The following is a 143,843-nucleotide window of genomic DNA, read 5'->3' on the forward strand; positions in this document are numbered from 1 at the left end:
CATATGATTACTAAAACATTCAGATCAAAGTACCAGTAAAAAAGAAAAGCAGCATATGAGGCAACATATGGTAAATATGTATTTAGAAACACAGAAACTAGACGAACTCATTTGGGTCAAGATTTAATCAGATAGTGTTTGGTTTAGACTCAACACTAATGCTTCTTAGGATGCATATTACATTGGAATCAGTATTTAAAACTCTGTTAAAGTCAAATGAAAATAAAAACCAAGGGGAAAAAAAGAAAGAGTGGCAAATCTATGGCAGGGGAAAATTGTATTTCTTTGGCAACCAGAAGATCAAGTCTAATTAATCTGTACACACCCACTTTCTCTGCGTGGCTTGCAGAAAGGGATAGCCTGGGTACGTGTGTGTAGGTAATGTAGTTAACAACTAATTTCCTTTTAGTTTCTTCTTTCTCATTCATTAGTTTCCAGATTCCAACAAGACCTACAAGTGTCATCTTAAACTCTGAAAAAGCTCCTGAAATGGAGAAGAAGGAAGGCTATGGCAATACTGGAACCTCTTCATAAGTTAATGAAAGTCCTTGTGGTTCAAGATATCCTGCAGGTTTTTAAGCATAATATTTTCCCCAAAAGGCAATGAATCACGAAGCACAGTCAGTACTGTCATGGCTTGGGGGAGGGCTTTAAGAGCCCCATAGCCCTGGACACATGATATCCTCTGATGTTTCTCCACTGACTATATAATTTCCCAGTTCCATCACAGTGTGTCCTTTGACAGTCTCCATAAGCATATGCATATTGTAGCTCCCACATGCAAAACACATTGGCCACATTCAGATCTCTCTTACTCAGGTGAAGACAATGGACCAAAATCACTATCTGCAGGGCGTAAAGCAAATCAGGACCCATCTGCAGTCTTTTCCTCAGCCAAATAGCTATAGCTTCAAGACAGGAATAATACAAGACATGTGGGATACAAACATGAGCACGCATGAGACTCTTGGTACATATAAACTGCCTCTGCGTCCTGATGGATGGGTGTTTAGCTCTGTTCTCCACCACTTCCTTCCCCCCAGGGCTGTCGCATCGCAGATGGCCCATCGTGGTACCCAGAGCTGCAGTACTCGCTGCAACACAAGTCCAGCCACCTGCAGAGCCTCTCATGCCTGCTGTCCATCACCTCCTGCTTGAAACAGGATATACTTTGTGATTTTTCATTATTCCTCTGATGGACCTCAGCGAGGATGTGACAAAATATCCACAAAATCTCCCCCCATTTGGTACAGGGGGCCCTACCCAACTTGCATTAACAGGTATGATTTCATTCATTTAGTGTAAACTCACATGAGAACTTAAGTACCTGGTAAAGATCATGGGAGAGGGCATGGACTGCACAATAGTTAAGGTCCAGGACAAGTGATTTCTGAGCAGACATGTCTCTCTTTGAGGGTCAGGTTTAAGTTAGGATGTGGCATCTGATGGGGTTTCTGAATTTCCTACATATTCATGACCCTATACATGAGAAAAGTTGTCAATTTTTATCCTTAGAAATGAAATGAAATGAGAACAGTTTGAGGTTTACTCCTCTTTTAATAAAGGCACCAGGTGGCTGGCAAAGAAGCCGTATTCCTTAATTAGCAGCAAGCAGAGCAGAAGGCTGTCTGTGAATGAGCGCTAGCACGGCGGAGCTCTCGCTGAAGGAAGCCAAGCAGATGAAGCTGCGGGATGGAGCCCCTCCAAGTGCTGATAGGAGAAAGGAAGAAGGGCCAAGCTGGTGAGAAAACCCTGGCACATCTTCCAGGCAACCACAGAGACCTTAAACACTCCTTTCTTACAACTGTGAAACCACCTCCTGTCAAGACCCATGCTTTGCCTCAGCCTCCACATTATTTTTCCTAACAAGGGCTGCTGTCCGTGGGACAGCGATTGCAGTAACCCCCCTGGGAACCATAACCCGTGAAAACATACGTCTCTGCTCCTATACATCTGCTTGGATACGGTAGCATCACTCCTCACACAAGATCCTCAGCAAAGATGAAGTTGTGCAGTAGCGGTCCATGGGTACCTATGGCTTTGGAGGAAAGAACTCCACTGTCCTGGTTTTGGGACCATCTCTCCTAATTCCATCAGATTATGGTGTTAGTGAGGGTCGGGGAGGCAATAAGCTAATGCATTAGCCTTTTGGGCTCGGAGGGATTTACTGCCCTCCTTTTCCTTATATGGCAGAGATGCAACATGGTTTGACACGGATATTGAGAACCAACCCTGAGATTGTGTGCAAGAAGCTTCTCCTGAGTCCTGGGAGTAATTAACGTGTCCCTCCATTTCAAAAAGACAAATGAAAATAGCAGACTTCTGAGCGGCTTGGAACTTCTCTTATCAAGACAACCAACAGGTATTAAACAGCATACGGCTTTGCTGCCTGCCCAGGAGATCAGCCAAATGAGACAGGAATATCTCTGATTTTAACAGAAGAGAGGACTCAGATAAAGGATCACAAAGCTCTCAGGCACCGCGTGTAGCCTCAAAGTGCTGTGAACAGCCACAAGCCAGTAAAAGCAATTACTGGAACATTTTCCCCTTCCTTCTTGGTGGGGATTCAGATGAGTCCCGGCAGCATCAGTGATGACTTCCATTTGCATTAATAGCACGGGAAGTTTGAACACAGTTCTCAGGGCTTCACTTTCGCTGAACACATCAGAACGGACAAGCTTCTCCCAAGCAATTGCAACCTCCAAGAGCTCCATGGGAGATCCAGAAGCTGAGGTTATCCCATAATGTCTCCTAGTTTTGCTCGAGTAAGGATTGCAGCCAGCAATGTCTGGCTGCAAAGCTTTCCCTTGCTGGGCAGGTTGGGTGTCTCCCACCCTGAGGACCCCTCGGTGCTCTCTGCTCTCTGCCACCAGCTTAACGGTGATCTTCTGTTTATCCCCCCACCTGTTCATCTGCTGCGCTCACCCTTCAGAGCCGGCATCTCAGACCGGGTAATCCTCTTTTGGTGCCTTTAACTAAAAGGTCACCTTCCAAACGCAAGTGAGAGGAGCCTGGTGGTCTTTTCTGCTATTCTTACAAAACAAATTAGCCATGAAGTTACAACTAGGAAATTCAGCATCTCTCAGCAACGATGATAATTAATCGCCATTTCACTTTAAAGGACTCTCTCATTCACCCATGACAACAGCAGCGAGGAAAAGGAAAAAAAACCTGAGGAACTGTGAATGATAATACAACAATGTTATTGTCAAATCAATGAAGCCTTGAGAACAAGTTAACAGACTTGAAACACAAACAGAAAAAAATGGTAAGAGGGGAAAGCTACATCTTCCTCATGGCAGTCGGGTTCTGCTGCCCGTGTGAACTGGCATGATCAAAAGGAGGAAGGACTGGGAATATTCTTCTTGCACTATGATCCATGTAACAGTGCTTTTGGGCAGGTCGCTCTGAAAGCCTCTCTCTTTTTAAACATTCAAGGACCAGGTGAGCTGCCTTCGTGAGTGAACACAATCTAGTCCAAACATCCTTCATCAATAAGTCTCGGTTATTCTTCTCCTCCCCATGTGCCACCAACCATGAGGTCTCACCCATGAAGTCCCAGCCCAAGGCAGAGCAGGTCAGCAAGGAGCCTTTCCTGCTGCAGTGGGGGGATGATGGAGGGGAGCGATGCTTACAGCCATGCTTACAGCCTCTCCTGAGCAGAAATAAACCAGGCAGAGCAGGACTGCTAACGAATATGGCAAAATGAGTAGTTAAAGCCATGGGGACAATTTCATCATGCCTCTGGTAATGTGTAGCTGCTCGCTGGAGTTCTCCCTCACTGCTATTTCACAAAGCCGGCTGATTAAATTTTGCTGTCTGGTATTGAGTCTAAATAATAATTAATAACTTATGAGGAGGTCTTCTAATGAAGCACGCTCTGTTCCTGTGATTCACTCGGTGCAAAGCATTGGGATCACTGCCCACCAGACCCAGGGGAGTCAGCCAGAGCTGCTGCCCATTTTCCATAAATTTGGATACTGGTCGGTGTCTGTAGCTGCCACCCCTGTGCCATTCAGCTGGCTTCGAGCTACCTGGGGCTGTGGGTGAGGGGACGCCAACCATCGCCCCACTCCCGCAGTGCCAGGCATTGCAGCCAGCTCAGGAGATGAGGTTACAGATGAAGTAAGTGCCCAGGGAGAATACAAAAATGAAAGCCCACCAGCCGCCCTGGAAGCATTCAGCCTGTCCCACCAGCTATTTCCTCTTACCCAGCCTTTATTAGGTTTTCTTTTCCTGCTTAAGGCAAGTTTCCACCAGAAGGAAGCACTGGGCAAGATAATTTGAAATATGTTGAGTCCTACGGTGGGTTTTAGCTCTCCCAGCTCCCATGCCTGGTGGAGGAAGACAGCAAACCTGCCCAGAAATGGTGCAAAAATGTACGCTGGCTTTGCCTGGCTGACCCAGCGGGAACTCCACCAGACATCTCTCCCCTTACACCCTGGACAGGGACGTATTCAAGCCCAGCAAGGGTGGGATGTTTAAACCAGTTTGCTTTGGTACAAGCTGTGTAGCTGGTTCACAAAGGCAGCTCCGAATTCCCCAGCCTGAAACGCACTTAAGCAGCTTCTGTGCAGCTTCAGCTCTGATGATCCATGATCAGACGGGTAGTGCACAGTGCCTGTTTCTCCTCCAGACTGGAAGGCAGCTATTTTCTCAGCTGAAGTGTGTATCGGATATGCATGAACAGTTGTTTAAGTATCAGTTGCCAGAGCCTGCCAAACAAGAAATAGATTTGCCTTCTACATTCAAGTGAATTTTTATTTTTGTCAATCTTGGCTCTCTTATAACACGTCCCCCTGTGAAATGTGTTGAACGGAGATAACCAGGCATAATGTATCTGCAGGGATTTGCACTGGCAAGAAAACAATCTTGATAGTCACAATGAAAAATGTCAAGTAGTTTTATGCCACTTATAGTATCAAATTATGATGTTTTTTATATTCTGTCTGTGGAGAGCATGCTTTGGAAAAAGCTAGACTGTGTGGATTTATGTATGTGTGTGTTTATTTACTGCAACCGCTGATCAGATCAAGAAAGCGATGAGAAATCACAAACAAGCCTCATCATTTTCCCTGCACACCCCAGGACTTCTATTCTTTCTGTGTTTTTTTTTTTCCCCCTTCTAATTACAGTGATGATATTACCCAAATTAGCAGCTGAGAACACACCTTACAACACCGTAGGCAAACACATGGGAAAACCTTTGCAGGATCAGGTGCGACGGCAGCAAGACAAGTGCCACCAAGAACAGGCAAGGTGCTGTCACAGCCAGGAGGACAAAACACATGGGATTCAGGGAATCTCCTCTGTTCCCTACAACTATAGGATCCCCAAAATATGTTATTATTTTTTTAATTTATTCTTTGTGGACCATAATCTAACCACAGCTTGGAATTCAGAGCACCTCTGAAGAGCCCATGCATAGGGAAGACAGTGGGAGGAAGGTTTACTCACCAAAGGGGATTAATTAGGAGAAAAGCAGCTGATGAACATTGGATCAATAGGAAATTAAGGGTATGAGTAAGACTGAGGCAAGAGCATTTCTCAGCTACTGGTGTCACCATGTGTTTTCTGGTTTCTCGCATCTTCTTCAGCAGGAACAGTGCTTAAAAACCCCAGGTTGGTAAAATGAAGCCCATTTCCCAAATGCGTGTTGTTGGCCTGGAGGAATGACTTGTGTTAACTCTGTCTCTCTCATGGTAACTTTAAAAAAGACAAGTAAAACTTTTCAGTTCCCAGGAGATTTGTGAAGACACTGCAGTTTAGGAGCAAGGAGAGGTAAGATCTAGCCCTCCTCGTGTTTTAGTTCAGCCCTAACGCTCTTAAAATTAAGCAAACGCATCCATGTTTGCATTATCTGCTCTGAATTCAAAACTGAACCTGTCAAGCTTTGGAAGCATTTGGGTCTGATACACAGTTTTAACTTAATCTACCTGGTCTTCAATATTGAGTCAAAATTTAGCTTTGATCTCATGTTGATCTTTTCTGAGGTAAAGTCTGGGTCCGTTTAATGTTATTACCCAGGTTTTTAATACCTAATTAGCCAGAGGGACAGCAAGAGGATGCAGTTTTAGGCTCTTCGTATTGTCAGTGGCTCTGCTAAGATGGGGCTGCACCGAATGCATTTACCCACAGAGATACCTGCGAGGGCACCGTCTGAGCTTCACGTCTTTATGTGTATAAAGGAAAAAAGCTTCAGGCAGTGAGGTGGGGAATGCTGCAAGGCAGAGAAAGGTAGGGAAAGCCCGTAACGTTAGTGCTGTCAGAGCAGTGCACAGAGAAAAGGTTAACATGAGTGATCTCTCCCTGGTGTCTTACTAGTTGCCTGCTTTCAATGATGCCCTTCGATCGGCTGCAGGTAGCAAAGGACATATTTTCACCACTTCTAACAGCTGTTTAGGAGTTTTAATTACATCTGGCACATTAAGAGAATCCTAAATCAAAACACTTGGCATGGGGGAGGTTAAACGTTGCTCTTTTAAAACTGGATATTGTGTTTAGATTTATCCCTATAAACAGGCAAACGTGGCACTGCTCGGTGAGCGCTCTCTGCTTCATCCATCTCAGCGTTCCCCTGCTCTCCCTTGGTTTCTACAGCAGTTACATTTCCATTGTCTTTCATTCATAACTTGATCTTTTATTTAAAGTGTTTCTTTCTTCCTCTATATGTGTGTATGCATATTCCTGCTCATGGTTCTTGCGATACACCATATAAAGCAAAAACCTAACACCAGAGGGGAAGCAAGGTGGATTTTTGCAGTGTGAAATTTCCGAAAGAGGCTGACATTTGAGGAAGGATCCAGGTGCCTGAACATATAACCTGTGCTGCTTTGGACCCCCTTGTGGTATCTGAGATGTCCCCAGAAAGGCTGGAAGATGTGACAGAAGACCTTTGGGACATCCAAGTCCTCATGGGGACTGTGGTCCCCACGGTTGGCTTAATAGAGCACACAGAAAATCACGTTGTCATAGCAATTATTCCTGATGTTGAGCAAATCCAGGGGATGATGAAAACCTCCCATCTGCCTTATTTCTTTCAGGGATTTCAGGAAGGTGAAGGTGAGAGCTAGTGGTCTCCTTTGCGGTGTGAGAGGGGTAGATGCTTGGGGAGGGTCATCCCCCACCTCAGGCTATGTGGAGGATGCTCCTCACCCAGGCCCCGCAGCCTGGGGGGTATAAGCTGCTCAGACACGGTTTTAATCTACTGCCAGGATTTGTATAAGAATCCCACAAAAGCTGGTAACTAAAGCTCTCAAGAGGCAGAGGATTTGCTGTGATCCTGGGCAGAACAAGCTAAGATGGTGTTTCTTTAAAAAACAAAGCTGGCTAGATGCAGGCAGGACCCCCCAAATCCACAGAAGCTCTCTTTTGGGCTGAAAACACCCCAAAAGATATGTTTTAAAAGAATTGAGCCTTCAGGTCTGGGATGTTGCGCTTTCTCCTGAGTTGCAGAGACATAAAGGGAATTTGTCTGGTTTAATACAGCATTGGGCATTGCTCCGTCGCAGGCTGAGCCTCGCGGCTGTGGAGAGGTGGCAGGAGGGGACGGGGATGGGAGAGACCCCAGGACAGCTGCTCAGAAGAGTTGGGGCTAATAAAGTACCTCCCAAAGCTGCTGCTTGAAACCTGTCTGTCCTCCTAATGCACTAACTACACTCCTTATCCAGGTAGGAAAAACGTTTTCCCAGCTCTGGGTTTCACTGTGGCGAGCTCCGTCAGTTTTTGAATGAGAAAAAAGCAAGAATAAACTTCACTAACACACAGCTGCCTCCTGGCATGGGGCAACATTTGCACTGGGATCTTCCTTTAACCTGTCGAGCCTTTGGTTTGTCTCTCCTGGCAATGCCAGGGAGGCGGGTGCTGAAGAGGAAATGTGTGAAATAAAAAGGAAAAAAAATTAAACAAATGCCAAACTAAAATAGCAGCAGCCTGGGAAGTGGATCCATTGAGCAGTTTATCTGTGAGTCAGATCACAACATAGTCCTGGTGCCTTTCCCACTGCTTCCCCTGAGAGCTTCTGTAAACACAATTATTTGCAAATGCTTCTTGGAAACAAGTTTTTTTTCCCTTTCAAAGAAACAGAAACAAAATTCAACAACGCCTATGTAGGAAGTGAGCATAAAACTCAGTATCGGTTGTACTAATCTGCTTTGCAATTTTTTTTAACATACATTCCTGAAGAATAAAACCCTTTCTCACAGCCTGAAGAGGGGCTGGCTGCAGGTGAAAGCTGAAGCACACACAGCCTGTGCCGCTCGTTTTTCACTGTCCTGGCACGACCCAGATTCACACAGGATTTGTCACCGTTCCCGGGGCCGAGACCAAACACAACCAGGGAAGGCAATGCTGCTGCCACAATTATGGAGATTTTTGTATCACCGGCCTCACCCTGGGCTAGTGTTTGCCCTGACTGGGCTCAGATGGGCCATGTGTACCTTGTAAGCTGTTTTCTGCTGCTGGGGAATACTGGGCCAGGTAGATACGGCTACAGTCCTCTGGGTAACAGGGCAAAGTGATCAGAAAAAACAGCCTCTCCAGCTGCCCACCTGCAAGTTCAGACCCATCTCACATTAAACTTATTTATAGGTATGTTCCCCAAGAAAGTCTGGAGCTCTTGATATTTTTGGGACCTCTTCCATACCTCTGGTAGGATGAGGAAAAGGGAAAATGAGACCAGAATTTGCATTTTGTTGCTTGGAAAAGGGATAATTTGATGATTTAAATTTATTTATATTCCTACAATAAGAGCAGCTGCTGAAGCCTGGGAAAGCGCTCCAGACGGTGCGTGTCGGGGCCTGCAAGGGGCAGCTGGGCTGCGGCAAAGGCTTCACGGGGTAGCGCAGCCCCGGGACAGGCAGGGCAGAGCCCGCTGGTGGTAGCGAGGAGCGTTCGGGAAACCTGCTGCGAATTCCCCCATTGCCTGTGCATTTGGCATCCATGAAAATGGTGGTGGAAAAGACATCAGGGAAGAAAAGCTGGGGTTATTACCAAACAGCAATGGTATCAGTCTGATTAATCTGCTGTCTAATAACAGTCTGCCTGGCTAGAGGGGCTCAGCTGTGAGCCGGGACAAGAGGATGTGCAAAACAGGGACGGCTGCGGCTGCTGCTTCTGCTGTCTGCTGTCACAGATGGCGAATAAACCATGGGACAGGACGGGACAGGATGGGATGGGATGGATGGGATGGGATGGGTGGGATGTGGTGGAGTGGGATGGGATGCAGTGGGATAGGATGGGATGTGGTGGGATGTGGTGCAATGGGATGGGATGTGGTGGAGTGGGATGGGATGGGATGCGGTGGGATGGGAAGCGGTGGGATGGGATGCGGTGGGATGGGACAGCATCAGTGCTCTCTATTCCAAGGTAGAAAAAGCACCCGATGACACTGTTATTGGCTGGGGCTATTTCACATCAAAATTAGATCTCTGTGACAAAGAAACCTGTGTGTGAACCAGACATCTCCATAGTCGTCAAAAAAAAAAGGGCATTCCTAGGACGCCGGTCATCTCATCCTACAGCAGAAATTCTTTTTGACCCCAGGCTTTGCCCAAGATGAGTCGTGCCCCTGGAATACCCACCGCTCTGCCAGCACGGAGGAGGGCAGGCTGGTGCTGCAGGCACCCATGTCTTTGACTTCAGCAAAAGATATAAATCTTCTCACATTTATCATTTTACAAACTGCAAATTCCTGGCTTAGGCACAAAATCAATTTTCATTTAGATATTTATGAAACTGAAAAAAAAAAACCATAAAAGGAAAATTTAGTAATCTGATTAAGTTTGATGAAAATGAGTTGTGCATTTCCAGGTTTTCATCTCACTGAAGCCCCAAAGATTAATATTTTTTTTCCCATGCATAATAGAAAATCTTTATTATTGTTATGAGAGAGGGAAAAAAAAATCTTGCTCCTTTTACTGCTAATGAGGCACAAAAAATAACAAACCCTCACTTTCCAAGGCCCTCTGCTTATTCTGTACTTAGGGCTCTTCTATCATCTCCTCCCTTTCCCCTCATCACTAACAGTCATATAAAAATGCTAAGCATTTACAAGGACAGAAATGAGATCTTCCTTCTAGATATGCGACATATTTGCAACTTCAGGCAAAGCAGCATTCGCAGATCCGAAGCTCCACTAACAAGAGCAACCTCGTACTTAGTGGGAATGTTAATCAATTAGATACACAGAGCATTAATGATGTTTCTTTTGCCTAATTAGATTAGCAAAACACGAGTACAGCCACTTTTTTTTTTCCTTCCAGCTCTCCGGCTTTGCCTCCCGAGGAGCATCACCCATCTGGCTCCGGGATGCTCTGGAGGTGGGTATTTCCCCAGGCATCCCAGGGCTGAGAGCAGCTGGGTCCTGCCTGTGCTCACCCTGGGGACGGGCAGGAGTGATGTGGGATGATTTCTAGTTCTCCCTACAGCTTTTCAACTTTAGAGGCTGAAGGCAGAGGATTAGCAGCTCAGCCCGCTCTGGGCTGCAGCAGGGACTCCCCCGAGCCCCAGCACCCACGGAGCTGGAGCACCTTGTTGAGGGGAATCTCGGGGAGGACCAGATGCTCTCCTGCTTCTCGAGCGTTTGCAGGACTCACAAGGAATGTAAAACCCAGCTGGGCATTCCCGTGAGCCACCCCACGCGGAGCTACCGAGATCTCCACGATAACGATAACAGGGCTATGACAAAATGAGAGGAGGCTTATCTGTAAGAGAAGTGCATCATTTGATTCAGAGCAAGACAAGCAGCAGATAAGACGCCAGAAACGCTCACCAGCCCAGAATAATACTGACCTACAAAGTGTGAGATCCCTGGAAAACACTGATAAACTGTCCTGATTCTTCATCAGTTTTCTTCCTGGTTATCTGATTTACGCAGGTGCAGGTGACACGCTGCCGAGCGCCCAGCTCCCCAGACCAGAGAGAAAAGGAATGAAATACACTGCAATGTTTTAACGAGGGAACATCCCTAGAGCAGATCCAAATGAAGTGTTAAAAGGATTGCACAAAACCAAATAATCTTCCCAGTTTGCTGGTTGGGAATTGTGGATTACCATGTAAAAAAAAAAAAAGAGGAAAATAAAGTTTTAACATATTGTTAAAGAAAGATTAACCACACATCAGAAAGCCCAGACTGGGTTTCTTGAGCAGCTTGGGCTGTTTCTCAGGAGAAGCCGCTCTTCTGCATGGGGAGCAGCAAGCCTTTAAACAGCGACTTGGATGGACAACCCCCGATTGATCCTGAAGGATGTAAAAAACCACAAACTTAAGCTAATAATCCACCTTTTTTTGGTGCATTGAGCTTGACCCTATTGCTTTTTTTCCCCAAGAGTAAAACAAAAATTAGTGTCTGCATCTCCCAAGGCAAATCCACCACCAATCCATCCTTAGGAATGAAGGCATGCAAAGATGACGGGTAGTTTGCTTTTCCTATTAAAAACATTTTTCATAGATATTGCTTATGTGACAACTACCAGGCAGATTTTATCTGTAATAAAGGCTCAGATAGCTCATGATTTTTAATTCTTACCTCTGCTGAGGTGGAAGGCTTTATCTGTGATTTCATCAACTCTCAAAGCGTTGCTCCACTTGGAACAGGTTTTTTATTTTTAAAGATTGCTGGAAGAGTCAGAGATCACATTTTTTGTATTAATTTGAACCAGGGCACATCAATAGTTGAACATTTGTGTCTAGAGCTACAGTTTCTATAGTTACTAGTGCATTAGTGTTTCACTGAACTACTGCAACACTAATTTTACAGCACCTCTGCTTCCCCCTCACTAGAAGGAGAGGTCTGAAATGAGAGTTTTTGGTGGACTCATTCCATTCTATATACTTCTAGGAGGTTTCTCATGTCCCTGTATTAACTGACAGAGTGTTACCTGGTAATGAAGCAGGCAAGAAGTAACACAAATGAAATTCTTAATTTAACATGAGATTTAGTCTTCTATGTGTCTCTCAGAAATAGGATAGAGGGTCCCCAGCTGGAGAAGAATCACAGTGCCTCATTCGAAGGAGCAGAATGCTCTCATTTTCATTTTCTAAAATTGCTTTGTGCAGGTCAATATGAAAACCTGAAGGGAGATAAGAAAATTTTGGCATTTATTCTGTTCCAGAGGAAATTATTTTGGCCACAGAAAATGCCAGCACATTCTGCTCCCTTGAATCCCCTCGATGGGTTCGATAGAAATCCAGCGCTGTTCCCGCAGCAGAGCCACAGCCACCCACACCCCTCCTGGCCACCAGCACGTTTGCTGGGTTCAGTCTGCCCAGGCTGGTAAAACACACACTTTTCCTTTAATCTGCCACTCTTCTTCATTGCTATTTAGGGTTAAAGCAAGCCAAAGAAGGTATTAATTATGAGCCTGATCCAGAGCCCACTGGGCTCAATAACAGGTTTTCTACTGAGTTGAGCACCCTGGGGTTATCGCTGTGCTCCGAAACAAGCCTCCGAAACAAGCGTCCTTTGCAACTGCAGGAAAACACAGGTAGGCTTTTCTGCACAACAAACCCAAACAAGGATCTCCTGTGGGGTTGCAAAGATTGTGTCCTCCTATAGTTTAATTATGTTTTCACTTCTGTTCCTCACTCTGTGTCTCTTAGTCGACTTCAGTCAATTCAATTTCTGTCCTAAGCAAGAGGAGAGTCAGACCCGAGAAGTTTAATGCTGCATGGGCAGAATAACATCACCTGGTCTTGGTTAGCCAAGGAAAAACTTTGCTATGGGGAGAAGCAGCTAGGAAATCACCCCTCAATCCCAATTTGCATCACCCAGGTGTGTGAAGGTCAAGGGGGATCAGCACCTCCAAAGAGAGGTAGTTATAATCTTTTGGGGTTCAATGCAAAGGTGAGCCTGGATGGCTGAGCCATGCACTGCAGAGAAGGGCCGGTGCTGTTTCGGGAAGTGGCGTTGGGGGATTTACCCTCAGAGTGAGGTGAAAGGCTCAGGCTAATAACGATCGCAATGATCACGTTTGGGGGAAGAAGAAAATCGAGAAGGGAAAATATAAAGAGAGAAACTGCCTTTTGATTGACAGCTCAGAGCTCTCCAGCCCTGCTTGGGAAGGGAAGGCTTCAAGTAAGAATTTAGCAACTGTCATAAAAATAATACAGCTGGTCTGCTCAGACCCTCACCTGCTGCATTGCTTTTTAATTATAAATGATATCTATCTCCTCTGGCAAGATCTGTTTCTAGATGCTAAAAGTTCACCTTGAACCTTATTTGGAGCTTATAAAATACATTTGCAGTTTTGCTGGTGCAAATCTGGGATCCAGTGCGCTGGTCTGCTCTTGTCCTTTCCACAAAGCAACGCAAACTCGCTCTCAGGCAGCGCCCAGAGGTGCCGGGACAAGCCGCCGTCTCCATTGCCATCTAGTGGCACCGGGGCCACCGTCCCCACGCTGACCCACAGCGACGGGCTGTGGCCAGCAAAAGGGTCTGGGCCTCCTGAAAAAATGGGGTTTCTTTCTTTGGATGCAACTAAAACATGCCAGTCGGTTGGGTTTGTTTTTTTCCTTCCTGAATTATATTTATCTACGTATAAAAAGTGAATTATCAGTATTTACTCCCCATCTATGGCAACGAGGGAGCACGGGATGCCGAGGTGTTGAGGCTCTTCTGCACACGCAGGTGAAAGAGAGAGGCCTTTGCAGCAGGGAAAGGGAAGGGATCTCTGCAAAGCCATCTGTATATCGCATTTAAAGCTTTTATTTGCTGTCATTTCAAAACCTCCAGGAAGCTTCCAAACAAACTCTTCCCTAGAGGAAAACGGCTCATTGACTGCCTGGGTTTTTGTCTACAGTAAATAACGTTGAGTTCTTCCTGCTCAGGCTCCCTTCTGGGCGCTCATTTGTTTTACTTCCCTGTGGCTTCTCCTCAATACCAACCACTGTTTTTTTTGTATTCTTTAACAGCATGAATCACCCCTTAAGCAAACCATAGGTGACACAGGACTTTGACCTTGTTTATTTAGCGTAGGTCTGGGGGAAACTCCATGGCTTTAACGGGGTTGGTCTGTGGATGAAGGAGGGCAGCGAAGGTATTGCCTTGCCCTCTTCATTCTTCTTCCCCAGCAACCAAAAACCTCATTTTACCTTCAAAAGCATTTTCCCTCTCCTCCTGAGACTGAGGATAAGTCGGTAGGAGACACCAAACCACAGGGTCTCAGTGTCACCTGCTGTCCCACCAGCCAATGCTGCCTCCAGCTCCTGTATCCACGAGGGGCTTTACTGACACTGCGATTTAAGCACAAACCTAAATCCAAACTCTCCTCCTTGGAGACACTATGATGACCTGAAGTGAAGCCTGGACCCCCACGGGGTGTCCTTGACCCCGTTAGCAGGAGGCTCTGCAGCACAGGCTTCCCAGGTAGCACGGATCCAGCCCACCCCTGCTGAGAACAGAAGCTGGGCAAGGGTGACAACTGATGAAAAACACGCACACAAGTACCTGTGAAATACTGATTATATTTCTATGCTTTTATAGCAATATAATACTTCATATGAGACTGGGAAACATACTTTCAAATATTTTAAGTTACCTGTACAACTACATAACCTGTTTATGGAACAGGAACGCCTTGTTGCTGCTTGCTTAAATCCATGACTTACCAGTCCCACAGCAACACAATAAATGCCCAGAAACCAATGAGCTTTTCTTTTGCTCTGGAAACAATACACTCAGGTAAAGCTCATTTTATAAACACTGAACTGCATTGCAATATCCATATATATATATATATTAAGAAAACCTTCTACCTTTCATAAATACATCATACATAAAATATGTTCCCAAAATACATTCATGCATTTTCCCCATCTAAGATCCCTGCCTGTACCCAAAGTGTCTGTAAGCTGGGAAAGGCAATCGCTGGGCAAGGCCTGGAGACAGGCTCATGTTTGCAGGTGGCTCCAAACCCAGGTGGAGGTTGTGAAGAAGCCTTTGGTGTTTGGGTGGTGTTGGGGTTAACTCCTGCATCAGCAGGTCTAATCCTGCCTCCCTGGCGAAACAGGGCTCTCCCACACACTGTGCCCCATCAAAGCTGCACCAGCTGCCCACGTTGAAGCAGCCAAAAGCCACCCTCCATCTCACCCTTAGCACTTCTCGTTTTTCCAGCAGTTACTGGAGATGCTCAAGTCTCTCCCAGCGTTTGACAGAGGCTAGAAAACAAGGGCTTTGGAAGAGGGAAGGTCACTGCCTGGCTTTGGTGGAAGGGGATCTGGGAATGGAAGAAGCTGCTTTCTTGACCGCCAGCAACCTGAAGATCGACCATGTTCCCAGTGCCACCATCCCTGTCTGCAACAGGAATGGCTTTGCCTCCACTCTGAGAGTCGGTCCTTTGCTAACGGAGGAAACAAATGCCCATCCCATGTCCGTTTATGAAAGCATAAATACACAAAATATACAAAAACATCTACAAAGGAATTCTAAGTAGCAGCTGGCACAAAAGCAGCGCCAGTTTGGCAGCTCAGTAACGTAGGTCCCGTCCCCGTGAACGCGGTTTATACAGTGTAGGACTCCAGGGGCCGGCCCCAGCCCTCCCCTGGAGCTGTGCCTGGATCGTGTGGCTGTGCAAATACAGGCAGACTAAGCACTAACCTCACCTGATCCGAGTTGAGAGGGAAGACAGACATACGCCCACCCAAATTCCACTTTTCCCCCTCAGAAAGGTCCTGGTCAATATTGCAAGTGCACATTCAAAGGTCATTTTGGGAACGCCGCCCTCCCTACTTGCAAGCAGGCCAGTTACAGGTCAGCACCCCCTTCCCACGGGGCAGTCTGTCCTTAGGGCAAGTGATCCCTTAAGCTAACGGTCTGAAGACAAATTACATTCATTCTGACTTTTCTCATCTACCCAAACTCAATGTCTTTACAGAGCAACCGAAGAGAAGCATTGCATAGGTCTGTGTCCCGTGTCTGCCCGCACCCAACAAACAGCAAGAAGGAAGTTCAAGTTTTGCACAGGACATTACAAAAGGCATCACCTTTAAATGATGTAAGGAAAAAAAAAAGTGAAGTGTCACCACGGTGCAAACCCTGCAATGAAATGAGGCAGCGAACGTACAGTGCCCGGCAGCTCTGGGGATGGCTGCCTGTAGTGTACGGAGGAGTTTGCTAGACAAATCTCACCTCAAACCTATCTCCCATTGCACGGTAATAGGAATTTGCATAATTAGGTAACGCGCTCCTGAACAAAAGGAGTGATGCTGTGTGTCACAGGAAGGAGGAGGACACTGTCGGGGCTGTCTTCTTTGCATACAGTAGTTCCAGGGCCAGTCGTCCTCTCTGCAACGCAGGCTGCAGGGCAGCACGGCTCTCTTCGGGCTTAGCAAGTCTCAACAGAAGGGTTGCTACAGTTGGCTTTACAATTGAGATATACCCGATCCTCTGGTGGTTTAAACCCCACGCGCTCCATTGGAGTTACCGGGGCTTATTTCCATGAGGGGAGAATGCGGTCCTTGCTTGTCCCAGACATAGGATAAAGCTACGGTAGCCCTTTCTTTAAATAAAATTAAATAACAACATATGGCATCAGCACACAATTTTAAATGTGCTTCTGCTGTTAAGAAAATAGCAAGCACACCAGTGATTAATTAAATTATTTCTCTTGAACTAAAAAAAGTGATATTACTATTAATTTTAAAACCCCTAGAGACTGCGTAACGTCTTCTCGTCGTATTTCAGAGACTGAGAAAGTCACTTCCACGCGTACAGCGCTATATATGCTCTTCATCTGGCAGCGAAGGTTTGTGTTCCTGGAGGTCACCGTTGCCATTTTCAGACGCATCCGAGCTGCCCGGAGCAGACTCTGCTGGTGGGGGTTTGTAGAGTAAACAGGCGACTATAAAGAAGGTTGTCCCAAGCACCTGCAGCCACCAAGACATCCCGTTACTCTCCGCTCCCCCCAAAACCAAGCACCCCGTCCTCACCTGGGATGAGATCTGCTGACCAAGCTTTGGGGAGGAGATGAGGGTGAAGGCTAGCCTGGACAGCAGACCAGCACACAGCTGGAATGGGTAAAAATCTGAATTTAGCCAGCCCGTAGCAACGGGACAGTGAGAATTTGGGAAGGTGTTCAGCCCCCCACGGGCACCTGGAGCACAGGGCTGTGCAGACTGACACCTCCCAGGTCATATGCTGGAAGGCTTTTGAAAGCCTCTTTATCACAGCAACTGCTAAACACTCCTATCTAGGGCAAGTGCTTGTTTGGGAGCAGTTAAAATGATGTTTTTCAGTTAATAAATAAGAAACAGACAGCTAAGCTCTCTTATTTCCTAGCAGTGATCGGGGAATGGTTATTTACAGCCTGCCCACAATGCCATCCCTCACTCTCACTAACACACTGCAGTTATATATTTTAATCTATTTCTAGCAAAAAAATCACTTTGGTAACTGCTGGGAAAAGAGGAGATATTTCATACGGTGCAACAGAAGCTGTAAGCCTAGGAAGTAATGGGAATTTAAGAGAATGATGGTGCCTGGAGCACCGTTACCTGGCGAGAAGCAAATGGAGCTTTTCCCTTCCCTCAGAACATTTCTTGTGCGAAGGTCTAATTTGGGTTGGGGAGGGGAGATCAGGACAACCCAACTGTGTCAAATTCTCTCCCAGAGCAAAACCCTGTCTCGCTTTATTAGAGAGTGAAGGTAACAGGCAGCATCACCTTGTAGACCAGTCCAGCGACGAGGGTGTATCGGCTCATGGCTGAGTTCTGGTAAACGTAGCAAGAACCTTGCTCGCCGCACTGGTCCTGCCAGAGCAGGCAGGATTTATCAATCATGGACCCAAAGGCGATGGGGCCAGGGATGCCTCCTGCAGGAAGAGAGAGCGGACCTTCAGTCTGGGCAGCACCTACGCACCAGCCTTGCAAGACACGAGGTGTTTGCAGAAAAGCATCAAGCTCTGCTGCTGCTGTGGTTAAGCAAACTCATCCTGCAACACCTACAGCCACAAGGTACCCAAAATACACTGAATTTCAAGATCTGAGAGTCCAGCGGGTCTTTTGACCATCCTGACCTACACGTTGCACGACAGCCAAGAGACAAACACAGGAGCTTCAATGCCTCTGCTCCTTTTTTTCTTAAAATAAGGACACATTGCCTGGACGTTGCTCTTTGACTCCACCTGTGATACGGTACAGAATCCTTCATTGAGTTTGCAAACCATACGCAAAAGGAATTAGGTTTTTCTGAATGACAGCAAACAAGAAAACAATCTCCTTTCAACAGCGTGTGTCCTACCCCCTTCTTTTCCAACCCAACGTGTTTTATTCTTAGGTAACAGCTTGGCACACGCTCCGCAGAGCCAACAGACCATACGGATGCCCAAATTCTCTCGGTTCCATACCTAGCGTTCGTACTACGATCCACTGGATCCCGAGCGCGAATGACCTTTGCCTGTCAGGGACACACCTGGGGAACAAAGGGGGATTGTTTAAAAACGCTGCCAGGCTGCACAGCACCTCCCTGCCCCGCAACGCCACACACTTGGGTCCAGCACGCCTGGGACCTCCATCCCCTCTGGAGATGGAGGTTCATCCCAGTGCAACGTCCCCCCACCACTGCTGCGAGCTGGGACACACACGTGGGTGCCCGATGTCAGAGGATAGAGCTGCCAATGCTAGAATTTGCTTTCCCAGCTAGACAGGGAAGGGAATTAGTCCCGATGTCTCCAGGCTGCCAGTAACAAGGTGGTTCCCATCACACCTTCCCCATGGCTCGAGGATAAAGCAGAGAGGTGGATTCCTGCAGCGCTGGCGGAGGACGAGGCGGTCCCGTGCTTACCGCAGAGTGGCGGTCAGGGCAGGAATACTGCTCAGGAAGGTGAAGAGGATCACCACGAACATGAAGAACAGGAGCAGGGGCCTTTTCACACAAGAAGAGGTGCATTTCCCCGCCTCCGCGTCACCGGGGCCGGGCAGGAGGGTTTTCTCAATGCAGCTACACTCGTGATAGACCTGGGGAAAAAAAAAGGCTGGTGGGTGCTTTGCCAAGGAGAGCACGGTGAGAGTCAAGGCTTTAAAAAGAAAGAAGTTCAGGGAGGGCAGAAATCAGCCAGTTCCGCTCCCCAGAAATCAAGCTGCATTCTTGACACACCTCTGTTTCAAAACAGGTTATTGAATAAGAGAAATCAACTTTGCCAGGCAGCCCTTGAACGCTGTCATCATTACCCTCCTTAAGCCTTTGTCTGTCTCTATGAGCAACATGCTGGAAGGATGAGGAGGTGCATCATGTTCAAAATAAGCACTGGGACAGGAATGAGGTGCCTACCAAGCTCCCTGCCTGCCTGGGTGATTTACCACGGATTGCAGCGCAGTTTGACCTGGAGTGAGGCAAAACCAGCCGGGTACATCGAGAGAAGCAAAGCAGGGCGACCTCAGGGTACCTTCTGCCTTCATCCCAGGTGGTGCCTGAGAGCATCCATCCTGCACCAGGCTTTGAATCAACAGAATCAACAGAATCAACCAACCAGGCTGAAAGAGTCCTCTGGGATGATCGAGTCCAACCATTGCCCTGACACCACCATGTCAACTAGACCATGGCACTAAATGCCATGTCCAGTCTTTTTTTCAAACCCCTCCAGAGATGGTGACTCCACCACCTCCCTGGGCAGCCCCTTCCAATGTCTAATGACCCTTTCTGAGAAGAAATTCTTCCTAATGTCCAACCTGAACAAGCAAAGCTCAAACCTGTGGCCACTTTTGCAGAGCCAGCCACAACACCCCAAAGGTGTGCCACTACCTCGTTAATACACAGTGCTTTCACACATACCTTCTTGCCGTTCCTGAGGTTTTCGGACACTTTTTTGCACCCGGCGTGGCAGGGAGAGTAATACATAATGTCATCGCTGCCGCAGACAGGGCTGTAGGTCTCCTGCAGACAGCCGCACTCGGCGTTGCAGGCTGCTGTCAGGTTTAGGTGGCCACCAGGCAAAGCACTAAGGGAAACACAGGAGCAGTCAGTGGGGAGACACTGAACAGCACTTTCCAGGAGGAAACAGGCAAAGCAAGAGAAGGAGAAGGGGGAATGGTAGGAGATGCAGTGGATCCGTAAGTAGCATAAAATCAGGCTTGGGAAGGGTTTCATCTCACCTAATTTTAGCCATAAACAGGAATCGTGCCCTGGAGCTGTCTCTTTCCCACAGCTACAAAGGGAGTTTAAGTGACCAGCTCACAGGGAGACACCTCCATTTGGAGAGGAGATTCCCACTTTTAGTCCAGTTTAGCCCACTGGATAGAGATGGGGAACTCTGTGAAGGCAACTGAAGAGTGGAGTGTCTCACACTCTGGCGCTGCCGATCTCCCCTTCCTCGCTGAAGAAGGAGCCTCTTCCATAAACACCAACTAGATGCAAAAATTAGGACATCTGTATTCTGGGTCCCACCCTCAGCATCTGCCTGTAAGACTGACTGGACATCATCTTCCATCACCAACACATTCACACCTGACTACCACCAGCACCGTGTATTTGGGGTTATCCTTCCATTCTAACCAGGGCCCCGCAGCACAAGACAGATGGGATGGTTGTTATTACCTTCCCTCGTACATCTGGGTTACTCCTGCCATTGGCATGTTAGGGCAGTGAATAAAAAAAATGAAGATAGCCAGCAGACTGGACACTGTGCAAAGTAAACACAACTTGATGATTCCTGAACAGCGGAGTTTAAATTTATTCACAAGGAATCCTCCCAGGAATGTGCCTCCCCCTCCGGCTGGCACAACCAGGTACCCTGAAAAAAAGGGGAAAAAAAAAACCCACAAGCAAGTTTAGAAAAGTCAGCAAGGAGTTTTCATGTCTGAATACATTAACTGCAGCATGTCTGCATGAGAATAACCCCTTGGTTGCTCCGTGTCTTCTTGGTGGGAGTTCAGTGGACTTTGCTGCAGGAGGTGGTCCTCTGGAAGAGCTCAGGTAACGTGGCAGGAGCCTGGTAAGGCAGCTTTTCCTACCCAGAGATCTTAAACAGACTCTGAGGAGCACATCATGTTGGACACCACTTCCTCGGTCCACGATACGGTAGAAGTGAAGATCTTCCCAGTTTTGAGATGCTGACAAAATGTGTGCCCCACTTCAGACATCCCTCATTAGAGGAAACATTTAGTTAATGTTCCCTGGTAATGCACTGGAAGGAACAGACTACAATTATTTTGCCTTCCTCTAGAGGGTAACAGATGGCTACAGAAGTGACACATTTCTTCCTGATGTCAGTAGATACAGCTCTGAAAACGCACTTGGTACAGATGTGCTGATGGAAAACAATCCTACCTAATACCTGAAACGATAACTGCTCTGGAAATGAACTGCGAAGCGTGTTTGTCTGTTCTGAATGAGCTACAGTGCTCTTGTATTTGTAGGCAAAATGGGAAAACACTGTAAAAGCCTGGTTTCCTTACCAAAAAACGTAGCAGCTTCAGAGGCACTTAAACTAAACTGAGACTCCAGGAACTTGGGTCCAAATGTGGACATCCCAGCAATGAGGGTGGCTTCGGTCGCTCCCGCTAAGCAGAGGAAGATGAAGGTGGGGTTCTTCAGAAGCAGCAGCACTGACCTGGGAAGGACAAATATACTGGAATTGAATCACTGTGGCACATTTTGATTTCAGGTCTGTCTCCTACCTTCTAGTCAGAAGGAGCACATGTAAGAAGAGGCAGCATCCCATCATGCTGCATCTCTTTGTAAGAAAAAAACCCAAAAGGGAGCTAACTGGAGTTTGAAAGAGCAGTGAGCTTCTCCACTTACACTTACTGAGTCTTACCAGCCAAGGAAGGATGCTGAGGATACCCTCACCTCTCCCTACATACCTGCACAGAGTAGATGTTGGTGCTTTGTGGAGATAGTCTCCATTGCAGCTGGGGATCAACAAGTTTGCCCTGAAACTCTGCCTTTACATATAATGTCTCTCATGTGCCAACCTGCTCTGGCTCTTGTTCCTACTGGGTGTTGTGCTGACTATCTTCAGGCACCTAACAGATGTGCTTACCCTGTCCATCTTTTATAGCCCCATTGGCTACAGCCAACCGCCAAGGGAATCTGAGGAACATCAGCCAAACACCTAAAACAGGAGGGAATAATCTGGGACTCTTCTCTGTGGATCTCATGAGGGCACCAGATGGGTGTGTTTATCTCATGTGCATGTTCAAAATGGGGACTGGATGCCAGCAGTGTGTGTGTGATACAATTCACACTCAGGGTGCCCATGACTCGTATATGGATGATTTCAGCAGTGATTTTCCAACATTTAGAGCCAGGCTGCGTATCTTTCATTCCTAAATGGGGCAATACTGAAGGGACACTACTCCTCACCAAATGTCAACCATTTCAAGGTTTTATCAGTCCCTTATGGCAGTTATCTTGGGACTCCCGACTCACCCAAGAGCAGGGAACAAAGTTGTGTCACATCCCCACATACGCACATGCTACTCATGTGCACCCATGTCCTCATGAGAATAACAATCTCTGACAACCATGGATGTTTTGCAGCTCAGGAAAAATACCAAGCAAACCTTTCTATATGGAGGAAACACCTCCAAGACACCTTATATTCCACTGGAAAACAGAAAGGAATCTTTCTCCCACAACCTAAGCACAGTTTTACTTTAAGCTTAATGTATAAATTGAGCAAGTACATTATATTTTCTACCCACCAGGATTTAGCAGAGAGCCATAGATATGCCTGAAAAATTGCCATGTGTCATTTATATGCAGAAAGATGATCCAGCAACGAGTCCATCTCTGAGACACAGAAACACCCTCGGGCACATGGGATGGTCTCAATTCTCTCTCACTATCTTGGATATTGGACTAAGAGAGCTGACACTGCTTTGCAGGAGGCGTTTTGTAACGAGCTTGAAATTCTGCCACATGACTTTCCCCAAGCCTGGCCCCGACCCGTACCACAGATCACCCCACTTCTGAGACAGGCACAAACTTGTCATCCCACAGCGATAGGGATGCCGTGGGATGCTTGCACAGTCCCTTACCACCTACTGCTTTGGAGAAAATGTGAAATCAGAGAAAACCTACTGTAGTACAACTGAGTGAGAGACGTGCTGAGGCTCAGCATAAGATTTATGCAACTTCACCCACATAAAGTGGAGAATTTCATTATATCAGAAGAAGAAAGAAGCTGAAAGACAGAAATACTACACATTCCTACACCTTGATTGCAGGGGCTTTATACTAACCATTGTCTAGCTGTTGGGATTAGTTTAATTTACTAAACTATTTTCTAGGAATGATCTTTTCGATTGTGCTTTATTTGGAAGCACAAAGCCTAATCTCTTAGCAAGAAAACACTTGTGGACCTTGTGGCTGATGTAGAAAATGTACAATGCCTTTATCTTTTTACAGTTCAAGAGAAAAGAGAGTTGTAGTTCCCTGGCACTAGCGTGACTCCGTGCCTGTTGGCCAAAGATTACAGGTTAGACTTGCAGGCAGGAAAATGCACAGGAACTCCTTTCTGTGTTAAGAGTAAGGATTTACTCAAGTAATTTAATATATTTGTAGACAGAAGATATAGTTGTGAGGAGCTACGGCATATAAAACCTTATCAAAGTCAACACAAACCTTTTCATTGCTATCAGAAGGATTTTAATCATACCCAGAAACCACCTAACTCTTGAATAGCCTTGACTGTCCTCAGTTCTAGCAGCCAAAGCGATTTCAGGAGGCTCAGCACTGCCAAGAGAAGAATCCCACCACCTACAAAAGCCTGATCCTGCAAGTCTTTACTGCTATGGGCACATATGGGTAATATGGACCATATCCTCAGGTAATGGTCCTGCTGAGTAGGTTGGGACCACCTGTACAATCAGAGCCTGCTCCTCTGAGAAACACTTGCATGCCCAGGACACCCCAAACTGTAACAGAGTCATTAACAAGCTAATGAGTCATTAATGATAGATGGATATTTATGCAATCTTAAAGCATGCGAGGAGGGACTTTTCCGGCACCAAGTGACACCTGCTGTCACCATCACCAAGGGAACGGCGGGCAGCACGTACGTCCCGCAGGAATGCAAACCAACCTCCCTTTACAATGCACAGAAGCTGCAGTAAAGCCATGAGACAAACCGAGGCCCCACCCTGCCACCTAATCCAAGAGGGATAAGTGAAATATTGACCATAACTTCTCGTGTTGAAGATCAGGGCTTGACAGACCAGTGAGTGACCCTCACAAACTCCATCCCGTAGCTCGCTAGGACAAAGCCTCCTCTCCCGGCACAGCTCTACATATCTTCTGTTTGAATCCCTCTGGATTGGCAGCAGGGATTATTTCATGCGAGCAATCATATGGAACCAGAGAAAATAAAATGCTATTTTATCAGGTCTTTTCAACCCAAGAATTAAGACAGAAATCTCTTCAGGGCAGAGGATTAAGCTGCACGGGCTGCATTCCTGTAAGCTCCTGCTCTTAGGCAGCACTGTGAATACAGCAATTCATTAAGCTCGCTTAGAAAGGACTTGATAGCATGGAATAGGATCGTATTTAATCAGCATTTCTGCTTATCTTTGTGAGACTCTTACTGTCCGTACTGTGAGAAAATGTGTAGCACCCGACCCCTCACTAAAACAAAAGCAGCAGTGTCCTTTGGCCTCGCTCTCCGGCCTGGCCCACGTGTCCCCAAGAGCTGCACGCACAGATGTGATCTCCTCTTTAATGCGAGTTTCCAGAATAGCAACCCTTGAAGGCACTTCCCTTTTATTAATCAAAAGCAGGGAACACAAAAGTCTGTTGGGTTTTTGCTTTCAAACCAAAACCACACTGAGGTCTGGACTGATCAGAATTATTTGATACAAGTTGCCCACCTCTGGGTATCTTTTCTTCAGGAATGAGGGGTGAGAGAAGATGCTCCCAGAGGAGGAGTGCCTCCGTACCTGCTGTCAGACAGCCTTCACCGAGAAACAGTGCGAGCTTTGTTCCAGATAAGCAAGAAAAGCATCAGCCACTGAATTTCATCCCTCTCCGCTACCCTGTTTGTGTTGGTTTTAGTCATAACCTTATCATTATTTAAATGCAGGTTTTGAATTTAATTTCCGTGCGGAGGATAAGCCGTGACCCCAGAAAATGGCACCCAGTCAAGAATGCCATTTAATAACAGTATTGAAATCTGTTCCATGTAATATTCTTCACAACACTGCCTTAACCCCTGGGAAACTTCATACGGAGTCTCCAGGAATCTCAGACCAACGTGAGTAGCTGCGTTGACACAACACAGAGCGACTGCTGCTGAGAGCTCCTGCACCGAGCACCTGCTTCAACCCTCCTCTGCCAGCACAAACACCACAACTAAAGTTCAGCAGTAACTGCCGGCAGCGGCACGGGGTTTGGCAACACTGAATGTTGGCCTTTGCGTGGGGCAGCCATCACACGCGGATGTAAACTCCTCCCTAGGAAAGCTCCTGGGAGAAATATGAAAAAGAAAAATCCCCTTATGGACGGGAAGCTCTGAAAGGAATTGGTACCCAAATACCTCTGCAACATCCACAGCCTGCACCCCAGCTAAACCCAAACTGGAAATAAAGCAGCACCTCTCCCCCTGGCCTCCATTTAAATACAACTCAACACACAAAAAAAAGAAACCCACAAAAGATTTCAAAGCTCCATAGCAAATGTTTCCAGGTCAAAAGAACACATTTTGTTTTGGCCACTCACTTGTTCCCACCCCGGACCCCTTTAACCCGTTTCCTACCAAACCTCCTTTGGTGCAAGCGTGCCTGTCCATGTCACAGAGCCAAGCAGTGGCCCCGTGGGTAAGAGCACTGCTGTATCACTGCTTTGCTGGATAAGAAGTAGTAACACGTAAAAGGTGGCTGGAAGATGCAACAACAAAAGGAAAAAAAAAGGAAATTAAGAATAAAAGAGAAAAGGAACTAAAAGCTACAGTGCAGGATACCTTGCTCCCTGGATTTGGAACGGAGCTATAAGAGCTGGGGCTTTGTTTCTTCTCTTTTCTCATTGAAAGGACAAAACATGGATCTAACACAAACAAAAACAGAGGAAAGGAAGAAAAGCCCCAAGGAGACAGAGAGGAGGAGATGCTGGACAACACCCAACTGGGCCAGGTGAGGCCAGACACAAGCAGACAGGAAGAAATAACGCTGCTGAGGAGAGGGAGTGGGTCATGCCCGTGCATCTCCTGTCACCTAAGGGCTGGCACCAAGCCGCTCCCGGTGAAACTCAGCGTGCTGCATATGAGTGCAGGTGGGAGTCTTCACACGTGGACGTGAGCTCCCAAAAACCACAGGCAGGACCAACACCTTGTCCCCTGCTCTCCCATGCAAGCCTCAGCACAATTCCTAGCTCAGCCCATTGCCGAGAGCCCCCGGCGCTGACGGGACCAGGCGCTTTGCAACCTCCTCTGGGAGAAAGCGGCATCGCTGTGTTTGAAGATGGGCAAAACCTTTTAGGCAGCATCGAAGAAAGCGAGGTCAGTCTGGGCCCGTTGCTCTCGCTCCTGGGGAGGGCTCCCTGAACCTCACGCGTGGGGCGGGTTTCTCACCGAGGCAGATCTTTAACTGTTTTCCCAAAGTCCGGATCCGATGCTTTTTTGTGGCTCCCATCCTTTAGCTGATGAGCCTCGGACACCCTCATGACGATATACCGCTGGGATCCTGCGAACGAGAGGCAAATGGGAACAAGGAGCACGTGAGACGTGGGATGGGGATGCTGCCGAAGCGGTGGATTTGCAGGGGGGAAACGTGACACGACATCCTCCCTCTGCCAGCGGCCGCGAGGGAGGAGCAGGGAAAGGGGCAGCTGGAAAGCCGCGGGGGTGGAATACGTGTAGGAATTACAATTTAACCACTGGGAGTTCTTCCTCTGCCCCTGTGTCCCCAGCTACACGTGTGTGTAAGGATGCAAGCCCCAAGGCGAGCGTGAGAGCTGCACAGCCCCAGCCCCAATTCCCTCGAGCCACGGCGGGGCCACGTACCTGGGAGGCGCTGGGGGTACCCCAGGATGGGGATGGAGATGAGGAGGGAGGCTGCCCCGGCCCCGAGGAAGCCGATCCACCATGCCCCCACCCACAGCGTGTTCTCCGGGGCGATGTCAATCCTGTAAGAAACGAAGCCGAAAGGACACAAGGGAGAGAGGCGGCGGTTTGAAAGGGAGCGGGACAGCTCGGGGTGCCTCTCCCTGAAGCTGGCAGGGATCAGGAGGACGTCACCAAAGGGAACCGAGCTCTGGCCTCTCCCATGGTGATCTGCTGGGGATGCCACATCCACCATCCCTCCTGCCACACCAGAGCGCTGCCTGCCTTACCGGAGAGCACAACGCTTAACGAGCCCCAGAAACGACATCATTTAATTCTGCTTTAATCTCCAGCTTGCACATTCACCTCTCCCCATTTCATTCGTGCTTTGGGGGTTGCTATGATCCTTGTTCCACCCCAGAGCCACCCTTTGCAAGAAAACTGGTGGAAAAAACCCATTCCTTCCCCTGGAAGCCTGCTCCCCCTTTTTCACCCATTCATCTGCCAAAGAGCCTGTAAGGAGATAAGAATAAATTACAAATGGTAGGAAGCAAGGAGGGACTAAGCACCCTGGCTGGATTACCAGGAGGACGAGCAGCACTGCTGGTAGCTTTGCCTCATCAGGGAACTCATTCAAAAAATTCACCTGCTGCTCGTAGCCTCATTAGCGCATGCAGTGCAGCGTGAGGAAGGATTTAAGCTGACAGGTTTGTAAGCAATTTTCTTCCAGCGACAGCACTAATGCAAGCCACCCTTCCAGCCTCAGCATCCCCGCAGAAACACTGCTGAACACCACGGGCACGTTTCCACCCAGCCACCAGGTCCCTTCTCCAGATTATTATTATTTTTTTTTTATCCCAAAGGAAACATATAGCATAAAGGAAAAGGAACAAGATTAGTTTTTAACAACTTACTCTCTGCCAATTTCAGTATAAATATTTAGAAACATTCCTCCTACCAGATAACCCGCTGCAGGCCCAAGGATTGCAGCAGTGTAGAAAACAGCTGAAAGGCAAAACAAGCCGTGTTAGACAACGAGCAGCAGTTCAGCCAGGGATGCTGCGGAGCCCTGCCGGTGCCCAGCATCCCCCGCCCCACCGCAGCCCCATCCCCTCCTGCACCCGGGATGCTCAGCCTCCTGCCACCTCGCACCCCGCTCCCAAAGCCACTGAGGAACAAAGCCAGACAGTTTTGACAAGTTTTCATCTCACACTTACGTGCCAGGGAAACTTCTGCATCCAACCTGGGAATTTTTATAGCATGGGGCAGGCAAAATTGGTTCAGTGGAAAACCATATTTGTTTTATTATTTAGCAGGGATGTAGCTGACCCCGCTGCCACATCCTGGCTGCCGGCATGATGAGCACGGGGTGGCCCCCACTGACAACATGCAACATCTACGCTAAACGTGACACCACTGGCACTTATTTTGGTGTGCTGCTGTGAGAAGATCATCAACTTACTGCTGATCTTGTCACCTCCTCCTCTCCCTGCACAGCCTTCTGACACAACAGTACGGGCAGACTGCTCAATTCTGGAATTGCTGAAAGGTCAGTGCTTTCAGCAGTTTCACCCAATAGCACCGTAAGTGTTTGGCAATTGCTACTTGATGAGTGATACGGGGCAGAGGAGCGAGCCGAGCCCCTGTCCTCGGTGAAGCTTGGCCATGCTTTGCACCAACAGCATCTGAGCAGCCCAGTGACCATCCCTGCTGTGCTACGGCACCAAAGGGGCGATGTCCCCTCGCACAGATGGGGTATGGCCTTACGGCTGCTTGCCAGAGATGCTAATGCCACGCACACGCTGGGGCATGCTGGAGGGCTCTCCCCAGCTGGGCCCGTGCCAGGAGCAGGAGGCACCTCCTGATCTGCAGGAGTGAAAATACCCAGCTGCACTGACAGCTCCTGCCTGTCAATAACCAAACCCTCCCCAGCAGCTGCCACTTCCCTCCGATTATCACATTGTCTGTCATCAGGAACAAAAGACTGGGAGCACCCCTTGTGAAACAGCTCAACGTGGCCCGTGCGGTGCCAAGGCAGATGGACCGTCTCTGCCTCCCACCGCCCAGCCCACGGGTCCGAGCTGCCCCTCCGACTCACCAATGTACACAGGGGAGTAGTTAGTCTTGACGTTTTCATCTAAATAGGTGACGCCAAGCGTGTAGAGCGGCGTAGCTCCCATCCCGTGCAGGAACTGCCCCAGCATGAAGACGAACCTGTAGCCAGAGAGGCTGGAGGCAGCCTGGGCGCAGGGCAGGCTCTGGTTCCCCCCACAGACGCCCACCTCCGCCGCCGAACGTGCCTCGTACCGTCCCGTGGTGAAGTGGGGCAAGGCGAAGAGCAGGGAGCCCAAACCCATGACCAGCACGCCCCAACCCAGCCATCGCGGTTTGTGGCCGTTCCCCCCAAAATAGCTGACGAAGGTCAGGCAGATGCACGCCGCGATGTCGTAGGAGCTGGCGATCAGCCCGCTCTGGTAGCTGCGGAGGTCAAAGCGTCGCTCGATGGAGGTGATGACCGTGTTGATGAAGCCGTTCACCGTCATGCCTTGCAGGAAGGAGGCCACGCAGAGGAAGAACAAGACGCCCTTGGACGTGTTAAAGAGCTGTAAGCACCCGGGGGTGAACCCCCCCCAGCCGCACGCCAGTTCCTCCCCTTCGGCCGACACGTATTTAATCCCTTCGCCGAACTGGGTCTCCTCCTCGCCGGGGCTGGGGGAGCAGAGGGGTTCGGCGCACGAGCCGGAGGGGCTGGGTGCTGCGGAGGACGCGGTGCCGTTGCTCAGCGGGGTGTCACACGCCTCCCGCGTGTCAAAGGTCCGGCCGGCCTCGCCGGGACGAGGAGACGGGCAGGAGAAGTTGAGCGTCTGAGCAAAGCAAAAGCCATTTTCTCCAGTCGAATTCTGGGGCATTGCCATGAACAGGAACACGGGGCCGAGCGGTAGGTCGAGGTGGGGCTGATGGCCGGGGCGGCTTCGTGGGGCAGCAAGAACCTGCCTGTCTGGGAGATGCAATTTTCTGCGCTTACATCAGTAGGGAGATGGCGAAGGTCTGAGCCAAGACCATTCTGATCTGTGAAGAGAGAATTTTTACACATGCCTTTATATAAAACCACGCTCAAAACCCTCAAATATTGTTCCTTTTTTTTTTTTTAAGCAAGTATTAGCAGTTCAGCTGGATGTGTGCCCTCCACCATGGCTGGTGTTGGTACCTCAGGTATTGGGGCACCATTAATATTACAGAAAAAACCCAAAACATTCAAAAGCATTAAAAAAAAAAAAGACCTCTAAAGACAGTCTCCCCACCAGCTGAATCCCCTTACCCCTCCTCTTGAAGAGACCCTGGTTAGGCACCAGACCCTCGCTCCGCCAGCCACCACCTCCGTCCCTCTCCTCACCCCTGCAGGGACCGGCACGCACAGCTACAAGTTTCCCACTGTTAAAAGTCCTTCGGTCTCTCTTTCACACTCTGCCAATAACAGTTTATAATTATCCCGAAAAGTTTCCACAGTCAGATTGATTTTATTCCAAGCCCTCAGATCTGTTTACAACTATTCAGTAAAATCCTTTCTATACCTAATTAGAGTACATGCCATTGCAGAGCGAGCTGGAGGGCAGAGGCAGCTGACTCTAACCTGATTACCGATGCAGACTGCCTTCTTTCAACAAGTTCCTGTGCATCTCAGCACCTGATCGTGCTGGCAACCAAGAGTATTTTTTCATAAATGCCTTGGCTGAACTATAAATACGAAAACTACAAGGTTTTCCCTTGAACGCTGGTCTTAAATACACAACAAACGCTAGGCAAGAACTGTTTTATTAGAGAGCATCTTCAAAGCATCCTGTGTTTCCCAATATTTTTTGCCAATATCTGTCCAAGAGGTTCCAATAAAAATGTTCCCCGAGATGGCAATGAGCCTCATCGATAGGGAACTGGAAACACAGGCACTTGTTTTCCCAATAAAATGAACCTTGTTCAGATCACTGTAACCTGGGAATGCTGCTGCCTTTGGTGAATAAATTAACTCATCTGCACATCGCTGGACAAACTCACTGACATTTGCTCGGTAGATAACGGTGTGCACGAGTGCTGATGTGCTTCCCGGTACCGGCAGCTCCTGCAGGCACCAGGGCAGGAGGGCTTGGCACAGCGGGATGCTCAGAGCAGCATCCAGGTCCTGCTCCCAGCCCAGGAGGGCAGAGGACAGACCACTTAGTGCAAGCAAACCTTCAACATCCAGGTCAGCAGTGCTACAACAGGTCTGGTCCTCAAGGGAAGTTAAACAAATGAGATCCACCTTCCCTTGGCAAATAATTCTGTCTTAATTACCCGGTCTGGGGAGCAGAGTGCACAGAATATTTCAGGGTCGAGATTTGAGCAGGGATTTGATGATGGCACAGGGTCAGGGTGAGCTTGGCAGCCAGACCAGCTTCTCAGGTCCATGCTAGACCCCTCCGGGTAACTTCTACTTTAGCTGGCTGAGTACAGTGCAGGATGACTTTGATGTGTAACATGTAAATACAAAAACTAACTGCAGGCATTGAAATTTTGCTGCAGAGACAGACTGTTGTAATGTGTTAGCATGAAAAGATAATGCCTTGGATGCGAGACTGTATTTTTTCACTTTTTTGTCCCTCCAGTGTTCTTATGACTCTTAGGGCTCTAAATCTGTTTTCTCACCTTTGGATGCAATATTAGAAACATAAATAAGAGTGCTTTAGCACTCTAATAAAGTCAGAAGTGATTATTAGGTACTGGATCAGGCTTTAAGGGGCAGAACTGGTCATGTTACCCCGGTGTAAATCAAACGTGCCTCCTGCACAGCAGCCAGCTGACTTCAGCCGCACGCCTCCCATATCCAGCACAGGTCTGATGTTATATTTGACTGCACTGGTAAAGAAGGTCGCTTGCCTGGGGACTGATTTTGCTATCACTGATTTCAGTAGATAGAAAAAGCCCATCTCTGTTGGTTAGCTGATGTGACCAGGAGCTGAGAGCTCCCCACCTGGCACACCTTCACCCTGGAGGAAACGCTCCTACTGCCTCTTTACCAACGCTGGGGTATCTCCTTTGAGATTTCATTAATATATATTGCTGCTTCAATATTTCATAAGTCAGGGAAGAGATTACAGCTTTTCACTCAAGTTTTCTTTTCCTTGAAGTAGCAGGAGTCTGGGCCACCGGACCCAGGTGTCCACATCATCCTCCCCTTTGACTTTGGTTACCCTTCCTCCTACCTAACAGTAAACACAGGGTGAAACGTTGCCAAGAAAGCAATCAATCCTTCCTCCAAGTGGCAGATGTTTCCCCACACACAGAAGCCTTCTCTGCCCCCAAAGCCCATATCCTGGCCAGCTCCCGATGGACCTGGGCTAACGACTTGTACCCAGGAGCTGCGGGCAGGAAGGCCATTCCTCCTCAGTGCTGTCCATCAAGCTGCTTTTTATCTCTCAAAGTGTTTCTAAACCAGCAGTGACACATTCACTGGGAATATTAGCTTTCATAGGAGCCATATGCCACTTTAGAGGACAAAATATAATGTTTAGGGAAAAAAACCCAACTTCATAAACTTCCTAATCATTCCTATTCATCTGAGCCATCCATTTATTGCTTCCCATTCATCTCTGGTTTTAATGACTCAGCTGGTGATTTCTTGCTTACATTGAATCAGTCCCAATGCTATTATTTCCCAGCTATAGATTTACTAATTTTGCTGCAAGATTTTAAGTCTCTTTTTTCAGCTGTACAGCTGCTTCCAGGCTGCCAACATTCCCAACACAACACAAGCAGCAAGGCAACGAAAGGATATGATTTGTATTTTGTGATGAAATTTGTAAAGACTCCCCCTCCCCCAATATTTAGCATTAAATCAATAGTAAAACTTACAAGCTTTTCATCAGGTGATCATTTAAAAAGTCACAGGACCAATTAAAAATACTTTGTGTCTCTGCCAAGGACTGCGATTTGATTAACGTTACAAATTAACTCATAACTGACATGCAAAATAATCCCATTTGCTGAAGCACGCCCAATAATAGTTAATCTTCCCTTTCACTCTATGGTTTTTGACTTTTATAGGGTATTATTGTGGCAAATAACATCTATTCATAACTTCTGCTTTTCATAGCTGAGCACAGTTTACGGGTTATGAGCAGACTTAATCATTTTTTCAATTCTATGGCATACACGGAGATATTTGCTAAGGAACAGGGGATTAAAAAATGATCAGAAAATGCACTGTAAACCAGGGAGGAGCAGCCCTAGGTGATGCTCGGTGGTCTCAGTCATTCTCCACATGTGAGTGAGCCTGACCTTACTAAACAGATACTTTGACTTTGGGAAATTCCACATCCCAGTGCCAAGCTCATGTTACCCCAGAAAGGGACAAATTCATCCAGGTTTGTATATTTAATTTCTCTTGGTAACACATACTGAATTTTTCTTGGACAGTTTGGCTTCAGATGATTATCAGTATTACTCCTGTCGTAGCTGATAAACACTGTATGGATCAAGCATAACCCACTTGCTGGTTTAGGAATGGAAAAGCCTCCCAGAAGTGAGATAAATCCACGTCCTCGTCCTGTGAACAGGGCTTGTCCTCAGGGTGCTGGTTCAGTTAAAAGGGAGATAAAAGAAAGCACAAGGCAATCGGGTTGCTCACGTGCAACACTGAATTGTTTTCCTGGCAGCTGAGGAACCTTCCTCAGCTCACACCAAGTGCGAACCCTGCATTTTGTAGCAGGCTTTTGAAAAGCATCAACACGGTTCAGCAATACGGAGGATGCTGCTGTTGCTGGGAGCGGCACTGGGACCAGCCTGGAGCCTTCCGTAAGCAATTCCTACGGGAACAGCATCGTCCTGCACGCATGGAAAGGCTTCAGGAAAGAGAAACACCCCTAAAGAGCAGACAGCTGACCACATACCCACCGTCAGCGCTGCAGGGACAGCTGAAGGCAGGGCAGGAGGCATCTAGAAGCAGAGGGCAACAGGAACACCCTGGCCCACCCCTCCTGTCAGAGACGTGTTTTTACATGATTATTCCCACCAGAGTCTGAAGCATGGAAGACAGCAGCAGAAACTGGCTTTAAATCATCACATGAGCAAGGACACATTTATAATTAAAAAAATTCCAAATAGTAAAGCTTAGCACTCACAAAGCCTTTGTGTGTTTTCCAAGCACTTCCCATTCGCTGGCAAATTAATGCAATAATATGCAAGAAATCAAGAAGGTGGCTTGGATAATTTTCAATTAGCTGCTTGAAAACGCTTTGAAGAGAAATCTAGCCAGATTTTCCGAGCTTACTTATTTGTTCCAGCTTATCTGTGCGAATACAATCGGCTGCAGCTGCCTTAGACCAGCCTTAAAAACTTGCAGTGCCAATGCACAAAGCAGATTTAACCAGGCCATTATATTCTGCCGTAGCAAAGATCAGCCAGACAAAAGGCTCTTCTATGCCATAATACCTAACTCCCTCTTCCCTAACGTCACTCTTGCTTTAATATCTTTTTCCTACCCAGAAGTGTGATCAATGACGAGAAGGTTTTCATGCTGGCACTGTAATGGGCTCCCCAGCCACCGTCACTGCCCATGGAGCTCGGTGTCTCCATGGCTCTTCCAACGCAGATACACCACCAGTATTTTCCCAACATCTAGCCCTGCCCACAGCACAGCATTATTTTCCAGCATTTGGATTCTTACAACCCATTTAAGGTTGTTTAATATTCAGGATAATGTTTCTGCATGAGTCGTTAAGTCAGCTTTTCCCAATCCTTACCAGTTAGATCCTATAGATCTCCCTTCTTTGTTTCCACGCAGACTATGCAGGTTCAGGCAAATCTTGTACGATACAAGAAATGAAACAAAATGAGAAAAACCCAAATGAAGAACATGAGACACGATTCTTTGCTGCTTCTAAAGACAGAAGCAATAAAAATCCAAAAAATGCAACACCCTGTGTTACACAATGCAAGGATGCTGACTCCAGGATAAATATAATACAATAATGCTGACATCCACCATGGTTTACAGGAACTTACTCTTTTTCATCCTCCTGGTTTGATCAGTACGAAGGTAAAACCAAAAAGGGCAAACCAGAGGAAACGATACCATGAAACTTTGTGGAAGCCATGCCAGAAAAAGATGGATTTGGCACAAGTAATCTGAGACCCTTCTGTTGTAGGTGGTGTGTTGGGGTTGTACAGAATTACTGCGTCCTCCTCAGAAACAGAGGGGCACGGTCATTGCTGGAGTAGCAAAGCCTTTCCACAGGCTCTTCTCTCACAGCGCTGCTGGATAAGAGGCTTTTCATCGAGATATCTCCTTCATCAGGCTTTTTTTTCCCACTGAATGATCAATTCATGACTTACACCAGGCTGCACTCCTCTTGCAGGGTATCGGGAATCTATTTTTGGTTTCATCGTGAGAGCAAAAGCAGAAACACAATTGTGCTTGGAGCCAGAACTATTTATACCCTTACTCGGACCACCACCCCCCCTTCTATTGTCAACCACTCAAAAACCTAGAGAAATTTGCACATTTCCACAATCCTTTTTTCCTTAGAACACCCGCCGTGCCCGTGCTACTGCGGGCGAGGAGCTGTTAGAAGTGGGTTTCACACGAACCCTCACTGTCGAGAACCATTCCTTCATGGGGTCTGAATGTCCTATTCTTTTCAAATAGATCAAATAGATCAAAATTTGGAGATAAAATACAAATCTTAAATCCCCATTTTCTGCTGCAGCATGGGAAGAAATGTATGTGAAATCCTGGGGCATCACGCAGTGCTGTGAAGGGATCTGGCATGGGCCATGGCCTCCATGCTGTCTCCTCTACACGCTGTGGACCAAGGGGGTTGGAGGTCAACATCCAAATTGCCTAGTACTTCACTTTTTCCTGACACAAGATTGCCTTCCAACCCCTCTTCTCCATAGTAAGTGACTTTCTGGGGAAAATCATGTACCACGAGGTCATATTGCTCTACCAGCCAACGACAGTCTGTAGCTTGAGCTTTCTATGACAAGTTCTCCAGCTCAGCCCTGTGTTGATGGGCTGGATGCCCACCCATTCCTCCCTCAAACCAGACAACACAGAGCTGAAGAGAGCACATTAGAAGAGCAAAACACATCATGGAAAAAGAAACTTGATGAACATCAGTGTCCCCTGCAACACTTGCCGTCCTCAGCGAGCGCACGAGGCCATGAGATGGGCAGAGGGTGGAAACACCACGTCAAGTGGGAGCACGAGAGAAACAGAGACTACAGGAGGGATTCAGCCGAGGGAAGAGTATTTCCCACACAAGCCCACTTTTTTTCCAGATCAGCAGGTAATAGCTTCCCCAAACAGCCCCCGGAGCACAAGCTCACTGGTGCACACCACTTAGCCTGGATCTTGTTTAACATTCAGCGATGTTCTCTAATCCTCTTAGGTATTAGTCTTGAGACTCCTGCCAAGCACGGGAACAGCACAGCCTCCCAGACAGCACTTAAATGAACTCACTGCTTGAAATGGACCATTTTGCAAAATACAGTAGAACTCCAGCTGTTCATTTTTTTTTGCTTAACCTCAGATTAGCACCTAGGAAGTCACCACGGCATGTGAAATGCAAACTTAAATAACCCGATTTCTATGTCTCAGGTGACTCCCTAGGAAGTCATTCTGCATTAAGAGTGGGATTTATCTCTCTTAATTACTTGTTTAAAGTACCTAATTTGAGTTAGACATTCCTATTGTCTCTCTGTTGCCCACTGCAAGGAGATCATCACATCCAGGTTATCTACAGCCCTCGAGCCATGTCTCCACAATCACTATTTTGTGCGTTACTAAATCACCCATTACTGCAGATACAATCTGGAGCAGGAACGGGCACATAATTATATTTTGTTGGATTAGCCAAGCATATTACACTGAGCTTATTCTGGCTTCATGTTGGCTACCACAACACAAGCAGTATTTGATCTAGCACAAAGCCAGATGGTGCTAAATTAACCCTTTCAGCACAAATCTGATGTGGCACAGGAGAGTTTGGACAAGATCAGTGCACAGGCTCACGTAGCTGTAGGACTTCTGACTTGGCGTTTGCAGCCTCCAAGTTTCTGAACACCAAGCACCCCCCACCCGCCCTGCAAAGATATGCTAAACAAAAGCATCATACTTCACTGCATTTCATCCACTTAGAATAAACACGATGTCAGCTTGCAGTTAATTTGCATTTGATCATGCAATACCCTAGATCTTGACACGCTGTGGTATATTTTGGGATTTCTTTGAAGAGGGCACATCCCTGCTGTGTCATCAAGAGGAAATGATAACCACAGCCAAAGGGATGACTTCTCTTCATTTTCTGACTCAAAATACCACACCAGTACTGTAACCACAAACTACAGTTACAACAACTACAAGATGAAGGGTATGAACCCAGACCCAAAGGGGAATGGGACAGAGCATGAGATCTGCACGCAGGGCTGCTGACCACTGCCACCAAGGGCAGGCAGAAGAAACCAACCTGAAATGACACCTTCTTTAGAAGCCAACCTGAAATGACACCTTCCTTAGAAACCTCAGATCCGTTTCAACGGCAAGTCCTCGTGCTGCAAGTTCCTACAGTGGCTACAGCAAATGTCCAATGCAGAAAGCACTGAAAATCTGCAGGATGGCCACAAAGCACAACAGGTTGCAAACGGGCAGGTATCCCTTGGCTGTGCTGTCCTCAGCTGCCTGCTTCTTCTGTGGCTGCCTGCATCTAAATAAATAAAAACCCCCACTGATCAGAAGAGATGAGACTCCACTGATTCCTCTGAGAGATGCTGGTGGAAAAATGCTGAGCAATAACAGTCTGCATTAGCAGGCCTAAGAAACCCAGCTCAGCGTGACGCAGCAATCCCATACACGCACACACACCAACATACATACTAATGTATAGAGAAAGGTGCACTCAGAGGTGACCACACACTCTGCAAGCTGCCCCTCTTGCAGGCTGGCACATCTTTTGTCTGACAACGCTCAATCAGGTCAGCAATTCATTCTTACTGCCAGGGAGAAAATTGCTGCCAAATGGTGTTTCTTCCTGAGATAAAGGAATAAACAGGCATACAATGTTCTCGTTGTCAACCCAAAACATCTGCTGGAATTCAGAGGGGTTTGCTGTCCCTGCGCCGTGTGGGGACAGCTTCTACTTTGCACCCTCCCTTTTCTCACGCATGAGGAATTGCAGCCTCAGTCGGCAGCAGTTGGAGGACACATTTACTTAGAAATCTGAAATTTGTCTTCAAGGGATTCCTGCTTCCACACAGCAGCATAGCGGGGTTTTCATTTCTGGCTCAGGAACTGTTTAATTTTCCCTGCTAAGAACCTGCTCGCATCCTACAGCCCCCACCAAGGTGCTACGAGAAACGGACACAGCTGGACAACCTTGTTATCAGCTTGAACGAGGTCCCCGAGGACTGACTGTGATCAGTGTTCCCCGAGAAATGATGGGCTTGATCCTGCCATTGCTGCTGACCCGTTCAAGCAGGGTTCCCAGGACCTCTCACAGAAAGTAAAAGCTAATTCAAGGGAATAAAAATTGGCTGGTTTGTGGTGGTAGGCAAGGAAGTTTTTTCATTGCCTCTTGAAAAAAGGCAGTATTTTAAGTTTTAAATTATTTTAAAACAAGAATATCGGAGACAGAAAACCAGTGTACCACAAGCTGGATACTTACTTTTCACTCCTTTTAATTCAGTTTCTTCAGCATCTTAAAATACTCTTTTCAAGGTTTTCCACCAAATAAGAGGAAAATACACAACACTAAAGTGATCACAGGTTGATCAGGGATATAGGGGGACTCCAGAAAAGGCTGATTCTGTTTTAACCAAGACCCACATCTGGCTCGAAGGGTCTAAATCCTCCACGACATTCAATCTGCTCCAGCAATACAAAGACGATAAAGCTGCTTTGAAAGCACTGTGAGGAAATCCTTTTTTTTTTTTCGAATTCTTATGCTAACACAAAGCTCCATGGCATCTGCCCTGTCCTCGGTTATGCTGGAGCGATGCAGGATCGGACCAGTCATGGAGGGAAGGTGTCAGTAAGCCCTCCCAGCTAAGGCAAGGTAGAGCAGCCTTGCTGCTGCTCCGGCATGTGGCTGGGACATGGGCTGAGCTTCTGGTTTCTACGGGGCCTTTAAAGGAAAAGAAATCTTGAATTACATTTTCAAATCTGATTTCTTTGGAGTATGTTAAGCGTAAAAGATTGATGCAGTTTTCCAAGGAGAGGCTATGAGGGAACAGAAAGTCCAACAGAGCCTGTCCCCTTCAGATGTTTTGGGGACTTTTTATTTCTGTGTCATGGGTTGGTACCGTTTATCAGAACTCTAGAATCTACACTTATTTTTTTTATCTCTTAATGCCATCTAGAAAAATAAACTCCTATCTGATAGCACACCCAGAGCACCTGAATTCACAAATATGAAACCATAGCTACAAAAATGCCAAAAAGTACTTTTTCTTGGATTTTTTTCAGCCAGAACATTGCAAAGTCAAAGTATTTTTTGGGAAAAGAAGTGTTTGGCCTTGCTTTCTCAACACGAAAACGACGCCCTAACACCTTCAAACCACTGGAGGACGGTTCAAGCAAGCTTGTCAGTGTTTCATTTTCTTTCTTGAAGCAACCAAGCCAAGCTCTGAGAATTCAGATGACTGAAGATTAGTGATGCCATACAGCAATGTATGTTACCCATTAAGAACAACAATCAAATTCGGTTTTAGTGTAACTATACATACATGAGTGGAATAGCACAAGAGAAGAAATGGGACTAGTGTCTTCGCTGCTCCAGGGATTTCAAAAACTGCTGGAAAGGCTCAGCACTTTGCTGAAAGAGGCGAACAAGAATAAACAGAGTATTTCCCATCACTAACATATTCCCATTGCTCACAAAAGTCGTTTACAATCTAGAAGTGGAATGACATTATCGTTGACAGCAGCAACATAGTAGTACCCCAGATTTAGGGGTACTTCTGCCTGAAGAGAGATTTAAGCTTAGAATAACATTACTCTGTTAATATTAAACACTTCACTGCCTCATTTCATGCTCTCCACTGTACTAACCAGAGGTCTTGACGCAAAATCTATTAAAGTTAGTGGCCCTCTCTGAGTTCTCGTCTACAATCACTCATCACAGGTACCGAAGTAGGATGGATGCTTTTGCCTGGGATTCATAAACTAGATGAAGTCCTTGACCTCTCTCAGAGCATTTTCCCAGAAAGTGTTTGCAGAAACTCTTTGTTCTCAAATCCCCCAGTTCAGCATCACCACTCGTACGCCGGGAGGTCGCCCAAGGCCAAGATGGAACAAAACTAATTATATCGCGGGGAGGTCTAGTAATAAATCAGCTTGGAAAAGGACGAGTGGCTCCAGGATAGGAGCAGCTCTTACATCCAGAAATCCCAGAGCCAGAGAGGGCTGGGACAGCCGGGGAACCTGCCGAAACACGGGCACAGGGAGAGCCATGCTGCCGCCGACCCTGCGGGCAAAGGCCCTGATCCTGCCTGAGGTGTGCTCTGGGCTACGACTGCTCCCAAATCCTGCTCCTTTGCACAAGGATCAGCCCCTCACTGCGCCAAGATAATGTGTTTTTTAAATGTACTAGGGCAGCACAATACACTTCAGGGTGGCCATCAAAACCAAGACCCGAATGCCAACGCGTTTCAGGGCGGCCCACATCCGAAACACCCCGTGCATGGTGAACAACTCCCGCACGTTGCTTTAACTCAGCAACCTCGGTTTATTAAGCATAAAATCCAAAGGGGAAACCCTTCCCCTGAAACCATACTCAACGTCTCACCGACCCACCAGCAACAAGCCGTCAGCTCTGCTGAGTGTTTGCGGAGTCTTGCAAAGCATTTCCGCCGTCTGCCGTTGCATTAATGGGATCCTGCAAGATGCAAATGTCCCAGGCTCTGAATAAACAACTTATGGGCAGCAGGTCAAGGAACTAGGTGAGAAAGACAAGAAACCCAAATGACAAAGCAGAATATTTGGCAATCTGGCATACAAGCACCTTCACCTGGGGGTTGTGACCAACTTGCAAGGCAAAGGCAGGTTTCTGGGCTTGGTATACTCAATTAAAATAAAGGAAAGCAAACCAACTGCTCAGTGATGCTTTTTTTGGGGTGGACTGAGCAAAATAAGCAGCGTAAAGCAAAGCCATGATTCACTTTTTGTGCTACTGCAGGGTGTAAAGCTGCAAATCGGAGAGCAGGATCCTCCCCAGCATGCTCCAGGCTGTAAAGACACACACAAAAAAAGATTAAAGCTGCCTCGAGGAGTTTGCAACAGGGAATCATGAGGCACTGAGCAGCTGGATGCTGATCTCCCTAAGCCGGTGGGTATTTCTTTTGTTAGTGGCTGATCCCATCTTCCCCCTTGCATGTAAATCTCTAATCTCTGTAAAGGTTTCTAGGAGGTACTAGCTCAGGTAGTTCCTGGTTTCGCTGGCCAAGAGTGTCCAACCCTGACAGGAACTGATGCTTCCCATCTCATTTGTCATCCCAGAGGCACGCTTAATTTTTTTGCTACCGTCACTTTGTGGGTTTGCCCCACGTGCAGGGCAAGTGAAGGCACTATCAGCGCAGTGGCTATTTCACAGGGCTTCAGATGACGCTGTCATGCCTCGACACGCTCGCCGCACGCCAGCACCGTTCCAGCAGAGCTGTGCAGGGCAGGTGGCTGTGGTCTGTCCCTCGCAGCCCATTTCCGATCATTTTTGGTAGCCTGCAGGCTAGACCTCTTTGCATATAAATAGCCACATTTTTTTTTTCTTTTCATTATTTGACTAACCCTCTCTCCCCACATTTCACCCTTTTTCTCACATTTACAGCAGCTCAAAGCTTAGGTCTCTAAAGATCTCTTTTGCGTTCCGTCCCCCTCAAATGCTGTTTAACGTGTGTTTTTACAACCAAGTGGCACTGTAGACAGTAGGAGCCCGCAAATCAAAAAAAAAGGAGGTGCCAGACTGGGATAACTTCACATTTGTAGTGTGTTGCCTGGTAAAACCAAACAGCATATACAATGGTAAAAAAATGTTAATGTAACAAACTCATGTGATTAATGCCCACTTTTGCCTTTTGAGCTCTCACAACCAAAAAGCACGTTTTTATTATAACAATGCTTTTGATTCGTATCATCTGAACAAGTAAGTTAGTAAAAGTAATATAGGTCAGGCGATGAAAGCGCTCCCATTTCGGCTCAGCACGCTGCCTGGGACTTCCTTCTCTAACTTCAGTTACTACCTCTTGAAACAAGGATCATTTCATCATTAACGCACTTTTTATTTGCTTTAAGGATCATTTTGCCATGTTACATTACTAGCTTTTCTTATTTTCTGCCTTTGCTCTGCAGCTTTTCCATTTCCCATAGAAAGGCGAGGTTTTGATAAAAGGAAAAAAAAAAAAACCCAACCGGTGAGTCAGCTGTAACGAATTTCGGTTACAAGGCAGTAATACCGGTTTTGAAGCATCACCGGAGACCGCTTGCAAATGGAAAATCTCGGTGAGTTTGGTTATTCTGGTGACTTTTTCCCCCCTCTTTGAAGCAAGACGCGCGGACCGGCAGCTCCTGCCATCAACCCACCGACCCCGCACAAAAGCCCGCACGCCGGGGCTGCCGCGCTGCCTGCCGCCGGGCACCCCACCGCTTACCTCGGCCCCGAGCCCCCCCACCCCACCCCGGGCCGCCGCCAACCCCACCCTGGGGCTTTTCATCCCCCCGCGGGCAGCGGCGGATGATCCGCGCCCATCCCCGCCTCCTCGGCGCTCCCCGCGCCGCTCCCGCACACACGTGCGGCACCGCCCGGTAGGTCCCGCCGTGCTGCCCGGGCATCCCCCAGCGCGGGGTGCCCGCCCCGCGCCCCTCCATCCCTCCCGCAGCTCCCCCGCACCCCCCGGCCCGGTACCTGCCGCCCGGCGCCGCCGCTGCCCGCCCGCCGCCGCCCCCGCGCTCCCCGACCCCGCCGCGGGGGCGGGCTTCCCGCCCTGACGGATGCGCGCGTCCGCCAATCAGCGGCGGATGCCGGCGGCGGCCCGGCCAATGGCGGGGAAGCTGAGGCCAAAGCGAAAGTGGGGGGTGACAGAGGCGGTGCGGGGGGAGAGGGAGGTGGGGAGGGGGGAGAGGGATGGACGGGAGGGGAGAGGGGGGTAGCGGGGAGAGGAACAGGGGGACAGGGATGGATGGGAGCAGGGGAGGGGGAGAGGAAGGGCAGGGAGAGGATCCCGTGTTAGGAGGGAAGAAAAGGGGGAGAGGGGCAGCAAGGTGGGGCTGGGGAGAGGGATGGGGGGGCGAGAAAAAAAGGAGTAAGGAGAGGGCAGGGGTATGGGCAGGTGCATCTTATGAAAAACACCCTATTTCCCAACCTACTGTGCACCTGGGGCCTCGCAGCCCCCAGGCAGGGGGTGTCCCAGCCTCCCTGCACCCCCGGGGTGCTCAGGGAGAAATTCTGGGGTACATCCACGCCCCAGAGCGAGGGGGAACGGTGCTGGAGGGGCCACATCCGTGGCTGTGGGGGCAGAGAGTGATGGCGGGAGTTTCATCTTTCCGTCCAGCTACTGAAACGAGCTGACCTCGCGTGAAAGGGAGGAGAAGTACGAGCGCAGATGCGTGGGTAGTATTTTATCCGGAGCATACACACAGTTATCACGGTGTTATCTTTATTGGTGCAATATCGTGCCAGGCGCTATCAGGCCGGGCACGGCTGGGTTAGCGATTGCGGAGGAAGCACAACTCGCCCCCGGAGCTGCGGGAGCCGTGCGGGAAAGCTGTGGGAACCACCAAACCCCTTCGGTTTGCATTGACACTGTTGTTTGGGCCTTTTGCTCTGCTCTTTGGGGACGTGCTGTCACAGTGGTTGGTTTGTAGGCACAGAGAGCAGTTACACAGTTGAGGCTCTGGACCGGCACCCACACCTAAGCACTCCACATCCTCCAGGACATAAATCCCCTGGGCAGGAAGAATCTCAGCAGATGTGACACGTGCGTGTATGAGGGTCTAACCAGGCAGCTTTCGTGCACCTACCAGTGCAGCTTTTGCAGCCCCCTTTGTGTTTCTTATAAGAGCTGTTTCACATCACTTGGGAATTTGGCCTGTTTCTGCAAGTTCAAAGATAAATAATTCAGACACTGTATGTTTAGCTCATTAAAGTGCAATCAATTCTCCATTATCCAGAGTGCGTGGGATAACCTGGGTAATGGAAAACCCCAGCTAACGCTGCACAAGGCAGCGAGGAGGGCAAAGATACAGCCAGAGATCTGACATCCAGCTGCCACGCAGAGCCCTGCGGTGCCCATCTCTGCTCGGTGCAGAGGCAGCAGTGCTGCACCTTTCCCACGGCTGCTGCCGGAGCTCAGGGACCCACAGGTTAACTGAGAACCGGGGCAAGAGCCGAGGCAGAAGCAGACCCTGCAGCTCGCCAAGGGTCATCCCGGGCTGTGGCTATGTGCCGCTCGCATCGCTGCCTCCTCATCATCCTCTGAAGCAGTGGCTCCGGGGTGGAGCTGGAAGGTGCTGCCTTTTTGTCCCCTCATTGCTGTGCCCCTTGGAGTTGGAGGTGGATGGGCTTCTTGCAGGTTTTGCATTCACTTACTGGGCTAAATTGGGAGCTGTTGAATAAGCTTTTAAAGCAAAATTAAATGTGGGAGAGCCTGCTGTTTGCGACATGCTGTGGTCAGGAACACCAGGAAGCATTTGCTCCACAGACACACGCTGGTGTTGGTTTACTGTGTATGAATCGTTTCCTGTGCACTGAAGTTAGGGCATTGTTTTGGCTGGGGCTGTACAACCACTGATGAGTAAGACCCTGTTTCCAACCGTTTATGTTTTGAATAAACAGGGTGGTAAGGGCAACAGATGTGCGCAGGTGAAGCTGTGCGTCAAAATCATCCGAGCTGGGGAAACCCCCCACGTTTCCTGCTCAGCCGTGCCAAGCTGCATTCATCGCTGGCTCCAGCTTCAGGGTGATGCATCCCTGCTCCTCAGCTCTGCTCATTTCTCCACATACGTTTTGGTCCATCCTGCCTTCGGTGAGGTTGTCCTCAGAGGTGCAGGGTAGTTCTTTTACTTAATTTTTGGTGATTTTTCATACGGCATCTCAAAATATGTTATCTTGTGGGTGAGAGAGAAGTAAAGATACGGAGCCTGTCCTATGGATTTGCATGAGCTAATAGTAACTATGCTAATGTGTCCAAGGGAGAAGGTGTGGCAAGGAAGGACAGACGTCACCTGGAAGAAATCTATCTATCTCCTACAAAAATCTTTAAAAGATGCAGGCAGTGGCATGGCAAATCAGTCTTGCCATCTCTGCTGATTCCTTTGTAAATGAGGAGTCTGTCCCAGGGGCAGGTTTGTTTTAAACTCCGCTTTAAAGCCCCCGGGGCTCAGCCTGCGTGGGGCGATGCATACCTTGCTCTGTGAGTGGCAGAAGGCTCCTCCAGAGCCCAGGTCTGGGCTCATCCTGAGGATCTTTGTAGCACTCTTAGGGGATGAGAGAAGCTGGAATTCATTTGCCAAAGCTATAGAAAGGCATGAAGTGTGTGATGCGATGACAGCTGGGGGAGGCAGGGGTGGAAAGGATGGGCAAGGTTTGGGCAGAGCCTAGATGAGGGATCCAAGCACGAGGGTGCTGGGGGCTTGGCATGAACTCGGGTCGTGCCTCGCTTGGCTTCTCTCCTGGCTCTGCAAACCGGCGAAGGGGAAGGACGCAACAGGAGCAAAGGTAAAGATGTATTGCAGAAGAATTAGAAAAGTACTTGCTGGAGCGTAGTCCTTGTCCTGCACAGACACCTCTGGCAAAGAGAGGTGGGGAGGGGTGACGGGGAGGTGCAGCCCTGTCCTCTGCACTGCCTGGGGTGCTCATCAGCTTTGCTTGACAGCATCTGGCCTAAATCTTCCTCACCTCTGCTAGTCTCTCGCCTTAGGACCATCCTCCTTTCACTCCCTCGCCTGTCAAGCTCAGCCAGGCTGGATACGGAGCTCTGCTAGCGGCTGGCACTGCTGGTGGGTTTTCTTTTAGAATTGAAGGGGAGAAGGTTTTTGCTTGGCTGGGGCTTGGTGATGGGCACAAAGGCTGTTTCTGAAAGGATGGGGCCATCTCTGCCCCCATCCGTCATTAGAGCTGAGAATTACCGGGGCAGTGACGATAATAAACAATGACAAGGAGACTGGTAATCGCATTAGTAGTATTATTGGAACATTAATAATAATCTTCCCTAACATTGGACACTCCAGCTGGACAGGGTGCTGGGCCATCTTGCCTAGACCGTGCTTTTGCCAAGAAAGGTTGGACCAGATGATCCTTGAGGTCCCTTCCACCCTGGCGTTCTGTGATTCTATGGTTATAATCATTATATTATTGTTATTATATGTGTTACTCTCTCCTCAGGTTTGGGATATCTGAGCATTTTAGTTTGTAACCCTGATTCTATGGGTCATGTTAACACTTGCAGATATACCTGCAATGATTTTCATTCAATATTTCACACTGGAATGGATTTCTGATGTGTTGTACGTCTGTCAGAAATTTTGGGAGTGTCAAGAGCTCTGGACTGCCATTTTTTATAAATCTCCATAAATCATTAAATCTCTGGTTTTAATGAAAGCAAATTTAGTGCCACAGGAGGGAAGTCATTTGGCTGGAGGCTCTCCCAGAGCTGGAATCACTCCATCACCAGTGGCCGTTGAAAGATGTTTCTTCAAGTTCAGTCCTGTCACCACACGGGACCTGAGATGATCATGACAATCTTTGGGCTAAATCTGTGCAGACAGAAACCTTATTAATGCCCATTAAATGAAACTATCTTCATTTTTCCAAGATCCACAGAGCTGACTAGGAAAGAAGGGGAGTTGTAGTATATTCATCACTTAAAGTCTGGTTCTGGGAACATTTACATTTTTAATATAGTTAAGTGTGCATGTATTTACAAGATCAGGTTATCGTGTTAATAAACAATTTATTTAAAGACATAATGTATGCTACAGATTTCTGGTGCCTGAATGATCATTTCCTAATATCACTGTTATAAATACTTCCATGATTCACATCTCCTGTTGCAGAACAAGCAACAAATCTCTGGGAAGGAAGTACAGAACTGGATATTTTCCTAAAATAAGATTTTTTTAGAGTTTTATTATAACTCTAATATGAGCCAGGAATTCTTTCATAGGAGACATGTAATAAATAACGAACAAAGATGGGATTTTTCAAGAGTGGTGGCTAGTGCTGGCTTGCAGTGGGAAACGCGCTTCTAAAAATCCCCCCTGGGATTTTACCAGACTTTGTGTTATCCCACCTCTATACAGCCCTGTTGGGTTTGCAAACTGGAGCATCAGAATCCTTCCTGCTCAGCTCTGCGAGCTGCATTTACTATTACTAGAGCAAAGGGTGCTGTAAATGAAAGGGTGAGGGAGGAGGTTTATAGCAAACTCTTGCACAGCTCCTGATTAAACAGTGGCAATGGTTGCCGGAGGGCATTGCAGAGCCCAAAGTGTAGCTGTTCAAGGAAGGATGAGACAAATTCATGGGTGACACATGCTTTGGTGGCTGTTAAACCCAATAATCTCTGTGCAAACCTCTAGTTTGGGATGTCCCCAAGGTGCTGATGCCCAGGGGAGCATCGTGAGAGGCAGCAATCTGTCGCTGCTGGTCCTGCTCTCGCCCTCTTCATAAGCCAGCTGCTGTTATCGGGAACCAGTATTAGGAACTTCGCTGCTGAGCATGCACAACGTGTGATGTGTTAGTTTTAAAAGACATAAGGCAGAGCTGTAGCATCTCTTTGAAAGGTTTCTGAAGGGTCTGAGCTCTTTTTTCTCAGGTCTTTTCCACTGGGTGATGCACAGACACCACAGCCTAAGGTAAAGAGAGAGAGAAGTGATGATTTCCCACACTCCAATCGAGTTTTATTTGATGAAATATGACATTACATTGGCAAAAATTATGGAAAAGCCCAAAGACGGTGTCATCCAAAGAGAAAACACGTTGAAGTTAAGTGCGGTAGCCGTAGGTGCGTTCCCACAGAGTCTGAACAGCGCGTGGCACCCGGCAGCTCTGGGTCAGCATCAAGGTCATTTTAGGCTTAGGAGTTAAATGGGAAATTTTGACTGTGATGATGGTAAGCACAATATTTTTGTAACTGCTGCTTTTTGGCTGAAAGGAGCCCAGATTAGCAAAGCCACACCATGGGACTGTACGTTCTGGGTGTGGGCGAGGTGGTGCTGTTACCATAAATAGCCCCAGACATGCTTGGGTCTGGCTCCGCTGCTCCAGGCAGGCTGTCAGCACCTCGAGGGGCTCTTTCCTCTGTGTTGCTGTGCTGCACCGGGCACAGGAGCTCCTGAGCTGGATGTGGGAGTCCTACAGAAACGCGAACAGTAATTAATAACAATAATTATTACAATCCAGGTCATTACATGGGTCATGCCCAGCTCCAAAATTTAAATTTTTTGAGCACAATTAACCTGCTAAGTTCTTATTTAGGAGAGACTATAAATTGTGTCCTGTCTCCTGAGATGGGGCTTGGAGCAAGGGACACTCTGCACCTTACCTTCATGGGTTGCTAGACCCGAAGCTCCACTCTGGGGTGAGCATCACCACCTCGGAGAGCTGCGGGTGCAGCTGCAGGAATCCCCTGGCTTGGGGAAGGAGCAAGGGCACAGATGTACCCCAGTCCCACTTTTCCTCTGATCAATTCACTGCAGGGAAAAAAGGTTATAAAGAATAATCAGAGAAAAACATAAAATCTTTTGTGGGCATGTGACAGCTCAGAATTCATCGCTCTGTTGCGATGCAAACAGGAGTGTGGGGAAAATTACCTGCGCTGTGGTCTCTGCTTCTTATCCACTCGCTGTACTTTTGGCACCGTGTCCAATGGGAATATTTACTCTTCATTTAGCAATAGCACAAACTCCACCGACCCAAGGAAGAGCACGCTGAGCTCTCGCAGGACTCCAGCGAGGCAGCAGCATCTCCAGTAAGATCCCAGCAATGCCGGCGGTGCGTGGGAAGCGGAGCACAGCATCCGCACAAGGGTTTGGGCTTTGGCTCCAGCTGAGTGGCCATGGTCAACACGGTGTGTTGTACAGCGAGAGGAGATCATATTCATCAGAGCAACACCCTTCCTCTTTAGGCGTGTTTTTGAAGTGTAATCGCCATTGAACCACCCATTTAACACTGCTTCTCTCTTGCTAGGAGAGTGGACAAAGAGGTTATTTTCAGTCACCAGAGGTTTTACTTTTTTTTTTTTAATAAAGCCTGATGAAAAAACAACATTACAACTGAGGCATGAACTTTTAATGACTTTGTTTCATAATCTTTTTGAATATTCCTGTTGAACTAACCAAGTCTTTCAACTCTTTTTGTTGTTGGCTTAAACCGCTGGCACGAATGTTGCTCCAGATCTCATGTACTGTGCTATTTGCTCTGCCCAATCCCCTCATCCTGTTGCCATTGCAGTGTAATGAAGTACAGGCGCTTGTTGACAGTGATATCATCTGCCCATATGATGTGGGAGATGGTCACAAGCATCATGTGTATGTGAAGAATATATTCCAGAATGATACGTAGCATGCTTAGTCAGCCGTATCGGAAGGATTTCCAGATAGGTATTGATTTTCCAGTCCTGTAATTAGTTCAGAGATTACAAACATAGAAAATATTGTTCCAGAAATTGATTTTTTTAATTGTTCATAACATCAAAACTACAGTGTGACTGCGAAGCACGTCACATGTTTTCTGCAGAGAAAGACTTTGAGCCTTGGGAAAATATTACCCCTGTAAACATGGAGAAGAAATCATGTGGCTAATTCTGTTGCTGTCTCAGATAAGGCCTGGATCCCACTCATTCTGGCTGATTTTGAACATCCATCCCTACAGTTCCTCTTGCAGGATCAAGGTGTACAGGAGAGATCACACTCTGCATCTGGAGGGTCCAGATTGTGTCCTGGCCGGGAGCTGCCGTGCGGGTCAGGCTCAGAGCAAGCATCAGCCATCCCCTGCGAGGCAGAGCCCTCCGTCCAGGGATGCCCCAGTGTCCTGAGGCTGATGTTCACCCATGTAATAGTTTTCACTTAACTTGTGCTCTGTGCTTATAGCTGTGCAACTGCCTCTCGCCCCTCCAAACTGGTCGCAGCCCCGTGGAGCACATCCCACGTACTTCACCAACACACGCACCCCTCTGCGCTCGGCTAGGAGCTCAAGATGCCCCTGAGGAGGAGACAGACTCCCCTGCCCACTGCCAAATTCATGAAGCTGCTCTTAATCGCCATCACGAGGGTCCACAGGGATCCTATGAGCCAGCTACCGAAGGGCTCTGGCTGCAACCTGCAGCCACACAACATTTCTGAGCAAGGCAGTGTTTTGCTGGTCTGCTGCTCCATCCTGGCCTCTGCATTGATGCTTTGTAAGTTTAAACTTCACACCCCTTGTACTGCTGCTGAGCTGCCTCCCAGTGCAGTAAATACTGTGCGTGCACACACATTGTGCCAGACCCTGCCCCAGTCCATCAGGGCTCACGTTCCACGGGTAGCTGAGCTCGCCTGAAACAAGTCCCATGGACCACAGCTTGGGCCACGCTCAGATCTTTTTTCCTCTCCTTCCCCTGGCCCTGCAGCAGCGGGAATTCAAGTCTCAGCCTCACGTACTGGAAAGGTTTACAGGATACGGCACTGACTTGGCGACTGCCACGTGTTTATTGTCTGAAGCAATGGCACTTGCATGTGCCATTCTCCTTGAGAAACTGAATCAGCTTCACTTCTCCAGGATGAAGTAGGTCTGACTCTGCATTTGGCGTGCTGAAAGCCATTGGACGGTGATGAGCACAGCATCTCCTGCAGTCGGAAGAGGCCAGAAGATGGTCCCTGCTGTCCTTGTCCCTCCGGTCCTGTGTCATCACAAGGGTGCACCAGGCCACCAGTCGCTTTGTAGCTCCCCTCCCCAGTTAGTGCTTTTTCTGTTTTTTTAATTCTCTTCTAGGATGGTGAGAGGGAGATAAGAGAAGAAAGGGATATAAAGACAGGGGTTTAGCAAAGCAGGTCACAGTTACCGCAGCGGTCCTGAGTATCTGAGATTTTTTCCCCCACTTGCTTACCCAGCATTTGGTGTCTGAGGAGCGCAGGGAGCATCAGGCAGTCGGCCAAGGGCAGTAACTTCTCCCACAAGTGTCCAAGGCCAGAAGCAGATGTAAGAATAACCATCTATTAGAGACATCCCATGGCTGCTCTCACCTTCATCCCACAGACAGAGTGGGCTGAACCCCAGCCCTGGCTCCCACTGCACAGGGGATGCTCCCACCCTGGCTGTCCTGTTTTCTGCTCCCACCCCGGGCTCTCCCCAGCACCTAGAAGCTGCATTTGCACAAGCAAACATGCCCTGGACCTGCCGGGTCTGGAATGTCTTTTTTTTTTTTTTTTCATTGCTTCCAGGCAACATTTTTTCATCTGTAATTATTAACTGAAGAAAGATGTCTCGTCTCTTCTTTGGAGAGGATTTTGGGTCCTCCCCAGTGAGGTGTAGGACCTGGTCAGTGCTTCGTACTGGTGACTCAGTGGCCTCGTTGCACACCCAGGGTGGGGTGGCTGTTGCTTACGGAAAATGGGAGTAGTTATGTCCAGCAAAAAAAACAAACTTCCTCTTCCAAAGAAGCTGTTATTTCTCTCTAACAGGATAACAACAAATATTTTCCATGAAGGCAAAGCCAGGACACCCCAACAGAGGCAACAAGTGCACTGCAGTTAGGGGCGTTATTAGAATTATTTCATCTCATTGCCCAACTGTGCCGGACATTATACAAATCAGCTGAATTACTTCCCTAAAAAGCATGCAAATTAGGAAGGTTGGGCAGCAGCAAAACTCCCCCAAAAAATAATTTCCAAATTACAGGGATTACATATTTTGCCTTAGTCACACAGGCAGTCGGAGCATTTGACCAGTACGAGATTTCTTCCAGAATGTGTGAAATCTCAGGAAGGAAGAAAAGTTCATTTTAAAAAGCCCCAAACCTTATAATAATAAAAATAGTCAAACTGGGCGATCTGATTCGGTTGAGAAAGTGCTTCTGCAACTATATAATCCCCAAACGTACCCAGTCCCAGCAAAACCTTGGGAAGCATCTCAGGGGATGGGAAGTGCTGCAGTGAAAGTGAATTTAATAAGACATTAATGAACATTAATAAGACATAATGAGGGCACCCTCCCCTCCCTCGCCCGCGGCAGCTCCTGAGACGAGCGGTGTCAGACCAGGGCGCGAATTCCCCTCCTGCACGTGCGATCATTGCACTAGCCCATTTTTAATCTTTGCAGGAAAATGGTGTTGCTGGGAGTATGGTTACACGAGAATCCTACAGGAGAAAGGTGGGGAAGGAAAGGAGGACAAAAAGCTGCTTTATTCTCTACATCCCAAAGCACTTCTCGGGGTCACCCGGCTTCCTGGGAAGCGGGATTTGGGGTGTGGATGAGAGGAGCTCTCTGCTCCTCTGCTCTCCTCTGCTCTAGGACAGGTGAATATGAAATGTTTTACCCCAAGAATATATCTAGTCTTTGTGAGAGTGAGTCCCCCTTGCACAAAGGCAGAGGGGCTACTGTGGGATACTGGTATTGGGGGAAAGCACCAGGCAAGCGATAATCCCCCCATAACTGGGCACTTTTGGGGTTAGGCAATAATTGGGCATTCAGGGGGTTCCCCACGGCCTTCCCGAGGGGGGAGGACCCGCAGGATGACCTGGGGCATTTCTCAGTCCCCATCTCCCCTCGGAATTCCTGCCGGGATAAGGACGGGAGCAGCTCGGTTCGCCCAGTCTCGCTCTCCCATCTAGTGGTAAAACGAGGAAAGAAAGAAATTTCAGCTTTCTGAGGCTTTTGGAGGGGGTATGGCTGTGGGTTCAGTCAAACCCACCTTCCCCAGCGTGCTGGGGGTCGGAGATGTCACCGACATGATCCAGAGGGTACCAGCAAAATGCAAAGGCGGCTCTGAGTCCTTCCTGGGTCCGGCGGGGTTTGGGGGGTCCCTGCTCCGGGAATAAACCACGAAGGAGAGAGATCTGCGCGCTGATGGATACACCCCAGGTAAAATAGTCTGGATCTAAAAGCATTAACTTCTTGTGTGAAATAACATCTTCTAAACCACTCGTGGTGGGTGGGAGGCGGAAGGCTGTAGAGCAGCGAGAGAACCGTGTCTTCCCACAAATAACCTCTTACCTTCAAATAACCCTCTCTGCTGCTCTGGCCTCGACACAGACACGGCTTTGCAGCTCCCCCACAGCCGCCCTGCTGCCTTCCCGGAAAGGCCTCTGCGGTCCCCCGAAAGAGCGAGGGGGGAGGCACAGCCTGCAAAGGCTGCTTGTGCGGACACGAGGAGGTTCCCGTGGAAGGTACCCACTGGAGGTGCTCACAGGAGGTACCGCAGGAGATACCCACAGGAGATGCCCGCGGGAGGTGCCTGCAGGCATTGCACTCGGGGAATTCTAGTGGGGGGCTGCACTCGCTGAGCGTGCCATGCAGGACTCAAAATTACAGCAACACAACAGCCTCTAAGACCTCTTCTAGGACACGACTAGGGGAGGCTGAAGCAGGGCGAGATGGGTTACTGGGAGCTGTAAAGCTGTGTTTTGTTTCAGCCAGACCCACAGAGCTGGATGGGGAGGGCTTCACCTCTCCCACAAAACTTTAAGATGCTCAAGGTGATTCAGGCCCAAGAAATCCTGATTTTTCCACAAAAAAATGGTGCAAAACCAGCTCAGTCAGTGACTAACCCCATGGGGCTGTTGCTCCCCGGGCTGGAGAGGTGGGGGGCTCAGGTCCTGCTGTCCTGGGTTCAGGATGCTGCGATTCCCATGCCAGCGTCCAGAACTCTCTTCCAGAGACCAGAGAGCTTGGCCAGAACAGATGCACACTTACAGAAGATTTATGTTCTCGTGTCAGATCGAAGAATCGTGGCATTTCCTGGAAGGTGAGATGATGTTTCATTTTCAGCAAATAAGGTCAAAAGCACAAGGGGGAAAAAAAAAAAAGTAATCTCTCGTAGATCAGCAGTTTGCAAACCCCGGAGGTACAAGTGCTCAGCTCACATCGCTGTTCATACAAAAAGGCTTTCCTGGAGCAGCACGCTGCTAAACTTGGCTTTCCCAGGGTATCACCCACGTAGTCTGCAGCGTGAGTAGGCTCAGCTGGAAAAAGATAAAGTACGGTACTGACTCCTACACTGCCAGATTATTAAAAAAAAAAAGGTGCTGAGCAGGTTTGGGAGGGCAGGAATCGGGTAGGTAAGATGGAAATCTTCTGCTCTGGGTGGTTTCCCAGTCAGCACCCACACGCTGCTGGAGGGGGATGCAGGTTGGACCCGGCATGGGCAGGAGCCGGTGATGGGGCCAGGCCACCTCGGGGGACACGTGAGGCCGTGTTGGTCTGTGCTCAGTGCAGCTGGGGCTGGGGTGGGTGCTGGCAGAGGGTGCTGGGCCCCCCACGGTGCTCAGCCACCGCATCCCTCAGACCCTCGGCGTGTCGGGAGAGGGCAGCCTTGGCCGCAGCTGGATGCGGCCGGGAGGGTGAGAGGCATCCAAAACCAACTGGCCCCAGCACAGCCGGGGCTGTGGCTTTTAAAAAAAGCTTAAATGAGAACGTTTAGGTGATGCCCAGCATGGAAAAGTGCAGATGAAAAAGATACCTTTCTCTCACGAAGACACTGCCAGGGGTTAAGCGTTGTCCCATCTGTACTCTCAAGGATGTCCTGGGGTGTGATTAACCCGTCTGAGCTGGTGGGGCAAAAGGGCCCCTGGAGCAAGGCTGGCCACGACTTGCTGCTCCAAAATCCACTCTCCAGCAGACTTGTAGATATATATCAGGTTTTCCTTCTTCACTGCCAGCTCATCTACATGCAGCACAGACCACCAGGCACTGCATGTGCCTAGGGGACCCTGGTGGGACATCCTGGGCTTGCAACTCCAGTGGTGGCCCTGCAAACCCTCCCTGGGAAGCGTATTCCCTGCTACAGCAATAAAAAAAGGTTAATGAAAAGACATGCTGAAAATGTGGAAGCACAGTTAATGCTACTGCTGTGATGCTTCATTTGAGCTGTGAAGAGAAGATAAAGTCCTGCCTCCCACTGGAGGTGTCACCAGGGAAAATTATTCCTTCTCTAAGTGGCATCACATTTATTCTTCTTTTCAGCTTGCAGCCAGCTTGGTCTCACAGTCTATTTTTTCATGAAAATAATCTGGTTACCTGGCAGTGGTGGTACCCTCCATCCAACCTCCCACCCCCCAGACAAGATCAGTACAAAAGATATTCCAAAATAGATTCACCTAGAAAAGACAACTAAATAAGGACTGCTCTTAGCATGTGAATAGCTAATGAAGACCCACTTAGCAGTCTCAGCATATTCATCAGCTTCAGCAGATGATCGTTGATTGTGTGTCTGCAGCTACTTTTTTCTTCTTTGCTCATCATACCCAGGTCAAATGAAACATGCACAAAACTATGGCAGAAATGAGAAGAGCCGATGGGGATGGGTCACCACTATGGCCATCTCAACTGGAAAATTAGCGGTTAGGATTTTTTATAGCCCATTACATGGAGCTATTTCACCTAGCCACAAGAGGTAGGTCACTTCTAATCACCAAGGGTGAGATCCAGCTCATCACACTGTCTCATGTCTTTCATTAACAAGAGATGAATCTCAGAATCACAGGATCAATCAGGTTGGAAGAGACCTCCAGGATCATCGAGTCCAACCATAGCCCTGACACGACCATGTCAACTAGACCATGGCACTCACTGCCATCTGAACAGTCCTGCCTGGGAGACCCCTTGCAGAAGTACCAGGCACACGTTTTGGGGGGTATTTAGGATTCACCACTACACTAATGTGCTGGTATTGCCCAAAGGACTCACGGCTGTCTGCACCAGCCTGGGTGCAAAGGCTGCGGGTGAGGATTGAACAGGGTGAGGGTCTGCTTGGTGCCCAGCTCCTGGGAGCAGCTCTGGCAACGACTGCCACCCTCACCGGTCGCTGCACCACTCTCCTCTGCCCAGAAAGACTTTTCCCCCTCTTAGCAAGAGATTTTTCAACCAGCTGTGAGAGTTCTGTGAAACTTATAGTGAGTAACACACATAAATACACTATAAGCTATATAAATATAGGGAATCCTCTAACAGGATTTTCTTCTTAAGCACCTTAGGACACTGATTTCTCCTTTTCCTGCAATCAGACCTGGAGGGCTCAGGAACTGCAAGGTGAATGAAGTTTTAATACTATATTTGCTAACAACCTGGGAAAGAAGAAAGGGAACAAAAAAGTAAGAAAGAGAGAGGCAGCCGGATCCTGCCTCACCACAAGTACCCATGTCTTCATCAGTTTGCCACTAGACTTGTGGCAATGGATAAAGGTGGAAGATGGCTGCTGTGAGGTGAAGCGCCGTTGCCAGAGGACTCTGCTGCAATCTGGATTACCCCAAATCTGGAGACCTCATTGATGGTGAATCCTCCCAGATCCTTCCGCTCCTCTCTGTTTCTGACCCAGTAAACCATCCTCTTCTCACCAGTTCTGGGTCCGAGCAAAATGTTGTTATTAGGCTACCTCTATTTTATGGTCTTTTAATTATTTCCACCTCTGTGATTACACTAATTAGCTAACTGGTTTCTAAGGGGTGTACGGTAGCTCGCATTACACTTTCATTAATCACAGCGTTAGCTAGTCCTGTTAAGAGTCCCTGATTTTTTGCATTATGATTTGAAATTATTCAATGCAAGAGTAATCTGAAGGGGGAAAAGAAGTCAATAGGAATAGACTCCGTCTTCACCAGCAGCTTGGCTGAGAGCCTCTCTGATATATTTAGAAATGTTATGATTTACAAGAGCCCGCCAACCATTTACTTAGTGTCTATTAAAAAAAGGTAAGTTTGAAGTTTCCAAATCACAACTATTAAAGGCTCCTTCTCGCTTTCTTTGATTCGAGGCAGTTGACTGACACTTTCAAATGGGATCAAAAATAAAACAACTGACAACACATCTCCTTCATCCCGATAGCTGTAACTAAGCGCTTGCTGCAGCTACACCATCTCTTCATCACACGGCAAACCCAGGACAAAGCAGAAATAAAGATCTAAGAGGAGGTTAAGTTTTTGCTGCTGGAAAAACATCACTCTGGCAGCTCTCAAGACTTTCCTATAATTCCTCATCTACAGAGACTGTTTGATGTGCTAAAGGACTTCTTAAAATAATCAAAATTAAGGACAAAACGGCCCACATTGCATAGCTTATATACATGCACAGGGGAATGTTTGCCACTGTGGTTATGATGGAAAATAATAATAATTATTATATTTAGCACCTACTTCACAGGAGAAATTCAAACACAGATCAATTAATCCTGCCAGCCTGCTGTGTATCAGGCAGGAGAAGGATGGTGAGTGAGAAGACAATTGCCCAGAGACCTGCAAATTGCCAGAGAAGGTCATGCTGGAGTCACCACTTGCAGGCAGCCCTGCCCATCCACTTGAGCCCTGCCCAGACATGAGCTGTTTGCTTTGCTTCCACTTTGTGATCCCAGAGCTTCCCTTTTCCCTCGCCGCAGCCACTCTGGGAGTCCCTGTAAGACATCACTGCCTGCACCACCACCATCACAAAAAACCCTCCAAGGAGAGGTGTGCGGGAAGGCACAGCTCCGTCCATCAGAGTGCATCCCCCTCTGCAAGGCAACAGAGACACAAATTAGAAAGAAACCAGAAGTGGACTCTTTTACATCAGACCTATTTCAGCTTCCAAGAGTGAAAATTGATCATGCCTGCTCCCGCTGGAGATGCTGCAGATGCACATAACGGGTGATTCTCACTCCCTTTCCCATCCCGGGCCAATCCTGCACGTCAGCCCTTTCTCAGGAACAACCTTCCCCTGCGCAGCATCCCGCAGCCTGTTTGAGTCATGGCCCTGGCTGGATGAGTGCATGAGGGCTGTGGCACCAGTGGCAATGAACTGGCCTGGAAAAGCAGGTCCCTGAGGAGAGGGTGCAGGCAACAAGCCAGGGCAAACACAGGAGGCTACTGAGGCTTCTACAGGGGAACCCTGGTAAAATAACAGCACTTAAATGCTGTTCCCCAGGCAGAAATCAGCCCTGTGCTCAGCTGTCGGTGACCTTCATCAGCACCTTCAGCTCAGGTGCTGCTGATACCTTCAGCAAGTGCCTTTTTACCTGCAGTTATCCCATGCTGGTTTTTGGAACAGGACAAACTTTGACCATCCTGCTTGCTCACAGTGAGGACAGGATAACAGCACTGCATGAGGATTAACTAAACCAGACCCTGAGCAGCAGCTGCAGCATCTCAGCTGCCACAGGAGGGTAACCATTAGCTCCTGAGGATTTTTTTTAATAGCAGCAACCTCTTTATTTAGTTATTTTGCATCTCTTCAATCTCCATCCTGTAGTCTTCATCTGCTGCAAAGCTGAGCTCTGGAGAAGGAGGTCTGGTCCAGCTGCAGTGCGTGGCCCTTCTCCCATGCCTGGGCATGCTGGCCTGGGCTCTGCGTGATGATGAAGAGGGTGGTCAAGCCCCAGTTCAATGAGGTGCTTCAGTGCAGCATAATTTTAATGAGCACTAAGTAAAACTCTTTTAGCAGAAGGGACAAGGGTGATGTTGCTCTCACCTGCCAGGGCTGGCTTTGATGAGGAGGGAGAAGCAGGGAGCCTTCATTTCCTGAAACTAAGAGGCTGAAGAGCCCCTGTGACAAGGAAACCATTAAAAAGAAAAAGTAACAATAATACTGAGCAAAATACTGCTTCAGGGAAAAATTTCTGCTTGGTTTTAGCACAGATGTTGATATTGCACACTCAGAAATGGCTGCGTGGATACACATTTGCAGTGTGCTATTAGATGGTGCACGAAAGCAAAGAGCTGCGCTTGCGAGGGAGAAATTAAAGCATTTAAAAATTAAAAGACATTTTAAAAATACCTTCTGAAAGACATTTTCTTCTCTGATAGAGAAGTTATGAGCAGAGAGACTGAGCTTCCCCAAATGTCAGACCCTTAAAGCCAGAGTCTGTGACTACCTTGAAGCACTTGTCCAACACTTCTCTGCTTCTGCAGAGGGGAGCTCTGGTGGGGACCAGCCAGCGCCTCTGCAGATCCCCGTGGGAGCTCCTCTGCTCATGGCGAGGCTGTGCCAGGCTCACCCTGCAGACCAGCCTCGCTGGGGGCTCCTGTCCACAGCTCCCTGCATCACCTCGTTTGCAAACCATCTCTGGAGGTGTTTAAGAAAAGACTGGACGTGGCACTTAGTGCCACGGTCTAGTTGACATGGTGGTGTCAGGGCAATGGTTGAACTCGATGATCCCAGAGGGCTCTTCCAACCTGATTGATTGATAATTTACTTTTCAAATTAATGGATGTCATCCTTTCAAACCCCCAAGCCCTTGGGAGGAGGGAATCCTGAGACCGGCGGGATGAGGGGGTCGCAGGCTGAGGCTGAGTGGAGTTTTTCGGGTATCGTGCCCCTGAAGGTGGCACACACGAGGCTCCTGCACAGAGGTGATTGCTCTACACTTTGCATATTCCCTCTGTGCACCGGGCTGGGATTTTTCATTTCATCCATAATTCATGTCTTGCTGCAGTGATTCTATGGAGGCAGTACAGGACCTCAGCACCGGTGATAACAAGGAAAAGAGAGAGATGCTTTTCATCGCCAGATAGCAAACTGTAGGGCTTGGGTCCAACCAGCACCTCCACTTTATCCCAATTGCCCTGTAGGCAAATACGCAAATAGACAGTGACATAAGAGCTGTGGCTGGGTTTGGGAAGGACGAGCTGCCCGTGCGTGTACAGCCTGCTGAGGGCTGCAAGGAAAACCTCGGTGTCAGGGGGTTCCTGACGCTCTGCATCCTGGAGACCTTTGCTCATGGGTCACTGGCAGCCAAGGCTGAAGATGGCTACAGCAAACCCCATGTGAGCCCACATCCAAAGCCCCTGTCTTGGCTCTGTTCACAGCCAGGAGTGACCGTGGGCTGCTCATTCCTCTGACCCCAACCAGTTTACACATGCAAACGCCCTCGCTGACCAAGCCCGGTGCTGGATGCCCGTGAACCCTCAGCTTTTGGGGCCAGGTTGCTTTTCTTTTTTCACGCGGCTCCAGCAGCGCTGAAGGGTGACAGTCTTTGCTGTCACCACGGATGAGGAGGTCATGGTGCCGCTCTGGCCATATCACATTCATGAAAGAGCCTGTGCTCCCTCCCAGGGCTATAAAGCTTTCCCCTGTAACCCCACTGCCTCTCCTCTCCATAACACACAGACCGAAAAACCCAGTTTGTCAGAAACTAAAGTGTTTTGTGAGATTAAAATGTAAATGTTTCACTCAGCTTTTCGGAGAGGGTTTGATATTTTACTTGTGACTCTGCAAGGAAATAGATTTTTGATAACTGTGCGGAACTGCTGCTGCCCAGCCGCTGCTGCAAGCAGCCAGAACCTTAATAAATAAATCCTCTGTCAGCCAGCTCTGAAAACCAACTTGCTGGTGGTTCGGAGAAATATTGGGAATTTCAAACCAGCCTTGCACAAGGGTACCTGTAATTACAGCAGCCTCTCCTACACTGCCTGGCTTTGCCTGCGTTTGAGAGGAGAGGGGGACTGCAGAATGTCCTCTTTGACATTGCTGGCAATAAACACTATATATTAACTTTTTACTGTGTTTATTGACTTGGAAATTTGGGGAAAGGGCTGTGTCAGGTGTCATGCTTTGCGCTAAGTGTCACCCATGAATACCAGAATGGGACATCGAAAAGGAGCGTGAAAATAATTCACGTGAAATTCCTGCCTGGCTTGGCTCTGGTTTGCAGCCTCATCTCTGTAGGACACCTGCAAAAGGTCTGGCTGAACCCCAAACTAGGTCCCTGCCAAGGCAATGCTTTTTCTTGTCTTTCCATGATGGATCCAGGTCTCTTTTCCTCTGGACTCTCTGACTCTGCCGAAACTTGCACCGCACTCAGCTCTCACCGCCATGCATGGCTTTGGCTGTGTGCTAACAACAGCACAGCACCGTGGTTTGTGAGTTATCCAGGCACCTCGTTGATCCAGACTGCTGTAACCACTGATGAACTTAAGGACAAAAATAATCAGGAGGAGTTTGCTGACTTTGTGCTGACGACCAAAGCCCTCAGCCACCCGCCAGTGTGGTCAGAAGTGAGTTGCTGGGATTTTTGCATCCGCAGTTAGCACACATTTAAATCACAGAATCACAGAATCAATCAGGTTGGAAGAGACCTCCGGGCTCATCGAGTCCAACCATTGCCCTGACACCACCATGTCAACCAGACCATGGCACTAAGTGCCATGTCCAGTCTTTTCTTAAACACATCCAGAGATGGTGACTCCACCACCTCCCTGGGCAGCCCCTTTCAATGGCTAATGACCCTTGCTGAGAAGAAATGCTTCCTAATGTCCAACCTGAACCTCCCCTGGCGAAGCTTGAGGCTGTGTCCTCTTGTCCTATTGCTAGTTGCCTGGGAGAAGAGGCCGACTCCCACTGTGCTACAACCTCCCTTCAGGTAGTTGTAGACTGCAATAACCTTGGTATAAGGAGCTCTTGGCTCACAGCTCTCTGCTGAACACTATGACCAACATAAGTATTCACAGCTTTATTACCAAAAAGCATCATGAGGTTAAATTAACCTTTCTTGCATAATACATATAATAACCTGAATATGACCGCTGCACAACGTGACCAGCAGCGCTCAGAAATGATCAGCAAGTCAAGAATCACTCATAGGATTAATTTGGAAAATAATTTCAAACAATTGAGATATATATGAAAATGAACAGACCACACATTAATAGAGCTTGAGCCTGATGTGTAAACTTAGCTACTCCCTTTTTATCCCTTAAGTAAACTAGGAAGAGTAATGTATTTATAGCCTCTTGACGTAAGTAGCCTCGATGAAATATTGTATGTAATAAATATTCTGCCGTCTCCGAAAGCCTATAGGACACAGCGGTACCAAGGTACTGCAAAGGCAAACTGCATGGCTAACGAGACCTGGTGAGCTGCCAGCCAGCTGAAAACCTCGTGAATGAGAGAAAGCAATGAAAATACAGACTTTATTAATATAAGATAGAGTTTTATTGACACAACCGCAATGCAAGGTCACTGGATAAGGTCTTTCGCCTTTCAGCTTTGCATGGCACCTTTAATCGTTCCTTCCAGCCATCACCTTGGAGTTTGGTCAGCTTTATCCCAATGTTCTGTTGTTTGTCAATAATTTTCTCTGCTGTTTTTTTTCTCTTTTCCTTTCTGATGCAAATATCATAAGATCTTGGCCCTTTTCCCCTGACCCGTGCTGCCAGCATTGCTTTTTATGGAATTACAAATTACACAGTGCATCCGCATTAAACCAAAATGTGTTCATCACCGTTTTTAAATAAGGATGTCATTTGTAAATGCTTTATTCATAATTAATGGAATTATTACTGGGTGCAGCCACATTCTTCATCCATGTACTGTAAGATATGTTGTAAAGTGCATTAGTAAAAAGCTTTATAGATGAGGATAAGACAACCCGACTGTGATGTGCATTATGTGATGTACTGTAGCTGTTGTTGTAACAATCTTTATGCAAGATTTTAAGCTATCAGTCAGCCAGGGGCTGATTGATAGTGTAAATGTTAATAATTAATAATAGGATAATGTTGATAACTAATTAATAGTAAATGATGAGTATGGATTTTTTTTAGTTAGTATTATGCTAATATGCATTATTCACTGAATCATAAAATCACGCTAGAGATGAGAAAGTCTCTCTAGCTTTCTCCATCTGTATCACTGATGAGTCGATGCTGCTCATTCTCAGCATTTCCGAAGCAGCTCTTTTCATCTGGCTTCCTGCATGAAATCCATGGGTTAAGAAGTATTTTTTAAAACAAATTTCAGAGCTCTGGATATGTCCTTACCAGAGTGATGTGTAAAGTCGTGGCCTTTGGGACACAAGTACAACAAACCAGCCTGCTCTACGCATGGAAGACCTACGATCTGAGGGACCCTCCACCTCATTTACAAGGAAATAGTTTAAAATGAAGGAATTGCCATTGCAGATTTCTTTCACTCGTGTGTAGCATCCTCCAGCAATTCAAAACCATTACGCACGCTTACCTTTTACAGTGGGTACAGGAAGGTCCTTGGGCTGATGAGCAACCTGTGATGCAGGTGGTGTGTAAAGATGGAGAGAGAGGAAGTTTAGTGCAGAGCTGTAAAGGTGGCTCAACGGTGGTGTCATTTTTTTTCAGCTGACATCATTATCTGTTTTATATATGCTAGACAGGATCAAAGCGGGCATTACGTCATGCCGGGTGAAGTAAATGTCTGTTTTCTGCTGGGCACAGACTGCCCAGAGGGTGTGAAATGCCGATAGCAGCCTCAAAAATCAGGATTTAGAAACAGGTCCTGTGTAATGGCCCCTGGGATGTGCTGGGTTCAAATGCTCCCAGCAGGGACATCTCCCCTTCTCCAGCCCAGCAGCGACTGTCTCCATCACCCGTCTCACGGCTGCCCTCGCGGGACCAGATATATAATTTTGCCTTCTCCAGTTTCAAAGACTAAGATGCGGGAGAGCTTCTTCCTGGTACTCAGCTGGTTTGTACATAACCTCAGCCAAAGGCATCAAATATACCGAGCTCACTGGCATCTTCCTGCTGGCATGGTCTCCGGCGAGGAGGAATGCCCTCCACAAACCCCTTGTGATGGCATTTTGATTCCTCAAACCACGCTAATACCCACCCAGCTGTCTGGCAATGCATGAGCACAGCTTATTGACTAGGGTGAGGGCAATGTTTAGTGAGAGCTAAAAAGTGCTAGTTAGGAGTTCTTTTGTTAAGGAAATTAATATCGGGAGGTTTTTCATACAGAGATGAGACTCCTCAGAACTGATCCACAGATTATCTTTTTTATCCCTTCTCCCTGTCCTGCCTCTCAGATTTTGTGTTTGGCTTTTCAACGTTCGTATTTCAGATAAATCCGCAAGCACATTTTCGGGTGGACGTCACCAGGATCCACTTCCTCCCGGCCCACAGACAGTCTGTCTCTTATCTCACTTACATTAGTATCAATTATTTACAGCAGGAACGCTAAATCATGAAAATGAAGTTGCAGCAAAGCTCTGCCTTGCCTAAGTACCCCGCACTGGTTGCAGCTTCCCAAGCCCTTGTGCTATTTGTACTTGGACTTGCAGAGCCACAGCCATGAGTTTATTCCCCCTTCCACAGCTGCAGGTTAGAGCAGTGGTCGAGCACCCACAGCCCGTGTTCTTCATGGAGGTAAAAATCATATATGGAGTGCAATGGGCAACATGTTTATAGGGAAAACTTTTCCACGGTGACTGGGGTGTGGAGCAGCACAGCTCCTTTGTGTGTTCCTTTGCTTTTTTTTTTTCTTTTTTCCCTTCCACAGAGTCTTCCTGACATTGGAAAGTAATGTTTGGAGGAAGGAGACAGCCTGCCTGTCCGTGCAGCCCGTGGGTGATGGAGCTGACACCCCAAAGCAGGGTGCAGTCAGCCTGTCTGGGGGCTCACCGCTGCTTTGCTGCATGGCACCAGTATCGCTGCCGTTGCCCTCCTCCTCCTTCCCACGGGTGTAATCTTTCTTCTGGGAGACCATAATCTGGGGGGAAGAAGCTCCTTCCCCACTTGTGGTGGCCAGTGCCATGAGGTTTGAAAGGGTCTCGCACTGGCACGCAAAAACTGATGAGCTCCTTAAATGACTGAGTGCATAAGGGATTTTTTTTTTGATGAATAGTATTTAAACATGAATAATTAAAATCTCAGTTAAATGGGGATGTTATACAGCTTAGGACAGTATAAACACAAGTGTCTGGGCTTTGTTCATGATCTTTGGATCCAGAACAGAAGTACTTTGCCTCCGTTGGTAAGTGCACCACTAAGAGAGGTGATGCTTACACCTTTGACCTTGGAACAGTGCCTACATTTAAATTTCCAGTAATTCTCAATATTTTTCAGATTAATCCCTGCTTGCACCAGAGAAGCTGTCCTTTCCTAGTTTTGGCTTGACTGCTTACCCAGCACATTCCCACCCTGTTAGTTACAACCCAGAAAAGTGAAAAGAAACACCAAGAAAATAAAAATATCAAATAACCCTTTTGAAACCTGGTGGTAGAGACTATTTAGAGAGCGAGGAGACCTCCTGAGTGCAGACCAGAGCCTGCAGATGCTGGTCTTGACCCACCATGGGCTAGCAAGGGAGTTACCCCATAAGACCCACGCTACTCACAACTTTGCAAAGCTCGAAGCCTACAATACAGCTCCTTAAAGGAAGCCTCCAACCACCAGTGACTAATTCAGCCCCGGAGGGGTGATTTCAGGCACCTTTGAGCTTCCCTGACGATGTGCAGTGGCTGTGGGAGCCGAAGGGCAGGGCTTGCCTTGGCTGGAGGTTTCTATCACTCAGCGGGTGCTGCTGGAGATGGAAACCTTCATCCAAGGCAAGTCTTGTCCCCAGCCCTGAACGAGCTGGCTCAACCCTTAGGGCGTTACTGTCACCCACAAGTGTGATTTTGGGCAGACACAGGGGTCACTCGAGGGGGAGAGGTATGCAAGGGAGGATGGAGAAAAGAAAGGGAGTTTTAATTTTAACCTTCTCTGAGTCACTTCATTAGCCCTGACCCTGTTTGACCCTTTTACTGTTGTATCAGCCTAACTGTTTATTTTCCTCATAAAACTAAAACTAGATCGATTGTCTCTGTCTCAAAGCCCTTTATGTGTCTTGGCGCCCAGGAACAGCCCTGCCGTTAGCAACAGGCCTGATGCAAACTGAATTTTTGGGAAACAGGAACAGTTTGAAGCAGACACCAAGCTGACCTCCCCATCTTCCTCCTTTTTCCCGCTTAAGCTTCATCTATTGCATTTAAAAGAGAAACTCTATCTATTTGTTTTAAATATAAAGGTACAATGCTCTCTCTATATATGTGCCCGGCGTGTCTCTGTTGTGTATGCATCTGTACAACCAATAACTGTGTCTTGCTGAGGATTTAAATATTAGTCTTCAAAATCCAGGTCTAGAGCACCAGATTTATTTGTATGAAAATAAACCCTTTCTTGCTTAAGGAAAGATATTAATTATAGATGCAAACCCATAAATCTTCTGGCTTTAGGTGCGATATTTGCTGGATTATAAATATGAATTGGAGATGAGGGTCCTGCTCTTCCTATTATTACTATTATTATTACTTACTGGTTATTATTTTCTATATGATCGGTATCTTCAGGTGGGTCAAACTTTACGGGGGAACGGGGAGCTAAGCCTTCACAGGGTGCACACATGTTGAATTCATTAAAAGGTTTTCCATTCCAGCCTTGCTCTCTGCTGCATTTCACAGTCTGGTGAGTCATTAAACAGCCTGTTTAGGTCTCTTCTCCTCCTCTCCATCCTGCTTTTGGTACCTCATTTCATTGTACTGCTTTTGCCAGATCATATCAAACTCTCTAATGTTTATTAATGACGTCCTGTGCATCCTATTGACAATGTGCTATTGTTTCTGAGGTTCTGCTTTGACACCAGTCTTGGAAAGCAGCCAAACCAGGAGCCACCGGGGACCCCAATATCACCCAGGGCTTTGTCATAGGTGACAGTTTTCTTCTCTGCCATTTATTATGGCAGATCTGGGAACATCAGTAATAAGCCACAAGCGCTTGGTCATCCAAGGAGCTGAGCACCCAGAATACCAAGTGGAAGATTTGCTTCAGGCAGGAGGTGACAACTTTGATGTGATACCTGTGGACAGTCCTGATGGTGCTCAGCATCTGCCAGGGCAGGGCTGGCGGAGCCTCACCATACATCACCCTGGAGCTGAAGAATTGAGTGTAATTTGTTAACTCAATACAAACTGAGACAGGAGTGCTTTGCAGTGGATCTCCCAGAATTTGCCAAGTGCTCCAGAGCCAGGAATGCCAATTAATGAGAGTTAAATTGAAGACTTCATTGAGGACCTCAGGGCTTGCTCCATTTGCTGCTGTTTCCCTGCTGCTCTCTGCTGCTCCAGCCCTGCCTACTGCTCTGTGGTCCATCGAGGACTAAACGAAGCCAGATGCCAAATGCAAAGGGCTAGATGCCCACGAGCATTAGTAGAAGCAAAAGGCATGCAGCTGGGCTGGTGTGCACCAGGAGGGATGCCTACAGGCAGCTCTGGCAGATGCAGCAGGTTGCTGACCAGAGGAAAGCACGTAGGGGGATCTCAAACTTGATTCATGTAACACCCTACCCTGAAACTAATAGGACCTTGTATGCCAGGACTGTGAAGACAGGGCTCTGTGTAAGGTCTGCTTTTTTGAATTAGACTCCTGTGCTTAAATAAATTGAACTGTCAGTATATTAAATGATTTAATGCCTGCTTCGGTTTTGCAGTGGAATCCTAATGAAAATACTCTTCAATATAAAATGCTGGATAAATTAAATGGTGAAGTGTTTTAATAAATGGTCTGTTGTTATGGTGAACCACATTAAAGTAGCGTTTATCTCTATGGTAATGATGTTGCCTTGGCTTTAAAACAGTTTCTGCTGGTTCAGGCTTTTCCTGACAAAACATAAGTGTTATGCTTAAGTTGTACAGTTCAAAAGCATCTGCACGGTTCCTAGGCCAAAACCTGAAATCAATGGAAATCTTGTTGTCTGGCTGACATGGAGCTGGATTAAATGGCGCTTGGAGCAGAGGGCTCTTGCAGACTGAATTGGAGATGCTGAAGAAGTTGCTGCCTGATGCCCTGAGCAGGAGGCACAGAAGTGTGCGTGGGTTAGTTACTGCAGTCAGCAGCATCCTACAGTGCTGCCTCCTCCCTGCTAATTAATAATCTGGATTATCAACTGTGGCTTTCAGGTGCTGGTCACAGCAGCAAAGAGGTGGCAGGCAATGGGGACAGCAGTGACGGCATGAATCGTGTAAATCCGGCACAGCTCAGGACCCAGAGTCCTTGGTGGTGCTCAGCATGGACAGCGAGGTGCTTGGTGTAGGCAGCAGGGCTGAGACAAGGTCCCAGCCTCCCAGCTTCGGGGATGAGGCCCTAAATTTACAGCTGGATAGATTTTGCTCTTAAAGAACAACAGTGAAACCACGAATAGGCTGTAGAGGGGCTTCAAAGTCTTTCTTTGCTGATCTCATTACAAGTTAAGATAACAAATTCTATCTCTTTTATATCCTTTTATAAGGTAAAGACCTGCTTTGAAAGGTAAAGACCTTACCAGAAGATAAAATCCCTTATATATAAATCAATTATGAAATAACTTTAATTGTCCTGCTTTTGGATATCAGTTCTTATCTAAATACATCCATCCACCACAGTATTTCTTTGGAAGGAAATTTTTTTCCTGACACTGTTTTCAGAGCTTGAAAACCCAGAAATAATGTGCCAGTACCCAAACAAAACATAAAAATAAAATAATTTATGGGGAAAAAAAGAGATACCTGTTTGGTGCCCAGTGCATCTGGGTGCACAGTAAGATGTCAGCTGGGGATTGCAGACCAGTCCCAGGAGAAGTCAGTGGGTGGCTCCTGGAGCTGCTCAAGTGAGGGGTCTGCACCCAGGGCTCCTGCTGAAGAATTTGCATGAAAGGAGGAATTTCAGCAGCTCCCAAACCAGAGAGCAGAGACGTGGGGGAGCTCCCGCAGAAAGTCCCACTATGCAGGATCGTGGCTCACTCTCATTCTGCAATTTCCTGCGCTCAGATGACCGTGTTATCAAACTACACATTTTTACACACAGTTCTAGCAATTTTCAAGGAATACAGATGTGTCACTCCCCTGAAAAGTCTATCAAACTAAAGCAGCAGACAAGAATCAGCAGGATTTAACTCGACCACTGGAACACACGTCCTTCATGTACTGGCTTTAAGCTGGTCTCTGTGGTACTGCGTTTTGGGGTTTTTTTATAGCAGAGGGATGTAGGGGGTTTGTTTCATTTGGTTTTATGGTACTTTTCCAGCCTTACCACTGACAAAGATGGACGACTAATAATACTGAGGTGTCTGCCTCCACCTCCAACACTGTGAGCCTCCACCAAGGCCACACCAGTAACTCTGAGAAAAGGGAATTGTCCCACTCAGTGCTCAGGGATGATAACTTGAATACTGGTTATTAGGAACACTATAAAACCAAAGAAGGACCTTCCTGTCCATGCGGTGTGGGGTGTCTGTATGCCGATTCACAGTGATCTTTGGTGCATCCAGGATATGGCTTAAAACAAAAAAAAAAATTCACCATGATTTTGAAATGGCCAGTGATGATGAAACCATCTGTTGGGAAGTTGTTCTGATGTTACTTCTTCCAATTTAAAAAGTGCACCCTTCCCAGTCTGAATTTAACAGCGTCAGCTTCCAGTCACAGGCTCTTTTTACAGCTCTGTCTGTTAGATTGAAGAGCTCTCCTTTCTGCATTTCTGTACCCTGTCTGAATACATCTGGATTGTCATTAAGCCATCCCTTAACCTTCTCTTTGTTAAGCTAAGCGCATTGGGGTCCTTGAATCTGTCACTATAAGGCATGTTTTGCAACGCTTCAGTCATTCTCGTGTGCCCTCTCCCATTCATCACCATCCTTCTTGAGCCGCAGACACCAGAAATAGCTGCAGTGTCCCACTAGATGTTACACCAGAGATATTTCACTCCATTATTTTATCAAGTTTCCAGAGTTGTGTAATAGGATCCTTCCTCCCGCAGTGAAATCCTGGTTCCTCGAAGGGAGGCTTCGCGTGTGCCCACGTTAAACTGGCTGGTGTTTGCTTATATCTGGTTCATGAAAGATGCAGGTCTGAGGAAGAGACTGATCCACACACCAACCGTGGTCCTACTCCAAGTCTCATCAGCAAACTTTGACTGTAATGAGTTCGGATTTTCTACCATTTGCTAAAAATGATGAACTGAAACACAGCGACTGGGGATGCTTCTCTGATATGTTTAAACATATCAGCGGGGGTTTTATCCGTTTAGCGTGTGCCATGTTGATTTTACACTGTTTTAGCTTCCTAATAAATGAGATAACATTAAGTCAAATGCCTTGCAGAAGTCAAACGTAACAGTGTTGATGAAATGTACTAAATCAATCAAATCTATAATCACATTCTTGAAAAATTATATCAATTTAATTTAATAAGATCTATTTTCCATTAACTCATGTTGATTGTAATTAATTATTCTCCTTAAATTGTTATTAATCAAGTCCCTTATCAGGTCTTCCATTATTTTTCACAAAATCAACATCAAACAATCAGATTTATAATTACGCAAGTCATCCTCCTCATCGACGTTTATGCACTGGCACAAAGTCAGCGCTGCTTCGGTCTTCTAGAAAACTCCTGGTCTCGCAGACGCTGCCGGCCCGGGGTGCTCCTGGGACGGATTTTAAAACTCTCAGGCACCGAATTTTGAGGGCTGCTAGTCAAAAAAATCCTCTAGCTGTAGTAGCAGCTGTTTAACATCCTGAGTTGGAACTGAAGATATTTCACATCATCGTATCACATTGCTACTTCACTCAGCTTTTTTCCCCCCAAACCAGAGAAATTAAATATTTAGTGTCTGCCTTGTATGCGTTCTTTTTTTTAATGTCTGCTATTCTGTCTAGACAACTACTTTTAGTCTCTTATATCTAAAGAGCACTTCCCTATTGCCCTCAGCTCTGCTAGCCATAGGTTTGATCTCACAGCCTTCTGCTTGGGGCTGGTTTATGTTCCTCATTACCCACTTTCCCTTCCTTCCTTTGAGTGAATTTAGACCTATCTCACTCCCCTTTGAGCTTCTGTTTTTAACCAGAATAACCTGCTCTTTCTCAACACTGAGACTTTACCAGATTCCCTAGAAGCCATAGTGCTTTTAAACAAAGAGTTGCCAAATATCATCCACATCTTCTGTTTAAAATCCTCCAGGTGACCCGGCTTACAATGCTGAAAAGCAAAGGGACCTACTGTCGGCTCAGGCTTTCTTCTGTCTGTTGAAACAGGGTCACCTCTCAGCTGGCTGTAGGTAGTTTTTGGATCTGTGATCAGTTCTCCAGCTGTCAAGATGATCCTGTAGAGCATCCTCCTGGTTTTGGTTAGGAAACTCTCTTCTATGACATTTAGAAATTCCAAAAACCAGCAGCATGAACCTTCGAGCTCACACCATGCAAGTTGAGGTTCCCCAGGACAACGCAGGAAAATTTTCTTGAATAGTATAAACATGTGCTGTAGGAGCCAGTAGTCCCTGTTTTCTAGTGAGAGTTGATGGTCTGGAGAAGCATCTTCTTTTGGCTTTTATTTGTATTTGAGGTCACTTTCTCTTAAGTTTCCAGTGGTGCTTGGAACACAGCAATGTCACTTCTGATACTGATTGTCCCTCCTGCACCTTCCTTGCCCACTCAATGCTTTCTAAATAGGTTGCAACTATTGATTTTAATATTCCAGGCACATGGATTTTTCTCCCCAAGTTGAAGTCATGCTCTCCAGATAGAATTTGTACTCATAAATTAGTCGCTCCCACTTTTTTTTATTGCTCAGACTCAATGCACTGCTGTACAGGCAATTACTGTCCTTCTCCTCACTTCCCTAGATGTGTTCATTAGCTCTTTCCTCAGCAGCTTCATTTTCTTCCTTGGGCTGCAGACGGGGATGGATGCTGAATGACTTCTGTGCTTCTTCGTGCTCTCCAGTGCCTGTTCCTACCCATACAGTCTATGTTTTTCTTCTTCCAGAAAGGCCACCAGCCCAAAGAGCTGGCAGGGGAAACATAGCAGAAGAGAAAACCTCAGCCCAACCACTGCCAGTTGCAGTGCGGATGCCCTTCAGGTTCATCATAGCAGTGGATGCAGAATGACTCAAAAAACCATCATCTGTCATGTGTCTGCTTCAGACAGTCTCCAACCTCCCGATTTCTTCTGGCAGCCACTTCCCATGTTGGGCTTGACCTGCTGTGACTGTTCCCCAGGCGCATAAAAGTGCTTTTACTGGGCTGCTACAAACACATCACATTTGGGGAATAATCTCACTTGCCTTTTGGTCCCAGGGGATTTCCAGAGGTTTTGCAAACACCAGTGATGGGGGATTAAGCCAAGAGAGAGGAAGAACTGTGCTTAGGGCACCTGTACGTGTGGCTTGAGATCTGCAGGTTTCCTGTCACCTGCTCATCTCCTGCCTTTGGCACGTGCTTCAAGGTTGTGTTGGCCTGAATCCAGCCGAGGCCAAGCTGTGCTGACCGCATAACACGCTTCTGCTCATTTTAACTGTCTGTGTTGCAAAGTGAGAAAAAAACAACCAACCCTGTTCTTGCAGGTCCTGACCAGCTTGCAGCCAAGGGCTGGAACAGAGACTTCTGATGGTTTTGAAGGGTCTCCTGTCTGGGTGGTTTTATTTGCAGCTGGTGTATGTGAATGTATTATGGTCAGAGAATCCCTGTTTCAGAGCAAAATCAAACCACAGCAATTCTCCAGACTTGGCCCGTGCTGGGGTCAGTGACTGGGGATGTGCCTGTCCCTGATCCACCTTCTTCCATCCAGCAGAGTATTAGGGGCAAATCTGTGAGCAGAGAAGTGGAGAAGTGCGAGAGAAGAAAGCAGAAAGTCTGTAAAATAAACAAGCTACAAAATGCCTCCAGGTTGCTCTAAATTATGCATCCTTCCTGTCGGGAGACGTTCAAGGTTGGCTTTTGCTTTGAACGGCTCTCCTCTTGGATCCTCACCTTCATTTTCTGGGATGCCTCTGCTGTGGGTTTATGGTTCCTTTTCCTTCCGTTTCTCTGCCTTTAAAACAATTTCTTTGCTACCTCTTAAAATTCAGAACATGATGAGTGAGGTCCCCCCTCGGCTGAGCGATGGGGGAATGGGAAAGGGATAAATGGGCTCTAGTAAGAGATCTGTGCCTGCTGCAGGGCAAGCACCATTGCAAGCCCCTTGCAGTGGTCCCCCTCTGTTTGAGGCCAGGACAGACGGACAGTGCCATGTCTGCAGGGACCGTGAATAGTCCGTGCTTGTTCATAGTCCTGGTCCATGGCTTGTGCAGAGCTGGGACAAACAGGAGCTCCCTGACTCTTTGCAAAAACCGTGGGGGTTGTTCTGGGAAAAAGCCTGAGCTGCTCATTCCCTTAATGTGATTGGCGCTCGGTTTGGTTATAAATTTCATTTTTAAATTGTAGCTTCTTTTTTTTTTTTCATTTTTTTATTAAAACCTCTAAATTTCATTAGTTTGCACTTACAAAAATAAACCTGGCATCAACTAGTGAGCTCTCCTGCGATTGTGTCATCAATTTAGCCTGCCACTGAAGCAGCCCCGTGTCACGCCTGGCACAGTGACAGCACCCAGCTTCAACACTGCGGCTGCCTGCAGTCACCTGCCCTGCCTGGGAGCAAAGAGGTACTTTCATGGACTTTTGTGATTAGGAACTTCGGTTTCAAGGTTTCAGGGTGGTAAAAAAAAAAAAAGGAAGTTGATTGTAAATTTAATTCCTGCATCTTAGTCATTTCTGAGCCATGGGTCATTAACCACACATTAGTACTGCTGGCCATTTTTCAGAGGGGCTGCTGCAGCGACATGGAGCACGGCTGCTGCATCCTGGAGCATCCTGCCTGTGACCCACGGGTGTCTTGGGGTGGCGGGGGGCACCCACAGCCTGTGGGCTTGGCAGTTTTTTACCTGGAAGATCCCAGAGGAGAGTCAGAACAGTTGCAGTCCCGAGCGAGAGACAGCGTATAAACGTCATGGGAATGGTGACTTCTGCTGCATTTCCCATTAAAACATCTGACTGTCTGATAAAATATTCCAGCTCTATTTCTTATCTGTCCCTGTTCATTTTTAACCCTTGCAGCTAATTAAACAGTTTCAGGCTTCAGGCATGTGGTCAAGGACTCGCCCAGCCCTAACAGACCAAGCGCTATTTGTTGCCGGCATAAACTGAGGTTTCCTTTTAATGAAAAATTCATGTGTCTCTTGCAGCTTGAAAGATAAATCTGTGAGCGTGTGAAAGACCCATCCCGAGAGGTGCTGAGCTGCCCGTGCTCAGCACCAGCCAGGGTCACCCAAACGCTGGCCATGTCAGTCTGTCCGCAGCTTGACAGACAGCCCGAGGAAGCCGGCTCCTTTAACAGGCTTCAGGGGTTTATTTATAGCCCCTTGGAATAAGTGCAGGTGATACTTAAGATCGGCAGATTTAATGACAGCGAGCTGGCGAAAGGCCAGGTCTGCAAATAGTGCCACTAAAAGTCTTCTCCACCATAAAATTTGTTTAATGTAAGAAATCATATCGTGCAGGGTTTTGCCTGCCATTTTTATAATTAGAGGGAGAAATCTCCATTTCGCTCCCAAGAGCAGCCAGCACTTTATGGGACGCGGCTGTCTTTGGGTGGTGGGTTTGGAATTTATCTCCACATTCGGAGGGACTCTTGTGCTCTGCTTCCTGGGGGAGGGGGACCTTTCCAACCCCAGATCTCCTTGCACTTCCCCAGAGATATGGAGAACAGAAAAGAGCAGCAGGACCTGCGCCAGGTCCACGTGGTGGCTGATCACGGGAGAGGAGGAGGATCACACCCCGTATGTGCCAACCCCGGGATCGAATCCTTGCCAAGGAGTTGCCAGCCTGTGACATCCCTCTGAGATTTCACCAAAAACCCATCAAACTAATCAAGAAAGCAGCTCCCAAGTTGGGCAGACGGGAGCTGGGCAGTTTGTGATCTGTAGACGTGCAAAATGCATTGAAACCACCACACTTTGTTCTCACTTTGTCAACATTTGATACCTTTGTGTTACTTTTCTCTAAAGAGCCACGTTAGATTTTTGCAACTATTCCCACTTTTCACAGACCTCCCGATCTCATACAAAACCCATGGCAAATTACCTTGAAATAAGTTATTTTATTCCTTTTTTTTTTTCCTTCCTGTAATAGAACAGAAATGAGCCTGGGTGGTTTTGCCTACTAACTTTGCTACCTAATAACAAATGACTAACAGCACATAGAGCAGCGTACTGCACCTTATGGCCTGGCATCGTCCCTGGCAGCATCACCAGCGACAGCCGTGTGTCCCTGGGAACAGCCTTCGCAGGTGAGCATCTGCCCTGGGGTTCGCAGAGGGACCGCAGGCTGCGCTTGGGGAAGAAGGGAGATCTCTTCCAGCCCAACCCACGACCCACTCTGCTTCACAAAAAAGGTTTTTTTTTTGGTGTCCTACAGTTTTGCCTTCTCTGAGAGAGCAGTGACTTAAAAACTATGTTTTTAAGTGCTTTGCCAAGCACTATGCTGGCAAAAATCCAAGGGTTGGAAATCCCATTAGGTTTTGCGCTTAGATGTACAGATGTATTTCAGGAGCTCTCTGCCTGTGATCTAGATACAGTGCAATAGCAAGCAGGTCGCCCACTTTCTCTTCTCTGTGGTCACCCATCCAGCCTCCTCCATCAGCAGAAGAGCTGAGAAATAGGTCTTTGCTCATCTTATTTTCTGAAGGGCCCCCTCAAGTTGTACCCTCTACCTGCGCACCTCCAGAGTGGCCGTCACCACTCGCCCGTGTCCCACATCACCTCTGTCCCATGATGGCCCATGGGCCGAAGGAAAGTCTGGAGGAGATGGGAATATTCTGGCAATCTTTATGGAAACATCTTTCCCTGGTGTTGGCACTGTATGTATCCACTGGACCTCCTGCCATCTCAGCTATACATAGATTTTGGTCCACTTCCCTCCCATTATAAAGATTAACCGTGGGTGAGCCCCGGCCAGCTCCGTGATTTAGATTACCCATTTCTGTAATGGACCTGGCACTTGCCTGGCTGCGAGATGGGCGGATATTTATAGACACAGTCTGGATCCCAGATAAAATGCTGTATCTTTAGTTGAAGATGTGAGAGATGATTAATGTCCTTTCCATGGGATATGGTTTAAAGTTGAGGTACTTCAGGAATACCTTAATGCCTTGCTGACCTGGGACCTACATTCAGAGGAAGCTTTAAAATTAAAAAAGGCAGGGGAAGGAAAATAACTGGGTGGATTGTGCTGAAAAAGGTGCTAGGTGTGCCTGCTCACTCAGTCTTTTTTTAATATTTAGGCTTTTCCTATCACGTTTTCCCTCCAGGAGGATGAAAAATTGAAAGAGCTGGGCAGACAGTATCTACTCTTCAGATACAAGTGAGAAGTACATACACGGACATTTATTTACTGGGAGGAGGAGAACTCCATCACACAGAGAAAGTGATCGTGCCTCCTTCAGTTGCCTCTGTGCACAAGGGGCCCGGGAAGTCACAGGAGGAGCCACCAGCACAGGGAAAATGAAGCTCGTGCCCTTACAAGACACTGCGTGCCCTATTTCCAGGTAACAACCGGGTGTGAAAGAGGCACCTTGTTGGCTGTACATGTGTTTAGACCTGAATTTCACACTTCGTTAGTCTTAGGGGTCCCTGGAGGCTCCTTCATGCTGCCTGGGGGATTTGACCTTGGGAGAGGTTTGCCGGTGCTGCGCAGGGCGGCTGCGGGCTGTGGCTTGCCGTGTCTCCTGCGATGGCAGGATCCGTGCCGTGCTCTCCGGGATGCTCAGCCTGGCTCCGGGGCGCAGCTGTGGAATCCCCTTTGGGAGAGGTTAGTGCTGCTCAGGTGCAGCCGCTTTGAGATGGCATCTTGGAGCGATGCTCCAGCATGTCTGATAGATGAGCCCTCCCCTGACGCTGTGCGGTAAGTAGGGCCAGGCTGTTCTGCTTTTCACCAAAAGCCGTCCTTCCAGATACATGAGAAGTGTTTGTAGTGATGTGATTAGCAGTGGAGGTTGGCAGCTCTATTTTGAGCCCCAAAAATGTCTTTCAAGGTTTTGAAATGGACTGCCAAAATCCTCTGAGACCTGACCCCCGAGTAACTGATGTGCAGCAGCTTCAGCAACCTTAGTTTCAGGACACTCTTTCTCCTGCTCTCAGTTAATGCTAAAAATCCAGAGGCTTTTCCCCAAAAATGGATTAATTCAAGTGAGTTCCCTGTACAGTTCTCACCCATGATCCAAATCCAGCCATCGAGAACTTGCTCTTCCCACGCCGTGTACCCTGGGGTGATGCAAACCCACCTGCAATCGCTCTGGATGGGAGCGAGAGCTCCCAAAAGGATCTCAAGAGCTTTCTGGGGTGCAGTGACTGATCCTGCACCCAAGGAGGACGATGTCTCCTGTCCCTTCGTGCTGTCCTGCAGCCGACGTGCACCCAGCAGACATCTCCTGGTGCTTGGTTAGTCGGTCACTCTGGTACATGAAGACTGGCAGGGTGGTTTCAGCGACTGGGGATTGTACTGATGTGTAAAAATTGAAACTATCTATTTAATGGAGGGCAGAGGGAGCAATTCAATGGATTATTTGCAAAGACTCAATCCTGGTCGAATTTTGACAGAGCCCTACTGTAGCCCTGTCCTGTACACCCGAGCACTTGTGCAATGGAACAGACACCATAAAAATGCATCTGCAACACGAATCTCAGCGTGGGCAGCTGCAGGGAGCTCTGGTCGCATCACTGCGCAGCAGAGGAGGAGGTTTGAACTCTGAGCTTTGAACACGGGTTTGAACGCTCCTGAGCTGCTCATCCATGCGTGTGCCCAGGGGCTTATCCCCTGGCAGACACCAGCACATCCCATGTCCCGTGCAAGGCACCTGAGCGTTAGCGATAAATGGTCGCATCGAAATAACACATTTGCAGACCAAAAGTGATTTTGCTACAAAATCTACAATTTCAAACAGCAGCACCTGATCAGACAGAGCACGTTGTGCTTTGCTAGCATACAAATCATGAGCAGAAGAGGGCATTTCACTCAGTAAAGCTGCAAGTTTTGAAATAACCCAATTTTTTCTGGCCCAAATTAGTAATTGCAAATTATTCACCCAGTTCGGGTAGAATGTCCTGTTTTTGCTGAACTAAAACCAACTGTATAATACCCTCTTAGCCTACTGGGCTTATCTCCAGAGCTCAAAGCTGTTCAGCTTCCTTGTGTCTCTTCTTCCTCTCATTTATTTTCCATATGATAAATAATAAAAAAAAGGATTTTTAAACCAGAATAGGGCAGAACTTTTCTTCTTTAGTGCACGGTTTGCTGGGGGATAGGGAGAAGGCTGGAGAACCTGAACTATTATCAAGAATGCCACTCAAATTACAATATAATTGTCTGGAAAAAAAAAATTCTGGCAGCTAATTCTGATTGCAGTGCACATTTCTGTGCCTGTGACAAATGATTTCTAAAGTTAGACTCAAGGACACCAAGCTTCCAAGAGGTCACTCATCTATGGTGTTTATTTTATTTGCCATACCAAAAGAAGTTTTAAAACAGTTAAATTAAGAGAAAGGGGGGAAAAAAATAAGGAAGAAAAGCATGGATGATCTGAAAAAGATTGAAGTGTTTTGTTTTAAAAGGACTGATGCTCACAGCCATAAAGTATGAAATACAGGAGGGAAAGCAGATTTGGGGCTAACCTACAATATCACATTAGACTTTAAAGCTGTTCCGACAGACTAAGCATTTGAGAAAGAATCGGAGCTGTTTGTGATAAGTTGCTCCTCTTATCGGCAAACTGTCATCTGTCTTGAGTGAGAACGTTTTGTCCACCCTACCAAAACAAGTCAGAAAAATTGGATAAAAACAAAAATATAAATCAGAACGGTAGCTGGGAGCGGAGCTGAAATGATGGCAATTTCCTGGCAAGGATCGCCGTGCAGCTAAATGTCAGACGTGGCAGAAAGAATTATACTTTCGACTCGAGGTCAGGAATTATGTGCAAGTGTGTGGTGGGCAGAGCCCGGCCAGCGCAGGGTCCCGGTGACAGCGGTGGTGGCTCCGTGGGCAGCGGTGCCAGTGCGTGTCCTGGCTGCAGAGCTGCTGTCCCACCGGAGGCTTCGCTCCTTGCTCGGCACAGCCCAGCTCCGCGGCACGAACTTCCCGTTGATTGCGGGAGGGTCCACGTCGCAGGATCAGACCCTTTCTGCTCACAGCCGGGGGCAGAAGTCGTGGTGCCCACAGCTTGCTGAGGGTCTCAAGGCTGGAGTTGAGTGTTGCTGGAGCCGCCCTGCCCCGTGCCTGGCTCCCTGCAGAGGCTTTTCCATGGGATAAGTGGCTTGCAGATAATCACGAATTAAGCGCTTCCCAGGCCCTTTCTAAATCTAATCATGTCATTGCATTCCTAAAGCACCCCTGGAGCTACAGCAGGGGAAGGAGAATGGAGGTGCACCCTGTGGACCAGCTGCACCCGAAGTGCTGGGCTCCCCCTCTCCTCCGGGTCTCCTGCGGGGAAATCCCACTCAGGTCACGGGGAAGCATCAGGGCACAACCTGCTCCTTGGCAGTGGTAACTGTGGACAGCCCCTCTATCCACCCTCACCTTTCCAGCCCTGCATGGGGAGGCATTTAGCTGCACCCGCAGTTCTCAGTGCTTCATGTCCTCAGGCCAAGGGGACGGTGCACAGGGCTATCATGGGTGCATGTGTGCCTCTGGAGCGTGGAAAAATATCCAGGGACACGGGCACGATATCATGACAGCACCTTGGCATTTGAGCTGGAGGCAAAGCGGGGTGTCTGTAACACCACTGGGGATGAGCTGTGTTCATCGTCTCCCAGGCAGGAGCTTGGCAGCCCAGGAGGGCAGACGTTGCTTTGTGCTCGAGGCATGCACCAAATTTAGATGGGGAGCAGCAGGAAGCCCAGGGACCTCAGTGTCCAGGGCAGCACGGGTGGTAGGGAGCCAGGGTGCAGCCCACCAGCCCTTTCCCCACACTGCATCTGACGCTTCCGTGTTTTTCTCTTTCACCTCAACACATTTACCACCGTGTTCCCACTGCAGCAGCCAAGCTGATATCACTGGAGGCAAGACCTGAATCAGATCCTGAAAAAAACCAGCTATTTAGATTCACCAGAGCTGCTGCACTCTCGGCAGCACTTAAACCACGAGACACCAAATTGCAATTTGGAAACAAGAGGTACAGTGAGGGGCGATTTGGAGACACCCTTTTACAAAATCACCAAATGGGAAAAGACTGATGCTGGGCAGAAATGAGGCGTGTGGTCTGTCAGGTCATGAGTGGTAAAGATGTGGCAATGTCAAAGGCTTGGGCAGCCTGGGGCAGGGAGCAACACCTCGAAAGCAGGTGAGGGAGGAGACTCTTCTCTGCCCCTAGTAAATGAGCAGCTGAAAGGGAATCACTGGAAAACTCCCCAAACCCCTTTGCTGGTGGGGAAGGGGGAGCTGGAGCTGCTGCAGAATCTCACAGCCCTTGTCACCAACTCCTTGCCCAACCTGTCCCAAGGTCACTGCACTCCGACACCCAGCAAACCCCTTCCCTGGCCGCTAGCACTTCAATCCGATACAGAGGGGTTGTTGGGGCTGGGTTATAGTGAACTGCTTTGCTGTAATATGGATTTGAAATTCTAAAAAAAATATTATTCATTTTGCAACAGTTTGGTGCTAAAGACAGTGCAAGTGCGTGGGTAAATCCAGATGAATGAGCGATAGCTGAGCCTTTGCTTCAACCCAACCGGGAGCAAAACGTCCTGACACACGAAGGCTGGAGTGCCGGGTACTGCAAAGCCCTGGTACAAGTGCCAACAGCAAGTGTCCATCTCAGAAAGGGTAAGTGGTTTGTAACGGGGGAACTGGGATAAGGGACAACAATTTATTCCCTTTTGGAAATACCCCAACATCAAGGACATCAGAGCTGCCCTTTAAGCAGAAGCTGCTGAGAGGCTGGTGCAAACTCTTCTCCTGAGGGTATTGTTTAATGCATATTTTGTTGCAAGTGGAGGGCTGATCCAGGCAAGGGTTAATCAAGGCTGTGCCGAGCACCTAGCACATATACACCGTATTTGCAGCAGTGTGGGTGCATATATATGTATATATATATATCTCACATACACAGGTATTTATTTATCTATGGCATGTGGGCTGGGGAGCACACAGGCTCTCCTCTCATCACGGTGGGGTGTGGGATGCCACACAAATTCTCTCCATTGCTTCTCTGGAAAGCCTAGCAAGCCCGGGGGAGCCTGCATTTAATCAGCAGCGTGTCGCTGCGCACTGCTGTGGACAGTGGGACTTCACTGCGGTGTTTTGGGAAGCCCTGGAGCAGCTATAGCCCAGAAAACCACATTCCCCCCAGCACCCCAGGGATGGCTGAGCTCCCAGGCCCTCATGGACTTTGTCTGCAGGGTCCTGGGTCTGCCAATAAGACATTTCAGTCCCATTTAGAAGGACTTTATTGGCTTTTTTGTTTTTTCCTTTTGCTTTTACTGCTGGGGATTTGGTTAGAGAAAATAGTGCCATGACCTGGGTCGGTATTTCTCTCTCCGTGCAGCACAGTTACTACATTTGAGCCCACTGAGAGCCTTGTGCTTTCCTGCGCTGGTGAATGTGGCATCATCAGCTTTGGAAGGGGACACTCAAGGACGTTTGGGTCCAGAAAAGGGTGGAGGAGCGACTTCCTTCCCCTGATCTGCCATCACCACAGGGACCAAGGAGTTCTGGTGCTGGTATGAAAACACAGGGGATTCCCTGGAAAGGAACTGACCTCCTCTGCCCTTGGGTGACATGTTCCCCTCTCAGCACTTGTCCTCCAGGCGCTTCGTCTCACTCCATCCCCACCCATTCCCCAGCTCTCTCTTCGTGGGCTGCCACATTCCCTCCACATTTAGATGCCAGTCTGTCCTCGCTCATTGCTATTCTCCACCCCTCTCCTTAGCTCAGCTTAGCTTCAAACTCAAATGCTTTGTCAAGGTGCCAGGATCCCCCGGCGGAGGTGAAGGTTGGTAGATCAATGCCATGAATGCTTCCCAGAGCATAAGCACCTCTGCACATCTTGTGCCTGGAGAGAGGGACCAGCCCTGGGGCTTGGAGGTGCTGAGGACCCTCCCTGCAGCGGCACTTCCAGATTTGCAGCTCCGCCTCAGCTGCCAGCTTTACTCCAGCACTTGGCTTTCCCCTGGGCTCACCAGCCCAGCTATGAGCACTGTGGTATTTGGGAACCAGCAGTCTTAATTATCTCCTAAATCACATTATCCTCGTTCCTATGATCCCCTCTTTCTTCCCCCTTTCACTCCTCTGTGTCTGTGGACAGCAGAGAGCTCTGCCTCTCCCTGCACCACCACGTCCCTGGACAACTTCCACATGAGCCACATGCGATTTTCATCTAAATCACCCCAAAAGCAAGGATAGAATCGAAGGTTCATCACTTCTGAATCACAAGACCACAGGCAGTGGCACCAAGACAAGAAGATGCAAATGCCTTTGTAGAAATGCCTCTGACAAGAACATGTCCTATTGCTAGCAAGGGCTTCCCAGGGGTTTCCATCCTGGTCCCATGGGAGAAAGAAGTGCTATCATCCTGGAGGACAGAGTCTGGCTTTTGTGGTTTGTATTATTTGTAAGGAAATTAACCCCGTTTATCTCACACCAGCTCATTCTGAAATCTCAGAAATTAGGTGTCATTACTAGGTGTTGTTACTCTGCGGGAGTAAAGTCGTACCTAGCCAGCAATGCAGCTATCTGCAGATAGATGAGGAGGATAATTTGATTCCCTCTTTGGAAATGTCAAACTTTATGGGTGAATAAAATACATTCAATTTTCTTCTGTTTATCAATATTGGGTGAAAACAGACCAGAAATTACTTATAAATGGGTAGTGTCAAGAGAGCGGCTGTCTATTTGTTACCCCTAGCATATGCCCAGCACTGCTGTGGCAGCCACAGACACTCTGTGTAGTGTGTAAGAACCAAGTAAAGCAACAAAACAAGGCACGGGTGAAAGAAAGAGCAACCCCTGATACCTCTTCATTGATAGCTATTGCTGCACACGTTGGTCCAGGTCCTGCAGTCAATAATCCTGGTCACGCAAAATAAGATGGTGACAAAGCCACTGCAAAATCATGGTTTTGAAGGGAAATTTGAAGAACCTTGTAAGGATGTGCTGACCTGAGCTCTGAGCCAAAGGCAAAGCAGAGACTTGAGGCTGAATAACAGGAGTGCCGTGCCCTGCATCAGTCACCCGTGGCCAGAGCAGGAGGGGGCAGATGGGCTGGTCCAGTGAAACGCAGGTTACTCGTGTGCTTGAATTGCTGAGCCCAAGCCAGGTCAAAATCTGGGCACACAGAAAGGATGCGGTCCCTGACGGCATGGTAAGGGTAAAAGGAGAGATTTCAGGAAGGAGAATAGAACAGCGGTGAATGAACTTTTCAGATAAATTATAGCTAAAGAGGAATGAAACATTATCGTTTCAATTACCGCTGTGCCCAGCCACGCAGGTAGTAATTCAAACAAGAAACAATTGGTGGATTGTCACCCTCAAATCAGACACATACCATTTAATTCCATTTACTGAAGGTTCACTGACTGTATTTTGAATCAAATACAGCCATTAATGTGCAAAGATCTGAAAAATGCATGTGTCCCTTTTACAAATGTGACAGCGAGACACTAATTCCTGCAAAACCCTTTTTCTTCAGGTTGGGCTGTTCCTATTGCCTTTAGTGATGCAGATATTACTTATTAAAAGTTTCAGTGTGCCAGGCTAGTTCTTTTGAAACGGCTTGTGCCTTTTTGCTCAGAGCACACGAAGAGCACGGTCAAATCCAGTCTTACATTCCATCATCCGAACTTGGCAAATTGATTTGAATGCAGAAAAAGCTACTTTCATTAAAACAATTAAATCCTTACTATTATTGCAGTATCTGGCTATTACAGCACAAATATAAATCATCAGTTACAGGAGCTAAAAGCTTTTGGATAGAATTGCTCTAACATCTGCCCCACGCAATGGGCAGAGGAAGGATGACGTGTGCCAGGCTTCTTCATGGGCAACAGTGCTGCCTAAATAAAAACCTGCCGTGTTCAGAAAGTGAATATTATTGTGCTGCCTTGTTTGTTCTCCAGCAGAACAGCAACGCATGCCTATGGGCAGAGTGAGTGGGAGGAACGAGGAGAGCTGGCACCTTCCCCAGGTGATGCCTCCTCCTCTGCACGGCTGTCACGGGGTGCGTGTGACCCTGGCTGGGTTTTGCATCATTTGAACCGTGCAATGGCACGACACAAAGCTAAATCCATGCCCTCCCTCATCCAAGAAACAATTTCATGGGTGAAAATGTCCTATTCAGTGTGATATGGTGGAATGTTTTTGGCACAAAGATTTGGGGATCATCTGCAGAGTGCTTTTCCTTTCCTTTTTAAAATAATATCTACACGTATCCCATCTGTCTGCACCGTCACATGCTCTCCATGGGGCCACGAAGTGTGTTGCCTAATAAAACCAGACCTTTCCGTGAAACTACACTTGCCCTTCTGATCTGGTTGAGATTGCATCAAAGGGCAGATTGTTTAAATATCATTTCACTGGTTATTGAGTGGGTCATTGGATTGGGATATGAAATTTCAAAGGCTTTTCTCTTCCTGCTCTTCACATCGTTCCAGGTCTCACTTCCCTACAGGTGCTCCCTGTTGGCTCAAGGACACTTCCAGGCAGCAGAATATCAAAGGAGCAGGGATGGACAGGCCAGCTCATCCTACACATTTTAAATCGCTTAAAAAGACCCAGAAGCCTTTTTGCAAAGAGAGTCTGTGGCAGGGGCTGAAATCAGTGCTCAGCATGTGGCTTAGACAAACAGAGCAGTCATTAGTGACTGTTGTCATTGTCACACCGGTGTAGACTGTTAATTCAGCACAGGAGTCATTAAAAACAAGCCTCAGTAGAGAGAGGGGGTTTTGTAAATGCTAGATGACTTGGCAAAAAAAATGAAGATGACCCCCAACATCCCACATTGCTCTGCTCGTAAATTGAGAACAAAACTCCCAGGAATTTGCTGGGGACAGGATTAGGCACTAATTATTTTCTTATGCTGAAAACTATTAAAACCCAGCCCTGTTTTTCCTCACCCCATAACCAAGCTAAGCTTACCTGTCGTTCAAGACATCCCTCTCTCCCTGGAAGATGTCACCACTTCCAAAGCTTTCACCCTGACTTTGCTCCTGGGTTGAGAAGGTGACACCCCTGTCCCCAGTGCTTCTGCCAACCTGTGCCATCAGCTCAGGGGGACATTTTGCTCCATTGAGCCCCCAATTTGTGACTATTTCCATGTGTCTGAGAGCGAAGGGCTCAGTCTGGTCCCACCCCTGCTCCAGCCCGAGCCCCAGGGCGTTAATTGCCTCTGAGCTCGCAATTAAAGAGCAGGATCCGCTATGCTGCATGGGTGTCCCTCTGTTAAGAGTTCCGCCTACCAGGTGCTTTTAATTTATTTGCATTTCCAGCAGCGATAATTGAGTTATCAATTTTGTGCTCTTTTGGGCCAGAAGCAAAGAGATCAGAGAGCTATTTTATACACCTAATTATAGATTATTTCCCATAGCTATAAAACCACAGAGAGAGAGACCCAGAAAACGTGTCGTGAGGTGCTCTGTGTCCTCTTCATCTCTGCTGACTTCTCCCTATTGCTCCCTCAGACTCCAGGCTGAACGTCCTCCAGACAAAACAGTTGTCAAAAGCAAGAGATACCTATTTCCCCACAGGTCAAAATCTCTCCCCACCCCAGCAGAGAGCTGCTTAAAATCAAATTCCACTTATACTTAAACGATCTGTTTAAGCCTTTAGCACCTCGTAGAGCCAGGCTGAGATTTATTCCGTTTCTGTGCAGTTTGGCTATAATTTGGCTCATAACGGTGGCCCGGGGTCCTGCTGAGGAGTGAAAAATTTTATTTTCTTTCCCACTTCTGTTTTTTGGGGGCTTGCATTTGGTGTGGCCCTTCATGCCCCCATTAGCTCCCCACTCCCTGGGTCCGGCTGCAGTGCCGCAGAGCTGCCCTCCATCCCACGCGGGTCTGAGCTGCCTCCAGCATCTGCAGATCAGCCAGAGCTGCCTGGAGCACACTGCAGTGCAGAGCCAGTGCTGGAGTCCAGCAGATCCTATTTTTATATTTACGGAAAGAGATGGGAATCGTCTGTGTGTCAGTATTAGGTTTCTGGTGGTGACATGAAGAGGCCATCCAAGATGTATGACCTAGCAAATGTACTGTAATGCACACATCACATTTGTCCTCCGAGTAAATAGATATTGTCTAGGGTACATTACATCTGTGCTTTCGTGTTTAATTTAATGTAAGTGAACTGCCTTAGTTTCTCTAAATAGTAGTAATAAACATAATGCTAACAGTGATATTGCTAATAATTTATTTTGCAAGTGATTAATCAACAGTGAACTATTTTAATTACCTGTTCTGAAATACCAAACTCTAAATTAATTATGCATCATTATATGAATTCATATATGTATATATATACACATTTATATATTAATTCCAAGGCTAATTAAAATTAATAAACCATCGGACTTGGTGAATTCATGGAGCTGAGGGGGGATCTGCTCTCCCCTGCTCTTCTGCCTTTTGCATTTCATTCTCAGCACAAAGAGAATTAAATTCCAGTGCTTTAAGCAAGCAATTTGTGCTCCTGAACAACATATTACTCAGGAAAAATAGCAAACTCCCTGGGTCCCACCCTGCAAACAGAAGTGTCGGTGCGTGGCGTGGGCAGGGCAGCGGGTGGTGGGAGCAGGGTGGGAAGCGAGGGCTGTGATGCTGCTGCCAGGGGGAAATGCAGAGGGGGACTCTTTCGAGTGATCTCTGTGCCAGACCTCAGAGCTCCCTGGAAATAAAACCAAGCAGGCACTCGAACAGGGGAGAAGGAGATGATGCAGATTCAATTGCTCGCAACAGTTTTTGGAGGGAAATCCAGGATTAAATTAGCAGATTTGGGGCGCAACCAAAGAGTTTTACTTTTTGCCTGGGACTGGGGCTGCATCTGGAGATGTTACAAGGCACAAAGCTCACAGCACTGGGGTATTCAGCAGCGGGAGCATCCCCACGTGTCCCGAGACGAGGCTGGGCAGAAAGGGGACACTATGTCTTTGCATTAAGGCTCAAGCACAGAGCTCGCGGCCAAGAGGTCCCCAGCCATCCAGCGCTAGTCCTACCAGCAGCAGTGGACCCCAGCGGGTCAGTGCTCCCCGTGGCATGTGCAGCATGGAGGGGCAGGGGAATTGCAGGGGAGGGAATCTCTAATTTAGGGGTGGGGAGCAAGGCAGTCCTAACGGCTTCCAGCATCGGCTTGAAGAACAGGATGATTAATGAGAGCAATGGCATGAAGGAACCAGAAACTGAGTAATGAGACCTTTATTAGATACGTAATACCACTGGGACCTTCTATAAAGAGAACACCAGGAGTAGGGCTAAGTTTTGCTGGGTTGGGAATGCATCAGGAAAGGGGAAAGTATTGCTGACTTTGCAGTCAAACGCCTGGGCTGTACACAGCCAGGGCTGCAGTGGTGTTCATAGTAAGCCTGGGACATGTTAATTTGGTCATATATTTTCCGACGGCGGAAAGACACCCTGACTTTTGATTTACTGTGCTGTGTGGATCTATGCAATGTTGTGGGTTTAAAATGCGGTGTCCAGAGCCTGATTTAGTCACCTGATGGTTGAATTCCAGCTGGGAGCTGAAGAAGCCGTTATACACATAACAACAACTTCCAGCCAAAAATTACTTATGGTTTCAATTGAAGGAGAAGAAGTTGCTGATAGTTTAGGTATGGATGTCAGAAACGCAGCAGTTAACAGCAGAGATGAATGAGAGATTGGGAGGTGATAACTTAGATAAATTGGTGTCTCATCCATATTAAGGAGACAGCTCATCCTCGGTTGCTGCTGGATGACATGAACAGCAGAGCTTATATGGATACTAAAATACATTGGTCTTAAAGTTAAATCCCCAAGAACCATCAGAAATAAGTCTCAGAAGCCAAAGTGAGATCTGATGCACGGTGCAAAAATATGCAGTCTGTCAGAGCACGCTGCTCTCTCCATATAACTTCCACCGTTTGTGGGACAATTATAGAGAAAACGATACTGTGATCTGTAAAGCAGTTCCTGGAGTGGTTTTATTCACTAACTCAATGCTATGCATAATCATTGCCAGCAACATCTCCAGAGGTGTGTGCACAATAGAGACACATCAAGTCAATGAGTCAAAACATCAGAAAATAAAATTCAGACGAACATCACATTCAAAAATTGTATCGTCTGTCATTTAACACTGTCTGAAGACCTCCTTATTGAAATAATACATCTAAACCAAAAGTTACCCCAGGCAGTAATACCGTGTTGCGCTGTGTTTAGGATCTACCAGGAACCGGGGTTTTCCACAACTTGAGCTGGCTGCCGAAGATGGTGAGCTGGGGTTATAAACCCTTCGGGGATCTTTAAACTGAAGCACCCAAAAGACTTGTAGAGGGGAAACGCAGGGCGCTGGGAGGGTCTGTTCCTCTCGTGTACCCACTTCAAAACCTACCAAAGTCAGTAGTGACCCCCAAGTGTCACCCATTTCCTTTGCTGTGTGGATGTGTATAATAATTTTTCTTTTAAGACCCAAATTCACCTCTAAAAAGGCATCGTATCCAAATGCAAAATTAATTTGCCCTCGCTGACATTACACTTCACTGGATTAAATCCTTCATTCCTCCTCTTCTAAAACACCCATCGAGATAAGATGTTTCCCTTTTTGAAAATACAGGTCTGGAAGACCTTTAAATCCCCTAACTAAATTCTTATCATGCCTCTTTCCCAAAGCACCATGTATAGCATCGCCTCTGGACTACAGCTTGAAAGGAGCAATTCCCTGCAGGTGCATGTATCTGAGGCCAGGAGTATCTGCTCCTGGGTGCTTTGGCAGGGATATCACAGCGTGGGCCATAAGGCAAGTATATATATGTGTGTGTGTGTGTGTATATATATAATAAAAATATTTGTGTACATATAAATGCATATTTTTTCTCATATATACACACACACATGTATTTCTTAAAAAACAAGGCTTTTATTCTAGGATTTTCTCTTAAACCATATGAGATCACAGCCTATCCTGTTGTACTAAAGGATAATAAAAAATTGCCAAGTTGCTTATAATTTCCCACAAGTTCCTAGCTGTAGGTACAGGGAGGATGATCGTTTTGCTCTCCCCTTTTTGCTAGCTGCCGTATCTCCGCACCAGCAGCAGAGGTGGTGGTGGTGGTCCCATCCCACGTGCAGGCAGATGTGGGTGGGAAGAGCGAGCGCTGTGTAATGAGTCCGAATTGCTCCAGGGTGTAAGAATGAGCAATGAGCATCTCTGCTGGAAGCAAAATCAGGAACTTGGGTGAGCTTTGCCACATAGACAACAAATCACCGGGTATGCTTGAGGGTTCATTTTTCATTGGAAACGAGTACTTTGCTGCTTATCTCCTTATTGCTCATCAGTGCTTCTTTGCCCTTCATTTCTTGGAAAAGGCATGGTGCTTAAATGGGTTGAAGGGTGGACTCTGAGAGAACTAAGCCACCTCTTTAATCTCAAAGGCTTTGTAAAGGTTTAATTTTGCTCTCCAGGAAAATCTCTCTCTTCCCAGTCCACTCGCCTCCCTCTCTCCCCCATCCATCTAGGTTGCCTCGTCTGTATCTGAAGGCATGCTTGCCATCCTTTGAAGAGGTAGTCTCCTCTAAAAAATCAATAGTTAACATTGTCTTTAAATAGTCTGACATTTACCTTTACTGCAGTTTTCATTTCTTTCTGGGATTGCTCAGACATTTGTATTACCCGTGTACATTCCTTATTTCTCTGCCTGCAGCCACTGACCAGGAGCTTTGCAAGGATGGAAATCCTGCTGGTGTAGCTCACGGCCACAAATAAGGGGACTTTAGCAAGATAATTGAGAGGACTGGAACTCACTAATAGAAGCATCTTTAATTTATGGAAGACATCGAGTGAGAATAATTACAAGCAAAAGGGTAACATAAATCCCTGAAGAAAATATATCCTGAATGCAGTTTTCCCAACAAGCAACTCTGAATGACGGCCCAAAGGTCAAAAATAAAAGGCTGTGAGCTTCAACCTCTCGAGCCATCCACCTTTTGTTTCCCCTCCTGTCAAGAAATTGTCTAGGGGTTCATTTAGAAAGCTGCTTGTTCAGAGCAGGGCCGTTTGCAATCTGGGAAAGTTAAGCAAATTAGCAGAATTATTAGGTAAGAGGCAATTCTCCACAGCCTGCAAAGCAACCGCTTGTTAAATTAGCTCACACGAGAGAGTTGCACTGATCGAACGATGGCTGCAGTGTTTGCAGAGAGAAGGCTGTGCAGGCATTTTCTGAGATAACACTGCTGTACTCCAACTGAACAAGAAAAAAGGGGAGTTTGCACAGATTCCCTGGCAGGCTGGGACAGGCTCCTTGCACAAATGTGCTGGGAGATGCCTTTGGCTTTTACACACATTCCTGCTACCCAGTTTCTTTTGCAATAATAATTAAAAAAAAAATAATAAAAAAGAAAACCCCAATATCTTCAAACTAGCTACTTCTAAAAATAGGGAGGACTGCAGGAGAGCTGATGCCACAAGATCACTGGAAGCGGGTAGCTTGTTGCACCCACTCCCCTCTGGGACTTGCAAGGACACCTGGGGTTTTGCAGCCTCGCCGTCCTGGGGCAATTTTGGGAATGGATCTTTCAGCAGCAGAAACAGAAATCGGAGTCCTCCAAGAAGCCAAGGAGAGGGTGGCTCACACATGGTTTCTGATCAGTCAGTCTCATTTTTATATACTCCTTGGCTATTGATTTGATATTTTTATACCTTATATAGTGCACTTAGTACAGGAAAAATGGATTAACCAAGTAAATGTGCTTTATTAGAGGGTCTCTGATGGAAAATTATGTCAGTTTTCCATTTAAAAGATGCGTCAGATTAATCTACTCATGGATCAATTTGTTCATGCTTGAAAAATCTACCAACACCCCACATAAAAATTTCCAGTGTCAAACTGATGCTGGATATAACAATCAAAGTTTTAAAATGAAGAAAAAGGTATTATGGGGAAGTCTTTTGCACTTCCAACACAGCTGAGAATGAAATGCTCATCCCCAAAGTGAAGCTACCTTAGTGACGTCGTGGAATGGCATCCATCAACATCAGCGCAAGCAGCAAACGGCTGGGCTTTTCCAGCCTCACCCTGCCTGTTCAGAAGTGCAAATAGCACCCACAACTGCAAGCAGAAGAGCTCTGGAGACCAAAAGTGTCTAAAACAAGGGCCAAGACACCTCGCAGCTCCTTCCTAACTGCACCACGTAGTCTGACAACCCGTTACAAGCCCAAAGACCTGGCAGTGTGGCTTCAGTGAACGTTGGTTGCATCCTGCAATAGCTCTGCCAGCAGATCGATGGGGAGGCTTCTGCGAACACCGGCTTCTCTGCAGCCCTGATGCAGGACAGGCTCCTGCTGACATCAAGGGAAGCATTTGCCCATGGGGAATCTGCAAAGTCAGGCTGGGCATATTCACCAGATAAATCCTCTGCAGTTGCTGGCAATGGACCTGAGCCACGATGGCTCTGAATTTGGATTCAACTTTTCTCCCAAATTTAAGAGGTACGGGGTCTGGAGTCAGTTTAAGTCTCTGCCCAGATGTTAGTTAACAGCTACTTTCTGGCTGTTCCCTGGTTTCCTAAAAATCCCCCTTTTTTTTATTGACTGCTTCACACTGCATCGTCTGCTTTAAAATGGAGAAGGGCACAACGCTTAAGCCTCTACAATAGTAGTTTTGGGGTCAGGATCATTGGACTTGGGAAGTGCTGGCTGTTGAACACTGTTCTGTGGCACGAATGGTGCAGTTGTTTATTTTTTTTTATTTTCCTGCTTCTTTCTATGACTGACAGATGTCCCAGCTCAAAGGGATGTCCCAGGTTTTGTCCTTCCCAGGTTTTTTTGGCTCATTGGGCCATGCTACTCACCATGGAAAGATGGATTATGCCTTTACTTTCTAGTTGATCAACTTTTCCTCCTAAGTACTTAACAACCAACATGTTTCCCCCCTTTTTCCTTTGTGTAAAAAACCTCAAATTCTCTTGCAAAGATAGATGGGGCAAAGTAGCTACGATTACTGTCCATCTGGGAATAAAGCTGCCATGGTATTAGACAAAAGTCTACTTATATTTCATTGCTGTTTTTCATTACTAAAGCACGGAGCATGCTGGAGCATTTCACAAAAGAGGAGTTTTAGGAAGGGAGAAGTGGGCTCAGGGTTGGAAATTCCTCTTAAATTGGAGTCCTTGGAGAGTTGCTTCATTAGCCATTTCCCAGCCATCAGTGCTCAGAGCCAAAGCGATCAGCACACCTCGCTAAAGCAAACAGGCAGATCAGATCAGCTCAGTGCAAGGCACGAGCAGCCACGTAAGCCACTCTGCGAGGGGACACGGCTCTTTGTCCTACTCTTTGAGTAAAACTACGATGGCACAAAATCAGGAGCTTTGGCAGCAAAAAGAGATTGAAAGGAGAGTTGTCATCTTTAGAGCGGGCGTTTAGGGAAACAGACCTGTTTCCATCTACAGCCGTGCGCAGGAGCAGCCAGTATGAGCTAATGGTCCTACAGTAAATTGTGCAGCAGCCAAATGTCCCTTAGCAAGAGGGTGACAGAGGTTGGGGCAAGAGGAGCCCAGGAGCACAAGAATGAGCTGCCTCAAAAGGGGGAGAGAAATTAATTCCTTCCACAATGCCAAGGAGGGACTGCGGGATAATTCATTATTTGTTCCTAAGCGAGTGCAGAACGAGGCCACCTCTTACTCCTGGCAGGATATCAGCTCAGGGCTGAACACTTGCATATTTGGGAAATATTTTCAAGTCTCTCCCTCTCTGTCTCCCTCTCATTCTTTTCCCACCTCTGCAGTGGCAAAAGGAGAAAGCAGAAGCTATCTGTCATGCATGGCACAAAATGATTTGTAGGAGGGGGAGGGCAGAAAGGGCTGGAGGCAAAGGTTATCAGAGGGAGGTGCTAAGTGATGTGAAATACCTATCCCACATGGAAGTGGAAAAGAAGTCCTTGGTGTTCAGCCTCTTGTACCTTCAAGAGAAAGACTGGCCGTGCTCTGCCTCCGTCACTCAGTTATTCAGGTCGTTGTAGCCCACCTGTAGGCATAGCAGCTCAGATTTTCATCGCTTTTGGGGGAAGTAGAGGATATTTTCCTGCAGGTGAAGTCCCCTTTTTGCAGTTCTCTATCCCTCCAGCTGCACCCCCAGTATGAAAGGGCTGTGCCAGTTCTTAAAAAGTATAGGAGTATTAAGCCCATTCTCTGTGCAAGTAAATTACAGCGACTTATGTAACACCAAACTCAAGGAATGCAGAAATGCAAATTCCCTCCATCCTATGGCAAGATTTAGAATCTTATTCTGAGTGCAATATTTATTACTAACAGAAACCCTGGCAGGACCTGGGAAATGCTGGTGGCCCTGCAACAGAGAGGATGCATTCAATAGCTTGCTGGGAAGTGGAGTCAAACATGAATGGCTCAAGCCAGTCATTGCACTCAGTGATAAACAGCTTGCAGGAGCTATCATTCACCCAGAAAGAAAGGGGAAGGCAGATCATTACGTTTATTGGTCATAGTTTTTCAAGAGTCAATAAAGACCCACTAGAAAAGGCATGGTTAGTAGCAGGATTATATATACTTTTTGTCTATCTCAAAAATACCTTTGGCTCAACAGCTGTACATAACACCAGTAGAAGGTCTGTCTTCTGCCCAACCCGTCAGGATGAATCTTCCTCCTAGATGATGGTCCTGGTGTCGATGGTGCTCACACTGTGCAGTTTTTAATGTCTTTAACCATCTTTAGATTTGTATCCTGATAGCCCCTTCAGGCTATATGTCAATGCCATCTAGGAGGAAAAGAAGAGACTTCCGCTCAAGCGGTAACGTAGATCTCTTGGCTAAAATTGTGCTTCCTTCACTTGACAAACTGTCAGCACAGAACAATTATCTGCCTGTTGGTTTGCTTGTCCCTTCTTTCCTCTCAGAAAAAAAACAGATGAAGGAAAAGGGTGCACGTAATAAAACTCCACAGAGAATCCAGCTGATCTGATTGCTCTACCCAGAGACGTGCTTGCAGATGTATCAAAGGTAAAAGTGGGTCCCTTCTTTATGACCTCTTTTGCCACTTTCTCTTCCTACACTTGACTGATGAATGCTTTCAGGTCTGTTTTTATCTGTCTCAAGTCCTGTATAAATATGGTGGATATTAGAGTATTAGTGTATTTAGGCTGATGTGTTTAGCAGGTCTGGATTATGAATTGCTCCTCAAAATAAAGTTTGCATTTGCTGGCAAAGGTCTTTATTACAGAAGAGGGTCAAGCGAAAAAGGATTATTCCTGCTAATTATTCACTGTTATTTAATATTTGCACAAAGGGTTTGCAGGACTGAGTCCTCTGGATTGCCTTGTTTGAGAAGCTAATAGGGTTTCCAGGAAAGCGGCAGTGGCTGGTGGGCCATCGGAGCAGCCTCTTAGGGGATATGGAGGACAATTAGATTTGATGTAGTTAAGGCTGGTTGGCTAAAGGCATATAATGACTTAGCCAGGACCTGGTCCTGGGGTTGTCAAAGTCAGTGGTAAAACTTCCACTCAGAGCTGTGCTTTATGGGAAATTGACTGAAGCAGATCCAATTTTCAGACCATGGGCAGCTCCTGGCTGAAATGGGCAGCCGTGAGCCAGCTCCGTTTGCTCTGGAACACCGCTGTTGCATCAGGAAAGACTGGGGAGTGAGCAGGGCCGAAACACTAACTGTTGGGAAGGATATTTGTAATTTTTTGACCCATGTCCTAGGTTTGTCCCTATATATTAGCAGTCCCTAGAGAGTTCCCCTGAAGTCTACCAGCTGCCTTCTGCTTGGGCCTCATATTTCCCTGACTAGACCATAATAGACTGTATTGTTATAGAAATTCGTTGCTAAGTGAATTGAATTTCTCATTCCATAAAGATATAATCAGGCAATAAAAATACTGGCAGAAATCTTGAGGCATGGGTGCCTGAAGGTGGGGTCCACATTTAAGCATCTAAATACATGGCCCAACTTTTGTAGCCCCTGTGTATTCATATCTTCTCTAGCTTCAAGAGAACTGGAAGCTTTCCTGCTATTCAAGGCTCAGGTGGGTTTGAAGGTACCTAAATATGGACCACACTTCTTCAAGGAGAAAACATTTTCATTTACATTCCATGGTTTTCTTCAAATCGTGATGCCTCCAGCTTCCCCATTTGACATTTTTTAGTAACTTAATTATCATTACCAAGGAAGAATTTTAATAATGATGTTGTTTACATTGGACGCAGCCTTGGGGAATGAGAAAGAATAACCCAGACTGCAGGAGCAGGAGGGAGGAGTGTGGTATTTTGGAAACCCAGGCCACAGCCTGCTGGAAACATCTGCTTCTACTTAACCTTTTCCTCTAGAGTCCCGATATTATTCACAGCCTAAACTGCCAGCAATTAGGGACTTGTGCTGAGGATTCCCCTTCCCTTGTGCTTTTGTCCCATCCTTCCTTGTTTATGAATTTTGGGACTGACAGCGACAGCGTTAAGGTGATGTTTGCTCAGCAGCTGCTACTCACGCAGTCATTCCTGTCTCAGCCGATGCCTTTGCTTGATGCTTCTGAGATGGAAATTAGGAGGTGGGATTGGGTAGTGCTCAGAAACCAGCACTGCTAATTGCAAAGCAAATAATTGGCTGGGAACGACAATGTGTCAAGAGGTGACTTGCAGCTACAGAGGTGGTGGCCACTGCCAAGGGCAGAGCTGTGCTGTGTGGCTGCAGCTGGAAAGCCACGAGCATCCTTACTACCCACGGCTGCAAACTGGCTCCGTGCTCATGTGGGGATTTGTTGGAGCTGCTTTTTCCTCTGCAGGCACAAATATCAGCAAATGCATATTGCAAAGGCTTGGGTCTCTTCTGTTAGGCCAGGTCAAAGAACTTTGGATGCTCTTGTTCTGCAGCAGAAATACCGGGTACATGCCTGATCTAATTGAAGCAAGTGGAAAAAACCCACCCATGTAGACTTCAGCAGGATTTCGGCATGGATGTTTAGGCATTATTAAAGTGCAGAAAAATGAGCTAGCAGAAGTGCGTAAGCACCGCTTTCCTTTTAGCTGAGGAATGGTGCTCCTGCAGTAACATTGCTCCTGATGTCTTTGCCTTTTAAATACCCAGTGACATAAATATTAGATTCACATTAAGCCTCAGATCCAGCAAATAGCTCCTTATCTTAAAGCACATGAGTACTCTTGGCCCTAGTAAGAACATTTAAATGGTACCTAAAGGACCAGAGACATGGAGTCAAGTGAACCATATTTCTGGTGTGTGAAGAGACAAATCTCTTCACTCTCCTGCCAGGGGTTAACTTGGGCCAGGTGTCATTGAGAAGTAAAGACTGAATAATCTCACATCAGACTTTAGCATCCAAATGGCTCATTATACCAGCAATATTCATGGCTTGTGATAGTCCTATAGATTTACAATGGTTAGGAAAAGATGAGGCCCAGCTTACTTTCCCACCAATCATTATTACATGGGAAAGTGAGTGATTTTCTTTAAGTCCATTAGCATAACATTAGTGCTTATAACGACCAGACGAGGGTAGACACTTCACAAGTCTTTTAGGTCAACAAAGTTAAACTGGGGACCCTTTTTTGGGAGCATAGCTTTTATCCCCTAAATAAAAAAAAAAAAAACATTTTTGGCCGGTACAGGCTGTGGATATTTGCAATTTGGGGCAATTAAGATGTAACTGGTATTCCCAGCTCATCCCCTGCTCTAGTAGCCCCGTAACTCCCCATTTCTTCACTAGAGCTCATTAAATGAGCAGCTCGGCGCGTGCTACAACTACAAAACACAGGAAGGGAACTTCAGATCAAAACCTTTATTCTTTGTTGCAGCAGGTGAAACACTGAGGCACGGGGCTCCCAGGTGGGGTGAGGGAACACATATGAGAGCGCACAGCATTTGCAGTTGAAATACACAGTCCTGAATTGCAGCTGAGATCAATACAGGAGGACGATAGAGATGATCCATCTCGAGTGGTCTCCGTTAGGCAGAATTGACTGGCAACCACATAATGACTCAGGCTCAGCCCACCAGTTTAGAGCCCGAGTGATAGATCTGCAGACGCCAGTCATCATAATTTCCTTATCAGCAGCGTTCACGTGGCCATTTGTCTCCTGCTACCTGAGTTGTCTCCGTCCGGTTCAAGAGTTTTATCTTCCAAGGTGCATCTGAGAGATCAATGCACAGCTACAGCTGGTTGAAGGGGACCAAATCCATTGAACAGTTGATTTGGTTCCATTTTACCAGCTTTAGCAAAGCATTTGGCCTCACGGGCTGCGGCCAGTAAAGAGGGGAATTCCTCAGGGTCTTTTCTTTCCCGGCCGCCTGGACCTCTTCTGAACTTGCTGCCTGATGTTGCAGTGGTTCAAATGGCTTCACTTTCAGGCAGTCGGGATTTATTTAAGCTTCTTAGAGGCTACGGCTGAAGAGCGAGTCTGAACTAAAGAGGCAGGTTTAATAGCAGTGGAAGAGTCTGCAGCGGTAACCACCAGCCTGGAGCGTTTTTAAACCTGATATTTGGTTCCGTCTGTTTTGAGAGCCACACTGCTATTACAGTGTGACATAAGTAAAAGCTATTGTTTTAATCCAGATACTTTAATTGTCACCTCCTGCCTTCTTCCTTTCAGTGTTTTATGGCCTGCTGTCCTCCTCCATGCCCCGTGTTTCGATGTCTGAAGTGCCACCAAACACGCAGCAGCAGGTAAAGCAGAGAGATGTCCTTTGCTATGATCAGCCCAGCCCTCAGCCGAGTAACTCAGGGCTGCAGAGCTCTTCTCCCCTCAGGGCTCTCCTTGGCAAATGGGAAGGAATAGGCTGAAATACCTGAAATCTTTTTTAGAGGTTAGCAGACTCTGCCTCCCTACCCTGCAGCTCCCCGTGTTTTCTCATCTGGCATTAAAATCAGTGATTTCAGTGATTTTAAGATCTGCTTGAGACAAGCAATGGTTGGATTTGCCATCACCAGAAACCAACAGGAAAGGGGTTGAAGGGAAAAGAAAGAGGGGAGAAATGGGAAAAAAAGGCTTTTCTTTCTTGCAATCTCAAAATCAGGCAATTTTCTCCCCAGAACCTGTCAGGCAGCCCTGCCCCACCGGCGCTGCCCAAGCCGCTCGCGCGGTGGTTCGTGTTGCAGCGCTGGGGAGTGGATTTCTCCTGGAGAGCCCTGCAGCATGACCACCCCACTGCTAAAAATAACTCAGTAAATCAAATTTAAAAATCGCAGCAGCTCCGATCATTTCTGCAGCAGGAGCCAATAAAGTCAGGCCTTCCCTTCTTAACCCGGAGCCGCGCGCAGATATTGCACATTGCCATGTGCATAACCTATTTAAAGAATTTATATGCGTCATAAGGCAAAGGTGACTTTCCCCCCCTCTTCCTCACAGCCCACCACGCTGCAAGATGATACTAGGAAAAAGCACCTGCGCTTATAACCGCTGCACACAGAAATATTGCAAGTGGGGCAGCGTTACAGCTCCCCGAGAAACGCAGGCTTTGCACTGTGATGGTAAGTACTGCACATCGCTTAACTGCCCAAACCCGTTACTCCAAGCTGCCTATAAATAAATGGAGAGAGAGACAGAGAGAGAGAAAGAGAATAGCTTTTTAAAAAGAGCTCTACAATTAATTTAATCGAGTTATCTCTAGGTACCTTTTCAAGAGACAATCAAGCCAAGGAACTAAATGGAAACTTAGACAGTGAAGACCTGGAAGTATTAAATTCATCCTTTGGTGAGCTACAGGAGGAAAATGAAAGTAATTATTTACCGGTGATTGCGGGGAGGTGGAAGTGCCGTTGGTAACTGATGCTGCACTGAACCTGCAAGCTGAACCCTGCCAAGCACACGGGTTTTGGGTGAGCGTGCACCGAGCTGCCTGAGCATCACCACCGCACACTTCAGACACGCTCTGCTCCCCGGGTACGCTTGCTCTGTCCTGGTCCCACTGATTTGGGGAGAGTCATTTGAAAACATCACTGTGGGAGAGAGGTGCAGGGGTTACACCGAGCACCTTCTGCCGTGGATGAGTGCTGTCCTCACTCCTCCCCGCTTTGCTTCGGGGAGCGCCCAGGAACACACTTGAAATCAATGCGAGTCAGCATGGATGTTCTGTAATGTTTTGTTTAAATTCTCAGCAGTGAGTTATGGGCGAGGTTTTCCTTTTTAGAAAATTAGTTTTTCTCTTCTGGATGCCATTAATCAAAACTAATGATGTCTCTCTGGTGGTGAGGCTTTCCCAGCAGCTGAGAAAGAGCAGCCCACGTTATCGGCTGGAGAGGGCTGTAACACACCGGGGCTTGGAACCTCCCAGCAGGGACAGCACAGCTCTCCACCAGCCCGGGCACCTCCAGGCTGGGCTCTGAGGCTGCACAAGCCGTCCGAGCAAGACGAATTACAGAGGCTTCTCTCAGACCTGTTCAAAGGTCTGAGCTGTGTTGGAGCTCCTGATCCAAGGAGCTTCAAAGATCCAAGGACCCTACTCCAAGCCCTGCCTACCCATCACACCGGCACATCCCTGAGCTGGGCAAAGTCCACGCATGCTGCAGGATGGCATTGGAGAGCCACGGGCACACTGATAAGAAACACTTATTAGAGGCAAATCAAAGCCAAAATAACAAAATAAACCTGTGCATCGCTCTTCTCCCTTTGCCAACCATTGCATAGTGCCTCTGTTGTGCTTTTGGCCCAGGTGTCAGCTCCGCTGTTAACAATTACAGGCATGAGAACAGGCAAAATCCCCACATTACCAAACCACTACCATGGCAAGTAGGATCAGTAGTAGGCAACATAAGAGGATCTGATCTACAGAAGACCTTTCCACTTTAGCCTCAATATTCTAGTAAAGATGTGTTACAGACAGCACAGAAAAGCCAAAGAATTTATCAGCATTTGTCGATATTCCTAATGAAGCAGAAGATTCAACATGCAATAGAATTAGCCTACAACAAACCCTTGCATAGGGCCCATCCTTCTGAGTCCAGAAATCTCCTGCCTATTCCAGTCCGATACCCTTTTGAGAAATGAGCATCCCTCGAAGCCATTATCATTACAAGCTAAAAGGCCAAATGAGACAAAGTACCGTTGCTCTTCATCTGAATAAACAAATCATTTTTAGATCAAATGCATTAACAATTTATCATCCTAAAATCCAATCAAAAGGAAAAAACAACAATACAGAACATCGATTTCCTACAGCTTTATCTTAATGAAGTGCACATTCCCTTCGTAATTAGCTTTGCAAGGTTTTTTCCCCTTTCCTCAAGCTAATGTGTTATTTGATTTCCATCCAAATATTACTAAATCGGAGGAAATTTCCCCAAAATGAAGTGGCTTTTGATAATACAGGAAAATGTCTCTCACTTTGCTATTTTTTCCACCAAATAGCCATACTTGTACTGCAGATGATTCAACTTTATTGCACGGTGTCTTTGTGAGGATGCTTAAATCAATGCCACAGTTGCTGTATTCTGCACGATTTGCCATTTGTAAACCAGAAAATACAACCTCGCCGCTTTTATCTTTTTCCTTACAGACATCAAATATTAATTTAACTTATATTATTACAGGGAAAAAGTGGACTGTGTTTTATTAACATTTCTAAAATTATAGATATTCAACCCAAAAAGTAGACTCCAGACAAGGCTTGGGAGCCTTCCGCTTGGATTTTATTTGACTTAATTAAAAAGCACTCAGTTCCTCTGTGCACTAACGTAGTTGCTGACTTCGCAGTAGCCACTCAGTCTTTCAAACCAAAACTATTACCTGAACTTAATAAAGTGTCTATTTTATTTATGCACCCCCATGAACTCACCTGTCTCCTACAGACACAACGCAGTCCTTGCTAACGGCTAGTGAAGGCAGCACACTGATGGCAAACTCACCAGCACCCTGGGGTAACTCAGCTGCCCCATAGCATAATTTCCATCACCCTTTATCTGCCTTCTCTGCCGTTAATCATTATCCAATGCCCATGACCCAAAGATCCACCACGCATTGCTGGGAAGGCTTTTAGCCAGGTCACCTCTCTGTTCCTCCCCTAGATCTCTCTTAAATCATCTTTAAATGATGCTGAACAGAGGACAATTGCCTTCATCCTGCTTCACTGAGTATTCGCTGAAATGCAATGGCTAATTTGATAGTCCGGTTTTATTTGGATGTATTGCCGAGGTACATGGCAATATCCATGTCAGAGAATAAAGCCCCAAACCCTACAATTATCACCTTATTCCTTAGTTACACAGAAAGGCAAAAGTGACCTTATCAAAGTTGTGGCTCTTAATATGAGAATCTCTTAGTCCAAATTTTAGTCCTAAGGCTCTTGTAAAAATAAAGGTCCTGTTTCAAGCACAGGCCTGATCTGTTCTGGCAATGCAGAGCATCGATACCTGGAGCGAGCTGCAGATGCTCTGGCTCCATGCGGGACTGAGACGGACCCGCCGAAGCTCTTTCCCTGAAATGCAAGGCTCTGGGCAGGTCTCTGGGAGCTGCAGCTCCTGAAACCAACAGTGGAAATAGTTGTGGGGTTGGATTTTTTTTTTTTTTCAATGCACACACTCAAAAGAGAACAAAGCCGTTCCCTAATACAGTTTGTGCATTTTATGGACCAAACAATTAAATAGGTTTTAAAACATCTGCTGACTGCATAATTCCGTACAGGGGAGTGTACTCAGCATTTTCAAACAGCAACTGATACGAGATACCACTTAATAGTACAAAACTCCAGCAGTCCCGTTAAAATCAATAGAAAATTAGATGCTATGAAAATGCAATATGTGTCCAATTAGTTATAATTGGAGCAAATGGTGATGCAGATAAACTCCTGGAGGAAGACGTATATGTCCAGAACGCTCCCTGCCTGCCTTCGGCACGGCACAGCATCGGCAGCGGCGGGCTCTGCTGTACCCCATGGCATGAATGATGATCCATCTAATACACGTATGTTAACTGTTATCTAATTACAGAGTTGCTCGGAGCCTGCAGGACTGCTTTGGAGCACCACTGTGCAGGGTGAAAAATGATCCTCTGTCACACGGAAACCTCCCTGTTGGACTTGACAAATTATGCCAGCGAACCTGTTTAAGGACTAAAAAATCCTTGGACACAGTGACAGGCAGAGAAAGATGCTGTTTGGGGACAGTTATTTATTTATTTACCCAGCAGAGTTTAAGAATTGCGGCTCAGTCCCACGGTTACTCACGTTTTTCCCCGCCTGTCTCTTGTTATATCAGTTCAAACTCCTTCTCACCAATTATTTTTCAGGCTTCTTTCAACTCCTAAAAACTCAGCTGCACGGCAAAACGGGAACTAGGTTATGCGATTCTAACGCTTTATTTTTAACATCTTTGGTGCAACATATTGGCCTCCTCATTGTTTCATCTTATGACTAAAAGAAAAAGAGCAAAGATCCCATATCGTAGCAGCACAGAAGGTACATCCCCAACCAAGCACCCCTGAGGGCCAGAGCTCCAACCCCTTCACATGCCTTTGCAGTGGATGGAAGCCCATCACTTGTGGTACAACAAACGTCATTAATTTGGGGGGCATTTTTTCATATAAACACTATAAAGCATCAGTTATTTTACCAAAACTATTGGCTCAGAGCTAAGCAGCAACAACTTTCTCCAGGGTTCGTATTTTATTCCTGTTTTAAGTTAATAATTCAAATTATTAAAAACTTATGGCCATAAAAAAAAAAAGAGAAAGCTCATGTTTACCCAGACCTGAAACCTTATTGCATTGTTAGACACTGTTACTTATGCTGTTAAGGGGACTGTCTCTCAAGAAAGGGACAAAAAAAAAAAGACGTGGCAGCTTTTATTTGTTACGCTGACTCAGCCGAATGGTGGAACAAGAAACGTTCAGACCCAATCCATAACTTTTGTGGCCACTCAAAGGACGTATTCTTCCTCGACACTGATAAAAGTTTAACATGTAGTTGCCCAGGTTTTTAATAAACTTGTCAACAAAAGAGCAAGGCAAATTGATGGGGACCTTCCCAGGAATAAATTCAGCTTCAAACAGGCCAAACGAGCGTGGAGGACAGGGAGGGGACGGCACACGGGTGACTTTTGCTGGTCTTTGCAAAAATGGCACAATAGATTTTAACGGGTGTGGGTACGTCTTCTGGTCTCAAAGACAAGGCTTTAGGACAAAGCTGGCTTAATTTAAAGACAGCAAGGTGGTGCAGCACTCCGGGCATCAGAGCTCTGACACCGGCGAGGAGGGGAAGGGACAAAGCCTGGGTTTAAATACCCGTCTCGCCCTGCCTGTCCCATGGTCTGCCCGTGCATCCCAGTCCCTGTCCCGCAGCAGACCCGCTCGGGGACAAGCTGCAGCATCACTCACAGCTTTTTATCCCAAATCCCCCTTTGTGCAAGTGTCAGGGCATCCCCTCCAGGTACCACCTGCACAGACACCTCCTCCTCTCACCCAAACCACCCCCGCTCCATCTTTTCCCTTCAAATACTCAAGGCTGAGCTTAATTCAAGCAAAACACAGTCCTTTTCCACTGCTGTTACAGGAGCTGGGTGAGGCTCCCGCAGCCTTTACCTATACATGCGCCTCATATATAGGGAGCAGTTATAGTGCATCCATGTGGACATAAGCTACACACCCTGTCCACCTTCTGCAAGGTTAGGAGTGAAATCACTGCGTGAGATTAATTATTTTCTACTAGCCTCAATCAAGTCGGTGCCTTAAATTATTAAGACTTGGGTCTTTTTGTTAATTTGTTTACCCGAAGTAAACACAAATATTAAATCAAAGCTTCCAATAATCTCACTGCCAGCCAATTAACCCGCAGCATCCCAGAAGAGGACACTGGTCTCTTCATCTCAGCAACTCCTTGCGACACTTTGCTCCCTCCCGGCGCCTTCCTTCGCTTGCACCCAACACCTTCAGCAGCCAAAAGCCAAGTCCTGTCTCCGACACCGGCTCACTTCTCTGATTGGAAGCGCTGCCCCGGTGAACTTTATTCCTGATTGCTCTTAGGTCACTGGATTCCTGCTCCTGTCGCTTTATCCGACTCCCCAAATGCCAGGGTTGACTTGCCTATGTAAGGGCTTTGCAGGGCTCCCGTCCTTACAGCTGCTGGGTGACTTCTGCGCTCGGTGGTCACGAGTCCCACGCCGCTTGGCTGCCCAGATGCCACCTAATCCGGTCCCCCCAGAAGGGCAGCTGAGAATGAGAGCTATTTATAGCAGTTGTTCCCCCGTCCCCTCAGGCTCTTCGGTCTGCCCAGGGCTTTTTTAGATAGCGGCACAGGTCCCAGCGCAAGCCATATCTGGGCATGGCGAGGCGTTCACGGGCACGGCCCTGTGCTTCGTGGAAAAAAAAAATGGGAAAAAAAAAAAAAAGGAAACCCTACATCTGTTTGAGATGTCAGTCGCCCTGCTTCCCCCGATCACAGCATGTAGCTTGCCCCCTGATCACCACCAGCAACTGCTCCAACTGCTGAAACCTCTGACTATTAAATTCTGCTGTACTCAAGACATATCTGTGTCTGAAAGCCTTCCCCTTGTACAAGAGGACATCCACCATCGGCCTCTGCTCCTCCACACAGACCACTTTGCAAAAATACAAGCTAAAGCAGGGATGCACCCTGGTGCTGGTTAAACAGTGCAAGCAAGAAGGCCTTCAGAGCATCACGGGGCGCAGCGGTGGTCGGGAGGAGGCAGCCCACGGGGATGCTGCTCCGCCTGCACATGCAGGTACCCACCGAGGTGCTCACGGCTGTGCACGGGTACGGCTGGGCAAGCCCGGGGGCCGCACTGGCATGGCACAACCTCCTCGGCACCCACAGTCAGCCAGCACCATGGCACCGTGCAGCATTGCTCCCAGAGCGGCAACCAGCACCTGTGAGGCAGCGAGCAGCGCCGTGGTGATGGAGCATCTCATGGCTCCATCGTCCAGCTCACTCCTGCTTGGGTATCCCTCAGGCAGCCATGGCCCCACGGGGTCCCGGCTGAGGTCTGGCCTCAGCACCTCGCACCCTGCATCCAGAGACGCTGGGGAGTCCAGACAAGTCTTTGCATTTTGGCATGATGGCAGAGGGGGCACAGACCAGCCAGACTGTGCTGTGTCCCCAAAACATGTGCCGGGCATCCCTGTGCAAGCCAACACCAAGGCAGGGAAGTCCTTACAAACCCAGAACAAGCTCGTCCTTGGGTTGTTGCATCAACCCGCCTTTGCCTCCTCCAGCTTTAGCCTTACAGTGCAAGCAACAGCTTTGACAACTACACGGCAAGCATCTCCTCTGACTCAGGAGGAAACTGAGGCAGGGGAGTTACATGACTCGTCTGCAAGCCCAGAAAGCTGGTGGTGGAGCCCATGCCCTGGGCTCCCATCCTTGGAGCACTGGGCTGCTCTCACCTTGCCCCCCTGCATCCCAACGGGAAAGCACCTCACAGGCTGCCCACTTGGCCGAGGTCAAGAGCAACTTCAGCGTCAAGCAGCAAACGTTAGACCTAGCATCTTCTCTGGGAGGCAATCGCAAGTGCAGCACTTAAATCAGCCCTGGGCTTTCAGGGGAGGGATCCAAGCTGAGGAGCGAGGATATTTCTCTGTGAGGAACACACCACCCCCTCGCCCACAGTCACTGCTAAGTGCAAGATGTGGTGAAAGTCTTTAAAAATAGATATATTCCCAAGCAATTCATGCCGCTTGCATCTGGCAGGGCAAACCTAGCATGGAAGCTCTTGCTTACTGACTAAAAAGGATCGTTAACAGCTCAAGGCTCGTGCAACCTTGACTCTCTCCTCCTCTCTTCAGGGCCTTCTCTTGTTCTTGGCCTAAACCAGTCCTGGGAAGCACAAGGGAAGCCCTGCCCGGCTAGGCTGGTGTCAAAGGCAGGGAAAGATACTGCAGTGCAGTGCTGATCTCTTCTGCAATCGGACGTGCAGACTAGCCCGAATGCTGAGTCAGCACAATTTCTTTTTTGATTGGTTGATCTGAGTAACATACCTTCAACGTATGCTAAAGGGGCAGCAATTAATGCGTTTTCCCCCTTTCCCCACGTTTCCAAACCGCTTCGAATCGAATGCACAAATCTCACCCCCAAAGTCACTCTCTGGTCCTAAATATTCTGAGGCTCTTTCATTTTTAATTTAGGGCATTAAAAAAAAAAATTTTGCAATCTAAGCGATGCTCACTTTGATCGACTTGTGCTGCTGCAGCTAAAATATCTGTCCTGCAGGTCAATCTAATCATGCTTAATAGCAGTTTATTCTTCAACGCAACATTTTTCACGTTGGGTCGACAGTTTTAAATGAGATTGCTGATGCACCCCTTTACTAATGCTTTTACCAGGGCCAGCACGTCCCTTGAAATACTTGTGCAATAAAATGCTTTATTGCTCTTGATGAATGCACTATTAAACTTGAATTGCAAACATGCCTCCCCCCCCGCTTCTTTTTTTTGTTTTTTTTTCAAAAGAGAGTGCTGGAATTTATGGGACCACCTGTCTTCTGATATTAAGTAATAGTAACAACAGTAATAATAGATCATCAACATAACAAACACACAGAACTCAAAAAAAAAAAACCCGCTGGGGAAAAACCGCATGGCACAAATTCATCCCTGCGCTCTCGTGTGCTCGTGCAAAATATCCATCTTATACCTGCCGGTAGTTCCGCTTACACGCGGAGAATTCATCTTGAGAACGGCTGGATTTTGTGAGGCATAGAATAGAAAAATTTAACTAATTTGGTCCACTGGATTTATGGCTTTTACAATTCTCAGAGCTCCTGTTTCCGCGCCCGGCACTGCACAGCCCTGGGTTTGCGGGATGGATGGGCGCACCCGAGCACCCCGGATGCTCCCCGTAGCGTGCTCAGGGCTGGGAGATGCTCACCAGTTTATAGAGGACGAAAGAGAACTCTTTTAATTTTAGCCACCAAATAGAGTGGACCCAGTGCGACGTAACGGTCACAGTTTTAATCCAAAGAGGTGTAAAAGGGAAGAGGAGCTGCCACGAAGCACGAGAACGGCGCAAACCGGTTGCCGAAGGCCTGCAGCCACCATCTGCTGCCCTCGACGCCAACAACAAGGGGCCGCCATGGCTCTGGGGGGGGCACACACAGACACCCCATTTCGTTTTTAACATCATCCGAGGCCGGGTGCCTCAGGACACATCACGGCGAAGCCTCCCCTGCCACCTCCGCTCCCATGCTGCGAGACAGCGCTCAGAATTATAGCTTTGAAAATATTTACATAGAAAATAAATCTGAGCACTTAGTGACTTCCTAAAGTTAGCAATTCCATGTGATTAACAAGCGTATTAATTCAGAGGCGGGGAGGGTGGGGGGAAGGAGATAAAAATTGCATTAGGAATGCAGGTATCTACTGTAAATCAGACCACAAGCACCTTCGTGAGAGCAACGCACAGTGTCACAGGAGTTTTAGTAAAAAGTGTGCTGAGGAAAGAAAGCAAGGGAAGGAAAAAAGGGGGGGGGGGTGAAGAAAAAAACAAAAAATAATAAAGAATAAAAAATGAAAAAAAAAAGAAAAAAGAAAAGGAAATAAAGTAGGAAAGGAAAGAAGGAAGGAGAAGGGAAAGGAGAAGAGGTGGGCCAAAGGGTCAGCAGGGAAGGGAGGGAAACTTTATATATAGAGATTATATATAACATATAATTTTATGTTATATCCAGAATAGTGAGAATTGTGCTCATTTTCCATGCAGAGACTCAAGCTAACATCAGTGATTTACAAGGGAGCAAAACTGCAACCCCCCCTTGGGCTTTCCTGCTCGGGCTCAGCTCATTTCCCAGCACCCCCCAGCTTCATATTTAAATCTGACCCCAAAATGGGGCTGGACACCCACAGGACCCATCCCCGTGGGGTGGCTGCTGGCGGGGCTGAGCCCTGGGGATGCTGCATCCCTGCAGCGAGGCCCCCGAGAGACCCGGCCCCAACTTTCCGGGGCCCAGCATAACCACAGCATCCTACAGTGCAAACGGGATGATGTGCAAATCAGCCCCCCTCCAGCGCAGACCCGGCCTTCCCAAAGCCACCTGGCAAAGAAACGGCTCCTCCTCTGCTAGGAAGGGGCTCAGCGCTTCCCACGCCTCCATCAGCCACAGTATTTACTTTAAACAAACGAAAAAGCTCTTAATAAACCCCACCAAATCCTATATGTAGAAAATCTCCCCGAAGGCCCACCCTGCCTTTTCTAACCCGTTATTCACGAGCGCCTGCTTACAGTTAAATCCCCTTTGGCGTACACGTAACAAGTGACGACGGCGCTCGCTGTGAAGAGCTGGATGACGACCCCGCAAAATCCAAACTCAAGTCTCGCCCAGGAGGGGATGCTCCGAGTGGTAAAGCTTGATTAACCTCGTCATGGGATGCCGAGGCATCAGATCTACCCAACGATGCCTTAGCCCGGCGAAGAGGGGTGTTGCGATGGCATGGAAATCACTCAAAAGCAAAACGTTGCTCTCAGCTGCCCCGAGGAGATGGGAACGTGAGTTTGGGCAGCGGGGCAGTGGCTTTCCGAGGAGTTCGGCTTTCCCCGTCATTACAGGCATCACAGAAGCGTGAGGATGTTTGGGGCTGAAAGCTTTAAACCCTTGGACGCGACTCCCACCTAGGCAGAATGTTAAACTTGTATTTAAATCCAGATTTTTTTCATCTTGCCTCATTATCGTGGAAAAATAGCCAACTGTTTTACATTGGAAAAGGTTAAAAAGCAAAAGTGAAAACCAGTGATGGCTTCCAGAATTAAAGGAGATAATTTTCTTATTTTCCTTTGGGAAAATAATACCCCTATATTCAGAGCACCCCTCTGCCTTTAGTGGGATCTGCTGACTCAATGGCTCGTCACACCGACAAGGAAGATCTCCTTCTCTCCAGTTTTAAGCACAAAAAGTTTTAACGTGGGAAAGATGCAACAAGGGGAGTTTGCACGTTAATTTAAAGCTAAAACGCTGCATGCCCGAGTCACAACTGTTGTATCCCTTTTCTCTCTCTTCTCCTCCCCTCCCTCTCCTTTTGTTTTTCCTAGATTTAAAGATCAGTCAGCTCTGATTGCTGTCTCGCCTTATTTTTGGGGAAAAAGGGGTTGATGGGGAAGCAGGAGAAAGGAGCGCTTGGCCTGCATCCCTGTTAAAGCCCAGGAGTGGACAGCCAGCTTTCCTCTGGCATCGCCTTTCAAAGCCCATGCCGCAGTCAGCATATTGAATATTTAATGTCCTGATGAGCATTTCCACCTGCTGACACAGGCAAAGTGACAGAACAATACACGCGCTGGAACAAGATCATCAATTGACTCCCCAGCCGGTCTGCCAGGTCAGGCAGTTAAAAAAAAAAAATTAATATAAAATAATCTGTCTGTCTTTCTTCCCCGCTTTACCCGGGGTCACACACTGCTCCTCTGAGAAGGGTTCCCACCTGAAATACATACTTCTTTACATTCCATAGCTTGCCAGGTTCATATGGGCATATAAAGAAGTATGTCTCTCAAGCAGGTAGTTTCAATATGCGCATTTATATGGTCACAGGAGGAAAAATAACGCTGATTTACAATTTACATCCCGAGAGTGAGTTACGGCTCAGTTTAAACCAGCAGACTTTCCTCCTGCCCAGCCCATGTGCAGACACACACACCCCAACTCCTGCTCCTTACTGGTGATCCCAAGCTTTGCCCTCGGCAGGTGATGGGTTTTGGTACCCGAATAATTCACCGGACACAAAGCAGCAGCGGTCCGGTGGCCACCCTGGCAGGGGCTCTTTGTCACGTAAACGGCACAGAGTAAAAGCCAACCTCCCACTCCACCTAAAAAGTACGTGTTTTATTCAAAATCGTAAACTTGCAGCAATTAAAAAGACCAAAATGTGGTTTAATGGAAGGGATTTGCTTTATATGCATATAATTTAGACAAAGCCACGTGAGGGAAAGTTAAACATCTATTATATCCCAATTGCCTCCATCCTGTAATATGGAAACAAAAAGCCAATTTGTTTTCAGAAAGCCAAAAATCAAATGGCCAGCTACTGATTTACAAACCGACACCCAGAAGGACTGCTCCATTTGCCGGAGTAAGAAAACTCATCAGCTTCAGACAGGCAATTGCTTTCATCAGTAAGTAGAGATTAAAGCATAGGAAGAAGAAAGGGTCTTACCTAGTGAATCCAATGATTTTTCCTCTGCTGGTCACTGTGAGTGAGACACTACCTCGCAGATAAGCAAACCCCAAAAGATAGCGCACGCCTTTGGGGGAGTTCGGGGTATTTAAAAAAAAAAAAAAATTAAAAATCGCTTCTGATAATTCATCCGGTTGAGCTCCACGGCAGCTGAGGGTTTTCGGGGAGACACCTGCAGATATGTAACGTAAAAGGCAGCCGAAGGCAGGTGCCGGGAGCTCGGGCCAAAGTCTTTCCGAGTTATTCCCGCAGCCCCCGTGGGACACGCGCCCGCGCACCCGTGGGGCTCAGCCCCGCGCAGCCGCTGGCTCTCCCCCTCGCCCTCGCCTCCTCGCAGCCGCGCTGAGCTTTAAAGCTCCCCGAACAATGTGGGCCGAGCAGCAGAGCTGCGAACGCCGCCCGGGCTGAATAGGAGACTATTATAGGCAGGATTTAGGCAGGGAGCGCCGGCGGAGGTCACGCCAGGCGCTGCCTGCTCGCTGCCTGCACGCTCAGCAGGGCACGCTCACCTGCGCCCGCCGCTGCCGATCGATACCAATTTACAGGCAAATGCAGAATGGCTGCCTTCGTGTTAATGAATTTTACCGTTTCTCACAGTCTTCTAATGAACCCTTTAAAGAGGGTTTAAGTAAACTTAGCAAGTGGCAAACTAAGCACTTTGGAATACCTAATTGCATCGACGCTGTTCCACTGCGTTTTAAAATACCGCTGCCAACTGGGGAGGAAATATCTCCCTGCTCCCCATTGCCTTCCAGCACCACCGAACAGCAAAGGCCACGCAGAGCCGGGGTGTAAATCTGCTGTGCTCAGCCCCCAGCCCCCAAAATGGCTTTACACCACTCATGCAACACCGGCACATGCCTCAGCCCTGGCTCTGTGCAGCTCCCCTCCTCGTTCCCGGAGCTTGTTGGCCCTATTAACCATCACTATTTGTCTCATTTCAAGGCAAATTTCAACCCTTAGTTTGGATTAAGGGGAAGAGAGATGGAGCTGTGGCACCATTGTAATGCATGACTGCAGTGAAATTAAAGCAAAGGGAGAGCTGAGGAGTGCGAGGGGAAGTCTGAGTGCTTAAGATTCAAAAAAAAAAAAAACCCAACAAAAATCAAAGTGCTGGTGGGGGGTTTTGCACAGCCGAGGCACTCCATGGTATTGAATTTCCTTCAGACCAACAACAGTAGGATAGCTACTGGTCTCCTTGGACCATTGAACACCTGCAACTCATACCCTATTTGCTTTCTTCAAATACATTTGACATAGGCTGTCCTGAACAGTCCCCAGCCTCTGCAGATGAGCGGGACAGTGGCTGCTGGCCACTAAAGAGAGCGCTATGTAAGAGCTAAAAAAATGACCTTTAAAATCCTTACTAAAACTGATGGCAATGACACAAGCATGGCAGCAAAGTTCATCCTGGAGATTTAAATTTGCTTTGAGGCTGCGCGTGGAAGCTCATGCTTTCCAGGGTTGTGCCTTTTGGTGGAGGAGCAGATAAATGGCGTGATGGTGCTTTTAATGGTGACTCCAGAGGCACCCTATGGTTCCCATCCTGCAGCTCCCACCAAGAGTATGTGGTGGTGGGCGAGCATCATCCAACGTCCTCGACCCACCCAGGCTCGCTGAGCTCCTGGGCTTGCTCTTGGCAGAAAAACATGCGTACTAAAATTGTGGTTGTTCAGGGGAGAAAAATGGATGGAGACCTGGCTAGTGCAGAGGCCAAGGGGCAAGTAAAAGGGAAGGGAAGAGCCTGAGGTATTGCCTGGAGGTGGAGGGGGAAGGAGGATGGTGGGAGGGATGGAAAGCAAGGCTCTCTATATCATACCCCTGCTCTGCCCCAGGCTCGAGGTGCTGCTCGGGTCCAGGTGGCAAAGTCGAGCTGGAGCTGTGCAGCACAAAACTTTGGGGACTTTGGAGACAGCCCACATTTAGGGCTGGGCGACGGAGAAGGGAGAGGCAAGTGGAGCCAAGGCAGAGGCATGTGCTCGCCCCAGCGCAGCCCACGGCGGAGGGGCTGGGCCGGGCTGGGCGCGGGGCTCAGTCCTTGGGACACACGGACACAGCCACCCGCTCGAGAGCATCCCGGTAATTAAACTGACAGCGCAAATCACAGGTTTCTGCCTATACAATCACACACAGTTGCTGAGTGTACACTCTCTCCGGCACAGACATATACATGTATCCATACTCTAAACACAGCCTAGACATGCGCTGTATTTGGATGATATGTTACACCTGCTTCTAGATAGCATTTATATACCTATGAATAAAGATGTGTAAAATATACATATGCATGCTATAAAACATACCTAACTCTGTGTGCGTGTGTGTATGTACCGCAGTATCCATCTCACAATGCTGATGTCTATATATTTATGTGACTAGGTATCACCACTATCATATAAAATATAACGACCATAGTCAACTCAGCTGCAGAAGCAATAACAGTCAGTTGATGTATGAAGTGTAACCTGAATTCCAAACCCTTGCAGGGAAAACCTAACTTCTCCTCCTCCTCCTCATATTCCTTTTCTGATCACCTACCAACCATGAGCCTGTAATTAATGCTCATTTCTCGGCATTTTAACAGTTAATCACCGCGGCATTGAGATCATTGCAAGTTAGGCTAAGTTTAACCACATTTCACCCTTTTGCTCTGGCTGGCATTAGCTCATAGCACTAGTTTTGTTGCAAATAAATAAATAAAGCCCCAATCCCCCCAGGTGTCATTAGCCAGCCTGTGTCTGAATTAGGCATTTAAAGGCCGGTTTAACCTTGCAGAACGGTTGCATGTCAAAGTTCTAACATTTCAGTTCAGATTATTCTAGTGCACTGCTTGCTCTGCAGTTTGTTAGGGTTTTGTTGTTTTTTTTTTTTTTAAATGCAGAGTATGCCACAGCAGAACAAAAAAAAAAAAAAGGGGGGGTGGGGGGAAGGTCTCCTAACCCATCCACGGATTAAACACACACCCAGCGCATCTCTGCACGGACACACACACGCGGCACACACACATACACATACATTTGCCGGATGCAAAAGCCCACATTTAAGTCCCCGGGTAAGTTGGATGGGCACTCAGTCCTGCGTTGGCCAGAAAAAGTGTTTAAAACCAAGCTGAGCTGATAGCAGTGAAAGGCAAGGCAGGGAGTAGAGGAGGGGAAGGAGGATTGAAAAAAAAAAAGACATACCGGTTAGGAGGTTCTGTTGCAGCAGAGGACTCACCAGAGCACTAGCTGAAAGCTGAATCAGCTTTCGAGAGTTAGGGATGCATAGAGGAGGGTCATGGAATCACAAGGTAATAATGCGCTTCATGCTGCAGCCGTCAGCCTTCTCCTTATAGCCAATCTCTAATGCAGGGAGGGAAAGAGAGAGCAGGCCCGGGGATGGTGTTAGTCCTCACTTGGAGGGGGAAAAAAAAAAAAAAAAATTAAAAAAAAAATATCCTCAGGCAAAGCTTCCCCTCCCCATCCACCCTTACCTCACCCCTCCACCCAGCACCACTACAACTCCATCCCCGCTGCTGCATCGCGGCTCGGCGGGTGGGGGGGGCGACACGGCGCGGTACAGCGGGGCTGAGCGGCGGGGCGGAGCGGGGCTCCGCGCTCCGGGCTCGGGGCTCCGGGCTCGGGGCTGCGCTGCCGGCCCGGCCAGGCAGGAGTTAAGGAGGAGCAGCCTTGCCCGCCCGGATTGCAGCACACCTTGATGCGAAAGGGCTGCGCCTGCAGAAGTGCCTGCGCACCCCCCACCCCCGCCCCGCTCCTCCTGCCCCCCCTTCGCCGGGGTCAGCCCGGGCTGGGGTCAGGCTGCCACGGGGGGACACGCCAGCCCTCCCCACCCCCCGAGGGCAGGGGGGCAGCGGCGGTCAGAAAGCGAGTCCACCTTCCCAGTGCTTATATACCCAGCGAAGCATCCCAACCACGCGCGGCCGGGCCGGCGGCCCCTGCTCGCCCTCTTCCCTCCCTGACCATATTTAGTCACCCACGGCAAAAAATAGCCCGTCAGCTGGAGGCTGCTGAGCAGGATTTGGAGTTCAGTCCCTCCTCGCAGCCCATTGACTACTGGTCCTGCAGGGTCCTGACTCTGCCTTTTTTTTTTTTTTTCCCCCTCCGCTATTTTTAGCGAGGCCAAATAAAGCAGGAGCTCATCTTACTACTCTCCGCTGGCCTGAGGTTTCGCGGGGCCCTGGCTATGTTTGGTAAGCACCGGCGTTGGGAGACGTGGAGCAGAGACCGTGTCCGTGCAGGAAGACCTTTGGCTCCCTCCTGTATTTATTTTTTTCCTCTCCTTTTCTTCCTTTCATTTGTACTTCTTCTTCCATGGTATAAAGGTATCCAGGCGAGGAGGTGGGGAAGAAGCTCATGGGATCCTGATTTTCTCCTTACAGAGGGAAGAACGAGGATTCAAAGACCTCATGATGGAGCCAAGTCCCTCACCATGAGGTCCTGGGCACCTCGTTGGCCAGCCACGTCTGTCCTCCTGTGTCTCCAAAGGTGCTGAAGGCTGGGAAGGTGTTGGACCTTCTGCCCTACATGGGGAGCACCAGGGACCCCCATCGCCAGCCAGAGACCCCCCGCCACAGTGGGTTAGTGTGGGTCATCAACACAGTGGTGTCTCCTGGGCCTTGAGGTCATGGGAGCTTTCCAGCCTCCAAAGCTCCACCCAGCGGTACATCAAGGAGGGGTGATTTTGGCAGCACAGGCACTGCTCTTGACTTGCTCCCAGAGAAGCAAGTGAATGTCCCTAGAAATTTGAGTTAGACCCATCTTCTAAGTGAAGATGTCCAGGACAGCAGAGCCCTGCAGAGGTCACCTTGGGAGAGCAGATAAACGATGACAGATGTGGCACTGGCTTCATTTAGCCAACCTGTCCTCCTTGTTTGCAGCAGAGCCCCATCCTGGAGCACCTCCTGAATCCAATGTCTCCCCCTACCCTGCCCAAACAGGTCTCTACACCATGCTGCCTTGTCAAGGCTCCCCCAGAAGGACCACGACACCTCACACCCCAAGGGCACCTCATGCTGCTGACAGACCACCACCATGGGCAGGCTTTGGGGGACTGGAGCTGGAGGAACTGATATCTGCCAATGCATGCTTGAGTGGTAGAGGCTGGATGTGGATCCAGGGTGGGAAGTTTGCGTGAACCCCAGTGAGGTGCCCAACACCCTCTGCTCCCATCAGCGATCAATGAACGTGGAGCGATGTGTGATGGAGACGTCCGCCCACGGGGTCTGTGCACTGCTGCGCAGAGACCCGGCAGTGACAGTCCCAACGGATACCTCCACTTAGGACATCTGTGTGAGGCTGTCAGGCAACACTTGTCTGAGGTTGTTGTACTTGTTGAGAGCTGATAGCAAGTCATCTAAGGATGGGAAATGCCTGCAGGAACCACCCCATAGTGCCACGAGGTGGGAAGGGCTCCCAGTAGGCCCCAGCCATGTTTCCCTGTGCCCTGATGTCTCTGAGCTCCGCAGCTCCGAGGACGATGCCAGAAATAGTCACTGCAGCTGATGTGTCTGCTCTCCGTCCTGGGCTGCTTTGGCTCTTTCGCTGTCTCAGCCAACAGCTCTTCTGAACCTGTGCTGGGAACTTGGATTTCCCTCTGCCCCTCCGGTCCCAAGGACAGGCTGTTCTGCACTGTCACCATTCGGATAGTCCAGGATGGGGTGTATGGCAGCAAAACCATGAAGTCTGGTGTCCCTGAGGTGCCAGAGACATCTCTGAGGTGGCCAGAACATACAGCAGCCCTCAGGCATGTCTATCTGACCCCAGGGACCAAACCTGCCACCCCCAGCAGGACTGTCAGTGGCAAGAGAGGCTGTAAGAGTGCTTCTCCCCCTCCCCATTCCTCTGCTCCAACGTGGTCCTTGTGACCACCAATGTCCCCTTTGCACCTTCAGCTCATTTCCCTGCAGAACAGACAGGAATTTCCTGCAGTGCCGTAAACCACATCCATTGTTTTTTTTCTCCTTCTCTTTTCCATCACCGCAGGGGATGTCCAAGCCATCCCCTCCTTGGGCATCGAACAGGACTCCCAATGCTTTCCCAGCCCATGCCCTTTCAATAACTGAAGCCATGGAACCCCTTCTCCACCCTGGCTCACCCCAGGGCCATGACAAATTCATCCAGGAAGACCTTTAGCCAAAATACCAGCCCAGTCAGCACAGGGGCAGTTCGTTGCTTGTTACCCTCCTGGGACCATCTTGGGGTTTTTGAGAATGTGAGTGCCAAAACCGATGGGTTCTCATGCTATTTTCAGCCCCATCCAAAATCACAAAGGCCCCGGGAGGAGCAGCTCCCCGTGCCCCAGTGGGTCCCTGGACTGGTGGCAGGGGAGCTGTTAAGAGCTGCTCCTTACCGCAGGCACAGTTGTGCCCTTCTTTGGATTGAGTGAGTTGTTATCACATCCCTGACAGGTTCCCCGGGGTTGAGAATCCATCCCGACACTGAGATGTGTTGGGAACAGGAGCAAACTATAAACAGAGATGAACCAAGAGCAAATCTCTGACGTGTGAGTTAAGAGATTGTTTAAAACCCAAACCTGCTTTTTGCACACGGATTTCTTCCCTTCACTAATTGATTTACACCACCCTCGCCCTTGAGCTCACTAAAATATGTGTGTTCCTCTCCAAAACGCGTGGCATCTTTTTATCAGGACTTGGTTTGGGGCTTGCTCAATGTGCCAACAGTGCTCGGAGTTTGGCATGTAGAGAGTGCCAGGGGAGATGGGTCCTGAATGTGCAACCAACACAGCCTGCTAGACTTTATATATATATATCTATATTTGCATACACACATACACATATGCATATATGTATGTGCATATGTAATAATAATTTCCGTATGTGTTCACATAATGATTCTGCATTAAAGCTCTTTTAACCAAAGAAACCCAAGGAAGCTGCACGGCAGACTGCAAAACTGAAGCAGTTCAAAATATTATGTGAGAAATTGCAACACACCAAACAAAACGCGAGACGTTACTTTAAAAGAAGCAGGCTTGGGCTTTTGAATTTATGTAACCTAAACTGATTTTGTCTGTTTGAAATTGTTGTTGCGTGTTGGGAATCTCAAAGAGGCGAGGAGCAAAGCTGCAGACATTTCCTTTGGAGTCCAAGATTACAAGCCCCTTTACTTCTCCTTGCAGCTCTGAAGCTGTTAATAGTTTGCTTCATTTTATTAACGGCAGACAAGAAAAAAAAATTCCTCCTCGGAGCATGTGTGAGGTGACAAGTTGGATAATAACAGCTCCTTTGGAAGCTTTTATAGCACATTAGGCAAACATAGTGGATGTTTATAGACTTTTAAAAATGCTGATTATATAAAAATGCATTTATAGCCTTCTAAAATACCAAGCTACTGTAATATAAATATTTCAAATAATAAAAAACTAAAAATGCAGATTATTGACCCAATTGGAGCATCTTTTTTGTATTGATTTCTGATTTTCTTTGGGCCAAAATCTGATCGCAAACCAAAAGACTGGACTGTGCCCTGTGATACAAGTCAGGTCTCTCAGGTTTTCACACCCTGCAGAAGATGCTGCACTTCCCTGGGATGAAGCCAAACTGACCAAACCACCCACGCCATCCCCTCTCCCAGCATCCCCAAACACCTTCAGATCGAGGGAACTCCTGGAAAAGCCGGGCATCTCCCAGCACCCTGCTGACCCAGCCACCTTCCCACCTCGATGGTGGTGAGAATGTTCTTGGTCACCCAGTGGTTGGTCTTCCTCTGTTCTCCATAAGAACTTGTATGAATAATTGATTTTTTATTGGCTCAGAAGCTTGAATGTGGCTCTGTCCTGTTCCTAGTTGATAAGATTGCTGGGGCTGTGACTTCTCTGGTTTTTGTCTCTCTTTCTTGCTTTGACCCCAAATTCCATCAGTAGGTGGAATTAGCTTTTGCCAATGGCAGTTGTCTCAGCACAGATAAGTTCTTTCCAAAAATTAAGGTCTTGACAGATTGGCACATCCCTACCAAAAAGCAAATACTCCAAACACCTGGTGAAAAGAGGAGTTATTCATTATTTTGTAAATGCAAATCTGTTCTTGGCTTTATCTTTTATTAATGACTGGGGAAGACCAACTCTGGGCTTTGGAGCTGCCTGCAAAGTCTCCAAAGTCAGCATGAGATCTGGCTCTACACCACATGGCTGTAACACCTGATATATCATTTGACCCAAAAGAAGAGTGTTTATTTCAATTTCATCTTCCTGAAGCTAATTTTCTTCCTTTTTGTAATTTATTTTTTTAATAAAAAGCACCTTTTTTCTGTGCAGGGTCCCACCTCTCCATTTACTGAACCCACTGGAGAATTTCATGTTACTTGAGAAAATCTCAGCCGCTCCAGTGAAGACAGACCGAGGGAAGCAGCTGCCTGCGACTCTCCCACCAGATAAAAGCAGCGATTGCATCACCATTTTGCAACGTAATGGTGCTTAAAAACACGTCTACTAACTTCTCCAGAGGCCAGCTCTGGCCTTTTCCAATGTACATGGATATAACATGTCTGTGTGACACACAATTCCTGCAGATATGATGCAAAAGGTGCTTTTTTCTCCCCCCCCCCGAGATTTTTCCTTTTGTTTGGTGTTTCTGACAGGACAAAGAAAATAAAGTTATTTTCCAAACTAACGACAAACAGAAGCGATGTTCATTGGTAGCACACCACTAACACCCTTTCCCCTCAAAATCCCAATGTGGGACACAGCAGTGTGATGCTCTCCCTTTTTTAATTGGGAAACTGAGGCAGGAGAAGGGGTTGCTTTGCCTGAGGAGCAAGGGCATGGCTTTGGGGTGCCAGGGCAGCCTGGGCTGCTTCCCCGCATCCTCCCGGTGAGCTCAGCCACCTCCGGTGCTTATCAGCATCTCGCTGTTGGCGGATGAAACGGTGACATTAGAGATAACTTAGCCAATTACCCACCAGCTGCCTTGAGTTCATTCACACGTTGCGGGTTTTTTTGTTCAGCAAGATGTAAGGGTTGGGTTTTTCTTCGACTTTTCAGAAGTTGTGAAATACAACCGTGGGATGCTATCGTAAGGATGAAATACGGCTGGTTCAGCGGCTGGCTGGGAGACCTTCGGTATCTCTGTATGCACATATACACAAAACCAGCACGTTGCTTCTGCCGTTCGCGTGTGTAATATAATGCTCTTTGTTTTGGAAGATATTTCTCTGAAGACACTAACCACCTCACCTCCGAACTCAAATGTTTTTTCAATTATTAGAGGTTTTTTTCCTGTGCTGTTGGAGCAATATTAACAATGGGCAAAAATGCAGCAGAACAAAAGATTTTCGTAGCGGTCTATCTGTTTAAGTATTTATAAAGCACCAATCTCTCAGGTACCTGGCTCTTACTGTGGTTTTAAAAGATTATTATGCTATCATACTATAAAGGAAAGAACAAAGGACCACTCATAAATTTAACCAAAACACCCGTATTTTCCAATCTGTGTGATCTCTCTGAAACCTGGAATCTTCTTTTGTGTCAGGGACATTTATGGTTCTCTGACGTCCTTCCAACAATAAGCATTCCAGCAACAGAGATCACATTATATACTGTGGTTTTGTTTGTGGCAGAACAAAATTAAATGAGTACATAAATTACTCTGCTCCTGGAATAAAGAAACAAGTAAAAGAGCATTTTTTTAAGTGGCTTTTTTTTTTTTCCCGTGATAGGATGAGTTAGATTTCCTGAAACCATGTGCAAATTAAAAAGTTCACAGTTCAAGCTTATTGTGAAAGCTAAATCTCAGCCTCATTTTGAGAGGCGGCGTATTTAAGAAGACACATTTGGATTTCTATAAGAACTTGTAATTGGTTTCCCACATCTTCCTTGCGCGAGCATGCCTCCCGCTCCCTCCCAGATTAACAGCGGTGGTGCTTAGCAGCAAAAAGGACATTCATGGCTTGGTGCATGCTGCAGAAGTATCTCCTGACGTTGACGGAGGACTGCAGTGTTCCTCTGTGAAGACCCGCTACCTCGAATAACTCGTACCCAAACTGCAGCGGTGCCCTTTGCATCCCCAAATGCAACCTGCTGTAGGTTACCATCCTCAGCCAGGTTTTGAGGAGCAAGAAGAGCATCCTCGGAGGGATGAGGGCTGTGGAAGGGACACCAGTGGAGATGGTCCAAGTCCTCTTGAGCACCTTCACACCACCCCACAGAGCATGAACCTGCTCTCAGTTTTCTTATCAGGCTCCTCCACTGCAAATCTCAGGTCAGGAGTGCCTGGGATCACTGCTGATGGCTGGCCAGAGCCAGGGCTGTACCAGACTGGTTTGGGAGCAGGGGAACTGGGGGAGGATGGGAGAGAAACCAGATCAGGAACTGACACGAGAGAGGCACAGGCTGGTGGCAAAAACAAAGAGCTGGAAGGGCTCCGCGCTTATTTGCTCAAACAACTTTTCTGTGCGTACTGGATAAGGTAACAAGATGCATGATTATTTAGCACAGAGAAAGCAGCTGTTCAGAGGAAATGCAGGAGTTTTTAGGCAATCATGTTCAGTTCCTGAGGAGTCCCATTTACAACCGCTCACCACTTCATTTTACCCCCTCCCTGCCTCTCATTTCCCTACAGTTATCTCCCCATTGGGCCGTGCTGTGTGGATGCTTTGGGCTCTCACTCAATCTTTACTTCTGCCTTCACTTCAGTTCCCTGAAGTTGTCGGGAGTGCCTGGGTTTGGGGGTCACCCCACCACCTTTATCTAATATATGAGGCTGTTTCTGAGTTTCTAGCAACGTCTGAGTCAAGGAAATCCTGCAGCACCTTGTCAAGGGTGTTAAAAACAAGCAACCCACTGCAGCCAGGGGCATCAGTGGTGATCCACTGCCTGCCCAGGAGCAGGAGAGACATCCTCCGAGGGACCTGTGCCTGCCGCTTTGTGCCCGATGCTCTGCTGAGCCAAGCCCTTGCTCACATCAACCACTCTCTACAAGTTCACCTTTCCTACGGGGTCTGTGCTCCCCCCCAAAATGCATTACACAGGACTTGTGCTGCTGGATGGGGTCAACCTCATCAATAAGATTAATACCTCCTCCCCTTTTGTCCAGGGCTGGGAATGAAGTGGCATCACTTCTAGACACAGTGTCGGTGGTGCAGAGATCACCAGCTCACCGGGGCTCAAGGCTCAGGAGTCACCCTGGGAAGCACGGCACGTACCCTCAGCCCTTCTGCAGAATTTCTAAGCAGCCTGGAATTAACTGTTCTCCTGCAAGTTACTCACTAATAGACGTGATTAGCAATTAAGAAAAACATTATTATCTGTCACACGGGATTGAGGAAATATTCATTGCAAGCCTGTGTGTGACAGCAGTAAGAAAAGGGTCCAGGAAGGCTAAGAAAATATCAGTGGGACAATGTCAAGGAGGTTATCATAGGCAAAGACATCATGATGGGAGAGGAAGCCAAGAAGATGATCCATGAAAGATGGTAATGAAGAGCAGTGCTAGCCAGCAGAGTGTGGACCGTGTTGCACTTACAGGAGAAGGTAATTTATCATCAGATATGGGTAGAAGTTCTTCTGAAAGATCCAAGAATCATTTGATAAGTCAGGAAAAAAATCAAAAAAACCCCCCAGAGGTGAAGAAGTGAGCAAAAACAATTCAGCAAAACAAGGTGCTCTGTCCTCAAAGGCACTTCAAAAATTCACTGTTCTTAATCTCTGCCTAGTGCAAAGCTTTCCACGCTGGTCTAAAATGTCTGAGGAGCTTTTAATGCAGTCCCTGCCCCTGCCAGACCTTCAACAGCAATTAGGCACCAACCCATGCAGACAGATAGGTGCTTGGTAACATTTCCAAAAGCACAAGCAGTGAATTAGATGCTTTATTTAAGGCAAAGTACTTCTGAAATTCAGCTGAACTTCCTCTCACATCTTAAGAGACCCAAGTACCTTTGGAAATCTCCTCCTTCCAGGCACACTGCTGTGCCTCCAGCTAAGCATGATGTACCTGAACTAGTTGTGACCAAGCCAGTTCTGGAACAGCCATGTTAGAGATGCCATGTTGAGAGACGATCAGAGGGCATCTAAACCACACCTAGACCCTGGTCCAGCGTATCCAACTGGAGCTTTCCCAGACTACTGGGACACAACAGCTTAATGGGAGCAATTTTGTGCCTGCTGCATTTCAAACTTATAGCCACAGCCTTAGTTTGTTTTCCCCCAAAAATATGGAGCCAATATAAGGGAAAGAAAATGGTATTTTTCCCTGCTGCAAAAGTTAGGTTAGTTTTTCATGCTCAGGCTGCATCAGGATGCAATATAATCAAGAATAATTAATTTTATCTTGGGATTGTTGGAATAATTGGAGCAAGGGCTGCTTTTTAAGAAGGACACAAGGAACCCTTGGCTGTGTTCTGACTGAAAAGGATCATCTCATCTAAAATTGTAAAGAAATTCCCTTCTGGAACACATCTGAAAATGAAGGCTCTTGTTAAACCAACTGGCATTGGAGCCAAACCTACATAGGCTGGTTTTTGTTAGGACATACCCCTTGTGAGTCGTGAGCTTATGGTGGCACTGAGAGGCTTTTGCCAATTCCTTTCGGTCATGCTTCTCTATTTATTTAACATTAGCCAATTTATTCAAGTGTAAGTTAAGAACCAGTGGATTATAATAAATATTTATTGAAGTTTAACAAATCTGTAGGTCCTATATGTATATTAATCCTCATTATAAGTGCTGTCAGTTGCCACTTAACCCACAGTAGCTGTCTTCCAAATTTATTATATTAAATACATATTTGAGATGACTAATTTACAGCATTAGCAGAATACATTTATGCATTTATGTACATCCCATATTCCCTGCCTTTGCAGGCTCCTTACGGAGAATGTCTCAGGAACCAACCAACACGCCCCAAAGCTGGCAGTGAAATGAACATTGTGAAACGTCCACTGACCACCTTGTAAACCAGGAGTCCTGAGAGAAGCAAACCCAAAACCTGTGGAGGACATTGCTAAAGCCAAAGGTCTCCTTGGAGGTTGAAACAGGGAGCAGATGCCGCAGCTTTCTCCTTCATGGGACCATCAGGAGTCCATGCCTTTACCCCAGCCACATGTTTCGCTGCAGCCTGCTAGAAGTCAATGGCCTTCTGTCTGCTACTCCTCCCATTGAATTTGGCTTTCAGGTTCAAAACCTACTTAAATGCCCACAGATCATGAATGCCTAATCTACTTCGCTTTAGGAATCCATGTCAAGAAGCCTGAGGGTCCTGATCCAAAACTCACCGCAGTCAATAAAAGGCTCATTTTGATGCCATTGACACAGACCCAGATTTTCTAACAAGTCCAACCACTAACAGCACCCGTGGTTTTTGCGCACATCTGACTTGGGCCTGCAATTTTCCAAGCAAGCACCGGATCTCTCCTTGATTTTTGCGCTCGAATCGAGCGTGCACCACAGTGCATGTGCAATGAGGTGTGTGCACATTCGAAAGTAGAGGTGAGGTGTGTTGTTCTGCAGTAATGGCATGGTAACTCCATTAGAAATAATGGTAATTATATTGTGACTCACCTTAACGCTACCACATTATATTCTAATGACTGTTCAGTTAATTCATTTTTATTGGCTGTGTCTTGGAATGGAGCTTTGGAGTGTGTCGTTAATGCACTGGAAATTAAGAGTGTACATGGACCCGTGGGGTAATTTGTACCCAGCTGCACATTGGTGCTCCTGCCTATAGCAAAGGGATTGTCAAATCAGAAGGGATTTATGCAAGGAATGGGAAGTGCAGCCCTGCCATGGGTCCGTTGGTAACGTCACCCGTGTTGGGAGGCAGTGGGAAGTGCAAACAGGGCTCCCGCTGCAAAGAGCTCCCCGGAAAAACCAAGCAGGTGTCGTTGGACGTAGGAAAAGTAGAGCAGCAAATGAATCGTTGCCTGTTTTGTAGGGGAAGGTGACTGTGGGAGGCACACTGGCAGCATGCACCAAGAGAAACTGCCTAGGTCTGCCCAAGCTGCCGCCCCAGTCTACCTGCCAGGACCTTCTTCGTTAACCTTTGCGCTAATGAGACATAACAACCAGGCTCTGGGCTGAAGCTGAAGCTGGAGCCTTCCCTCCTGCTCCTTTGTTTACAAGGAAAGGGCTCCTTTTGTCTGTTCTCTTTGTGGTTCATTATGACCGTAATTTATTTGGGGACAGTGTTTTTGCAAGGTGCAAATTACCTTCTTCCAGGGAGGACCAGCTTCAGAGCGGAGTCTCCACCTTTCCAGTTTGTAGCTCTCCAGCCACCCAGACTGATCACCGCAGGTATTTTTAGAAGGTCATTCTGAAGCAGTAATTTCATCTAGTGATTTTATCTTCTCCTTTTAGCAAATATTGTTATTTTTCACCCCCCTGCTATTTCAGCTGGTGACAGGTTTTAATGTCAACATCAAATTACCCCGTATTTCTCAGCCCAGTTCCTGAGCCAGGACCTCTGCTGACACATGGAGTCACGCTGGTTGTCATTCTCAGCAGAGGGACCAAGATTCTGTGAGCCTGGATGAATAAATTTATTTCTTCCCTTTAGAGGTGGTCCCTCGAGACCATTTTTTCAAGCAGAGGGATTTTCCACTCCGCAGGACAAACAGTGCCATTCATAGAAAAAATATGTTAATGGAAGGGAGCTTCATGCCAGAATCTCTCTGCATGTATATCAGCCTCAGCAGCAATGACAGTGCAGCTCCAGCAACAGGCTGCCTCAGCTAGCCAGGCTTGGAAGCTGCAGAGGAGAAATGATTGTGTTTGTACAAACCCTAACAAAATAAAGAGCACTTTTCTTTCTCGTTTGATCTGGATCTTTTGTTTTCATTTTTCTTTAATTGCAAATTTCTTTAATTTACAAGGGCAGAATGTCATTTTCCTCTTAAAAAAAAAAAAAAAGACACATCTGGATTTCAAATAAGTATCCCATTTAATAACAGCTATTTTAAGTTAGGTCAAACCTGTGGCCCAAAAATCCTTGACAATGTCCCTTTGATGCATTCCATCAGCCAACAAAGGGTTCGATGTAAACTGACATACATCTTTTAAAAGAGTAAACTGGATTGCGACAGCTGATAATCTCATTTTGTTGAAGGACTTCTATCACGTTACCTTTAGCTCGAGGCTGAGGTCTCCAGCAGCAAGATGGTGACTAGCCCTGCTCCGGGGTGGGTTGGAGCACGGGAACCATGCCAAGCCCAGCAGCCACATCTCATGGGGCAGCAAACCACAGTGATGCTTTTGAAATCCCTGGAGAGAGAGTCAATCAGTCACCCAGCTAGGAGCTCGTTTAACTCATCATAGCTTAATTCTCCTCTTTTTCTTATATTGGTGAGACCAGCACCTGAAGGCAGTCACAGACAACTCAGGAAAGACTAGGTTAGTTTTTTCTGCAAGGTCAAAAAGACCCAGGCAGGTGAGACACCATTCCCCTGCACCACAGCTCCGTCCAGGCAGGGTGGGAGGTGAGCCAGCCCTGACGGGGTGGTGCAGGCACTGTAGGTGGCAAAGCGGCCATGAGCTTCCCATGGCAAGCTCAGCCCACGCCTGCCCAACCCTGCCACCCTCTCTTCCCCATGCCACTGTGAGCAATGTGTCTTGGTGTTGCTTTCCCCATGCAGGAAGGTGCCCTGATGGAGGCAAGGAGGACTGGAGGACTTTGTTTGTCCTCCCAGAAGTCTTGAAGTCAACAGGTACCACTGTTTGCAGTGACAGCTGTTTACTCAGCGTGGGGTCTTGTACCACCATGAAGTGATTTTCATGCCACTAATGGGACATGTACCTTGGTCCTGGAGCCTTTTGCAGTCCTTGGAGCACTATTAACAAACAATTTTGTCCTACATGTCCTAAAGGTATTAGTTACATTTACTGTTCTGCCAAATAGCTGTTTCTTTCTGGTTTGGCAGGCAGCATCTCATTCAGGAGAGAAGATAATTGTCTGGCTCAGTAGCTGATCTATTTTCTACCCAATGATGGTTTCCCTTTTTGAAAATTGATGATTGATCAGTTACATTAAGGATCACCAGGTGTAATATGTTTACCACATATTATACTTATTCCAGTATGGGAGGAATGCATTAGGCTTCATATCATTCAAAGGGGGATATTTCTGATGTAAAACTGCACTGTATTAATGAGACTACCCATCAAAATGGATGGGTCAAATTAAAATGGAACAAATTGCAGACTCCTGCTTGAAAGTCACACTGGAACCTCCAGCCTACCTTATCTGTAAAATTCAAACTGAGCTCATTTTTGGCTCAGACGTGTTTACATTCTTATTGGAAAATATATTAAACTGTAGTTAATGATATTCATGTAAGAGGTTGCATAATTTTTTTGCGTGATGCCACTCAAGACAACTGAACCTTGAGCTCAGGACTTTAAGATACTAATGTAATTCAAAAACTGATATGATCTCAGCAAGGTAAGTCTGGGCATGGAAGCAAAGCCTTTCCCCTTTTCCAAAAGAATCACAGTGATTTAGGAATCATTCCACTTCCTTTTGTTACATTTCAAGTTTTACATTATATTTTAATAAGTCTGTCATACCGTACAGACAAAAGGACGTTCAGCTTCTGCTGTAATTAAAGAAAATCACTGCAATGGGTAACATCAACTCAGCAGATTTCAATGATCTTGCTTTCACCACTCCAAACTCTGCCACTCCTTGTACACTGAACTAAAACAAAGCCAGTCTCTGGGCTGCTGCTCTCAGGACCATTCATCTCCCCCAACTTCAGTTTCTAAAGACGGGCACTAAGTCAATCAGAGTCTCAGTGTAGGAGAATTTGTCCCACGCTAGCTTAGCTACCTGTGTTAAGCCTATTAGTTTCTTCTGCACTAGCTCTGGGAGCAAACTGGGCAGGAGGCCGGCAACGTGTCTCTGGCAACACAGCTATCACTTCGATGTATCCCAAGAAAATCCCATGGCAGAATTATGCTTTTGGTGCTCCCATTAGCACCCCTGGCCAGTATCCAGAATTTCTCCTGGGATTTCGAGCTGCAATCAGCTTGTTAGACCAGACCCACTGCTGCCTACAGCCACCATCGCCTGGTCGAGCATCCCCCTGCAGATGTGGAGGAAATCTTTCCAGTGCTACATTTCATAGATTTAAATAGGCAGAGGAGCCCCCCTTTAAGATTTTATTTCTTCCTCTCCCTTAGATGAGTTAGTTGTGGAAAAAATCAGCTACAGTTAAAGTTAGTCCGCTGAAAACCATGAATATTATATTGTCCTTTGTGCAAGAAAGGAATTAAAGAAATGGATTTGGCCTTGATTTTTTCATTTGAACTTCTCTGCTTGAGCTGCACTTTTCTATTACCTCTGCGACTCTGCCTTCGTTATGTTATTAAAAGAAAAGTAATTTATGATTGCCAGTCTTGCAGTCTCTAATTATTTCTGGCTGTGCATCACAATTATTAACTTGAGTATCCACCTTTTCTAACAGGATGAAAGACATTCAACCTCTTTTGAGTGAGTTACTCACAGGTAGCCAGGCACCCATCCTTGCAAGCCACTGTGTCTGGGCAATAATGACACTTTCCCATTTTGATATGTTGTTTATACTTGGTGCAAGCCAAATGATGGATTTACAGTGAAGACGAAACACAGCCACAGGTTACTTGAGGCTTGGGTTTAGTACCCAGGTGCATCTTGCACTGTTCATAATCTCATTCAAGACCAGGCAATAAAGTACCACTCAGCATGAACTAGAATATCAACGTATCACTGCTGTTCTCCTTTTTTCCCCTGGATTGCACTGGTTTTCCATTTACTTCTGGCAGGTAATGAAGACATCCGTTCTCATCCCAAAAGCTCTCTGCAACTTGCTTTCTGAGAAATGGAATAGCACTATTTCAGTGATTTTGATCAACTGAGAAGATGCTGCCCTGTATTCATGGAGGTCAGGACAGCCATTATATTCAGGACATTTCTATGAAAAGTCCCAAGGAATGGATGATGAATGGGAAAAATCAGATTTCTGAAATGAGTTCAGATACCCCAGAGATGTTTCACAGGTGGATCTTGGGTAAGGAAATCTCAAGCAGAAATGCCCTGGCCATCGTAGTGCCCGTGGAAAGCAGCAAAATTCAAATAAGGCTGGGGAAGCCCCCACCTTTCACAACAGAGACCCCAAAACCACTGGGGAAACTCACCTTGTGTCAGTGAGTGTGCTTTCCCCAGGCCCTGTGGCCCCCCAGCCCCTCTGCTGACTCGGTAAAAGCCTGGGATGTGCTCTGCTGAGTTCCAGATCTCATCTGTATCAATCATTTTCCCATGTACCAGGACAAAAATATGCTACCTGGCCCAAATACAGCAATCGAAGTGCTCCCTGCCAAACACCACATCTCCGTGAGCGAAGCCAGGCTGCTTTTTGGGTTCAGCCTCTCACTTTTCTTTAACAAGACCATTTTCCTATAAAGCACACCTCTTTTTTATCATCTTTAAGATAGCCTTTATTGTAGGTGTAACCGCATGCAAAGGAAGGAGAGGGAGGAAACCTTTAAGCATTTTTCTTTTATAGTTACATGTAGCTTTATTGCATAGTCAGTAAAAATCCCTGCTGATTATGTCATTGCTGAGGCAATCAGGTGCCAAAAATATTTTTTTTATTTCATCTGAGCAATAATCATTTTCTGCCTGAACAGTAGACCCAGTTATTGTTTCTTCCCTTATGTTTTCATTAATTAGAAGGAAGTGGAGAGGTAACAAACGACTCCCTGGATGCTGAAGCGTACATTTTTCACTGTCAGGTTATAAGAGGCAATGGGCAAAGACAATATATCCTGTCAGATGTGAGAGTACTTATTGTCAGCATGGTTTGTAAAAATAGAAAGTGAGGTAGCTTTTCTGGATGGAGTTGGAACTATCTATGGATGGAGCTTAATCTGACTAATTATAACTAAAGGCTTTGGCAAACAGCATCATGTAGCTGCGAGAATACTGGATAGTGCTTTTTTTCTTATCAAGTCCGTGTGAATGTTAATGTGTGTAAGTGTAAAATCGACTTCTATTAAATCTTCTAAATTGCCGTGCACTCCTTCACTCGCAATGCCTCACTTCATAACTGCGCTGCGGAGTTACTGGTAAAAGTATTAAAACTCTTTGAGAGAGTCATATATCTTGTGGTTTACAGGAAGTGCTTCAAGTGAAGGGAAAAAAAGAGAATAATTTCCGAGGAGCACTTCTCTCTTGCAGCAGAGCAGAGAGGAGGAGAGAGTTTCACGGACAGCTGAACGGCTGGCCAGGCTGCCTTTTATCGAGCAGCTCCCTAAATCCCCCTGCGATGAAGGCAGCCCTTCTGGAGGTGATGTTTCCTACTGGAGAGGCACTAAGGAGCAAGCCCTGACACCCACGCCTTGGCGTGGGAATTTCAGGGAACTCAAGGAGCTTGTTCTAACCCTCTCTTGCCAAGATGCAACCCCTCGTACCAGTACTGGAGGGTGCAGGAGTCCAAGACAGACAAAACTCCCCAGCCTGACCCCCAGTTAACTGAGGATTCACGGAGAGCCTTCGCTCCTGGAGCAAGGAGTCAGGCGATAAGTGGAGATGACCGCAGCGCGGAGGTGGGCACTGCCCTTTGCACGCTGGGCATCGCCCCAGCCCCTGCGCCGGCTGCGCTGCCCGGCCCAGGGCCACCGCACCGCTTCCCCAGGGTCCTCGCTGCGAGCTGGCAAGATAATACAGAATATGAGAACAGGCAAGAAAAACCAAGCTGAAGTTTTTCTGGCATGCAAATGATTAGTGGAGCTCTGCTTTTTTCCATGCTGGCAAATCTTATCTTCATTGCATCAGGCTGTTTGAGATGCCCAGATGCAGAGCGCTCTGTAGCCAGGCGATCTCTGCAGCCATAACCATTCCCCCCATTCCTTAGCCCAAATATTTTGTTACAATCACCAGTCACCCTTTGCTTTGGCAAGGTCTGAGCAACCCATAGGAGCCAGGGATAGGCTCTTGTGTGCGGTGTGAGCTGTCTCACGTGCTTCTCAGAGCAGGACCCAGCTCTAAGACCACCCCAGTGTCCAACACCCTGCAGGGCAGCCTGCTTTCACAGAGGAGTAGCGCAGGCAGCAGCAATCTAACAAGCAGAGCATTAGCAATGCAAAACACCGTGCCACAAACCCAGCTCCAGGCCTGGGGAGAGGAGGCAAGAGAGAAAATCCGCTGTGCATGAGAGACGTGAGCTGCACCGCTTAATGTACCCCTGGTGAGGTGCACTTTCAAGGGTGGTGAATAGGATAGGATGGAATAGAATAGAATAGAATAGAATAGAATAGAATAGAATAGAATAGAATAGAAATCATTCTATGTAGTTCTTGTGTATCAGCCTGTGCTCTGCAGGTTAACAGCTTTACAGATATGTCTCCCAGATATCCATTTTTAAGACATCCTATTTTTTGTTCTAAGAACAGCAGCTGTGAAATCCAGTCTGGGTATCGCACGAAGAGGATGATGTTTAGGCAATTGAAAAAACCTCACTTCATTTTGTTCTGATGATTCACTTTGCCTGTCTGAGATGGACCTGAGACCTTTTCTTAGTTTCCTAATTTATAGCTAGTTACTGACTTAGGAGCAATGTTAATATGCGGGAAACAGCAACCAAGTTACACCTCAGATCCCCACTGATTTAATTTGATTTTTCTTCACTGGCTTCAGTCAGGTTAGAGATTAACCCAGCCAAAATCTGGCCCGGCTCACTTGGCAATGTCTGTCCATAAATGCTATGGTAATATTTCTAATGTAAATCTGTGGGTATTTCACAGTTTCACATCCCAGAGCAACTGCGATGACTGCTGAGAGCATTTGCTTGATGGCATTGCTGCTGCTTGGATGGCTTTTGGAGATATGTATATTTCCAAAAAAAAAAAAAAAAAATAAAAAGGAAAAGAAAGAAAAGAGACAGAGGATGTAATAAAAGGAAAATTAAAATTTATCTGAGTTGAATGAAGATTTTACCTTCCATTCTGCCTAATCCTAGATGTGAAAGGTCAGTAATGACAGTGTGCTATGAAAAGCAAGAGGCTGTGGGGTTGATATAAAGAGACTACCAGTAAATTGCAGCAGTTTTACATAAGACTGCGGCTCCAGTGTGGGGAATTAGATGATGCCGACCTGAGGGGCAGAGCCATCGCCCGCGATGGCCGGGGAATCCTGAGCTCTGGTCCCCGTGTAGCCCCCGCTGCAGCCTGCGGCTGGGGACAGAGGCTGTCCCTGGGGTCCTCCCGCACAGAGTCCCACTTCCCCCTTAGAGCATCTCTTTGCCATCATTGGGGAAGCCCGGTACAGTCAGAAAAACCTCTCCATTCCCAATACTGTGCTAAAATACAGATGAGGGGGGCCTGTCCTTGCTGTTATATCATAAAACACATCTATAAAACGAAGAAGGAAGAAAGAGAATAAAATGAGGAAAGTGGCATTGTGTGCAGCTGAGCCTATTGCCTGCCTGAGAAATAGTCTTTGGAGTTGCCTTCGCACCGTATGTGATGGGTTTTGAAATGAGAGATGAGGACCGAGCAAACCGTGTGGCCATCAGAGCGCTCTTCGCCCAAGGACATCCCTCCTCAAACCCACACGCGCCGCTGGCAGCTGCCAATCACCGCAAAGAAGATATTTTATGGCGACAAAAATATGAAGTCTCTTGCTACATTCTGTGTTTTTTTTATTTCCCCTGCCTGATTCTCGGTGGCTGTTCAACACAATGGGCATTGAAGGCCTTTTTCCAGTGCATGCTCAGCATTATGGCTCCCAGAGCCAGCACTGCCTACAGTAATAAAAGGTGATTGTTTCCAAAACTGAATATCCCCTTTGTTTGGGTCATTCTTTTAATTGACTTCATTAATAAAGGAAAGGCCCTATTTAAACATAACTTCATCTTCTTGGCAGAATATAAGCAGATGTCATAAAGAAAACAACACGCACTGTTTTTAACTCAAAACTTTAATACTAAATTGCATTAACTAATAACATAAAAACACCAACCATCTGGCTTTTTGGTGGGAGGACTCTCATTCCATTAGGACTTTAATAAATGTACTGCACTGTAGAGACATTTTACTTTGATAGCCTGGGCAAAAATGAGTAACGTTTACAAGATTAGTGTATCAGCAGCCCCGGGATCTCTCCCTTGGAATGGCCTTAGATGGAGCCAAGGGGACATCACTGAAGGACAAAGTTGATATAAAAAGTACCGGCACTGGGCGATGTATTTGGGACTTTCATGTGCCCTTGGGTGCAATGCCCTGGCACGTGGCTGTGCTGCTGCCCAGGGAAGAGGAAATAGCTGGTGGCTCTTGAACTAGTGGTGCACTGGCAGGACAAAGGATGCAGGGTCCCATTTTGCTCTTAGGATGTTATTAGGGTGAATTAATCTGCATATGCTGTGAGACATAAGGGCAGTCCTGTGTCCTTCAGTAGGGTTGATCAACAAACCCTGACTAATGCAACAGGCTGATTTCTGGCAGGTGAAGCCTCCCTGGATGAGTAACAAATGGCAGTCAGCGAGGGGGAAAACCTGATGGCATTATTTTTCTCTGAGAATTAACATGCCACACAGAATTGTAGGTCTTTCTTTACATCAGTTTATTTTCCCCAGCTCTATTTTCTTGCAACACACTCAGAGCAGATCCCCACCTTCCTATTCACCCTGGCTCATCCCGCAGTGAGAAAAAGCAAGCAAACAAGTCAAAGAACATCCATGCATCTTATTATTGATATTTTTAACAGAATTTATTAATGATGGGCATGTTTGGCTTATTTCGAATAATATGTATTCCAAATTGGTCTTAACGCCAGATGACCCTCCTGATCACCTTGTCGCAGTAATTACTGGAGCTTCTTTAAAAGGCATCCTGTACCCAGAAAAACTGGTGAGTGAAAGCACATTTCCATGTAGGTATCTTTGGAACACAAAGTCGATATGCAAGGAGCTGCAGCATCAGACGAAGCTTTTAAAAAGTTGGATGTCTTCCAGATTTTAATTTACATGATCATTAATACTGACTTACTCCAAATATATCAATCAGTTTAAAAAACACCATGTCTCGTTCCTGGTTCAGGAAAGAATCCTTAACCAGGTGAATGCTTAAGCACTTGCAAGTGCTTAAGTCTTATTGAATGGCTCAGTGTTAAGCACATTTTTCACTGAGAGAGGGTTGGAATTAAGTTTTCAACATGCAACATCCAGACCTGGTTTGAGAACAGATTCCCTGGGAAACCTCAGCATGGGGCACGGGTGATGTTTTGCACCCCACAGCCCCCAGAATCTGAGCCTGAACCACCCTGGGGCCAACGCAAGGATTTCCAACAGCCTGTTTGAGCTTGTGTTTAGACATGCTGCTACAACCGAGTGAATGCAGCTCCTTTCATTAATGCTCCTTATTATCAGCTGAAATAATATTTCCCTCTGCTGCCAGCGTTTGCACAGCACGGTGTTACTGTCAGCCGGGAAACCCCGCCATCCCTTTAACCTGGCCAAGGATGAACCTGTTTTTTTTCAGACATGGAAAGCTATAATAAAGCCATCCAGAAAATGACAGGTTACAGGGGCTCTGTGAGTTGGAAACCATTTCTATTAAGTTGCCTTCTTGTCTAGTGGCAGCAGGAGGGATGCTGATGAGGATCCCTCGTGTACTTACGCTGGGACCCAGCCGAGCCCTCGAGCACGCTGCTGCGAGTGCGGCTAATGCCCCGTCTCTCGTGATCCTTGTACTTCTGGCTGTTAATGCCAGTTCTCTGTAATACATTGTAAAATAAACACCCTTTGGGTTTTCTACCTAAATCCACAATACAAAAGGGGAGTTGACTTGAATTGCATGGCTGAATCATTAGAAAATGAATGCTCTGGGGGAAAAAAAAAGAAGAAAAGAATTACATTAGTGATCCCCCAGCTTGCTTTTGTGTCTTTTCTCTTCCAGAAATCTCTCATGTTGCTGCTCTCTGCATTTTTCCTACAGTATTGATACATGAAATAAAGCATAAATAACCTCCCTTTCAATTCTTAAGCCTTCGATCCCAGATCACTCCGAGCCTCTTGCCGATAAGACCATCATTCGCTGGCCTGGAAGTAGCTTAGGAAAGGGTCTAAATATTTGCCCTGTCACCATCCGGGATGTGCTGTCATCCCATCAGGCATTTCTTTGGTCTTCCTCCAGATGGACAGTAGAATTTTTTTTTTATCCAGAGAAGGGCTGTCATGGGATGCACTCAATATTTTTGGGGGTTTCAAGGGTATGGGTCCATGCTGCCATGCTGCCAAGGGGTTTCAACATGGGGGCTGTGTTCCTGTTGCTGCTTGTGCTCTGCTGACAGGCACATTTTGGAGAACGGATGTAAATTAGCGCATCCCAGAACTGCCCACATAAATAGCTAGTTTTACGTTAATTGCACTTTCTTCTGCTCTTACACACAAAGGTTTCTATCTGCAGTAAGGTTGCTGGTAAGGGTGTAAAACTGATGATATATAAAAGGGGAAAAGGGGCTTACTTGGTCCAAGCCCATCCCGATTTTACTGCTGTCCACCCTTTTTAGTGTTTATGCGGAGCTCCCAGAGATGCTGTTAACCCTTCCAATAACGTGATTGCCGAATGATTGCTTTTCAAGGTCAACAAGTTAAGTTTTACCACTCTTTCTGTAAAAGGACAAAAGAGCAGTGGCAGGTAGGCAGAGATGCATAGATTAAGCAACGTGATTAGCTGTTAATTAAAGTCCCTTGGGAGGAGGAAGAAATGACTTAACCCTTCCCATCACCAGGTGAAGCCCCTTATTAGGAGCAGAGTGAATTTTTCCTTTCCTTCCCTCTTATTCCTGTGTGTCAAAGCCTCTTATTCCCATGCAGATCCCATCAGTGTCTCCTGTGCTCTGCTTCTCAGTTTTCATTACAAGTGATCAGGCAGAAACTTCATTTTTACTCAACATTTCCTGAACAGTTCAGTGTGTAACTGGCTCTCCTCTTCCCTTTTGGTGACTGAACAGCAAATGTTATAGATTTATATATATCTATACATATATACATATATATGTGTGTGTACATATATATGGGGTGTGTATATATATATATTTTTATAAAAAGCTAAATACAGTTGGAGGAGCAAAAAGACAGAGGTCCATTCAGAGTTCCTTCCAGCAACTGCCTTAATCAGATATAACATTTCTGTCCTATTTTTATCTCCCCACTGCTCCCAACCTGACACTGGAGGCTGCTTCTCAGTCCTACTGAGACCTGAACCTTCAGCTCAAGACGAAGAAATCCAGAGACCTGTAGCTGGGAGAAAATGTTGCAGCTTGCTTGGGTGAAGTATTGCAGACTTACAGCAGCTGACCACTTGCCCTGACTTTCTTGCAGACTGAATTCACTCCTTTCTCTCTGGCTGGACCCATCATAGCTTCATTTTTGCATGGTTCTTGGTGCCTTTGGCTCTGTTTTCCTTGCTGATTTCTTTTGGTTGTTTTTTGATTGGCAAAACAAGCCAGATCTCTTGCTGGGATGTTGGTGGTGGCCTGGAAACCAACCAAGAAGGAACACTCCTAGACCCAATGGAGAGGATAGAAGAGGCTCAGGGGCTTGTTGGAATTAGGGCAGGTGAGTTGTGGAGCAGGGAAGGACGGGGAGAGGGCTGGGCTGCTTTTCTCCCACTCAAAGTCAACGAGGGAGATGCTGTGGCTGTTGGGAGTGGGCGGTTTTCCCTTCTCACTTTCATTCCACCTTTCAGCCCTACACCCAGGGTCCTTCCATGGAAGGCACCTCTTTCTGTCCAGAAGGGCAGCTTTCATGTGATGGACCCGCAGGACTGTGCAGCAGCGCAGGATGGGTTTTATTCTGCCTGTAAAGCCCACACGAAGCTCATAGCACAGGCTGCATATGATGGTGCTGAGAAACCGATTCAAACCACTGCGATTTATATGCTTGAGGAGACCACTGTGCCCTGGTTCAACTAACATCGGGGCAGTAAATTAATTCTGCAAGGGGCCTGTCCAAACTTACATTGATTCTGATTTTGCTGAAAATCATCCATTAGCCAAGAATTACTACCAGTGTTAGTGGAAATGCTGTAGTGTCATTAATTGGAATTAATGGATGGGTAGTTTTTATAGGAGATTTGAATGAAGGCAATATTCCTTTCAAAAACCATTTTATTAGAAATTTGCTTGCCAGCTGTAAAAGGCAATGCCACAACAAGCCATTCCACAATGCTTTATCCATGGCTTGATGTGTTTTTAATTAAGGAAAAGCAAAGCACTTCGAAGTGTTTTTATTAAAAAAAATAGCCATATAAGAGATAGCTATTTATTTACCTCATAGTGGGGAACTCGGAACAAGAGAGGCTGGGAAGGGTCACAGCAACACTGTCTCTGTTTATTTACTGGACCCTGAATATTCTCTTTCTTCTGGATATTTGAAAGGACAGCAGGTTATTTTTGGTGCTTTATAAATTGTTCCGTTCCCACATTTCTCAGGGGTGAAAAAGAAGAGGATAATCTGCTCTAACTCTTTTCTAAGGACAGGTTATAACCCTGGAGGGTTAATACTGGAACTGCTGGAATAGCCCCAGCCCTGGCTGAAGTAGCTCAAGCCCAGCTGAGAATGACCCATTTTCTGCCTTTTCCAAGGAGGCATAAAACAGAAGAAGAGACAAACTGATGATGCTCCACTGAAGTCAGAGGAGCTCTCCTGATCCATGATGCATTAAGATCTTCTGCCCTGCCCTTCTTGTCTCATGGGGATACAAGAGGCTGTTTTATTTGCCTCTTCCATGGCGTTTGGAGAGTTTTACCAAGGCAGGGTAAGACTGGTGTTCTCCCTTTATGCTTGAGGAGGCAGAGGTAGAGGAGGTTAAAGGTCTTACTCAAGACCACAGAGCTGGAGTTCACCAAGCTTATTGCAAAAAAATCACCCTCCCACCCAGATAATATGTGAAGGTTCCCTACAGCATTTACTTCAGGTTTTAAACAAAACCAGATTTTTTTTTTAACTGTTTCAATGCTACCACAGCTACTCGCTGTCTTCTCTTGCCTCTTTTCATCTGGGGCTTATTGATCTGCTTGCATTTCCCATGAAAAAACCCTCCACTGGCACAGCATCAGCATCCTGTACCTGACGCTGGCAGCAGGAACACGTGTGCTTTGTATGACCTGTGTGCAAGGATGCTTTCTCTGTGTTTCTTTTAAATGTGGGGGGGTTGTGTTTTTGACACAGCAAAGACTGAAGTGAGTGCATCAGAAGTCATAGGAGCAGGGTTTAGGCAGAGGTAAGGACAGCCTGTATTAAGCCATGTGTATCTAAATGGGGAAATTGCTCTTTAAAGCAGTTAAAGGTAGTAGTTTGCTCATCATTGAGGTAGATGGCTCATGCAAACACAGTACCCACACCTCGGGTCCCTGACCTGCCCAGACCTGTGGAGCCCACCTGGAGCAGCGGTCCCCAGGCGCGTGCCCACGGGGAGCGGCTGCTGCACATCAGCGCTGTCAGAAACCCTCGAGGTCACGGCCAAGGACACTCCACGCAGCCGAGCCTACCTGGAAATGATCTCATTCCCTTTCTCTTCCTACATCATCCTAGTATTGCTCTCCAAACAATCTCATTTCCCCCTAAACCTATACACAAACGTACGTTTTAGTAAACAGCGAGGAGCAAATAACAGCACGTCCCTTCAGCTGGTGGAAATCTCCTGCTCAGTTGCCTGTCGTTAGAAACAGGGGCTGGTTGCCGCAAACGTAGAGTTGTGTATGGGCTTCACATGCAGAAGGGGTGCGAAGGACACACCGACTGTCCTTGGATGAGGTGGTGGATGCAGGGTGTGCAGGGCTCGGGCAGGCACCCATGGGTAGGGGTGCCCCTGCCTGCTCCTCCCCTGTGCCGCCAGCCGTGACCCTTTGCACAAGAGTTGGGCAGGTTGCAGAAAGCCAAGGGGAAGCACAACAGGAATGAAATGGGGTTGTATGATCAGAATCCTAATTAAGGAGAAAATATTGGAAATATGCCATATTAGAAATGCTATTGCGATTAATAGTGACAATACCACTCTTGGGAAATAGGCAAATTTACACAGTAGCTATACATAAAATTTACTTTAGCATATTCCCCTCTCTACCTTGTTTGCACACTGTGATAACAAATTGCTTGTATACTGTATGATGGTTTTCTTTTTATATTTAAATATTTGAGGCAGCGATTCATTTTGCGAGGAGAGAAAGGCATGCAGAGGTCTTTGAGCTACAGAGCAAAATAAATGATGTGCTGTGATATATTTAGCAAGTGGTAATGTGAAAAACACAAAAAAAACCCCGAAGTATATGTGGACAGGAAGGTAAACACAGTAAGGAAGAGCTTAGTTTGGGATTTCCCTGGCAAGAAAGAAGAGTCACCCTGCATGTAAGGTGTGAACCTGTCAATCATGGTACCACATTTGAAAAGTTATTTTATCCTTCAATTCTTCAGTTTCCTTATTAAAAAAAACAGGGCGGGAGAAAGGGTCAGTGAAGTCTTTATATGGTATTTCCACATCTAGCAATGCAAAGTATTTTTTGGTGGCAAAAATGACAAAGTTATTTACTGTCGCTAGTTCTTTGTGCCGTTTGACTGGATCGTCATTAGTATGGGATAGCTGTGGAGCTCTCTCCTTCTGTGGGTAATTAAAAGCTGCTCTCTGCGCTGAGCTGTGGGAGCCGAGAAGGACGTTCAGCCCCGCACGGGGGGATTCGGTGCTGCACTGCACCAGCAGAAAAGTGGGGCAAGATCCTCAGCTCCAAGGGACTTGCTCCAGACAGTGCAGGCAACAAGCAAATGGACTGCCAGAGCTTGCCCTCGGGCTTAGCCCCAGGACTGGGCTTTGTCCCACATAACCAGCATCATGGATGGAGCTGTTCTCACCTGGGAAGGAGACAAGATGAATTCTAGACCCTGTGAAAGGATAAAAAAAATACCTACGCCATCCCAAGCTCCTGGGGCGGTGGTGGCTCGCTGCTGGCACACACAGGGGCTATTGCCCATGAACCCTTCCCCAGCCCCACATGAGGAGCAGCCCCAGCAGACACAGGGGGTCATGATGCTGCATTCACACATCAAGCAATTAGTCACGCAAAAAATGATTTTCCCTCTGTCTTGGGTTGTTAGAGGACAGCCCCTCATCAAAATATAGCCAAAAAAGCAGTGCTGTCTTAATCCTCATTGGAAATGCAGGACAGATCCCCAGCTGGTGTAAGCTGTCAGAGCTCCCTGAAGCCTACAAAGGTTTTGTCTTTTGGATCAACTGCAGATATCCCCCAAGGCTTTAAAACCAACAATTCGCAACACCAGTACAATGCCTATAACTGATCATTCTCAAGACACCCACCTTCTCATTTAATAAAGCCTTTCAAGACTCTTTGTATTTTATTCATAGGAGCTGTAAAAAGTCCAAGGACCCAGTATAAAGAATCATTTATTCGCTTCTACATAGCACTATAAATTTACACGGCATTTGCAAACTAAGAGCCCATATCTTAGGGCAAACCAGAGCTCCAAAGTGAGAGCAAGAATGGCTTTCCAAAGGCCAATCTGTCCCAACTAGAGACTGTGTCAAGAGATAAAATTTATAGCCACAAACCCTGAAAATGAGGAGAAATTAGATGTAGAGTTTTGTTTCATTGTTACAGCTCCTCTGGCTTTGTTTTTTAAAAAAAAAAGCACCTTTTACTAGCTTGCAAACGCAGAGCTGTTTGTGCATTCATCCCTCTCATGCATAAATATACAGTGAGGGGAAATGGGGCTGGAAATACATTATGTGGGGCAGAGGCACTGAATGCCCAGGACCATCAGGGTGAAACCCATATCATGCTGCCTTGCATCCTATCCATACCAGTGATACGCAGGTGTAACTGGAGAAGTCATGCTCTCCGTGTTGTAAATATACTCGGGTGGCTTAAAACACTATTCACCCCCTTCCTCGTCTCTTTGTCTCCCCTCACCTTAAGTCACCAGAGAGCGTGACCCAGGAGCCACGTGTGTCAACGCTGGCATCTCCAAAGAGAGGCACCTTCAGCACCCAGCCCTGCTCCGTTCCCTTCTGTCTCCAGCTCCCTAACGGGCAACGGGGCTGTTTCCAGCTGACCTGACCAACAGAGCCACCAATTCCTCGTGCAGGTCCTGGTTGCCCTTTCTCTCCATCAACAACCCCATTGCAGCCATGAAATTTGCCCAGTCTCTGCTGCTCCCAGCTCTCCCCTTCAGCTCATTCAAGTGAGCTGCGAAATGGCACAAATCCAACGTGATCAAATGCTTTCTTAGTGTCAGTCTTTTTTTTCAAAGGACAGAAAGGGAAGGGTACGCGGTGCGATATTTATGAGCCTGTCAAGCTCGCTGCTCTCACCAGAAAGTGCTCTCAGGTTTCCTTCCTCGCTGGGGAAGGGACAGAGCAAGTGCCAGGGAAGGGCATCTGCATTCGTGGAGGCTGAGCTGTCATCTGCGAGGTGTCTTCCCGTTCATAACGGGCATGGTGGCATCATGCAGGGTCACCCCCAGCTGCCAGACTGTCCCCAGCACTGGCAGATTGCAAATGGGAGGGGTTTTTTGAGCAGTGAGTGTGTGGGGATGCAGCAAGGACCACTCCTATCCTGCATTCAACCATGGCATCCAAGCAGCTTTCTGCAGGGCAGGGTGAGATGGGTCTGAGTTTTGTCCTGGCTGCTTCTTTTCCCTGTTTCCCCAGAGGATAAGCGCACCATGAAGTGTTCCCTATTTGCTTTCTTTTTTAATGTAACGTGCCACATATACTTGAGACAACACGAGCAGGGGACTGTGCTTCATGCTCCGGCAGGAAGGTGGTACAGTTTGTGTTGGGTTGTATCCCCTAACGTGGTGGGTATACATGCCCTTGCTGTAAACCAACACGCTTAAATCTATTCAGAAGTGGGGAAAATACTGTTTGCTGCTTCTTATCATCTACGTGATGATAGTTTGCCATGTCACTTCCCTGCAGGAAAATGATTGAAGCAAATTATAAGTGGTGCCTCTAAAACTGAAGGCCAGATCCTCATCGGCTCCACATCAGTGCAATTCCTTTGTCTTAAATGTACATTTACAATGCTGAGGAGCCTCCAAAATGAGAGGACTGTAATTAAAGCTGTATTATAATGCCTCTTGCCACATCAAATGGGCAGCTATTGACAGCGAGCAAAGACCTGAGAAACACTGATAAGAATGAACTGCAAGTCCAGTCCTCCGATGCAATTCCCCACGATTCATGATTTATGAGCCCAAATTAGCTGCCTCATCTTCAGGCGGAATTGGCTGAGGGTGTTTTTTCTTGGAGTGCTGTGCCAGGAGGGTGCCAATATCATGTGTGTTTCTGAGTGGTATCTGACCTGCCATTGATCTTGCAGGGTCACAGATGTCCTCTGAAAGATTTCCTTTAGGCTCAAGGAGAACAGCATAATTTGCTGTCGTGATGGTTGTTCTGCTTGCTCCTCATCCAAGGAAAAACAGCAGCTCCTTTAGGGCCATTGCCAGGATATGTCAGAGCCTCCCCCTGACCCTTTTGACCCATCATCTGCTTTCCATATCCTCAGGGAAGGTGATAGGAGTGGTTTTTTGAGCCAAAGAGCTTGTAAGTATGCTGGATCTCTTGGCTGACTGTGGTCTCAGGCATGTTGATCTGACATTTCACAGTGGGGAGATCAGGACATCACTCCTCTCATCCATGATGGGAGCTCACAGTTCCTCCCGTTACCAGTAACGTTGAATGTCCTCGGTCAATTATAGGCACAGATGAGGTCTTCTGAGACAATCAAATTAATAGTTCTCTAGTTTGGATGATGGCAAGAAGTTTGTGATGAGTGGTGACCTTGGACACTGAAAATTTCTTCTCTTTTCATCCAAAACCATGTGAAATGCTTGGCCTTGGTTTACCCCTCAAGGTTTTTCTTTTTCCCTCCATTTTTAAGAAAAAGGGCAGCCAAGCCTTAGTTCTTAGAGGCCAGCGAAGTAATAGCTTGTCATTTGATAGAAGTTTATGAGCCAAGATTAGTGACCCTTTCTATATGGTACATGTGCTTAGGGGGAAAGGCAGGACTTCATGTAATGGCAGCGAAAAGGCTCACATTCATTTCAACAGAGCTGGCACTGTGCTGTTAAGAGGGAAAAACCCAAAACAAATAAAAGAGCCCCTAATCAGTTATTCAGCATATGACTGTGCTAAGACAGTCTCTCAGAAACACAAAGAGCAAAATTCCAAGATTTATTAATGCTATCATGCTTTCCCTAAAAGGATAATCGATGTACCCAAAGTCTCTGAATCAATATTTGTCCTTCTCAAGCAGGGTATGGTAAAGAAATATTCCCAAAAGCACTCACTTCTGAGATTTTGTTTTGTTGCATAGCGTTTCAGTCAACTGCAAAATGTCTCTGATAATGATGATAAATAAGTATAAAGCCTACAGTCGTCTATCGTATAGAGGAAGTACAATAGGTACCCTGTGTGCTTGGTAGCAAATGCTACCAAGTAGACTTGACCTCAGGATCTTTTAAATGTATGGCAAAGACTTTATCCACTAGATTTAGGTTAACAGCTTTGGGAATTTGCAGGTGTTAAATTAACCACAAGAGACAGTTTCCTAAGTGCAGCAGAAACACACTGAGCATGATAAGGAATAATAATTAAAAACTGAATTAAAGGGCTGTAGAGTTTAAGGAAAAGTATGTGGCTTTGCTCATATAAAAGTGGCACATACTCAGGAAATAGGTGTGACGTTGTGTGATGCCCAGGGGCAGGAGTTCAGGTACTACTCATTCAGCTTCAGCAGAGACCTGGCCATGGCCCATCTGCCAAGGCAGAGACCTATTTCACCCAATAGATGTGAAATCTGGACACCACATAAACCCCAGGGTCCCCCAGCTGCTGCCCTGGAAGTGGGCAGCTCCCTTGGGAAGAGGACTGGGCTCTCCAAACAATATGGACTCCATCCCGCAGTACAATTTTGCTGCAGTTCAGGCAGATCCAAAGCTTTAACTCCTGCCTCCTTCTTTGGAGTCCCTTTTCAGAGCAGGGCACATGCCCTCATGCCTCTTAGCTATTTGCTTGTTGACCCGTTGACCTGGTTTCTAGGTTCAGTAAACATGTGTGTAATCAAATGCTGTTTCAGTCCAATCACAAAACCTGAAGTATGTGAAAACCCTCAAATCTTTATTCATTTCTTTTTCTCACCCACACAGCCTTCTCATTTTCCAGGTGTGCCACTTCTTGCAAGCATGCTCAGCATGAGAGATTAGACATTTATGCAAGTTTGGCCAAGATTGAGGCTTACAGACAGTGCCCAGTGCTATCCACTGATCTGTAGCTCTACATATGTAATTATTGCTTTAGCGGGGTGCTGAGTAAGGCTGGACAGAGATTTTCTTGCTCTTGGCTCCTTGCTCAGTTCCTCCAAAGCCATCAGACTAAGGCAATCTCAGGAGGCTGAAGCCAGGGGCCAGGGTGGTTGTTAGCAACCCACACTGTTGAGGTGTATGGGGCATAAAAAACAGGGTCACAGGGATGAAGTTCAGCATTTCTCCTCCTGATGGGCAGAATAATCTCCCAGGTCAGTCTCCAGTGTCCATGATTCATGTAGCCCCAGTATGTAACAGTCTCCTGTTCCTGGCAATCACTCAGTAACAATATTGGAAGTTGCCTGGTTATTGAAGCCATAATTATCATATAATTTGCAGCTGTAAGATCTCATGATAACCCTCTCCCTTGCAGAGGGGAAAAAATAACCTGGTATTTTATTTACCCTGTCAACACGTGGAACGCACCTTACAGTGTAATTACATGGTCAGTAGTTACATGTCTCTCTGGTTGATGGTGTCCTGTAAACAAAGACCCACAGATTCCACCTGTGGGGATTCAGGCACTACATAAAACCAACAA

At 47.2% G+C, this 143,843-nt stretch overlaps 1 protein-coding gene and 1 long non-coding RNA gene across 20 annotated transcripts; both read right to left on the bottom strand.

The window, feature by feature from the left end:
* Nucleotides 1–16,363: 16,363 nt before the first annotated feature.
* Nucleotides 16,364–29,889, bottom strand: SLCO4A1 (solute carrier organic anion transporter family member 4A1). The gene is made up of 11 exons (XM_068416305.1): nucleotides 29,065–29,889; nucleotides 27,881–27,971; nucleotides 26,928–27,049; nucleotides 26,496–26,607; nucleotides 21,388–21,542; nucleotides 20,528–20,723; nucleotides 19,766–19,931; nucleotides 18,779–18,951; nucleotides 18,342–18,406; nucleotides 17,659–17,807; nucleotides 16,364–16,863 (listed from the first exon to the last, which is right to left on the bottom strand). The coding sequence occupies exons 1-11, from the start codon at nucleotides 29,879–29,881 to the stop codon at nucleotides 16,714–16,716; spliced, it is 2,196 nt and encodes a 731-aa protein (XP_068272406.1). The 5' UTR covers nucleotides 29,882–29,889; the 3' UTR covers nucleotides 16,364–16,713.
* A 16,967-nt stretch (nucleotides 29,890–46,856) lies between these two features.
* LOC137672216 (uncharacterized) lies at nucleotides 46,857–113,991 on the bottom strand. Of its 19 annotated transcripts, XR_011049533.1 has the most exons (15): nucleotides 113,473–113,845; nucleotides 113,183–113,341; nucleotides 93,464–93,649; nucleotides 92,786–92,901; nucleotides 70,902–72,485; nucleotides 68,412–69,965; nucleotides 63,098–63,140; nucleotides 57,403–57,656; nucleotides 54,636–54,956; nucleotides 53,725–53,914; nucleotides 52,059–52,104; nucleotides 51,066–51,123; nucleotides 48,793–50,946; nucleotides 48,525–48,672; nucleotides 47,859–48,334 (listed from the first exon to the last, which is right to left on the bottom strand). It is a non-coding gene; the product is annotated as an uncharacterized lncRNA (long non-coding RNA). The 19 variants fall into 19 exon arrangements; XR_011049542.1 differs by lacking the exons at nucleotides 51,066–51,123; nucleotides 52,059–52,104 and adding an exon at nucleotides 46,857–47,830 and having other exon boundaries at nucleotides 48,203–48,334; XR_011049548.1 differs by lacking the exons at nucleotides 51,066–51,123; nucleotides 52,059–52,104 and having other exon boundaries at nucleotides 48,793–49,164; nucleotides 50,620–50,946.
* Nucleotides 113,992–143,843: the final 29,852 nt, after the last annotated feature.

The sequence above is a fragment of the Nyctibius grandis genome, chromosome 19 (assembly GCF_013368605.1).
Source record: "Nyctibius grandis isolate bNycGra1 chromosome 19, bNycGra1.pri, whole genome shotgun sequence".
Classification (NCBI taxonomy): domain Eukaryota; kingdom Metazoa; phylum Chordata; class Aves; order Nyctibiiformes; family Nyctibiidae; genus Nyctibius; species Nyctibius grandis.

Excerpts from the sequence above, each read along its gene's own strand:
- SLCO4A1 (XM_068416305.1), bottom strand. The coding sequence starts at position 29,881 with ATGGCAATGCCCCAGAATTCGACTGGAGAAAATGGCTTTTGCTTTGCT. Across the intron at positions 21,543-26,495 it reads ACAGTTAAAGATCTGCCTCG|GTCAGTGCTGCTGCTTCTGA; the intron begins GTGAGAAACCCG and ends TGTCCTTCCCAG. Across the intron at positions 17,808-18,341 it reads GATCGTAGTACGAACGCTAG|GAGGCATCCCTGGCCCCATC; the intron begins GTATGGAACCGA and ends CTCTTCCTGCAG.